General features: G+C 43.7%; 1 protein-coding gene and 1 pseudogene across 1 annotated transcript; both read left to right on the top strand.

Annotated features, from left to right (window-relative positions):
• The first annotated feature begins 26,446 nt into the window (after positions 1 to 26,446).
• Positions 26,447 to 107,652, top strand: LOC147451027 (50S ribosomal protein L34). The gene is made up of 4 exons (XM_086520850.1): positions 26,447 to 26,641; positions 55,900 to 55,976; positions 56,461 to 56,572; positions 107,263 to 107,652. The coding sequence occupies exons 1-4, from the start codon at positions 26,460 to 26,462 to the stop codon at positions 107,390 to 107,392; spliced, it is 501 nt and encodes a 166-aa protein (XP_086376976.1). The 5' UTR covers positions 26,447 to 26,459; the 3' UTR covers positions 107,393 to 107,652.
• On the top strand, positions 30,180 to 41,786 carry LOC147451028 (monodehydroascorbate reductase 3, cytosolic pseudogene; annotated as a pseudogene).
• Positions 107,653 to 144,179: the final 36,527 nt, after the last annotated feature.

The following is a 144,179-nucleotide window of genomic DNA, read 5'->3' as shown; positions in this document are numbered from 1 at the left end:
TGGCACACATGATGGACTCAAGCCAAAACAAATGCGGCAAGCTTGACTTTTAAGCATACATCATTCCATTTTTATTAGTGACCTATTTTTTCCTCTTTGCAACACCATTTTGTTGAGGCATATAAGGCACTTTACATTGGTGTTCAATCCCATGACTATCCAAAAATGCATTAAATTCATGAGACATATACTCCCCCCCTCGATCTAAACAAAGGGTGCCCATAGTACAGTTTGAGACATTTTCAGTCATAGCCAAAAATTGTTTGAAGCACATAAACACTTCAAACTTTGCTTTAAGCGGATCACCCATGCATGCCTGGAGTAATCATCAATGAAAGACACAAAGTAAAGGAAATTTTCCAAGGACGGAGTTTGCATTGGCACACAAACATCACTATGCACAAGCTGCAACCTGCATGTGGCCCTAGCTTAACCATCCTTTGAAAACTTTGAACGATATATGTTACCCAAAATTCAACCTTCACAGACATGTGCTTCTAGAGGCGGCAAAGAAGCAACCATATCAAATTTCTGCAAACCGCAGGAAATTGACAAAATTTAGATGCCCAAAACGTGCATGCCAATGTTTTGCATCTAAAATAGCCTTAGCATCCACAGCTGCATCTGCAAAAATTTTCCCACACTTGTTCTACAAAGTGAGCTTATACAACACACACATAAAATGCCAGATGCAACAATTTCATCACCAAAACTGACATCGTGTACTATACATTTTTCATCCACAAATTTGACTACAAGACCATGTCTAGCTAGTACAGATATAGATAAAAGATTCTTCTTGATCCCATGTACATATAATGCATCAACAAGTGTGAAAGAACTTCTATTTGCAGAAGTAAGCACAATCTTTCCAACTCCCTAAACCGGGTAAGAGGGATTGTTGGCACAAGTGACTGAATTCCCGTGAGGGACAGACTCAAGAGAGGTAAACAAATCACAATGTGAGGCAATGTGCTTTGTAGAACCACTGTCAAAATACCACACATGTGAATCTACAGCAACCAACATGCATGCATCATGGACAGAAGTCTCATAAGTGCACTCTGCACTAAAAGCCCATTCTGCATCAAATCAACATCGTTGTCTCCTTTTGTAGAAGACTCAACAATAGTTATATTTGTAGTGGAACCAGCATTTGTTGTGGAACTAGTCTCTTTCTTCTTAGCCTCTTTGGCCTTCAACTTAGGACACTGTTTGATCAAGTGATCATCAGCTTTACAATAATAGCAACGCATCTTATTTTTTTCCTTTTCACCAAAATTTGCAAAAAATTGTTGCCAACAAAATCATTAGGAACATGTGATTTACCACTCGTAGAAGAACCATGAGAAGTGGCTAGGTTGTTTGTTACCACCTTTTCTTTGAGCAGCAATAGAGGCTTGTTCAACTGCACGCTATCTAATCCTTTTTTTTTTGGAAAGTGACTCTTGGAATAGCAGTGTTCATAATAAATCAAACTTGACAACTTTTGGATTTCCTTAGGTCATAAGTCTCCAAGTAATAGCAAAAGTCTGGTAAGAATCTCGCAAGGCATCAAGAACAATCTGCACAAGGAAACTGTCTGAAATGACTTCACTTGTAGAAATAAATTTCTCATTAATATCCTTAACACCAAAAAGGAAAGTTTCCATATCATCTTCCTCATGCATAATCTTTGACTCCAGCTCTTTACGCATCAATGCAATTTTAGCCTCATTGTGACGCATAAAGACCAGCTAGACTATCTCAAGCTTGTTTTGCAAATTTTGATAACCGAATGTAAGAATAATAGTGCACTTCACAAACAACACAATCGATGCATGAGTCTGTGCATCTTTTACATCCCAAAGAGCTTCTTTTGTCATAGGCAAAACAACTTTAACAGCAGCAATGCCTGCGACAAAGGCCTACGACATCCTCAACATCACATGCATCCTCAGAACCAGGACGTACATCAAATCCCTACACAATGTTCCAAATGCCCTTTTACACGAGAACATGTTGCATCATATAAGCCCACATAGGGTAATTGTCCCCATCCAATCTATCCTCAGTAACAAACATCTTAAACACATTTGTGTTGTTGCCAGCCATGGCAAATGTTGTATCTGATGTGAAAATTGCCTGAAAAGAGGAGAAATGAATCGGGAACAACATGTGCTATATAGCACAAACCGTAATCATAAGGGGCTTGTTATGCAAAAAATGTCACTCACAAAACATTTGCACAAAATGACAAAATTACATGCACAGCACTGCCTGTAGTGGAAACGGAGGCTGAAAAGGAGCCCGAATCAAAAATTTAAAAAGATCAAGCACTACGAGCTCACCCAAAGTATTTGTCGACCTGATGACGCTTGCCAAAGCTCATAGGAATTGGAGAAAGTGAGAACGCATGGGATGGAGTTGTTGGCAACTAAGCCAAGGAGGATGCAACCTGCTCTAATACCTATTGTTGGAATTAGGGCTGAAGGGAAACACACACATCTTGGAGAAGATGAAGGAAGCTCAAGGCATACAGCAGAGAGTCTGTTACTTAGTGTGGAATGGAAAGATAAGATAGCCCTAGAGTGATGGGCATATATACATTGCACACGGAGAAAACCTCCTAGTGAGGGAAAAAGTGTCTCGGCAGTCCTAAGTGTCTTCACACACATCACTACCACATGTATATGGTAACATAGCTTGATTGGAATCATTTGTTGCTTCACATGTCTTCGTTGGGTAACTTGGTAGAATTCTAACTTTGGTACCCATACTTGCCGCATTGCTTGCTTCTTTGAAGATCTTTTCTTTTGCCCTTTGTGGTTGTTTTGTCTCTTGATTGACATGTTTGTCTTCCGTTGATAGGTCTATTTTCTCTTTGTAGAGCCTTGTTGTGGAAGAGAATCACACCACTGTAAAGTGCATGCAACACTACCTAGATCAACATAATGTCAATCGAGGACACAAATGACACGATTGGTGCACGAAAGAAATCCCTTTAGCTTGTCAGGCCAAGACCATCCCACACATACAACACTTTGGAAGGCTAACTAAACCACAATCAAGAATCTCACTACTCTCAACTACACCACCCAAGCCACATACACACACACGGAAGGAAACTCACCAAATCATACCAGAATCATATAAAACTCAAGGAACACCATCCACTCACTAGGATACACCTTTTCCAAAGCCTCTACACTCAAATTCCTCACTCCAAACCCATCTACAAAATACGCGTATGAAGACAGAGCGGAATTTTAGAAGTGCCCAAAACTGAAATCTATGAGTACCTATGCGTAGTTTATGTTGCTAGATTCTAACAACTACTTCCACACAGAAAATAGCCATTGTTTAATACACTTATGACCACTAATAGCTCATAGATGCGTTAGCACGTGAGCTCTGTTTCACGTGGAATGCTTGGCGTTGTTGCATATCTCTCTCCGAGTCTATGGCAATCGTGCGTTGGATCTTCAATGCGATGAGCGAGTGCGGGGTAATGTTAGGATGAAGCTCACGCTCTCTCTCTCTCTCTCTCTCTCTCTCTCTCTCTCTCTCTCTCTCTCTCTTTCTCTCACACACACAGTCAACGACAGCTCAAAACTTTGATTATGATAAGGTTATTCTTACAAAATGACCTAGGTACCTTATATATTAAGGCTATCATAGGTTAAACCAAAAATAGAGTTCAATGAGTCAAATGGCTTTGTATTTTCAATCTGGAAGTGCCATTGCACCCCAGCTCCTGCAACTAGAATAGCTACTCATTATTACAAATGATGCTTTTAACCATAATCCGCATCATTTCATAACTCTAAAAAAAAAACCTTGGTACAAAAATTGAGTTATGTCGTATTGTTGACCCGTGAGTCAACACCCCCCTTCAAAGTCATGTCTTCCTTGACATGACCTACTTGTCAATGTTGATGCAGTCTTTGTTGTCATTTTTGCTTTTGTTTGTTCACTGCTTGTACATTGTCTTTTGGATGCCTCTGTAAATTCCTTACTAGAACCTCCTTTACTGTTAGTGCCTATCCTTCAAGAATGACTTACAGCCTTAAGTCTTCATTTATTTACCTTTTGTGTCTGTTCTTCTTTGTTGGGGACTTCTTTGTTCCTGCATCAAGGTGATCAAAGTTGCATTTTCCACTGTTAGCTTTTGTGTGTTGTGTTAATCATTAGACTGCTTCTACTTGATATATGACTTAGACAAACGCCAATTAATTTGCCAAGTTAGTAACTTGCTTCAAAGAGGGCTTATCCAACATCATTTGTGATAGATGAACACCTATGAGCTATCATTGTCCATATGTCCCCAAAACTCATATACATGATGTATAGAGTATGTAGATGGCTATCATGGCTTCATGTCTAAAAATATTGGATCTCTGGCTATGGAGTAGACCTCTATCCTTTTAATTTTTCTTCACTCTTAGCTTGTATTCTCTATCCATAGCCTACTGACAAAGTTTGGCTTGATTTGGACTTGAATTTGGCTTTCTAAGCTAAATTTTTGGATTTCAGTATCGAAAATGACTGATGGGCATCTCTAGCATCTTCTGGCTACCAAACACATGTAGAACCAATGATGATGACCAGAATTTGGCTTGACCCTTGGTTGTTTTTGTAGACGTTTATCACGACAGATGACTAAACTGTCATTTTTGCTTCCCTTTTTTTGCCATCATTGTTAGTCCCTTTTGTAAGTTGTTAGGCTTCATTGAGTCACACACAAGACAGAAGATTCACAGTATAAAGATCTACTTCTTGTATATGGTCTTGTAGTCGCTTGAAGCGTCTGATAGGTAAGTTTACGCTTGATGGGTGCTTTTGTTTAGTTGCATCATCAACTTTCTTTGTCCTTGTAGGCCATCCCGGAGTTTTATTACCATTTGCAGTCATTTTTGGCCTCATATTTTTGTTGAAGACTGATCATCATTCTTTTCTTACCTCTTACGTTATAGTCTTGTGCACATGGCTTGTGAGACATACCTCATGAAGTTTCATCATTTTTCTCTACCTTCTTCTCTTTATACTTCTCAGGCATCTCGATTATGTTTTTTTTCTCTCAAGAAAATCTCAAAAATAACTAAATAAATCCAAAAATTAACTCAACAAAAATAAAAATCATTCAAATAGAATTCTAAATGCTATGTACATTGTACACATGTCCTAGGGGCTTATATATGGCTTTTGTCCCCGTACTCCTCTTGTAACTGTATTATGAGGGCATATACTCTAGATTTTGTCAAAAAATTATCACAATCAAACGCAAAAATTCAATACAACTCATAAAACATTGCCCTCTAATATTCATAATATTAGGTTTGCATTTAGAATGTCTCTCCTCTTCCTATTTGGAGTCCTCCTTGATGACAGGGTATCGCCAAGGGTATGTGTTGTGTGTTGGAATTATGGTTGCAAGAAAACACACAAAGCTTGGAGAAGATGAAGGACACTCAAGGCACACAACAAAGTGTGTATTACTTATTGTGCAATGGAAAGATAGAATAGCCCTAGAATGATGGGCGTCTATTTAATGCACAAGGAAAAAAACCTCCTAGTGAGGGAAAAAATGCTCCAGTGGTCCTAAGTGTGTTCACACACATCACTACCACATGTATATGGTAAAAAATTCCCCCTAGGAGTGATGCGATGAACAATGGCTAGCACACAAAGTAAGGTAAGTTCCATGCCTTGAAGACATGATCAGTCCATAAAGGGGAGTAAGCCCAAAGCTTTGCGGAAAGCTTCAAACTTCTCACAAGACAATGCCTTTGTGAAAGTGTTGGCACATAAGCCAAAATGATCTCTCCTGCCTAAAGCCTCTCCCTAACATAGTGTTAATGCACCTCAATGTGCTTTGTGCGAGCATGAAAAATTGGGTTCCTCGCAACTATCAATGCACTTTGATTGTCAGTGTAGATAGTGTTGGCATTGTCTTGTCCAACACCCAAATCATCCATAAGGCGTCTGAGCCATACACACTCAATCGTAGCTGTGAAGACTGCTCTGTACTCAGTCTCACAACTAGAAGTGTCCACAATAGGTTGCTTCTTGCTCAACCATGATATGCATGAATTGCCAAGTATGAAACAAAAACCACTTGTGAAAACTCACGTGTCAAAACAACCAACCCAATTCAAGTTCAAAAAAGCATGTAAGTTTGGCGGCAATGATCCCCCTTTGGGATAAAACAAGCCAAGATGTAAAGTGCGACTCAAGTAGCAGAAAATCCTCTTGACAGCTAGTCAATTCTTAGACACTGGGCTATGCATAAATATGTTGACCTGTGAGACTGCAAACTAAATTTTTGGCCTTGTGTTGCGTACATAAATGAGGCATCCAACAGTAGTTTGATAAAGAGTGACGTCTGCAGGATCACCATCATCATGAAGACTCAATTTTAAACCAATTTCCATGGGAGTGGCAATAGGTTTTCAATCCTCAAGTCCAAACTTACATAGCAATGTCTCTATGTAACTTTTTTGCACAAGGAAATACCACCATCACACTGCTTAACCTGTATACCCAAGTAATGATGCAACAATCCCAAATCTTTCATCTTGAAATTAGCATTCAAATTGACCTTAAATTCAGCAATATGTCTCTCATTTGGTCCAACGATCAACAAATCATCCACATAGAGAACCCAATGAGAAGTACATCACCCTCATGCTTTACATACAATGTGCTTTCTGCTGGACTGTTACAAACGCCTCGTTTGACCAAATGAGTGTCAGCCTTCTCATACCAAGCACAAGGAGATTTCTTAAACCCATACAAATTTTTCTTACATCTGCACACTTTATCCTCTTGTCCTTTCTTGACAAAATCTTGAGGCTGCGTGTTGAAAGGACGCCCTTTCCACAACGTTTCCATAAATATTCCATTAAAGATTCTTCAAAGATTCTATAAAGATTCCACATGAAGATGGTGATGAAGGAATGAAGATGAAGATGGATGCTGCAACATGAAGATACAAGTTCATGGACGTCATTGAATATCCCGTTATTATTATTTTGAGCCATTACGGCCACTTTTGTAATGTTTACGGGAACCTCATATTTTAAATCGGCACTTGTATTTTGGCCGCAGATGCTTGTATCATGAGTAAAGCCAACTCAGTTTCTTGTAATTAAGCTCTGTAGAAGCTTAGGGACAATTCAGGTCATTTGGCCGGACATTAGGTTTGAAGGCTTGGTATATAAGCTAAAACCTAAGGCTTTGTAAAAAACACATTACGTTATCTCAAATAATATACAGTCGTGGGTTTTGCAGCACATAGTAGTGAGCTTCATGCACACACACCGTCGCGCACACTAATCACATTGCAGATATGAGAGTAGGAGCGTGTTAGCATCGAGGAGCTCTCCGCGTCGATGCAAGCAATGCAAGCCGAGGACCACATCGCGAGCCCGCCTGCTACGAGCTATATTTGGTCGTAAGTACCTCAAACGACATCCGTTCTGAATGATCGAGTAGTCGTTAGAATCAGGGCGAGAAGCTCTTCGTGTTGATGTCTTTGTAGATCAGTTTCGGACACTTTGGAAATTGATGTTTTGAGTCTATCACGATAGTGATTAGAGGTCTTACAGTTATCGTTTTCAGGTTTTAGGTGTTTGACCATATAAGATATGTCCTTGTGAGTCTTGCCCTCCGATTTCGAGTCATTCCGATATGATTTGAGACTATTTTGAGCTTGTAGTGTTTCGTAGGATGCGCTGTCTGTTTCTTTGCTTCATGGTAGTGTTGTGGAAGGATTAGTGATTGTAGAGTGTTGTTCGTGTCTAGCTCAGGGCTTGCCTTTGGCTTAACCATTATTGAGCTACTAGTAGCAAGCTCAACAAGAACCATAATCAATCGGGCAAGGTTAGACCCTCTCCACTACTTTTTTCAATCAACGGTCTCTAAACCACGAGTGTGGCTTCTTGAGAGCTAATTTTCAAAGGTAAAGAGAGTAGCAACTAACGTTTTTGAGGGTACCAAAGCATAAAGTAGCATACACATAAGTTTAATTTAGCATGGCTGACAATAATCAAGAGAGTAGAATGAAGTATGAAGCTACTCTCCCACAAGTCTATCCACAAATATGTAGACAAGTTTTGGGATTTATATCTCAAAGTTATAGTCTTTCAAAAGATATAATTTTTTGAGCAAAAGTGACAATTTTGTGTGGGATACCTGAAGAAATGGCCAAGTATGTCAACTCCTAATGGCCTCGTTCTATCACCAAAGTCATCCATTACGCTATGGTTGCATCTCATATCAATTTCCAACAAGGGGCTAAAAGGAATGCCAAGCCCATGGAAAACAAAGATCAAAATGATGCAAAGGGGAAGAACGATGCTCAAAGCTCTTCCCAAGGCAATTCCAATAACAATAACAGAGCAAGACCAAGGAGAAAAGAGTTTACAAAGGTAAAAACAAACTCTCTCTTGAAGAGCTAGAGGCTTTTTGCAAAGATCACAAATGCTTTAAGTGTGGGAAGCAAGGACATGGCTATTGTTCTTGCCCCAAAAGAAATGCCTGCAATGAGACTCCTAGAGCTTCCATGGTCAAAGCTCCAAAAGAGGATGCTCATTGCAAAGGATCATCCCGTTTCCTATGCTTGGGAAAAGGTGAGGAGCATGATGCCTTCATCCTTTTTTACCCTGGCTCTACTGACAACTTCATATCAACGGAGTTGGCCACTAAGTTGGGCATTCAAGCTTTTGAGATGGAAGATATTGTAACTACCGATGGGCTTCATTTCCAAAGTTACGTCGACAAAGAAGACTTTTTCATCTCTCCTCTCCAACATGACGATGTTATCCTAGGGTACCATTGTTCAACCGCATGGCTGCCAACATGAAGTTCCCTGAAAGGAGAATCTACTTCAGCTACAGGAAAAAGGGTATGTTTATTGATGCTAATGAGTCCGGTCGTACTATACCACTTGTAAATTCACCTGCTTTTGATAAGTTGATGAAAAGCTCAGTTTTCCCGTACATGATTTTTGTCAAAGAGTCTCTAAATGATGCTAATGTTTTAAGAAAACAAAGTGGTAGGAATCAAGAAGAATTAGACTTGTCTAATTTTCTAAATAGATTCCAATATGTATTTATCAATAACATCCTATGGAGTTACCTCCAAAACAAGGGGATGATGACCATATGATAGAGCTTCTACCCGGGAGCTCATTGCCTAATAAACCTCCTTATAGAGTTTCTCAAGCTCAACAAGAGGAGATTATGAGGCAAGTACATGAGCTGGTAGAGAAGAGGATGGTGAGTCATAGCTCCTCTCCCTTTTGTTCTCTAGTCCTTTTAGTGCAAAAGAAAGATGGTACATACCGCATGTGTGTGGACTATCGAGCACTAAATCGTATTACTATCAAAAAAAGATTTCTTGTACCATGGGTAGAAGATTGGTTTGATAAGCTACAAAATTTGACCTACTTCAGTAAGATTGACCTTATAAGTGGCTATCATCAAATAAGGATAGTGAATGAAGATATCGTAAAGACCGCGTTGATGTTTGGTCTTTATAAATATCTTCTCATGCCTTTTGTTTGACAAATGCTCCAGCCACGTTCAATCGTTTAATGGAGAAAATTTATAGACCCCACCGTAAGTTTACTGGAGTGATCTTTAGGCATGTGCTTATGGATCTATCTCAACACGGGACCAAAGTCAATGGGTCCAAATGAGAGATGGTATGTCAAAGAGCAATGCTAGCTAATGGATCTTGAAATACCTTAGGTTAGCTTCATTCAAGACCTCCAAAGGTTGTGTTAAAAGTCCTTAGACCTAGGACCTTATGAAAGCTACGGTTGTGCTTAAGGTGGGAACCCGGCCCAAGCTTGAGGTGCTTGTCGTGCTTGTTGACTAATGTGCTTAAGGTGCTTGTCATGCTTGATGATTAAGGTGCTTGAAATGCTTAAGGTGCTTGGGGGCCAAGATGCTTGAGGTACTTGGGGGCCAAGATGCTTGAGGTACTTGAAGTCAAAGCATGGCCTACAAAGGAGAGGGTGATCCATGAGAGTAGGGGATGGGTTTGACTGACCACTCCCTCATCCAAAGGGCACCCCTTGCTCAAAGAGGCAAAAAGGACACATGTCAAGCCCCCAGCTAGTTTGCCCTCATGGTGTGCCTAAAACCTATTGATTGATCCTTAGAGAGGTCCAATGAGAATTTAGCTGATTAAATTAATGGTTTAAGCATTTATCAAGCCCTCTCTCTCAAAGGGTAAAGGAGGACACTTTTCCAAAGGCTACCTCTATTGCTATTTGTGACCAAGGCTTGTGATTGGCTAGGCTTCAGAGAGCCAATGAGCCACAAGCATGGGCTCAAAGAGAGGGTCGACCATGCAAGTAGAGGGCTAGCTTGAGGGGTATACTCTCTCCTACACACTCACACACACTCTCATTGTGTGAAGTGCTAAGTGCGAGAACTTCATCTCCTTCCCCAAGCTTGTTGAGAAGTGGAGGGCCTACATCAACACTCTTGGCTATGGAATGCAAATCCAACCAAGAGCCATGCTTCAATGCTTAAGCTTTCCGTCTCATCATCATCATTACTATGCTATTATGCTATGCTAAGCAACAAGAGTGATGATAAGTGAGGAGCTATTTCTTTCTTGTAAGAATTCTTCTTCTTCCTCCTCCCTGCCCTCATTCCCTGCTACTCTCTCCACCTTCAGAGGTGTTTGAGGCCTTGGGATTAAGGCCGGGGAAAAGTTAAAGCTTTCATTTAGCTAATTTACGGGAATAATTGTGGTTCATGAAGTTCTCTATCTTCATTGCACCATCAAGGTTTCAAGGAACACATAGTTTGTATTGTACCAAGTTTCTCTTTATGGGAGAAGCTATAATACAAAAGCCTTTTGGAGGGGGGACTGGCTCCACATAAATCCAACCCTCAACTGTTTTCAAGTTCTCTAATTCTCTCTCTTGCAAAGTATTGTTCATACCAAGTTAATTAAGTATAATGGTTATGTTGCTAACTCTGATCAAGTTCACCCTCTATTTTCTCAAAGTAGTCTCATAAAAATGCTCACCAGTTTTCTTAATTCCGCTATTCTCAATGTCCATATGCCATTTCCATTACAAGACTTCATACGTGTATGATGTCTCTTGACTCCGAATTGGTCCATACTTTACTTGTAGCTTGTCCTTGATGTACTTTAACCACTCCAAGTCTTAGTTTGTGATTTTGACACTTTTAGTCGGTTCTATCACTCCTTTTTATGTCTAGTTGCTTGCAACTTCTTTGAGAGGTTAGCTAAGCCGTAAGTGATCCAAACTAAATGAAACTTGGTCTCTAGGCCTATTTGTGATGGCAAACACTTTTGTGAGCACAAGAATCTTTTCCAAAGATTAAAAAGGTTATATCCATCTCATAGCAAAGGCAAAAAGGGATGCTGCTAATAAGCACAAAAGAGCCTTAGCCTTTAAGGAAAATGATTGGGTCTTACTTAAGTTTCCCAAGGCTCGATTGAGGCAAACGACATGCAAAACTCCTACAGGCCATCAAAAGTATTTTGTTAAACTAGCAAAAAGATACTATGGTCCTTTTCAAATCTTGAATCCAATCAATGCGATGGCTTATCAACTCAAGCTACCCAACCATTGGCTCATACACAATTCTCTTCATGTGAGCCTACTTAAGCCCTACAAAGGAGAGCCACCAAGTGCACCAATTATTGAAGACCCTCCAAAAATCAAAGATCAAGAAGAGGTGTTGTAGGCGAAATTGATTCTTCGACACGAAGACAAGGTACTAAGACATGGTAAGATTATCCGACGGTATCTTATTAAATTTAAAAACTATCCTTTTGAAGATGCTAGATGGATGCAAGGAACGCAGCTTAAGGATAGTATGAACCTTGTCAATGCTTACAATGCTACACTAGAGTAAGCAAATGTAAATGCTTTCTAAATGAACAATGTTTTTGTCTTATAAGACTAATCCTCTTTTGTGCACAAATTTAAATAGTATGTATGCTTAGAATCATGTTTGTGATAACGACGTCACTCAAACACCAGGTAGAATTTGTCACTCTGCTTTGGGAGTATGATATGGATTAAAGAGCAGACATGCTTGTGGGAGCTATGTCCTCCAAGCACCAAATGGACTAGTCATCCATTCTGAAATGATGTGGTAGGGTGAAAAGAGATCCTCTACCCGCTAAGAAACGTAGACTAATGACTAAGAATTTTATCTCTTCTACCTCATAGTCAAGGACGACTATGATTTCAAGAGAGAGTTAATGTCATAAAATCTTAATATATAACCAACCCAAATTATTTTCTCATATTAAAGTGATCATTTAATGTGGAAGAATAAACAAGAACAAGGGCTAGAATATAGACATGTGCTTACGGATCTATCTCAACACGGGGCCAAGGTTAAAGGGGTCCAAATGAGAGATGGTATGTTAAAGAGCAATGCTACCTAATGGAGCTTAAAGACCTTAGGGTTTAGCTTCATTAAATACCTCCAAAATTTAGTGTTAAAAAGTCCTTTGACCTTAGGCAAGCTAGGGCTGACCTTGAGGTGGGAATCCTACCCAAGCATGAGGTGCTTGTCGTGCTTGCTAACTAAGGTGCTTAAGGTGTTTGTGGGAACCTTGCCCAAGCTTGAGGTGCTTCTCATGCTTAAATGACTAAGGTTCTTGAAGTTTTTAATTCAAACATGATCTCTCAAGAGGCATAAACGATTTTCATGCTTAAATGACTAAGGTGCTTCAAGTGTTTAATTCAAACATGATCTCTTAAGAAGCATAAAAGACACATGTCAAGATCCTTCCCATTTGACCTTCATGATGTGCTTGAATCCTATTGGATAGGCTTTAAAGGGGTCCAATGATAATTTATATGCATAAAAATAAATAATTAAGCTCTTTCTCTCAAAGAGGAAAAAGAGTACACATGTCCAAATGATATAAATATATAATACAAAAGAGAGAGAGAGAGAGAGAGAGAGAGAGAGAGAGAGAGAGAGAGAGGTGGACCAAGCATGAGAGGGGGTATACTCTCTCTCACACACACACACGCACACTCTCTCTCTCATTGTGTGAAGTGCAAAGTGCAAGAGCTCCATCTCCTTCTCCAAGCTTGTTGAGAAGTTGAGAGCCTACACCAACACTCTTGGATATGGAATGCAAATCCAACCAAGAGCCATGCTTGAATGCTTAAGCTTGCCATCTTCTTCATCTTCATTACTATGCTATTACGCTATGCTAAGCAAGAAGAGTGATGATAGTGAGGAACTATTTATTTCTCCTATGAATGATTATTCTCTCTCTTCCCTGCCCACGCACGCTCTCTCTCTCTCATTGTGTGAAGTGCAAAGTGCAAGAGCTCCATCTCCTTCTCCAAGCTTGTTGAGAGGTTGAGAGCCTACACCAACACTCTTGGATATGGAATGAAAACCAACCAAGAGCCATGCTTCAATGCTTAAGCTTACCATCTTCTTCATCTTCATTACTATGCTATTACGCTATGCTAAGCAAGAAGAGTGATGATAGTGAGGAACTATTTATTTCTCCTTGGCTGATTATTCTTCCTCTTCCCTGCCCTCATTCCCCGCTAGCTCTCTCCACCTTCGAAGGTGTTTGAGGCCTTGGGAGGACTGAGGTTGGGGACGGTTAATGCTTTTACAAAGTTTATGTTATGCACGTGATACATGAAGCTATCCATCTTCATAGCATCACCAAGGTCACAAGGAACACAAAGATTGTATTATACCAAGTCTCTCTTGATGGGAGAATCTATAATATAAAGACCTTTTGAAGGGGAGACCGGCTCCAAGTAAATCCGGTCCTCAACTATTGTCATGTTCTCTAATACTCTCTATTGCAAAAGTATTGTTCATGCCAAGTTAATTCATTACTATGTTTATGTTGCTACCATCAATTAAGTTCACCCTCTATGTTCTCAAAGTAATCTCACAAAAATGCTCACTCTAATTCTCCTAATTCCGCTATTCTCAAAGTTCATAGGCCATTTCCATTACATGAGGAGAAGGCATTGGTAATAAATAAATTTCTCAACCATTTTTTATATTTTCACAGTGATTTAGATATTTTATCAATAAGCCATTATGGCTGCTTCGTAAATAAGATAGTGAGAACTCACCCTAAGAGGGTCATGCAATAAGCGATATGCTCCATTCATAACGAAAGTGGAATTAAGTGTAATAGAGAGGCCTCCAGTTTTTGGCACCAATAAGAAATATCAAATATTAAATACCAAAATCCACAATAGGGGCGTGCAAAGGGTTGTGGAGTATATGCTTAAGACACAACGTAGCCCTTTGTATCGACTTCCTAGAATCACATATGAAGCAAGTCAAAAGGTCCAAAAGGCATGCAAGAGCAAAGTACTAAGTTCAGAGTGGATGCTTGACATCAAGGAATGGTTTGGAAGTTGAGATGCATGTCACTTCGTCAAGGATGCATTGATCGACTCCCAAGTTAATGAGGCCTTCTTACAACGCCAATGTATCACGGCTTGGGAGAAATCCGGAGGTTCTCACTTCAACCATTACAGCACACACATTGACCCAAACTACAAATCTCTCTTCTTCTCCGACGAGGTAACTGAACCCATCCCTACATCCTTGAGACCATCCCGTTGAGTGCAATCCACACCATTGCCTCCATTCGTCTTAGCTACCATTCTCTATGTTGCGAGACAGGACGTTGGGGCACTAGCAAGGAGTCTGATCGACTTTGCACCTTATGCCCTCGTCAAGTGCAAGAGAGTGAGTACCACACACTACTTGAGTGCTCAGATTTTGACCACATTAGGTCGTCTTTTCCCCATATATTCATCCATGAGCTCTCCTTACATACCTTCCTCTCCCAACCACGATGTGGACTCTCTATTGCGACGCTCATTTCAGCCATTTTTTAGCAGCAAGAGTCACTTGTGACCTCCACTCACACCACGTGACATGTTCATTTGGTCCCATAGGTCATATTTGAACTCCGAGGACGATAATAGAACTATCTATCTATCTATCATTCTCTCTCTCTCTCTCTCTCTCTCTCTCTCTCTCTTCTCTCTCTCTCTCTCTCTCTCTCTCTCTCTCTCTCTCTTCTCTCTCTCTCTCTCTCTCCAGAGCTTCTTTTCAATGCATCATCCCGACATTGAATGTAGAGCTTGGAACGAGCGGCAAGAGGAGAAGATGGCAGTACCAGTGTCAAGGGGAGACTCATGAGGGGTCGCAAATCTGCTCCAAAAAATGACAATAGTAGGCAGACTCAAGAAGCTGCACGCGATCAAGCTCCCAAAAAAAAGAACGTCTTGAAGCAATCCGCACCGACACGGGCTATTTCAAGACATTTTTTGATTATTTTGAAACACATGCAAACACCACACACACTCACACACAGAGAGAGAGAGAGAGAGAGAGAGAGAGAGAGAGAGAGAGAGAGAGAGAGAGAGAGAGAGAGAGAGAGAGAGAGCTTTCTTGGCTCACGAGACAGTTGTAGACAATCAAAGACAGCTAGAGTAATTGTTATTTTTGAAACACCTATAAACGCCACACACATGCACAAACAGAGAGAGTGAGAGAGTGGTAGAGAGGGAGAGTGAAAAAGCGAGTTTTCTTGACCCATGAGACGCTCGCAGAGGATCAGAGACAATGAGTAATCGACCTCCAATTTTTTATTAAAAAACGCCTCAAAGCAGTCTGCACCGACGCAGACTATTTCAGGACGTGTTTTCTTTATTTTACACCTCCTGACGAGAGAGAGAGAGAGAGAGAGAGAGAGAGAGAGAGAGAGAGAGAGAGAGAGAGAGAGAGAGAGAGAGAGAGAGAGAGAGAGAGAGAGAGCTTTCTTGGCTCAACTACAGGCGAAAGACAAATGTAATAGACCTCCATTTATTTTTTTTAAGCGTCTTGACACAGTCCACGCAGAGGTGAACTCTTTCAGGACGATTTTTTAAATATTTTACACTTGCAGACGTGCGTGAGAGAGAGAGAGTTTGTGTGGTATATTGGTAATGTTTTCAAAAATGAAACAAGAAACACCTAAAATAGTCCATGCCTGTACAGACTCTTCCAGGAGGTTTTTTTTTTTCTAAACAAAGGGTTGCCAATGTATGACGGGCAATTTTTCCATTCCTTGGAAGTTGGGATGTTTTGGCGTCCATGAGAGAGAGAGAGAGAGAGAGAGAGAGAGAGAGAGAGAGAGAGAGAGAGAGAGAGAGAGAGAGAGAGAGAGAGAGAGAAGAAGAAGAAGAAGAAGAAGAGAATTTTAATGTTGTGGGAAACTATCACAAGGGTCCATCAAGATCTTTTTGGTGAGGAGGATTGAACCCAAGATTTGTTATTCAAGAGGGAGGCCAAAAATGGCATAACCGATTTCTTATCTCATCTGCAGACACGAGAGAGAGAAAGTGAGGGAGCTTGGATCAACTGTAGGGGGGGAGAGAGAGAGAGAGAGAGAGAGAGAGAGAGAGAGAGAGAGAGAGAGAGAGAGAGAGAGAGAGAGAGAGAGAGAGAGAGAGAGAGAGAGAGAGAGAGAGTCAGCATGGTAGAGACTTCCAAAAACAAACAAAAAACTCCTAAAATAGTACTCACCGGGTGGACTGTTTTAGGAGGTCTTTTAGAAAAAAAAAAAAACAAAGGGCCTATGAATTTTTTTCAAGAGAGATGTTTTGGCGTGCAATTTTTTTGGCCCTTGCATGTTAATTTTGAATCTACATATGCTACATAGGGGACTTAGAACGTAAGACTCTAAGCCTTTCTGCCACCATTATCGTTGCTAGCTGTTGTCTTCTCCTGTGGTTGTTGTGATGCTCCACTTCCTATAAGTGGAGCAAGCTTGCAGCTAGTTTGCAAATGGTGCACAATAGATTCTCAAAAATTCCCTAGGAGAACGTCAGAAGTTCAGAACAAGTGGCCAATATGTTGGCAACCGGCACCCATGTAAGCTATCTCAAAGATGATTGGAATTTCTTTACGTGCTTGACCAACTTGGCATGCGCATGCATTCCATTGTCAACACTCCGCCTTCATTGCACATTGTTAACACTCCACCGTCATCCCATACTATGCCTTCCATGCCCACCTCCAATGTTTTTCTCCTCTAATTGAATCTACTTGTTGGCCCTATGCTATGGGGCCACCCTGGAGAAATCAATCAGCACCCACACCCCTTTCAAACTATCATCAAAGGGTCTCTATCCTAGTGGGTTTCCAATGACATTATGCAACTCAACAGCCTATTGTCACACACCCTACTCAAACTATTTACATGGGTCTTTGCTAGGGCTATTTCCAAAGGGCTCTTTCCAAAGGCATTTCCAAAGGGCTCTTTCCAAAGGCATTGTGCAACTCAACCAACACATGAAAAGATATCTTCGCATTACAGTAAAAGATAGAAAGAGCGATTGATCTGTCTTTACTTAGATTGACAGCTACATAAGGACTCAATTGGTAGCAAGAAAAGCTCTCAGAGGAAACCATACACAACTCTACCAAAACGATCTGAATGGCAACAACCATTCCGCATTGCACAACAATTCAACCGCCTTGAATTTCATTGTTGGCTTGTAGCACCACCCCAACACAATTGGATGCCACTATTAGTGTCAAGCTTTTGAGACACAAGGAAGGGAAGCTCTTCTACAAAGATGTCCAAGGTAGAGTGCATACCAGAAGGCTTCAAATGACGTCCCAAGATTGACTGCAATACCATAAGTCTTTAAAATGGAGCTCCTTGCTTGTCCTGCCAAAGCATCAAACGAGCTGATATAGATATACATCCTACGTAAAGCTTGATTAAGGGTGGGTGCTTCATATTTGAATCTCTAGCTATGACCAACTTGGCACCCATGATGCTTGCTTGGACACCCTTTGCTTTCCTCTTTGTAATAGCTGCTTGACCTACCACCTTTCAAAAAGGACTAGGATGCGGGTTGGGCAGAGAGATAAGAGGGAGGGGGGGGGGGGGGGGGGAGTGTTTAAGAATAGCTAAACTATTATTTTGTTTTTTTCTATGAAAATTCCTTTTCTAATTTGCCTTTATATCAATCATGTTTGGCTTTGCTCGGTTTTATGATTGCTCGGAAATTTTTGCTCGGAGTTTGAAATTCCTTGTATTGGAGAGATAGATGGGCAACTGGATCCGTTATGGGTGCGACTGTGGAAAACATTAGTGTTCCTACGAAGATATCACCACTTTTGTTTTTTAAAATGAAAACGTTTCTCCAAAGGGGGAGTAATGTCAGGCCAAGGGCCAGGATTCACATGTGGTTAAGGGGTCTCTATATAGCAGGCCAAGGGTCTACATATACGATAGTTGGGTGGAGAAGTGCATGCCATGTCCCCCACCTCTCAAGTTTCTCACTGGCCCTCAAGCATGGGGGTGCCCTCTCGTAGGTTCAAGCCCTAGAAGTGCATGTGGTTGTCTCCACCGGACGTAATTTTTTGGCAAGAATGTTTTGGCGAGCATTTTTTTGGAGTCCAGCGAGCGGATTCCAAAAAAATTCTTTTTCTCTCTCTCAACCTTTGATAGTAGAGGATCCACTCTTTTTCTCTCTTTCCTTTCTCTCTCACATAGATTTCTTTCCTCTGCGAGCACACATACACAAGGAACAAAACACATCTGAATCATTAAACATACACACACTCTTTCAAATATTTAACACAACTCAATCAAAGATTGTGCTGCCTTGAGCAATAACGATCTCTCTCTCTCTCTCTTCTCTTGTAAAGCTCTCTCTCTCTCTCTCTCTCTCTCTCTCTCTCTCTCTCTCTCTCTCTCACACACACACACACACACACACACACACACACAAAAGGACTAGTATACACCCAAAACGTTTAACACCAAGAATAATGTTCACAACAAGATTTTCCTCTCTCTCTCTCTCTCTCTCTCTCTCTCTCTCTCTCTCTCTCTCTCTCTCTCTCTCTCGTCGGACCCTAACATTGCCTGCAAACAATAGCCACTAGGTGCGAGGGCAGCACCTGGCTTCATATGGCTGCTCCATAGCCTTGCCCACCCACCTCGCTAAGGCCACCCCGTAGCCCTCTGACCCCGTAGCCCAGCGACCCCGCTCTGTGTACCCGACAGCAGCGTTTCACTCCCTCGTTGAGGCAACCCCCTCGAATCCCCTCTGTGCTATGCAGCCGGCAGATCCCGATCCCGCTCCGTGCTCTGCAGTCGACAGATCTCCTAGCCAGGTTTGCATCACAAGGGATGTTTCCTTGTGAAAGGATAATCGAAGGGCGCACACAGTCCAATACCACAATTTTGCAATGTTGTAGGTTCCATGGCAGAACACAAAGGAGCACCCTCAACACCAAGACGTACTTGATCCTTTGTGGTCCCCCCTCGGGTGGATCCATTGGAACGCATCCAAGCCAAACTCAAGGAGTTGAAGGTAGAGAACGCCGAGCTCAAAATGCACCTCACCGCCCTCGAAGCCTGACTCCAATCTCTCGAATCTAAAAAACAAGCAGACACGGATCACATTTTAGCCAAGGCCAAGGAGGTAGAGCACACATTTATCCAAAATGTGGCCTCATTAGCCACTCAAATCCAAGAGAATGCTGTCGTTGTCTCCTTCAAAGTGGAGGAGTGCTTGCAGGAGCGCCGCCGATGCGAAGGTCTTGTATTGACCGTTCGCATCGGTTGCTTGCCCTCCACTTGGTGGGAAGAGGGCAACAACTTTCCTCACACACTAGTCAAGCTCAACGAGGCCCTCCAACCCATCAAGTTCAATACCTCAACCATCGAGTGCGTACACCGTAACCACCGCACCAACCAAGGGCTTGTCTTCAAAACCAAAGAGGACCGCATGGCACTCCTAAAACAAACTCACCTTCTAAAGGGTACAACCATCTGGATTAGTGAAGCTCTAACACCCATGCAACTCGAGATGAAGAAACAAGAGTTGCAAAAAGTAAGAGAAGCACGGGCTACAGGTAAATGGGCCATCTACTGTGGTGGTAGAGCCATGATTGAGGAGTTTCGGGCACAAAAATCCCCATAGCATCCTCTTGGATACTCTCCCCCCATTTTTTCCATAGCCACCTTTATCGCATAAGCGACATGTGTTGAAATTTTGTTGTAAACACCCCCATCAATTTTTCTTCCCCCTCACTTTTCTTTCTTGCCACACTTGCCTTGGCCGTTGTAAATTTGACACCCTCTTTGATAGAGGAGTGCTTTTGTATGCCCGTTTTTCGGTTTCATGGGTCATATTTGACCTCTGAGGACGATAATGAATCTCTCTCTCTCTCTCTCTCTCTCTCTCTCTCTCTCTCTCTCTCTCTCTCTCCCCCCCCCCCCCCCCCCCCACCCATAGTCCACGTGGCCTGGCCACGTGGACTACGGGTTGCCATGTGGACTACAAGCCACCCGCAGTCCGTGTGGCATGAGAGAGAGAGAGAGAGAGAGAGAGAGAGAGAGAGAGAGAGGGGTTAGAGAGAGAAGGGGGGGTGAGGATGGATACACACACACACACACATATATATATATATATATCTATATTATCTATATATGTATATGTATGTGTGTGTGTGTGTGTGTGTGTGTATATATATATATGTATATATATATAGATATATATATATATATATATATATATGTATAGAGAGAGAGAGAAGGGTGGAGGGAGAAGAGAGAGAAAAAGGGGGAATGGAGGGAGGGAGAGAGATAGAGATAGAGAGAGGGGGGGGGGGGGGGGGGGGGGGGGGGGGGAGAGAGAGAGAGAGAGAGAGAGAGAGAGAGAGAGATGGAAAAAGGAGCTTGTAGAGGGGGGAGAGAGAAAGAATCTTTTTAGAATCTACTCGTCGAATTTCAAAAAAGCGCTCGCTAGAAAATGCTCGCCAAAAAACATTCCCCGTTCCCCACTTCACAAGTTTCTCACTGGCCCTCAAGCATGGGGGTGCCCTCTCGCAGGTTCAAGCCCTAGAAAACGTTGGACTTCCTCCTCGCACTACTCAAACAAGGCTTCAAAAAGTGTCCCCCAATCGCACCCAAAAACTCAACAACCTTGGACTCTCACTTTGCACTCCCAAAGAGACTCCAAAGGTCTCCTAGCTACCTACCTCCTAGTCCCCCAAGGGGCTATAGCGTTTTAAAACATTGAAGGGGGTGAGATACCATAGGCCAAGGAGGGAGTTCCAAATTGCAGCTTCAAGGTCCTCTAAAGTCGTGAGAAAAGAGGGGAGGAGCTATTGTTTGAGGTGTTTCAAAACATTGGGCCATCAAGGGGAGAAAGAAACTGTGCTTGAGCATCTCAAGATAATGCAGGGGGCCGCCACCCAGTAGTGCTAGCGCATATATTTTAAAACAAAAGGCCTAGAGTAGATGACACTGCCTAGAGCAAGGAAAAAAATGTCATTCCTCTAGTATTTCTCAGTGCGCGCTAGTCCTTCCTCGTGAGCTCTGATACCATGTCAAATTCGATGACGTGAAAGCGTAGAGAAAAGAGAAAGTGTGTGTGTGTGTGTGTGTGTGTGTGTGTGTGTGTGAGAGAGAGAGAGAGAGAGAGAGAGAGAGAGAGAGAGAGAGAGAGAGAGAGAGAGAGAGAGTCTGTTGAACCAACCAATTGGGCAATGAAATAGATGATGATACAACGGGGGTGGGGTGCCTCTTATATACTAGCTTTGGGGTCCATAAGTACCCCCTCATGGAATTGTGCTACCTAGAATCATGTCAAATAAGTAAAATAAATACCTAAAGACAAACTAAATATTAGGAACACAGTGAATATTCACTTGAGATGGTATAACTTTAACATACATGTGGGTAACATAGATAAGGCAAGGTGAGAGAATTGCACCTGTGGGTATTGCAGGCAAGGCAGGGAAGAAGAATTACACAAGTAGGTATCGCAAGCAAGACAAAGTAGGTTAGGGCTATTGGGGAACGTTGTTGTGAGGGAGGGAAGGGGCCAATGACTGAATCGATTACTACTCAGCAGATGTTGTGGAAAGTAGTCGTGAGGGTGGGGTACAAAGGATGCACAGAGGGTAGGGTGTAGTTGGATCTTTTCTTGTTTTTTGGGGGGAGGGGGATACCTAGGGGAATATGGGAGGAATCTTGCTAAATAATGCAATTAATTTACACACTAGCCACTATGTTGAATCAAAAGCATAATTGAATAGGATGCAATCCTCTCATGTCAAGCTCTAGGTGCTTGAAGTGCTTTCCTTCTCTTACCTACATACTCAAGATGTCTCACATCCTCGTATCCTTGTGGCTGCTCCATATACACCTCTTCTTGCAAGTCACCATGCAAGCATGCAATTTTCACATCTATTTGATGCAAAAACTCAGCCTTTTGTTGTAGCCACTACAATAATGGTACAAATGGTAGCCAACTTAGCTATGGGGCTGAAAGTCTCCTCATAAATGCCATAAGTCCATGCATAATTTTTTGTTAGCAATCTAGCTTTGTACTTGCTCAATGTGCCATTTCCATTGTGTTTCACCCTGTAAATCCATTTACATCCAATCACATTCTTTCCTTTTGTAAATGGAACTAAATCCCATGCCTCATTAGCAACAAGGGCAGCCACCTTCTCATCCATAGCTTGATCCCACTTTTAATCTCCAGCAACATTCTCAAAACAAGTAGGCTCTACATCCTCCACAATCTTTGCCATAAATGCACAATGGCGAGCCACATAATTGTCATAGGTGAATCTCTACACAGGATTTGTTAATCTTTGGAATCTTTGTCATCTAGGATCATTGCCATGTGCCCTATTTTTAGATTGCATCCTTCTTGAACCTTGAGTATTCATAGAGGCTATACCAAACTCATCATCAAGACCTTGCTTCAAGCCAGTTGAATCACCATCATCATGACATGCAGTCATATTTGGCATCCTTGGGGTATCATCAACTTGTCCATTCCATTTACTTGATAATTTGATGAACTTATATGACTTAGTCTCTCGGGCAGTTTGCCACTCATGGATTCTTTGCACGAGTTGAACTTGGTGGCCCTCAATTGTGGTTCACTCAAAACCTTTGAATGCACACCTGTATTTTTTGCAGCCGCATTCTCCTTTAAATCAGCCTTAGAATTATCATTTACATCAGCATACCAACCCTTTAGCTCACCAAAAACAACAACCTTGCCCACTGTCACTTGACATGGTGATAACATTTGTACCCTTTTTGCTCAAAGGAATAACCAATGGACACAGATTTTTTGGCCCTTGGGTCCAACTATGTACGCAACTTATCTTGCACATGCACATAAGAAATACATCCAAACACTTTAAGGCATGCAAAATCAGGTTTTTTACCAGTAAACTTCTAGTCAGATGTTATATTATGTACAAGAGCAATGTGTGTTGTGGTCATAGTATATACAGTCATAGAAATTGCCTCAATCCAATGACAATGAGGCATAAACTTCCCATTCATCGATGCCCTTGCAACTTTTGCAATGTGCATGTTCTTTCACTTAGTAATACCTTTGTTGCAGAGTATACATGCATAAAATTTCCTCTGAATTCATGCTTTCTCAAAAGACTCTTGTCATAAAATATAATATCTAACCAACCCAAATGATTTTCTCATATTAAAATGATCATTTAATGTGGGAGAATAAACAGGAACAAGGGTTATAATATAGACATGTGCTTACGGGTCTATCTCAACACAGGGCCAATAGTAAAGGTGTCCAAATGAGAGATGATTTGTCAAAGAGCAAGGCTAGCTAATGGAGCTTAAATATCTTAGGGTTAGATTCATTAAAGACATCCAAAGGTTAGTGTTAAAAGTCCTTTGACCTTCGGTAAGCTAGGGTTGTGCTTGAGGTGGGAGCCCATATCAAGCTGGAGGTGCTTGTCGTGCTTGCTGACTAAGGTGTTTGAGGTGCTTAATGACTAAGGTGCTTGAGGGGGTAAGGTACTTAAAAGTCAATGCATATCCCTACACGAGGGGGGGTGAGACCTAGAGAGAGAATACATACACCCGCACACAAGGCATCCATGGTACAAAAAAAGCAGCAGGGACACTTGTCAACCTCCTCTTCATGTTGCCCTCATAGTGTGCCTAAAGCCTATTGGTTAGCCTCCCAAGGGGTCCAATGATAATTTAGTTAATTTAATTAATTTTATATGCATTTATCAAGTCCTCTTTCTCAAAGGGGAAAGGGGGACACTTGTCTCAAGGTTACCCTGGTTGCTTGATATGCATTAAGCATGTGATTGGCCAAGCTTCAGGAGGTCCAATCATGTGCAAGATAGTGCTAGAAGGGGGGGTCGACCAAAGCAAGAAGGGGGCTAGCTTGTGGGGTATACTCTCCTCCCCCCCCCGCCCCCCCCACACACACAAACACACACTATCATTGTGTGAGTTGCAAAGTGCAAGAGCTCCACCTTCTCCGAGCTAGTAGGGAAGTTGAGAGCCTATACCAACACTCTTGGCTATGGAATGCAAATCCAATCAAGAGCCATGCTCCAATGCTTAAGCTTGCCATATTCTCGATCTTCATTACTATGCTATTATGTATGCTAAGCAAGAAGAGTGATGATAAGTGAGGAACTATTTCTTTCTCCTATGAATGTTTCTTCTTCCTCTTCCCTACCCTCATTCCCCTCTAGCTCTCTCCACCTTTGAAGGTGTTTGAGGCCTTGGGACTAAGGCTGAGGATGGTTAATGCTTTTTATGAAGTCTATGTTATGCTCATGATGCATGAAGCTTTCCATTGCATCACCTAGGTCATAAGGAACACAAAGATTGTATTGTATCAAGTCTCTCTTGATGGGAGAATCTATAATACAAAAGCCTATTGGAGGGGGGACCACCGGCTCCACATAAATCCGGTCCTCAATTGTTGTTAAGTTCTCTAAACTCTCTCTCTTGCAAAAGTATTGTTCATGGCAAGTTAATTAAGTACTATGATTATGTTGCTTGCTACCATCAATTAAGTTCACCCTTTATGTTCTCAAAGTAGCCTCACAAGAATGTTCTCTTTAATTCTCCTAATTCCGCTATTCTGAAAGTTCATAGGACATTTTCATTACAACTCTAGTTGGAGAAGTACTCTCCCCCTTCATTCGACCTCGGCACTATACATATTTTCGTGTATATTTTTTAGTCATAGCCTCAAAGTTCTAAAAGTGAGTAAACACCTCACTTTTCTCCTTCACGATGTCTTATATGGTCATCAATGAAGATATCATAAAACCTGCATCCGCCCATAGACACACTCTTCACAAGACTCCACGAATCAAAATGCATTATCTCCAACACATGTTAGCTTACATGCTCTTCATGAGGAAACGATGCTTTTGCTAGCTATTCAAACTAGCAACCCTCACAAACCTTATGCATTTCAACCATCTTAAACACTGGCAAACCTATCACAAGCTCCTAACTTTGCATAGTTTTCATCCTTTGCATATTTGCATATCCAATACGTTTATGCCAAATGTCTATATTTGCAACAAATCTTGGACCTTGTGAAAACATGGTAGCTTTCATCTTTGGTACATTTTGCATTCCTATACATATAAATCATGAGAATTGAACCTGACCTACAAACCTTGATCAACCATTTGCCCAATGGATACCAAGTTCTGTTTAGCGTCGTGTATATGCTATACATCAACCAAACACTTTAATTTGACATCTGCCAATGACAATGCCACATTCCTTGTATGCACGATGGGATGCGTTGTATCATCCCTAGGCTTCACATAGGCAAAATTATCCAAAGTTTGCATGCTCGAAACTACTCAACATGGATGATAACGTGTTTCAACAAAATTATTGTCACATTTTGTTTCTCCTACACAAAAACCAATTTTTCTCAATGATCAACACCCCTGCTAGTACCTGCAAAGTTGTTTCGTTGCCTTCTTTGTGGACAGACATGCTCAAAGTGGTCTTGACTACAACATCCCTTGCCCTTATTCTGCACATTGTTTTTGCAAAATTTTCCTCAACCTCTTTGAGTCTTCCTGCCTTGGAAGAGTCCTCTACCACCTGTATTCTGCCTTGATTGTCAACCACAGATTGATTGCCTTGATTCTGATTCTCATGACTATGGCTACCTCCTTACCCTACACCTTTGTTGTTATTGTAAAAGACCTGTTCAAAATTACCAACACTTTTGCGAAGATGGCTCTTTACCAATGTTCTTTTGTTTCACAATCAAGGACACAAGATTCATAAAACTTGGAATGTTTTTTCTAGTATGAATATATGTGTGTGCGCGCGCGTGTGTGTGTGTGAGAGACAGAGAGAGAGAGAGAGAGGGGGGGGGGGGGGGGGGGGGGGGGGGGGCTCCTCGACAAGCTACACGCCTAGAGAGAGAGAGAGAGAGAGAGAGAGAGAGAGGGGGGGGGGGGGGGGGGGGGGTTGCATTGGTCCATGTGGACTTTTAAAAGAAATTCTTGCTACCTTGATGATCTCCCAAGATTCGACTGAGTGTACATTTTTTCAAAATACTTTAGTGTTTCCCTCATTCTAAAAAGCTCATTTGGAACATGGCCATTGGTTGCATCAAGTGCTGCTGGCATCAACCATCAACCTTGTATCTGGATCCTGCATCTCGCTCCTCCAGACGTTGGGTTTTCCAACGAGTCACCTGCTCTTCTCAGAATATGGAACATGGCAAACCCTTCAAGCTGCTCTTTGTGGAGATGGGGGTTGGCTACGATCAGCACGGGTAGCTTTCTGAAAGCAGCTCTCTCTTACACACACACACGCACACTGAGAGAGAGAGAGAGAGAGAGAGAGAGAGAGAGCAACGTTCTGTAAACAACCTCAAAAGACCAAACTGATTTTACCCGCCATCTGCCTATGTGTGTCATGAAAAAAAAATTAGAGAGAGAGAGAGAGAGAGAGAGAGAGAGAGAGAGAGAGAGAGAGAGAGAGAGAGAGAGAGAGAGATTCATTCTGTAAACAACTCCAATGCTTAAGCACCATTGCCCAAATTGCCCATCGTGTGTTCCTTGTGTGTAGATCCTTGGCGTGCACTACATTTGGCACTGGCTTTCATGGCAAGGTGCTTACCGTGATAGGGATACATGTCTCTGTTGTCTTGAGTAATCCTGAGGTGATAGTGCACTCCCTCTTGGTTAGGGAGTTGCCTTATGCGCAAGAGAGATGCCAAGAAATGGCTAATAAAATTATGGGCACTCCAAATGAATGATGTAACATCCTTCCTTTTAAGTAGTAATAAAATATATACAGTTGCCTCTCTATGTTGTACATTCTTTTCAATTATATTTTGAAGTTTTAAAGAACCCTAAACTTGGTGTTGTCATTTATTAAGGTGTGCCCTTTTTGCTTTGCCAATACAGCTCATTATAATTGGCGCTGGTGTCAGGGGGAGGGGGTGAATGGACACTTGAATTTAAGCTGAATTTGTGTTTTTCTAGTGTCTTGGGACCCCTATTTGGCAGTTCTACATGCCCTTGTGGCCACCCCCTTTTTGCCTTGAGTGGCCTTGTGTGCACCCAGGACACTAGAAAAGCACAAATTCAACTTAAATTTAAGTGTCGGACCAATTTGATCTATTTGCCATTGGTTCTATGTGTGCCTATATGGTACCTAATAGTGTCATCACCGGCTATTTTCAATTACTGATAGGGTTTGGGTGCTTTCACTTGATTATGGACAGATTTCCTTGTTTTGCAAAGAATACATGTGCTATGTGCTCAACATGAAGTTCAAATCGAGAGCATCCGACAAATTTTGGAAGCAGATTCAACATAGTTGCATGCTATTGAGACCAAGCTATGGTGTTATGTTATGTGATGCCTTTAGAGTATGCATACAATATGGGTTTTTGAAGCTGCATATTCTGGAAGGGTTTTATGAAGCTCCAGTGTTTGGACAATTTCTTCTTATTCCATTTGATCCAGGAGGACTAGCCGATGGCGATGGCTTTGGACAGGGGGATGTCTATGTGTCCTAACACAGGGATTTATGTGCCAACCAAAATAATGCTTGAAGATTTGATGCAATTGGCACATACTAGAGGATGTGCAGGTTGAGAGGGGGTGAACGTCTTGCCGCTTTGCGGGCACGGTGAGAAAAAGCATTACTGAGTGGCATTTAGAAGTTTTTACCAAATTATGATTTATGCTAGGGTTTGGTTATGTCATCAAATGCTTGATATGTATGCTAAGTGTGGTTTTCAAAGGCTAGAAAGGCTCTAGGAGGGCCTAAACAAGATGGTAAGACAAACGGAGCTACATAGAAAAAGATATGCCAGTGTGATGTTGGAATGCTTTGCAGATTCCCGACGGATTGGACAGGTACAAGTGAATGATCAGAGCTTATGTTTGTGGATAAAGTTGAAGTGCTCAAGTTGTGGATCCTATCGGTCTTTCTGATTTGGCAATCGGAGTCCCGGGTAGCAAGCTATGAGTTGTCAAAATTAGGACGGGGGCTGGTTTTGGGGCGGAATGATCGGATTCGGAGATGTGCCATTGGAGATTTTTGGGTGCTTATCAAAGTTCTTACGAGAAGTGTGTGAAGAATCGAGTATACAGGAGCTGACAGCATGTCAATCGGGATCCAGAGTGCAGAGATATGGCTTATAGAAGTTGGCTGGGATGTATGCCAAAACTGTTGTGCTTGGCAATGATTTGACCGAGATGTATGTCAAAATTGGTGCACTTGAGAAGCATTGGAGTCGTTATGCTTGGCACAACCTTAGTTGCTATGTATGCCAAATGCGGCGCCGCTACAGAGTTTTTTTTCTCAACAATGCTTTGGTCAGCAAGTTTATGTGCGACACTTTGGAGGCGAGTGGCCGTGTGGGAACGGAGGCCAAATTTTATTTTCGCATGGCTATTAAAAAAAACAAGGAAACCGGTATTGACCTCGATACTGGTGGCTGGAGAAGAAAGGGGAAGTGGGGGTGTGCAACGGAAACAGGGCAGGAACCGGCAGTTGGAAAGGAACGCAAGGGGCAGGACCTGCGTATAGGGGGGGAGGACCGTGAACAAGAAGGGGGGGCAGGAGGGTACTGCTCGGAGCTCGAACCGGCTGAGGAACGAAGCAGGGCCGCCACTTGAAGGGGGAGAGAGGTGCAAAGAGCTGCAGAAGAGGGCACCCGAGAGCAGGTTTTGAGGCGAGGTAGATAACACCAAGGGAGGTCCTGTAGGGTACGCTGCTGAGAGCAAGGGGCGGCCGGCTGCAGATAGCGCAGATTGAAGAAGGGAAGGCCGAGAGCATGAAGGGAGCGGCAGTTTTGCATGGGGGGGGGGGGGGGGGGGGACGCCATCTGGAGAGAGGGTGCTATCTGCATGGAAAGGGGAGATCGAGGGGTGACTGGGTACTGCTGCAGGGAAGTGTGACAAGGGAAGAATAACCGCCATTCTGTAGGGTTTGAAGTGGCCTCCATATCAAAAGGAAGGCGACCTAAGGAGTTCATCAGTTGCGCAGGAGGGGATTTTTTTAAATAGCCAACGAGGGCAATATGAAATTAAAGTAAGGTGGGCATGCAGTAGGAGTAGAACTTTCCGTCAGAGTTACCGGGGAACGCCCCCTAGCCCCCGTTCCGGCGTTCCGGGGGGCAGTTCCCTTCCCGAACGTTCCGAAACGTCCCGGAACGTCTGACGTTCCAGGTGGCCAGTGCAAACCGGAATGGCCGTTCCGGAACGTTCCGGAACGCCCCCGGAATGCCCCTGGAACGGCCAACGGCTACAAACAAATTTGGCAAAAATTGGAAAAATTGAAGTAAATGTTTGGGCTTCTTTTTGAAGTGTGCAAAGCCTCAAGGACTCATAAAATGCACCCCCCTCCCCCTTTCTCTCCACAAGCTAATCCTCAAGGGTCAAGCTCTCTCCCTCTCACACTCTCAAGATCTCTCCCTCTCAAGACTCACTCTCTCAAGGCTCAAGGCTTCAAGCCTTCAAGCTCTCTTCCTCTCCCTCCCACTCTCTCAAATCTCTCCCTCTCCCTCTCCCTCTCACTCTCTCGAGTCACTCCCTCTCACTCTCTCAAGCTCTCTCTCTCTCTCATCTTCATCTAGTAATAGCAAGGTTGAATGGTCTTCAAAACGAGTTTTTTGTGAGTATTACAGTCAAAGCACTCTAATACTCCTTGTATTTAAACACAAGGAGCTAAAAAATGCACTATTTGGGTGTTTTTTAACCTCCCGTTCCGCGTCGTTCCCGTTTCGGACCCCTAGCCGTTCCCCCGTTCCGCGGGGATCCCGTCGCCGTTCCCGTTCCGCGTTTCGGGTAACTATGCTTTCCGTGAGCAAGATAAAAGAGTTGCCAAGGACTGGTCTTGGAGGAGAGCAGGTGGGCGCAACATCAGAGGGTTGTGGCCTTTTGAAGCTTGAGAGCAAGGAGGTTCGGTGGGTGACATCAAGAGCTTGGTCTCTCTCTATCGCTCATCCTTGTGCCCTAGCTCGAAGCTCTATCGCATAAAAATCCATGCATAGCTCTCTTGTTATCTATCTCACAAGAATCCATACATAGCTCTATTGTTTAGCAGCTCTCTTTATTTGCATCTCCATATCTTCCTGTCCCTCATAGCATTGTGTTATATCTACCTTTTACTTAATCTAGAAATCTTTAGACTCTTTGATTTCTCGAACACAAAGAACAACAAGAAGCAGAGATGTTTGTAAAAACTGGAGGGGACAAATCATAAGACGATCTCCTTCAATTTGGACATCAAAGAAAAATCTTTCGTATGATGTTAACTCAGTGAACAGAGTAAGAGTCTGGGCGAGCATTGGTGCAAGAAGTATGGATTCTAAAGCTTGGTACAGGCCAGCTTGTGATCATTGCGGGCTCGGGTGCATGCCGCCAATGATGGCTTGAGCATGCAACGGGCAAGAACCGACCTTATGATCAGCTGGAGGACCAAGCAGTAGGAATTCAACGTGTATGGGTGCCATTGCTCAAGATTCTTCATTACCCATGGTTTTGAGTTAGAGTTTTGTACATGAATTGGGAAATTGAACGAAAGCAGAGTTGGGTCGCATTTGTGTTGCATTGTGGATAGTATGGTGTGGAATGTCGGCGTGTGATGCCTAACTTCTTCATCAGTTCTCCTACCAGATCGCCTCTGAAACCTTGTCCTCTATCTGATATTATCTCAAGAGGAGTGCCAAAACGGCAACAGATATGCTCAAAAATGATCTTTGCTCCCTCTTGGACTATAATGAGGGTGGTGGATGTTGCTTCTGCCCATCGAGTCATGTAGTCTACACCCACTATGATGTACAATTTACCTGATTGGGCCCTTGGTAAAGGACCGATTGCATCTATTCCCCATTTCTCAAATGGACCATATGAGATGATAGGAGTTTGTGGCTCATAGGTTAATGTGCAATCACTGGCCACTTGACAAGCCTTGCATGTTTTACACCAATGGTGCACATCCTTGTTCAAGCTAGGCCAACAATATCGTGCTTTTGGTTGTTTCAAGCTTGTTGCCTCTTTCTCTCGCTACTCCCTCACATCTAGAAGCCCAGCGCTTTCTTGGACAACCCTGGAGAACCGCGCTCTCCGACAGCGTGCCTTCTCAAAACGTAAGAGCACCCAATCGTCTTCCTTTAATTTCAAATCTCGTCGATGTCGATCTGCTGCCTTCTTATGTCGTTCTTGAGATTTAGCTAAAGCTTCCGGACCTTGGCAAAAGTAGTGTTCAAGTTCCTCGTGTACTGGTCGGCTTCAAAATCCTTATTTTTAGTGCTAAGGAAGGTGGAACCTTCAGAGCACCTTCAATGATCTCAAATGGCGCCTTCCCCGTCGAAGAGCGAATCATGTTATTGTAGGCAAATTCCACCAAAGGCAAATATTTTTCCCATTGAGTCTTCTGATTGGAGATGTAAGACTTCAATAAATCGAGAAAAACTGAATTTGCAATCTCAGATTGCCCTGTCTGCGGGTGGAAAGATGACGAGATCTACAACCGTATGCCAATGTTCTCCCAAATAGCCCTCCAAAACAAACTCGTGAATCCGGGATCTCTGTCGGAGACTATTGTCTCAGGCATGCCATGTAATCGAAAAATCTGTGCAATGAAGAGTCTCGCTAAATGATTCGGCTTGACTGTTTTCTTCATAGGAATGAAGTGAGCTTGCTTGCTATATATGTCGATGACAATCCAAATGCCATCATGTCCACTTTGTGTCTTCGGGAGATCAAAAATGAAATCCATTGCAATACTTTCCAAGGGGCGGGTGGGTATGGGTAAAGGCTGTAGTAATCCCTGTGCCTTATGCCTGTCAAACTTGACCTTGTGGCATACTAAACAACTGCGAACAAATCCACATCTTTCTTGAGTCTTGGCCAAAAGAAGTAAAGCTCCGCACTTATCAAGGTGGTGTCGATGCCGCGGTGACCCGTAAAAGGTGGATAATGGCACTCAGTCAAAACCTTTTCCCTCAACGGTTGTGTGACACACAATATCGTTTTCTTCATCAAGTAGCCATCCCTTATGGAATATCCTGCTACTACCTCCCCATTCTGTATTCAAGTGAATACATCGAAAAAATCCGGATCTGTGGCGTACTGATCAACCATGTCCTCCAAGCTTCTATGATGAATTGCGAAAATAGCCAAGACTAAGGGCTTCTGAGACAATGCATCTGCCACCAAGTTTTTCTGTCCCTGAACACGGACAGTCTGGAAGTGAAACTGTGACAAGATGTTAGTCCACCGCATCTGCTTTTTTGAAAGTTGCTTCTGTGACAAGAAGTAGTGTAAACTTTGATGATCAGTGAAGACCGTGAAATCAGCTCCGAGTAGGTGGATCACTGCCAAGAGCTCTTTCTCATAAATCTGTGCTGTCAATTCTAGCCTTGAAAAAATTCGGCTTTCATAGGCAATCACATGGCCTTCTTGCATTAAGACTGCTCCCAGACTACAACCACAAGCATCACAATATACTTCAAATGACTTTTGCAAGTCCAGCAAAGTCAACATTGGTCCAGTAGTCAGATTTTCTTTAAGTGTCTGAAAGGCAGTTACCTTTGTCAATCCCCACGAGAAAGGGACTCCTTTCTGAGTCAAAATGTGCAAAAGAGAAGCTACCTCTGCAAACTTTCGAATGAACCGCCAGTAGTAAGAACACAACCCAAGAAGCTTCTAACTTCATGAACATTCTTCAAATGTGGCCAGTCATGTATAGTCTCAATCTTGGCCGGGTCCATCTGTACTCCTGCTGTTGAGATGATGTGTCCCAAAAAGTGTATCTCCGGCAAGAAAAATTCACTCTTTTTGGCATGGATAACTAATTTGTGATCACGCAATGCCTGAAAGACCTGTAGCAAATGGTGTCTATGTTCTGCTTCATTCTTGGAGAAGACTATAATGTCATCAAAGAAAGTGCCGACAAAAGATCGATACTCTCAGAAAATCCTATCCATTATTCGGTTGAAAGTCGCTGGAGCATTGGTAAGGCCAAAAGGCATCACTAAAAATTGATACAAACCGAAACTTGTCCGAAAGGCTGTCTTGTAGACATCTCCCGGAGCGATTATGATCTAATGATGTCTGCTTTTCAAATCAATCCTGCTGAAACAAGAGGATCCCTAAAGTCGGTCAAGAATATCATTGATCCTTGGAATCGGAAATTTGTTTTTGATAGTGATTTTATTGAGAGCTCTGTAATCAATGCACATTCTCCAAGATCCGTCTTTCTTTAATACCAACAACACCAGAGAGTAGTAGGGTGAAGTACTCAGCTGGATAAGACCCTTTTCAAGAAGGTCTTTCACTTGGTTCATGGTCTCTTCATTCTGGGCTCGGCAAACACGATAAGGTGGCCGGTTCGGTGGTGTGCTTCCAAGAATTAGATCAATAGTGTGATCCTCAAGACGAGGTGGGCGTAACTGTTGCTAAATTGGCTTTATCTGATAGAAAAATAATTCTAAATGAATGGTTGGATTTATAAGTGAGAGGGTTTTCTCGCTTGGAACACCAAGGAAAAATAATTCTAAATAAATTATTGGAATTTTAAGTGAGAGGGTTTTTCTCACTGGAGACATCCGAGTACAGAGTATTCCTAGTGCGTCATTCAAAATAATAACGGGAGCACTGAGAACGGGAATATCTGTAAGGCCACCAAGAACAGGTACTTCTGATGCGTCACATCGAATGGGTGACAAGGAGCATCGGGAAGAAGTATCCAACCATCCGGGAACGGACATTTCTGATGCGTCATAGGATGGGTTACATAGAGCATCACGAAGGAGATTGTACCGTAAGTTCGGTAGGAAGTAACTAGGTGATGGGTATTCCTGATGCGTCACAAGGTGGGTGACGGGTGCATCGGAAAGGGGATATCCATAGTTAGGAGGAAATTCCGAACTGTGTTAGAATTGTGCACAAGGAAAAGCAAGCACTTGAATGAAGATGGGTTCAGAGGAAACTTTGAGGAAAAACAGATGCTTTCTAAGGAAGCGGAATTGCTTTTCGAGAAAGCAGATGCTTTCCCGCGAGGAAGTCTATGTCTGCATTGCAACTGTGCATGTGATTGTATCCAGGGACGCTTGTGAAGTGCTATGAAAGCATTGTTTTTAACTTATAAGATTTTATCGAGTTTTTGGACAAATTTAGGCCATTTTTAAAGGTGACCGGCCACCCACTTAATAAGTGGGCAGCCTATGATTAAATAAAGCAGCAAAAACGAGCCAGCGATTTCTCTCTCTTTTTCTGGCAAAAAAGAAGAAAAAAAAAGAAAAACGGCCGCGATCTCTACGCGAACAGCCAATGCTCTGCTATCTTTGCCGTGGCCAAGGAGCTATAAAAGCATCACACGCCCTCTCCCAGAGGGAAGACCAGTTTTTGCAAGGAGGAGATGCTGCTGCAGATTTCAGCCGCAAAGAAGATGTTGCCGGTGATGCCCATGGCTTCCCCAAGTGTACTAGATGTCGCTAGGACCCAGTTCGCGAGTTCCCTCGCGAAGAAGTGTCTACGAAGCCTGCTTCCATCGCGCCAAGCTGCTGTTTTTCTCTGTTTTTAGCCCATAAACGTCGTAGACGGGGCTGATTTACGAGAAGGAACCCGAGAACACACCTCTTTTGTGTGTAGGATTGGAAGAGGGGATTTTCTATATAGAGATCTCTTCTGGGGAATTGCTTTTCGAGAACCGAGCTACGTTTCGAGCGTCGAGACTTTAAAGGTAACAATTTTCGTGTTATGATCTCTAAGTATTTGTTTGCAGGTGTACTTCCTCTTAGTGAGGGAGTAGGAGCAGAGGAAGGCATGAGCCTCTGCAGGAGAAAGCGCTCTGAGGAACTAGAGCCAGATCAGCCCAAGGGTTTCGTACCCGAGTTTGGGAAGTAGATCCACGGATCGGAGAGAAGTAGTCTCTCAAGTTGTGATCCGGAAGTGGGGATTTCCAAGTAAGGACTTCGCGTCCGGGAAAGCAGAGTTGTTCTGCGAGAAGAGGACTCAGAGTTGGAAAAGAGTTGCAGGGATGCCATGCCCTGAGTCTGGAAGGTGAAATCTAGAGTCGAGAACCTTGATTCTCGAGGATTTGGAATAAGGAACGGAAGTTCCTTGGAATAGGGTTTTGCCCTAGGAATAGGAAGCCGGAGCTTCCAGGAACCATCAAGTCTTATTCTAGAATGAACGTGGTAATACGTTCGGTTCAAGTGCTTGTATAGTCCTCAGTAATAAGATACTATTACGGGGGGGGGGGGACCAGCCCATCTTCTGGTCCCAGTATTGTGTTGATCTTCTCACTCTATCTCTCTCTCTCTCTCTCTCTCTCTCTCTCTCTCTATTTCTCTCTATATCCTTTGGCTTCAATATTAAGTGATAAATTTTACTTATCCAAGTATATTTTATATTGCTATGCGCTCCTGTTTGTGACAGTAACTCGCCTGGCAGGCTCTCAGAGAAACAATCAGCATGTGTGTGGAGAAAATCTTGGCGTTCTTTGTCAAGTTGAGACATGTTCCTTCTGTGTTCATCATTCAACTCTTTCAAATAGATCGAGTAAACAAAAAGATTGGATTTCATTAATTTGGAAATGGTTGAAGCCGATACAATAGGGACTGACTCGCCCTTCAGTTTTACATCAAGTACAATTTTTCGGCCCTTTTCATTAGTCAAAGTTGCTTTCTTAGCCCGATAGTCGACCACGGCGTTGTTCTTATGATACCAAGGGACTCCTAGGAGGACGTCACAACCTTCCAAAGGCATGATGTAGAAGTCCTCGTGCCCTAAATACCCCTGACAATGCAACCAAAGTTTGCCAATGACAGGTGTAATGGCTATGTCCCGCGTCCGGGCGCCGCTAGAACTGCCTCTACTGATGGTCCCATCCTGTCGGGTGTAATCTCGAGCCGCGCTGCCAATTCAGGTGAAATGAAGTTGGCCTTGGCTCCTCTATTGAAGAAAATAAGGGCTTCTTAGTCTTTCACTTTGCCCCAAGCTCGGCAGAGTTCTATACTTTCATCTATTAGGCTTGGGTCAGTACCCATGCAATCCGGTACCAGTCTTGCTTTCATTTTGCCTTTTTTGCCACGTTTCTCTGCTGCTCTCGAACTCTCTGGCCAGTCGGTCCTTGCTTTGCCTTTTTGGGGTACTTTGCGGAGATGTGCTCTTGTTCCCCGCAACCAAAACACTTCCCCTCTTTGATATAGTTTGCCCTTTCTCGAAGAGCGAGTTAGGGTCGTATATCCTTCTTTTCTTGGGAAAACTGCTGGATGAAGGGCAAAGCCCTCGGAGCATCTCAGGATCCAGAAAAGGATTCAAATTTTATCGACTGTCCACCTTCTTTAAATTCTTTTGCCCTCTTGCTCTTGTCTATATTGGTTGGCTCTGTAGAAGTGCTTTTCCATTGCATAAAACATATGGTCATCGGAGTCAGAACTGTCAGAGGATGACTCCTCCGTAGAGCTATCTGAAACTGGGCGGAATCTCAGTTTCTTTGCCTTTTTCTTGCCCTTTCTGAAGCTTTGCTTTTTGCTTCGCTTTTTGCTTCGCTTTCTGTCCTCCTCACTCGAGTGAGAAGAGCAGAAGAATTGTCAGAAGAAGAGGAACTGGGTAGTCCTTCAAAGCGTACATGCTTCTTCTGCTTTCTTGCAGATGCAAAAGAAGATTGACGGCCAAAATAACCAGGGTAGTTAGTCCCCTTCTTGCGCTTTGGGCGCTCGGACAAAGGTGGGCGACCGGCCCGGAGTGGGCGGCTGGACAAGAGAAAATGCATATGCAAAGGGTGGCCATCCCGGAGGCACACTAGCCGTACATCCATGCCCTAGACCTGTGAAGCAGCAGAGTGGTGTAAGTCTAACAGAAAGCAAGAAAAGGTGCTCATAGCAGAATAGAGCTGCTTCTGATCTATGGATTTTGAAGGACGTCGGTTGATCAAAACTATGCTAATTTATTCATAGTCACAGGGGACGTCCATTTTTGGGCTTCCCGTCCCCACTTGCCGTCCTGCCCTCTTTCTTACACTAAAAATCCATTTGAGCCCCGTCCCGTGACTTTAACAAACTGCTGACGTGTCGACCTACTGAAGAACGGAGCTACCGGCCGAGGGGCCTAAACCCTAAGAAGAACAAGCAGTAGAAGAAGTGTCACAAAGTGATGACGTGGTTGCCCGAGAGGAGAAACCCTAGCCCTAATTTCTGCCAAAAACCCTAACTGCTGAAACCCTAATTTTGAAAACCATAACCCTAAAACCTGCAACCCTAATTTTGGAAACCCTAAACCTAAAACCTGCAAACCTTAATTCTGAAAACCCAAACCCTAAAACTGCAAAAACCCTAACCCTAACCCTAACCCTAACCCTAACCCTAAGAGCAGCAGGAAGAATTTTGAAAATTGTGTTGGTTGACGACGTGGCAGGTTGTACGGATTTCCGTGATTTACGTTGACAGCTTTTTGGCTTTGCTTTTGGACCAGATGGTTTTAAGTTTGAATGCTTTTCACTGTAATTGCTTTTTAGGTCAAGGGCCTTTAAATATGAGGTTAGGGCTCATTCTCTGGCATGCTTCCTGGAGAAGGTGCAGAGTCTGGAGTACCGGCTTGTACTTTGATGATGCATTATAAAGAAATATTGAAAGGGGCGCCAAGGTTTGGGGCCAATACTCTCTGGGGTGGAATTCTGCCTCTCCGTGTCGCGTGTCGTCTCTCTCTCTTTCAGTTCAGTTGTTATTGAAGTGCTAAAAGTCTGTTCAGTCTGTTCTTTTCTATTGGCACGTGGTGCTCGCCTTGTGACAGTGGTATCAGAGCATCAGGCGTGTGCTTTTCTAAAAGCATACCGGTCTTACAAAAGAGCAGACAGAGCTATTGGAATTTTATTTGAAGGATCTTCGCCCCCTCCAACCCGGACTTATTAGCCACTCCCACCCTTACTTCATCGCGCATCGGGCGCGCTCCCGTCTTCACCGCTCACGTCTTACAGGGCATAAGCCAATTAAGATCACTTGCAAGAGAAGGATCCAGATTTGTTTCAAGTCATTGTTTTTCTTAGAAGCAGTGCCATGCAGGCGTTGATGTCTACAGCTACCAAGCAGCATACTCCAAGTACTTGGCAAGCTTTCAAGAAAAAATTTTGCCCGAACTTCGAAGTTATATGGTTTCTGACATCTTCCTTCGGAGTGCAACTTCTGGCAGAGTGGGTATCCTGAAATGCTTGCCATGGAAACCCTAGCAGATTATAACTTGAAATTTCTTGACATCTCTCAGTAGATGTCTCTTCACGATCAAATGACCTTGGAGGTCCAGTGCGATTGCTATCTTGGGACTACCATCGCCGTCGGAGAAACACTGTTTGTCCAGGAGCTGATGGACCATGTTGTGCTCGGCTACGACCTTATGGAATGAACCTAACCCTAATTTTTGGTGCAGGTTTCAGGATGGAAAGTTAGTCGACTTTTCGAGCTCGATTGATGTCGAGATTGCTTTTTAAGTTTGAAATCTGTTTGAGAACTTATTTGGTGATCCTGTTTGGAATTTGTTTGAAATGGATGCTATCTGTTTTGAACCTGTTTTGGTGCCGACTTGAATTGTTTGACTCTGGTTTGATACTGGTTTCAATGCTTGGTGATTTTACTCCCGGGTGAAGAAGTGAGAAATACTGTTTTGGTATTGTTTGAACCTCGGAACGACGCAGGCCGATGCCTGGGGAGCGTTTAGGTGTATGCTTGTAAAATAATTGTTGTTGTGACTCCCGGCCCGGACCTGGATGGTTATGTGGGAGGAGTATTAAGAAGTCTGAGTAGTGGTTACTCTCAGCACCTCCAAACGACGCAGGCTGCGGTTTGGAGGGCGTTTGGTTGTAAAAGGTCTCTATATCTCCCAGCCCGGACCTTTTTAGGTTATGCGGCCCGCGGGAGGAGTGATGAGGGAGTCGTTGAATATCTCTCGGCCTGGACCTTGTTAGGTTATGCGGGAGGAGTGTTCATCGGTGACTTTATGTTTCTATGTCTTGTGACATGCATATGTGAGCATTTGTGTTGCATTGTGATGTGCCAACTACTGATCAAGGAGTTAGCTTCTCCTTTTGTCCAGATCGAAACTCTTGATATTCCTAATTGGATGAGATTGCCTACGTATGTAATTTTAGTGCATCAAGACACCGTGGAAGATCAGTACGGTCTGGGTGTGATCGCTAATTTTACTGCGCCGGAATATCAAGAGTTTCGATCTGGACGAAAGGAGAAGCTAACTCCTTGATCAAAAGAGCAAAGCGATCGTCCCTCGGAATGTCCCTCGGAAATTTTTGAGCTAACTTGAGTTGTTTTGCAGATATGCTGTAATCGAGGACGATTACTCTCTTGTAAGAAGGGGAGATGTAACAGACTGTTGACGTGTCGACCACTGAAGAACGGAGCTACCGGCTGAGGGGCCTAAACCCTAAGAAGAACAAGTAGCAGAAGAAGTGTCACAAAGTGATGACGTGGTTGCTCGAGAGCAGAAACCCTAACCCTAATTTCTGCCAAAAACCCTAACTACTAAAACCCTAATTTTGGAAACCATAACCCTTAAACCTGCAAACCCTAATTTTGGAAACCCTAACCCTAAAACCTGCAAACCCTAACCTTGAAAACCCTAACCCTAAAACTGCAGAAACCCTAACCCTAACCCTAACCCTAAAGCCAGCAAGAAGATTTTTGAAAATTGTGCCGGCTGATGACGTGGCAGGCTGTACGGATTTCTGTGATTTAGGCTGGCAGCTTTTTGGCTTTGCTTTTGGACTAGATGCTTTTAAGTTTGAATGCTTTTCACCGTAATTGCTTTTTAGGCCAAGGGCCTTTAAATATGAGGTTAGGGCTCATTCTCTGGCATGCTTCCTGGAGAAGGTGCAGAGTTTGGAGTACCGGCTTGTACTTTGATGATGCAATATAAAGAAATACCGAAAGGGGTGCCAAGGTTTGGGGCCAATACTCTCTGGGGTGGAATTCTGCCACTCCGTGTCGCGTGTCGTCTCTCTCTCTTTCAGTTCAGTTGTTATTGAAGTGCTAAAAGTCTGTTCAGTCTGTTCTTTTCTATTGGCACGTGGTGGCCGCCTTGTGACAGTGACCCCTGTTCCCCGTCCCCAAACGTGTCCCTTGTGACTATGAATTTATTTAATCTAAAAAATTGTGGGCTCGACGTGGCCTCTCATCCCTCCTCTAACGGCCACGTGGCACTTTCCACGAACCCTTCTCTCCATTATAATAGTTAGAGTTAGATTATATAAAAGAGGTGATCACTCCATATGAGAGACCTGCATTGAGTAAAGCTTACCTCTTCCCTGAAGGTGATGTCAGGCTTCCCGGATTCCACACCTTTGTTGGGAGTGGAGGAGAAAGGTTGCTACCTGATTGATACTCAAAGAAAGGAATTGAGCTGATTTTAAACATAGAGTTAGTTAAGGTGGACCTAGCACAAAAGACTCTTGCAAGCTCATCTGGTGGTATTGTCAAATATGGTACTTTGATAATTGCCACGGGGGCAACGTTCATCAAGCTGATTGATTTTGGTGCCCAAGGAGCTGATGCCAAGGGTATATACTATCTTAGATGGAAGATCTTAGATGGAAGATGCAGACTCTTGTTGGGGCAATCCAGGCAAGACCAGGAGGGAAAGCAATGATTGTTGGTGGAGGCTACATTGTTTGGAACTTGCTGCAGATTTGATTATCAACAAGCTAGATGTTACCATGGTGTATCAAGAACGCTTGTGTATGCCTCGTCTCTTCACATAAAAAATAGCAGCATTCTATGAGAGAGATTACCGTAACAAAGGCGTGAAAACTGTTAAGGGAACAGTTGCTACAGGCTTTGAGTCTGATGCTTCTGGAAATCTGAACCTTGTGAAATTGAAAGATGGCCGGGAGCTCCTTGCTGATATCGTTATCATTGGTGTTGGTGCACGGCCTCTCGTAAGCCTATTCAAGGGGTAGGTGGAAGAAGAAAGAGGAGGCATAAAGGTTGACGCCTTCTTCCAAACTGTGTTCCAGTATGCTGTTGGTGATGTGGCAACTTTTCTATGAAAATCTAAGGTGACAAGAGAAGGGTTGAGCATGTTGATCATGCAAGGAAATCTGCTATTCAATCAGTTCAGCACATCAAGGAAACAGAGAAGGGAAAGAGTGTGGCTGAGTATGACTATCTTCCCTTTTTCTATTCTCGATCATTTGATCTTTCTTGGAAGTTCTATGGTGACAATGTGGGGGATTCTGTGGTCTTTGGAGTTTGGACAGACAGACCCCTCAATGGCGAAGGCCAAGTTCGGAGCTGGATCAAAGATGACAAGATTGTAGGTGCCTTCTTGGAGAATGGTTCTCTTGAAGAGAATAAGGCCATTGCCAAAGTGGCCAGAGTGCAGCCCCCTATTACAGGCCAAGAGGCTCTGCTAGCTTTTGGCCTTGAGTTCGCCTCCAAGATATAGTTTCCATTTCCACATAATTTTTTTTGGCAAGACACAAGAGATCTGATTGCAAGTCTTTAGTGTCAATTATAATTTGTAATTATTGCTATTGAAACAAGTAGAAGTTTTGGGTAGTCGTACTTAGAGAGAGAGAGAGAGAGAGAGAGAGAGAGAGAGAGAGAGAGAGAGAGAGAGAGAGAGAGAGAGAGAGGCGCTCCTCGAGCTCCAGCCCTCCCTGTTCCTCCCTCCGCTTCAGCTCACACTGAGGCAGCATGGCAGACAGTGGGTCGTAATCATTCCTTCCGTCCTCGTTAGCAACCAGCAGCACAGCCAGCTCCCACTGTTACCTCTCCAGCTCCCTCTCAGGTTTCCACCACCCCCTTACCCCCTGCATCTCCTCTCTATTCTTCTTCTTCGCGACAGGACCACTTACCTCTGCTACCAGCTCCTCCTTCACCTGTAGTTCCCCCGCCCGCTCCTTCCCCTCTTCCCGAGATCCCTGTTCCTATGCAGATGGATCATTGACCGCTACTACCTCTCCCTTCTCCTCCTCTTCCTCTCGCCCTTATTCTCCCCCGTTCGCCTTCTGGTTCTCCTCCTCCCTCAGCAGCTCATACTTACGTCTCACGCAGTTTTCTCAGCTCTTGCCCTCTTTCCTAGGGCACTCATCGGGCTGAGATGTGCGGTGACTCGGAAGGGCCATTGCGGGTGCAGCCATCACAAGACAGGTTGTGTTCCCTCTTTAATAGGCAGTCGCTCTCAGCCTACCCATTCCTTTTTCCTTCCATTCCACGCTGCTCAGGAATGGTCCGAGGATCAGGTTCTACATTTTGTGCACGCACAGACTATGGCTCAGCTTCATTTATGGTTGTCTCCTTCCACTCCTGATGTTTTGTCTCCTCACTACCCTTCATGTATTGGTGCTATGGAGTGGAGTGATGTTTATGCTTGCTATTCACTGCCTATGGTCATTCATGTATCCTCAGATGTGGTGCTTCCTATGTCTATGCGCATTTGGGGTGTCAAAGCTGCAGCATCGGTAATGCAATGTAAACAAGCTGAGGTCCACAGTTGGTGCAATGAGACACCATATCTTAGAGAGGGCTTGCGAGTAGCTTTCCTACCGCCTGAAGCTCATCCCTTGGATGGCCCAGCTGCCTCCAAGAAGATGCGCAGTTAGTCAGATGCTATTCAAACTCTTTCATGCAGTCTATGGATTTACATGTAGTTTCTTGGAATGCTAATGGTTTACAGACTTCTCGGATAAAAGGTTCCCGTAAGCTTTTACTTCGCAGAGATTTACACTCTCATGTAGTGGGCACTGTGGATATATTGCTAGTACAGGAGCATAAGATTGCCACTCCCTTTGGCAATCTCATGCCCTCGGGCGCCCACACTTTTTGGGAGCTTGCTCTGGGTCTTCATGGACAGAGTTGCGGTGTATGCATCTCAGTGGGACCACGTTACTTGGCCTCAGTTCAACAGCATGACACCCTTGTCGCTGGCAGAGCAGTTTATGTTTCTATTCGGATTCGGGAATCTATCGTTGGTTTTATGTCAGTCTATGCACCCACTACTCCTTGGGAGAGGGCTACATTTTGGTCCTCTTTGGCTGCTGTTCTACCTGCTGTAGACTCTTGGGTCGTTGGAGGTGACTTCAACAATGTTGAGAGCGACTCTGATTGGCGAGCCATCACACCTCCAGTTCTATCATCCATCTCTCCCGATGAGCAGCCAGCTTGGGATCGATTTCTTCTAGCTATTCAGGGTGTTGACGCCTGACACATACCCTCTTTTGGTCACCACCCTGCTACACTTCATTACTCTTGGGGGTTTCAGAGACAGCAGGGGAGATTATTAGAGCGACTTGATCGTTTTTACATTGGCCCTTGGGCAGCAGTTCTAGGCGGATTCACTACTATATGGAGAGGGACCAGCCTCTCAGATCATTTACCCATCTCATTGTTTATCTCCTTCACTAGATCCTCTGCACAGAGGCGAGGCTGCCGCATCCCTGACAGTGTTCTCACCACTCCAATATTGCAGCAGCAGATTCGTGACTTATGGTCCACGGATGCTTCTTATTGTGGACCCCCTGGAGAGTTTCTTGCTCATTGCATTACTCAGTCTAGTATTTACTGCCGTGATCAGACCGCTATTATTCATTTCAGTTGAGGGTATGCGGGTCTGATCTTCACATCCCTCTTGGTTCCACTCAGCGCTTGCTTGAGGAGTGGCCTCAGGATGCTTATCTCTTTGGTAGACAGACAGAGCTCACAACGGAGATTTGTCGCGTACAGGAGGCTAGGTCTGAGTTCACTCATCATGCTTCAGTATCTCATTGGATAGCTAAAGCTGATCGCATGAATAAAGACTTCTTTGCTGCGCATAAAGAGTGCCCTCCTGGCACCACCCTTCGGACTTTGTGCGATGCTCAGGGGACACTACATATGCTTCCTGATGTTATACTTGATATGTCTGCAGATTATTTTGAGACTTTGTTCACTGCTGATGTATGCACTCTTGAGGTTCTACATGCACGTGAGCAGATCTGGCATCACACGCGACACCGTTGTACAGACACTATGGCAGAGATCTTGTTGGCACCCTTCACACTTGCAGAGCTCCATGCTGCTATAGAGTCTTGATCCATCCTCCTGTCCAGGAGAGGATGGCCTCACTAGAGCTTTCTTTTTGACATATTGGGATGTATTGCATATACCACTGCTTCGCGGTTGTCAGGACATCTTTGCATCAGGATATATGCATCCGGATCTTTGTTCAGGTCTCATATCTCTTATTCCGAAGGGGGGTGACACCACTCAGCTCCGATAGTGGAGACCTATTACCCTACTCCCTTCGGTCTATAAGATATTAGCGTTAATGATCAGCCATCGCTTGCGGCCGTTCTTACCAGATATTATTCATACTTCTCAAACAGGCTTTGTCATGGATCGATGCATCCTGGATAATATCTTCACTTTTTATGAGGCAGTGGAGTGGGCTAGATCATCTTCTGAGCCTCTCGCTTTTTTCATCCTTGACTTCGAGAAAGCATACGATCGTGTTGAGTGGGACTTTCTCGAAGGAACATTAGCCAGGATGGGTTTCCCTTCGAGATGGATCTCAGGCATTTCCGCTCTCTTCAGGACTGCCAGCAGTGCTATTACTATTGGTGGTCGTGTCAGTCGCAGTTTTGAGCTTTCTCGATCTGTCCGTCAGGGATGTCCTCTAGCAGCATATCTGTATCTGTTTGTAGGAGAGACTATGTTCGACTTTCTTCGTGCTCAGAGTCATGCATTTTGTGGCTTGACCATGCCAGTACCTACAGCTCCAGACCTTATCGATCAGGAGTTTGTTGATGATACTATGCTCATGTTATGCTATTTGCTAGCTGCTCTTGATGCTATGCGGGAGGCCCTACAGGTTTTTTGCATTGCCAGTGGTGGGTTACTGGTTGGCAGTGATGACATACCTACTTGGGGGGTAGCTTATGGTTTCACATGGTTGCGACTGGGTCAGACATGCAGATATCTGGGCTTTCAGGTTGGATTAGATGTTACCTCACAACAGCAGTTTGCACCCATACTACAGTCTATTCGCAGGAAGCTATGCCATTGGTCTTCACGTCATCTGTCGTTGGCTGGCCGTGCATTGGTCGCCAACCAGGTCATTCTGGCTACAATATGGTATACGGCTTCTTGTTGGATGTTACATTCTGGGTGATAGCTCCGCTCCGCCGCCTAGTGCGGAACTTTTTATGGAGTGGCACAGACGGGACTACTGATACCCGTGCTCGCGTTCGCTGGTCTATGATTATTCGTCCTAAGTCATAGGGAGGCCTTGGCATTATTGATCCAAAGTTACAGAGCCGCGCCCTTCTTACCAAGCTTATTGTTCGGGGTCTTTTTCCCAGACAAGAACCTTGGAAGATGCTTCTTCAGGCCGCTCTTTGCGTAGTGACTCCACGACTCGGCACTAGAGATGGTCATACTTGGCAGACAGGGTATCGTTTTCTCTTTACTGATGCCCCCTTGTCCACCACCTCCCTCTCCCCCTTCATTCGATCACTCCTTCAGATTTGGGTTTCCATGCGACGGGCTATCCTACTCTCACCTCCCTCATGTCGTGAGGAGATTGAGCGCCAGCCTCTCATTTGGAATGCTGCAGTTCTTGATTCTTCGGTTGATCCACCCCGTTAGCTTGGAGAGAGGACTCACATTGATTGGGCTACCTAGGACGCTGGCCCTGTTGCCTCTATGCGGTTGTTTCATGAGACACGGATGCTAGATGTTGATTTTGTGGCAAAACATTATGACATTGGTCGCGGGGTGACAGACAGACTGCTTGAGATTGATTCCGCCGTTCCTTCACAGTGGGATGCAGTCATGAGAGGCACGGTTCAGATGCCTCCCCATTGTGGCTGGGAAGGCCTCTTTGCTCAGAACACTCTCTTATTAGTTCGTTTACACACCATGCTGTTCACAGTTGATACTGACCAGTCTGAGGGGATTCATGCTAGATTGACATATGATGCCACCTTTCCGCACCTGGTCCTTCCCGGAGCTCGATGGGAGGCCATCAGAGTAGTTGGCTCCTGCGGGAAGCGTTGTTGTGTTGACCCTCGTTTCGCTTCAGCTACTGCTGCACTTTGGAGGCTTTGGGTGTGGGAGGGTCGTGCCCTATCTCAGCTTTATGGGGACCCAGGAGAGTGGCATTGGCCTCACTCTGATCCCACCTGTGCACTTGTATCCTTCTTTGAGTACATTGTCAGGATTGGACGGGTAGCATTGATGAGACAGCAGCCAGAGCTACCCACTCGTATGCGTTTTGGTTACATTCAGATCTCTCTCATGCCTATCTGCAGCAGTTTTGGTCCGCCATCTGGGATTTACATGCGGCTCGCCGTATTTCTTTTTTCATGTGGATGATTGCGCATGCGGGACTTCCAGTTGGGACTTGGTTAGCTACTATGGGTCATGATCCGTTATGTACTCGCTGTCCTTTGCAACTCCTTGAGTCACCTGCACACTGTCTTTGGTCATGCTCAGCTTCCCATGTAGTGTGGCTTGCAGTTTGCTTTCTACTTAGCAGAGCAGGTGTTTAGCATGGATTCTTACTTGGGGATCTGTCTCATGGTTGATGCCGATGCCCGGCCCCCATCTTTTTTACGAGCGCTCAGACACAGATCCAGCCTTTATGCTTACCTCGGCTGGTTATCAGCGAGGGACTTTGGCTATGCTACCACAGATTGCTTGGCAGGGGGATTCTCAGACACGTGATGAGGTTTTTTCAGTCATAACTAGTATTACACTATGGAATGTTTGGAGAGCTCGTTGTCTCCACATTCTCAGTGCGGCTCCACAGCTCCTTCAGGATACCCTCATTGCCCTTTGGCTGGACATCATTCACACCCTGATTTGGCAGTGGGATTCTTCCTCAGGTGCATCTCGAGCAGTCGTGGCTCGCCGATTTGCCTTCCTTCGGCGTTGGGCACGATCCCCACTCTTCTTCACACTTACAGGTGGACAGATTACGTGGCATTATGCTCCTCCTCGGTGGTTTCTCCTCCACTCGTCACACCGACCACCATGAGATTGTTTTAGTCGAGTTGTCACTATAGTGGCTCTCCTCCTTACATTCAGCTCGTACACCCCACGTGATAGGCTATTTTGGCATCCGCTGGGGATTATATTGTACTCAGGAATATACAGCCCTGACTTTTTCAGAGAGAGAGAGGGGAGAGGGAGAGGAAAAAAGGCTCGTTCTAAAAGCTCGCTTTGAAAACTTTGTTTGGAGCGAGCTTTCAGAGCAAGCTTTTCTACTAGATTTGGTTAGCAAAGCAATATCCGACAAAAGCTCACTCCAAAGCTCGCTCCAAACCTCAATTCTTGTGAGAGTGCTTCAAGCCTTTCATCAATTGGTTTGTCTTGTTTTCAAGAGCTTGGTCAAACTCTTTCTGCGAGTACAATTTTTGCTTTTCTGCACTTGGCTTTTCTTTCAGCTTTCTTATTGTGTTGAGAGGAGAATCGACGGCCTCTCGCCATCTCAATTGAATCTCATCAATTGGGTAATTCTTCAAGTGATTCACATATTTTGGATCTTTGGAGTACTCGATCAATCTTTTCACACACGTGTCAACTTGCAATTGATGCTTGTACTCTGTTTTGTGAGAAATTTGCCAAACTCTATGTTGGTTTCTTCTGTTACCATGCGGGACTCAACTTTTCTTCATCTCCCCACAGGTCGGAGCGGCGTTATCTTTGTCATATTCTCCGTGAGAACCCATGTGTGCTGTAGAAAGGATCGGATCCTCAGTAGAAGAAAAATCATTGTGAGTTTTGATACCACTATTACAGGCTTGGACACTCCAAGCCAGAATCAATAGCAACACACGAACAAAATCTGCAAATAACTGAACTTGAATAGAGAGAGAGAGAGAGAGAGAGAGAGAGAGAGAGAGAGAGAGAGAGAGAGAGAGAAGAGGAGAGTCTACACGACACGATGGAGTTTCTAGCCAAGACACACTAGCCTCAAAGATTGGCGCCCCTTTCGGTTTTTTTTTATTATTATGTTTCACAAAGTACAATTCCCAAGGGTTCTCTTCTCCAAGACTCTACATCCAGATGCTCCCCCAGAGTGAGGCCCTCTACACTTATAAATGTACAAGGGATGCCCAAAAGCACTTAATCCAAAAGCTTTTGTACCCAAAAGCATTTGATCTATAAGATCTTCATGAAATTCATTACTAATTGTTTTCATCGGACTTTGGTATAAGTTATTCACCCAATGCAATATGGATTTATAGAAGGGTGCAATATTCTTAATGTTCAGCTGGGCATCAATTGTGCTAAAGCTACCAATCAATAGGTCGCCATGCTTCAATTAGATTTAGAGAAAGCCTTTGATGACCTTATTTGGTCTTTCATTGCAAAATTGATGCATGCTATGGGTTTTGACCCCGTATGTCAAATAGTATACCCACCAACAGGTCGCCATGGTTCAACTAGATTTAGAGAAAGCCTTTGATGACCTTCGTTGGTCTTTCATTGCAAAATTGATGCATGCTATGGGTTTTGACCCCGGTATGTCAAATAGTATACACACCATGAGTGTAGGTTCCATCTCTCATGTCATGATGAATGGTGGCGTTATTGACAACATATCATTGACTTGTTCCATGAGGGCGGGTTGTCCTCTCAGCCCTTTACTTTTTGCCATTGCTACATGTCACAAACTGGTGACGTGGCACCCTTCTTATGGCCAGAGGACGAGGGGCCCTTGAAATGCACCGACGGGCTGAATGCTGACGTGGCAGCAAGCCCGGAAATCCCGCTGGAATTTGTGCTAGCAGTCCGTACAGTTTTCCGAAAATTACGCTGATGATGTGGCAGTCCGTACGCTTTGTGAGCTTTGCGGAAATTATGCTGGCTGTTTTTAATGGGCAGATTTTGAGCCAAGCTTTTGGAGATTATTGCTTTTGAGTTTGAGAAGCTTTTGGGGCTCTACTTTTAGCACCCCTTGTAAATTCTTTATAAGTGGCCTTTGGGACTCACTTCTCAGGGCATCTGGGTGCAGAGTCTGAGAGTGAGCATCCGTGGGCTCATTGTACTTTGCGCAAAGATTAGTATAAAAATAAATTCCGAAAGGGGCGCCAATCTTTGGGGCCAATACCTCTTGGCATGGAACTATGCCGGGCCGTGTCGACATTATTGTGAATTGTGAATAAGTTTGAAGTGAATCTTTGCTGTGTCGCTGTAGAATCTTGACTTGGGGTGTCCAAGTTTGTTACAGTGGTATCGGAGCACAAAAAGAATCTTCTTCTACGGAGGATCCGATCCTTTTTGCAGCACACACAGACTTTTGTGAAAGAATCTTCGTGTCCCGACCCCGAACTTATTAGCCACTCCCACCCTTCATACATCGCGCATCGGGCGCCTTCCGTCTTCATCGCTCTGTCTTACAGGGCGTAAAGCCATAAAGAATCCTAGATTACTTATGGGTTCTTGTGAAGAATCTAACAGAGATGACACCTCTCAATGGGAAGGCAAATAAAACTTGAAAATCCGGCACGGGAACTGAAGAAAAGAATGAAGATTTGGGCAAAAAAAAATTTCGAACAAGTTTGCCAAAATGGAGTACAAACGTCAACTGCAGATTGGCATATGTGAACAAATTGATTAAGTACTCTAGGGACCCGAGATTGGCGAGACACCTGAAGATTACCCGATTGATAGGATTTACTCGAGATGGCATGTAGCCATTGCTTCTCCTCTCAGGTAGGGAGGAAAGCCGAAAGGACAAATGAGTGCAGAAAAGCGAACTTGTACATGCAAAAAGATATGGACCAGAACTTAAAGGACCACCAAAAGATAAACTTGAGTGTTACAGAGCAGCAGCCGAGTGCGGAAGAAAAGGAAAGATGAAAGCAGAACTGGTACCACATTGAGTGGGGCCCGAATAGATCAGATGAACGAAAGTACAAAACTTTGCCGCCCTTGGGGCAAGGTGAAAGATCAGGAAGCCCTCATTTTCTTTGATGGAGGAGCCAAGGCAAACTTCTTGAATTGGCGGCTCGACTTGGAATTACGCCGGACAGGCTGAGGCCACAGGCGGAGGCAATTCTAGTGGCACCCGGACGGGATGTTGCCATTACATCGATCATTGGCCAACTTCATTTGCAATGTCAGGGGTATTTAGGGTGCGAAGAATCCTACGTAATGCCCTTAGGAAGGTTGTGACGTCCTCCTCGAAAGTGGAGGCAATTCTAGTGGCACCCGGATGGGATATTGCCATTACACCGATCATTGGCCAACTTCGTTTGCAATGTCAGGGGTGTTTAGGGCACGAAGACTTCCACGTAATGCCCTTAGGAAGGTTGTGATGTCCTCCTCGAAATCCCTTGGTACCACAAGAACAACACTGTGGTTAACTATCGGGCTGAGAAAGCGACTTTGACAAATGAAGGGCGAAGAGATTGTACTTGATGAAATTTAGTTTCTTTACTTACAACTGAATGATGATTGAAGGTCGAATATGTTTGACCTTGAAAAAGAACGACAAGATTTTCTGCAATAGAGGCAGACTGTTTCTCAGAAGGTGTACAAAGCGAGTTACCTCCTTTACGTCGTGAAGATCACATGATTGATTCGTGCCCACCGAACCGGCCACCTTACAGCGTTAGCCGAGGCCAAGATAAAGAAACAATGAACCAGAACAAGATTTCCACATTACGAGGATCGATGATATATTCGACAGACTTCAGAATTCTACTTACCGAATTGATATGAAGAAGTGATTATCATCAGATCTCTATGGCTCCTGGAGACATCTACAAGACAACTTTCAGGACGACTTTTTGGATTTTCAGAGAATACCGATCACTTGTGGGTTTTCAAGTCATCGAGGAAGCATAAATTGCTTATACATGTGAAAAAGAGCGAGTTTTTCTTGTCGGAGATGGAAAACAATGAGGAAGCATAAATTGCTTATACATGTGAAAAAGAGCGAGTTTTTCTTGCCCAAGATACATTTCTCGGGACACATTGTCTCAATAGAAAGAGTATTGATAGATTTGGCCAAAAATGACACTATCCACGATTGGCCTGACTTGAAGAATGTTCATGAAGTTAGAAGCTTCTTGGGCTTGTGTTCTTACTACCGGTGGTTCATTGGAAAGTTTGCAGAGGTGGCTTCCCCTTTGCACATTTTGACTCAGAAAGGAGTCTCTTTCTCGTGGGGATCGACAGAGTTTGGGAATAGTCTTAATGCAAGAAGGCCATTTGATTGCATATGAAAGCCCAAAATTGACAGCGCAAATTTATGAGAAAGAGCTTTTGGTAGTGATCCATGCTCTTACTCAGTGGTGACATTACCTACTCGGAGCCGATTTTACGGTCTTAACTGATCATTAGATTTTATGCTACTTCTTGTCACAGAAGCAGCTTTCGGAAATGAGGGCTAAAATCTTGTCACAGTTTCACTTCCAGATTGTCCATGTTTAGGGACAGAAAAACTTGGTGGCACATGCTGTCTCATAAGCCGTTAGTCTTGGCGATCTCCGCAATTCATCATAGAAGCTTCGAGGTCATGGTCGATCAGTACGCCACAGATCCGGATTTCACCAATGTATTCACTCGAATACAGAATGGGGAGGAAGTAGCGGGATATTCCATACGGGATGGCTACTTGATGAAGAAAACGATGTTGTGCGTCACACAGCCGTTGAGGGAAAAGGTTTTGACTGAGTGCCATTGTCCACCTTTTACGGGTCATAGAGGCATCGACATCACCTTCAAAGGTGTGGAGCATTACTTCTTTTGACCGAGACTCAAGAAAGATGTGGACAAATTTGTTCGTAGTTGTTTAGTATGCCAGAAGGTCAAGTTTGACAGGCATCAGGCACAAGGATTTTCTACAGCCTTTACCCATTCCCACACGCCCCTGGGAAAGTATTGCAATGGATTTCATCTTTGATCTCCCGAAGACACAGAGTGGGCATGATGGCCTTTGGACGGTCATCAACAGATTCAGTAAGCAGGCTCACCGCTCTGCAGTAAAGAAGACAGTTGCGTCCGATCCTTTGGCAAAACTGTTCGAATATATGGCATGTCTGAGTCCATTGTTTCAGACAAAGATCCCCGATCTACTAGTTGTTTTGGACATCAATCTGGGAGAACATTGACACGTGGTTGCAGTTCTCGTCCTCGTTCCACCCGCAGACAGATGGGCGATTTGGAAATAGCCAATTCAATGGTTTTGAATTGAAGACTAAATGGGAAAAATATTTGCCCTTGGTGGAGTTTGCCTTCAACGACACACGGGAAACACGCCATTTGAAGTGTGCGAGGGTGCTAGAAGCTTCTTCAATTTCTAAGCACCTAAGACAAGATTCTCTTGAAGAAGATTTTTGAAACAAAGTCTAGAAGGCATGGAAGGCCATCTAGCCGTTTAAAGGAGGAGAGGTCGTCCTCTTTTGACAATGCCAGATCAACAAGAAAACGAAGGAGTTCAAGGAAGGGAGTTAGGGCAGAACACCCATCGAGCCCTTGAGTTGAACAACAATTTGACGTCGCCTTCTCTGGAGCGTGGTTCTCTGAACATTCCAGGGAGCGAAAGCCGGCATCTTACTTGAAAAGAACGATGAATATGCAAGAGATGTCATCATGCCTTGGCATCACTTGAAAATGATTGAGAAAGATACATTGGATGACTACAGCCATAGATTTTGGGATACTTGTCGAAGATTGTTTTGAAAGACCAGATTGAGCGGTTTTGCTATGATTTGCTAAAGAGATTCAAGACTTTGCTTCAAACCAGAAGTCTGACTCCATGGGACATGACTAAGCAACGATTTGGAATGCATGCCGGCTCATTGACTTATGCGACGGGCGGGATAGTATCAAAAAGGCAAGAGTCTTCCATTGAAGAGAATGAATCAAGGGAACCAGATGATAGCTCATCACAGGATTCTGGCGAATCAGAGGGTTGCGACGAACTAAGGAAACCAGATGCAAGTTCATCAAAGTATTCTAGAGAAAGAGGAATCAGATGATAGTGCATCTTAGGGTTTCGATGATTGACTCTGACGTGCCAATGGACAGGGAAGCGAAAGACACTACCTGCACGTCCCAGGGCACAAGGAAAGAAAGGAAAAGGGAATCAACTGGTAGATCAGAACATTCCCCAGACCCAGGATAAGATTTTTGAAGTCGACCAGTACACGAGGGACTTGGACACTGCTTTTGCCAAGGTCCTGAAGGCTTTAGAGAAATCTCAAGAAAGACATAAGAAGGCAGCAGATCGACATCGTCACGATTTGAAATTAAAGGAGGACGATTGGGTGCTCTTACGTTCTGAGAAGGCACGCCGAAGAAAACGAAAAGGAAAGGAGCGGCTTTTTCCAAAGCTTGGCATGAGGTATTATGGCCCTTTCCAGATAAAAGAAAAGATAATGATGTCTCCTTTAGACCGAAGCTGCCCGATACTTGGAAGATTCACAATGCTTTTCATGTGAGTCTATTGAAGCCTTTTAAAGGCGATGTGCCCGATGATGGGGAGCCAGATGAGCATTCCGAAGTGGAGGAAAGCGAGGAGATACTCGTTCCAAAACAGATTTTGGCACACAAGGATAGAAAGATAAAAGGTAAAGTGATTAGGCGGTTCTTGGTTAAATTCAAGAACTATCCTGCATTGGATGCGAAGTGGATGGAGGAGGAGGACCTAGCAGATACTCCTCAGATTTTGGAACTTTACCTTGAAGCATTCGGTTTAGCATAGTCTACTCCGATAGAACCCCGATGGGTGAATGTAGTGCAGCGAGTTTGCACAAGAGGGGAGTCACTCTGCTCCTTTGTCAACGGATTACCCCAATTTTGAATAGAGTCATTGATGTCCTTTTGGGTTTCAGGGATACTGTTGGTCTGAGTAGTATTTTGCTGAATGACTTTATGACAGGAATTCCCGAAACTGAATATGATTGATTTGTACTTGACTATTTGAGTGCAAGAACTGAAAAACGAAATGACTGCAGTATTTCGGTCTCATAAATCTCTATAGACATGATTGCAATAAGGATTAGTTAATCGGGCATCCGTGAGGTCTCGACTAGATCTAGATGCGATTACTAAATACGTTGCCGATTAATCATGGTCTAAAATTTGGAATGAATTTGTATGTGATTTGTCATGTGATGTCTTGTGATGTCCGGTGATGTGACTGTCAATTTGTACAAGTGCTAGATGTGTTGTGTCTAGTGTGTTGGTACTAACAGTCAGTGTCTACTAAGACAGTTTATGGCCTTTGTCTGTTTGGCAGGCGTAATTGAGGGTAATTACAATTCTTTCAAGAGGGAGGTATGTCAACAATCTGGTGACGTGGCACCCTTCTTATGGCCAGAGGACGAGGGGCCCTTGAAATGCGCCGAAAATCCCGCCAGAATTTGCGTTGGCAGTTTGTATAGTTTTTCGGAAATCATGTTGATGACGTGGTAGTCTGTACGCTTTGTGGAAATTACGTTGGCTATTTTTAATGGGCAGATTTTGAGCTAGGCTTTTGGAGATTATTGCTTTGGAGTTTGAGAAGCTTCTGGGGCTTTGCTTTTAGCACCCCTTGTAAATTGTTTATAAGTGGCCTTTGGGGTTCACTTCTCAAGGCATGTGGATGGAGAGTCTGAGAGTGAGCACCTGCGGGCTCATTGTACTTTGCTCAAAGATTAATATAAAAATAAATACCGAAAGGGGTGCTAGTCGTTGGGTCCAATACCTCTTGGCACGGAACTACGCCGGGCCGTGTCGACTTTATTGTGAATTGTGAATAAGTTTGAAGTGAATCTCTGTTGTGTCGCGGTAGAATCTTGACTTGGGGTGTCCAAGTTTGTTACATCGTACCCCATATTAATGCTTTTTTCTCATTTGGCAATGAATAATGAGATTGTGGAACTTTTCTTACCTTTAGGACAACAACATCTAGGCCAAGCATTGGTTGATGATTCTTTCATGTAACTCGCAGACAAAGAAAATTTGGACAAAGCAATGCAAGCATGGTCATTGCTATGAACTTGCTTTTGGCCTGTGCATGAACGTGTGTAAATCTGCCCTTATTAGCTTCAAAGAGGAGCATTTGCAAGCTTTGGGGTGGCAGGGACATGTGGTGCACAAACATAATGTGTTTAGGCATCTTGAATATCCAATCGGTGTGGATGTTAATGTCAATCAACTGCTGTCTTGGATCTCTAGAAAGATCATGGATAAGTTTGTTTATTGGAAATCGCAGTTATGACCTTTTCATGTGCGGCTAAAAGTAGCTCAAGAAATCATGCTTTCTATGCTATCATATTTCATGCCCCTTTTGCCTTGGAATTCTAAAGCAATTTTGAAATCACTCGACCCATCCGTTTTATCATTTGGAAGAAAAGTAGCCTGAAGTCAAGGGTGGTTTGGGTCTCATGGCAGCTCTTATCCACCCCTAAAAAAATGGGTGGGGTAGAAATTTATAGACACATATGATAGCCTAAGGAGAGTTGAACTCAAGACCTGTTATTCAAGAGAGAGAGATTGCATGCGTAGCTGAGTTTTCTCAACAATATCTGTAATATTATTTTTTTGGTTGTTTTCCTATGTATGCTGGCCTCTAGGCAGGACATAACTGAGGCAACAATCCGTGCATGCAAAAATGCCATCAGCTCCAACTCCATCCCAGCTTTTCGCACAGGTTTGTCATCTAAATGGGTATTTTACATAGATATTACTTGACTGTAACGGTTTAATCAAAGGGCACAAAGCTTTTTAGAGTGAATGCTAGAATCTTGTTAAGGCTGGCTGAAGCTGCAATGCCTGCAAAGTTCATTGCTTTAAACTTGCATGTTTGCCCTTCAGAGTTAGTGCTAATATCTTGCTAAGGTTGGTTGAAGTTGCAATGCCTGCAAAGTAACTTACATTTTTTCATAATAGAGAACCTTTTTCTTGGGAGTCCAAAATCCAGTACACGGGCTTTCCTTATTACTTTCTTCGAGGGAAATTCAATTAGTCCTTTGATTAGTGAAATGTGTGTTTTTCATTTGGGGAAGGTCTCTAATAAGTGAGAAAAGGGGCATGTTGCCAAGTGTAGGTAGCACCACTATCTTGCTCTTAGAGTCCCTTTTCTTTTCTTGAATTTATCTGCGTAAGTTATGGAATATAAATCTTGTTGAATGCAGGAGCTATTCCAGGAGTTAGCTGGCAAGAGATGAAGCTAAAGTTAAAACTTGGTGTACCGAAGGCAACTCAAAATGCTCTTGATATTGAGAAAGTGAAAGCAATCTTCCCCTAGTAAGTAGTATCATGTGCAATTAGTTTTACATGGATTTTCAGAGCTGTCAAGTTTGAATTGAGCTGAAGTTAAGTGCTCACAGAATTAAATGTTTCTTTTCTTTCTAAGGCTTTTGTTGAGGAAATGTTATGGGTGCACCCATTAAACACTCCAAGAAAAAATAAAGCGTTTGACAAGCAACGGCTATCACAAGAGAATGATTCCTGAGAGGTCGGTAATACTGACCTAAAGATGTGGAAAGGGAAGACTCGGGGGGGCGGGCGGGCGGGGGAGGGGGGGTTTCCAAAATTGGATCAGATTTGGGCCTGCTGTCACAAAGTGATGACGTGGCTACCGACAGCAGAAACCCTAATATCTGCCAGACACCCTAAAATTCCTGCAAACCCTAAATTCTGCCAGAAACCCTAATTTGCAGAAACCCTAATTTCTGGAAACCCTAACCCTAATTTTCTGGCTGAAACCCTAAAGTGGCTGATACCCTAAAGGTTGCCACGTGGCCAGTGTACGGATTTCTGGATTTTACGGAATGGAAAAGCAGCCCCATGGGCGACGCAAATTGGCCAAGAGAGAGAAAATGAACTGGTTTATTTTTTTACTCTCTTGAGAGAGAGAGAGAGGGAAACTTTGCTTTTAATTTTTGAAGGCTTTTGGGGCTCTGCTTTTGGGCATCCCTTGTAATCTTTAAATACGCGGTGAGGGGCTCAGTCTGCAGAGCATCTGGATGTCTGAGAGTGAAACCCTAACCACTCTTTGTACTTTGACATTGATTTAATACATAAAGAAATACCGAAAGCGGCGCCAGTCTTTGGGGCCAATATCTCTGGGCACGGAACTCCGTCGGGCCAGTGCAAATCTATTGTGATCTGTGAATTGTTTTGAAGTGGTTATTTGGTGCTGTGGTGATTGATTCTTGACTTGGAGTGTCCAAGTCTGTTACAGTGGTATCAAAGCACGGCCGATTTCTCTTCTATGGGAAATCCGATCCCCAATTTTTTTTCCGCGGCACCTATGGCTTCATGCAAGGATCAGTCGACTCCCTCTCCATCTGGAGATGCGGGCAGGGATCACAACGAAGATTCCGGCAGAGAGTATGGCTCGCCTCGGCCTACTCAGGCGGAGCGGCGAGAGATGGAGTGTCGTCAGTTGGTCGGCGATGCAACAAAAATGATGTTCAATTTTGCGAAGGACCCAAAATTTGCAAAATATATGAGCGAGACTTCTTTTCAGGAAGTGCATGCGTAGTGGCAGAAAACCACAACACCTCCCCCGAAACCTGCTCTCAAGAAACCTTCTGCTCACAAGAAATATTCAGAGAAGGAATTAGAAGAGGTGGTTGATGCACGGATTGCTCAGCTTTTTGACGCGCAAAAGAAAGCTAAAAAGCACGGCAAAAAGCAGAAGAAAGGCATTGACTTCCCGGGTTATTTGGGTCGTCAGTCGACATTTGACAAAGCAAAGAAACAGAAGAAGCGTGTTCACTTTGAAGGAGTACCCAGTTCTTCTTCTTCTTCTTCTTCTGATAGTTCTTCTAGCTCTTCAAATTCGAGCGAAGAAGACAGAAAAGGTAAAAAGCGAAGTAAGAAACAACGCTTCGGAAAGGGCAAGAAAAAGGCTTTGCCATTCACTCTGCCAGGCTGACCTACACCACCGATGAGGTCATGACACAACGAGCCGAACAGACTTCTGGGAATGAAAGTAGAAAGAAAAAGAGCAACCCAGAGAAAAAGGATGCACGACCCAAGCTTACTCCCGAGGAGAGAGCTCGCTTCATCAGAGAGGGAAAGTGCTTTGGATGCGGGGAACATGGACATATCTCCGCGAAGTGCCCTAAAAAGGCATCGAAAGAACAGAATGATAAGGACGAAGACAAGCCTGAGAGTTCGAGAGCAGCTGAGGAACGTGGCAGAAAAGGAAGAAAGAAAAGTAGAACTGGTACTACATGGTGTGGGACTTGCACCGAATCAAATGAATGAAAGTACAAACTTTGCCGCTTTTTGGGGCAAAGTGAAGGATCAGGAAGCTCTTTTGAAGGAGCCAAGGCCAACTTCTTTTCACTTGGAATTGGCGGCTCGATTTGGAATTACGCTCGACAGACTGACGCCAGAGGCGAAGGTAGTTCGACTGGCACCTGGACGGAATGTTGCCATTACACCGAGCATTGGTAAACTTCGTTTGCAATGACAGGGGTGTTCAGGGCACGCGAGTGACGTTCTACTCGGAATCCCTTGGTACCACCAGAACTACGCTGTGGTTGACTACCGGGCCGAGAAAGCGACTTTGACAAATGAAGGGCTCAGAGAATGTACTTGATGAACTTCAGTTTCTTTAGTCATTCTTTTGGGAGAGAACTGAACGATGGATAAAGGTTGAATATGTTTTGACCTGAACAAAAGAACGCCAAGATTTTTTCTCCGCACTCATGCCAATTGCTTTTTAGAGGGCCTGAAGATCAGACCATTGACCTTATACCTGGAAGCACGTCACCGAACCGGCCACCTTACCGTGTGAGCCGAGTACAGAATGAAAAGGTTATGAACCAAGTGAAAGACCTCTTGGAAAAGGGTCTTGTCGTGTGACAAGACGGGGCACCACGTGCCAATAGAAAAGAACAGACTGAACAGAGTTTTAGCACTTCAATAACAACTGAACTGAAAGAGAGAGAGACGACACGGCACACGGAGTGGCAGAATTCCACCCCAGAGAGTATTGGCCCCAAACCTTGGCGCCCCTTTCGATATTCTTTATATTGCATCATCAAAGTATAAGCCGGTACTCCAGACTCTGCACCTTCTCCAGGAAGCATGCCAGAGAATGAGCCCTAACCTCATATTTAAAGGCCCTTGGCCTAAAAAGAAATTATAGTGAAAAGCCTTCAAAACTCAAAAGCTCCTGGTCCAAAAAGCAATGCCTGTAGGTTTTAGGGTTAGGGTTTCCAAAATTAGGGTTTCAGCAGATAGGGTTTTTGCTCTCGGGCAACCACGTTATCACTTCTTCTGTTACTTGTTCTTCTTAGGGTTTAGGCCCCTTGGCCGGTAGCTCCGTTCTTCAGTAGATCGACACGTCAGCAGTTTGTTACATCTCCCCTTCTTGAAAGAGAGTAATCGTCCGCGATTACAGCATATCTGCAAAACAACTCAAGTTAGCTCAAAAATTTCCGAGGGTCATTCTGAGGGACAATCAATTTTCTCTTTTTATTAAGGAGTTAGCTTCTCCTTTCGGCTGTTTTGATCAAGGAGTTAGCTTCTCCTTTCTGCTCTTTTGATCAAGGAGTTAGCTTCTCCGTTCGTCTAGATCGGAACTCTTGATATTCCGGCATAGTAAAATCAGCCATCACACCCAGACCGTACTGATCTTCCACGGGTGTCTTGATGCACTAAAATTACATACCTAAGCAATCTCATCCAATTAGGAATATTTAGTAATTGACACATCACAATGCAACACAAATGCTGACATATGCATGTTACAAGACACAACAAACAACGCCGTTGAGCACTCCCCCGAGACTAACGGTCTGCGGTATGAAGCTACTCAACGACTACCTCGTCACTCCCCCTGCAAATAACCTAAAAAGGTCCGGGCCATTAGCTCAGAGGACTGTACAACCAAACGCTCCCCAAACCGCAGTCTGCGTCGCTCGAAGGTTTTTTAGCATACAATGAAACACTCCCCAGGCATCGGCCTGCGTTGTTCGGAGGTTTTCTAGCATACAACGGAACGCTCCCCAGGCATCGGCCTGCGTCGTTCCGAGGTTTTCAAACATACAACAAAACGCTCCCCAGGCATCGGCTTGCGTCGTTCCGAGGTTCAAACAATACCAAATTAGTATTTCTCACTTCTCCACCCGGGAGTAAAATCACCAATCATTGAAACCAGTATCAAACCAGAGTCGAACAATTCAAATCGGCACCAAAATAGGTTCAAAACAGATACCATCCATTTCAAACAGATTCCAAACAGGATCACCAAACAAGATCAAATAGAACTCAAACTTAAAAAGGAATCTCGACATCAGTCGAGCTCGAAAAGTCAACTGACTTTCCATCTCGAAACCTGCACCAAAAATTAGGGTTAGGTTCCTTTCATGAGGTCGTAGCCGAGCATAGCATGGTCCGTCAACTCTTGGACAAACAGTGTTGCTTTGGCGGCGATGGTAGTCCCAAGATAGCAATCGCACTAAAACCTCCAAGGTCATTTGCTCGTGAAGAGACATCTACTGAGAGATGTCGAGAAATTTCAAGTTATAATCTGCTAGGGTTCCATGGCAAGCATTTCAGGATACCCCCCTTTGCAAGAAGTTGCACTCCGAAGGAAGATGTCAGAAACCATATAACTTCGGACAAATTTTTTTTCTTGAAAGCTTGCCAAGTACATGGAGTGTGCCGCTTGGTAGCTATAGACATCAACATCTGCATGGCACTGCTTTTGAGAAAAACAATGACTCGAAACAAATATCGGATCCTTCTTTGCAAGTGATCTTAATGGCTTATGCTTTGTCAGACATGAGCGGTGAAGACGGGAGCGCGCCCGATACGCAATGAAGTAAGGGTGGGAGTGGCTATTGAGTCCGGGTTGGAGTGCGAAGATACCTCACATAATAATTCCAATAGCTCTGTCTGCTCTTTCGTAGGACCGGTATGCCTTCAGAAAAGCACACGCGTGATGCTCTGATACCACTGTCCCAAGACGGGGCACCACCTGCCAATAGAAAAGAACAGACTGAACAGACTTTTAGCACTTCAATAACAACTGAACTGAAAGAGGGAGAGACGACACGAGACATGGAGTGGCGGAATTCCACCCCAGAGAGTATTGGCCCCAAACCTTGGTGCCCCTTTCGGTATTTCTTTATATTGCATTATCAAAGTACAAGCCGGTACTCCAGACTCTGCACCTTCTCCAGGAAGCATGCCAGAGAATGAGCCCTAACCTCATATTTAAAGGTCCTTGGCCTAAAAAGAAATTACAGTGAAAAGCCTTCAAAACTCAGAAGCTCCTGGTCCAAAAAGCAATGCAAAAAGCTGCCAGCTTTTCGTGAATCATGGAAATCCGTACAGCTTGCTACGTCATCAGTCATCGCAATTTTTGGAAATCTCCCTACTGCCCTTAGGGTTAGGGTTAGGGTTTCTGTAGTTTTAGGGTTAGGGTTTCTAGAATTAGGGTTTGCAAGTTTTAGGGTTAGGTTTTCCAAAATTAGGGTTTCAGCAGATAGGGTTTCTGCTGTCGGGCAACCACGTCATCACTTTGTGACACTTCTTCTGTTACTCGTTCTTCTTAGGGTTTAGGCCCCTTGGCCGGTAGCTCCGCTCTTCAGTAGGTTGACACGTCAGCAGTTTGTTACATGTCCAGCCTAGTACTTCACCGTATTGCTAGCCTAGTACTTCACCGTATTGCTCTCCACTGTTGTTGGATTTGAAATCGTTCCACTTGCAGACTGACGGGCAATTTGAGATTGCCAATTTAGTGGTTTTAGATTTATTGAAGTCTTGTATCTCGCATCAGAAGACTCAATGGGAAAAGAACTTACCTTTGGTGGAATTTGCCTACAATAACAAGATACACTCTTCGACGGGGAAGACGCCATTTGAGATTATTGAAAGTGCTGCGAAGGTTCCATTCTTCCTGAGCACGAAAGATTAGATATTTGAAGTGGATGAATATTCGCGAGATTTGGATACCGCTTTTGCCAAGGTTCGCGAGACTTTGGAGGAGTCTCAAGAACGACAGAAAAAGGCAGCGGATCGCCATCGTCGCGACTTGAAACTGAAGGAGGATGATTGGGTGCTCTTACTTTTGAGAAGGCACGCCTAAGAAAGAAAAAGGGAAAGGAGAGGCTTTTTCCAAAGCTTAGTATGCGATACTACGGACCTTTCCAGATAACTGAAAAGATAAATGACATCTCCTTCCGATTGAAACTGCCAGATACTTGGAGGATTCACGATGCATTGCATGTGAGTCTCTTGAAACCTATTAAGGGTGATATGCCTGATGATGAGGAGCCTGATGAGCAACCCGAAGTGGAAGAAAACGAGGAGATCCTTGTTCCTGAACAGATTTTGGCACATAATGATACGAAGAAAGGTAAAGTCTGAAGGCGGTTCTTGGTTAAGTTCAAGAAATTTCTTGCATTTGATGCGAAGTGGATGGAGGAGGAGGACCTAGCAGATACTCCTCGGATTGTGAAACTTTACCTCGATGTTTTGGTTTAGCATATTAGAACGGAACCCAGAAATTCAGCTTGGCCGAAGATCTGGTCCAGTGGGATGCACAAGAGGGGAGTTACTCCGCTCCTTTGTCAACAGATGCCTTGATTTTGATACTAAAGTCACTGATGTCTCTTTGAGCTTCAGGGATACTGAGAACTGATAGTATTCTGCTGGATGACTTTATGAAATGGAATTCTTGATAATGATATTGATTTGTTTCTTCACTTCTTTTGAGTGCAGGAACTCATAGACGAAATGACTGCAGCATTTTGGTCTACTTGATCTCGAATAGACATGGTTGCAATAGGGGTTAGTCAATCGGACATCAATGAGGTTCCCATTGGACCTAGATGTGATTGCTAGCTACATTGCCGATAAATCATGCTCTAAGATCCAAATGAATGTTGAATGTCATGTGATGTCCTGTGATGTGACTGTGGATTTTGTACATGTGCTAGATGTGTGTTCCTAGTACGTAGGTACTAACAGTCAGTGTTTGCTAAGACGGTTTATGGCTTTTGTCGGTTTTGGCAGGCGTAATCGCGGTCGATTACAATGCTTTCAAGAGGGGGGTATGTCACAAAGTGATGATGTGGCAGACAGCAGAAACCCTAATTTTCGAAAATCGCGGAGGTGAACAATTTTATTTTATTTTATTTATTTATAATGATGAGCGACGCGAATCTTGCTTTTTCTCTACGCAATGAGAAAGAGAGAGAGAGAGAGAGAATGCTTTTGCTTTCAAGTTTTGACTCTGTGTGAGAGAGAGAGAGCAGTTGCTTTTGATTTGAAGCTTTTGGGGCTCTGCTTTTGGGTATCCCTTGTAACCTTTAAATTAGTGGTAAGGGCCTCACTTCTCAGAGCATCTGGACGCAGAGTCTGAGAGTGAATCCCGACCCACTCTCTTGTACTTTGAATTGATTAATACAAAAAGAAATACGGAAAGGGGCGCCAGTCTTTGGGGCCAATATCTCTAGGCACGGAACTCCGCCGGGCCAGTGCAAATCTATTGTGATCTGTGAATTGTTTTGAAGTGGTTATTTGGTGCTGTCGCGATTGATTCTTGACTTGGAGTGTCCAAGTCTGTTACAGCGTAGATGGGGAAGGGTCGGAAAAACCTCTTGGTGAGGAAAACTCTTCTTAGCCATTCCCATGTTCACCACCTCCAAGCGAAGTATCCATTCCGCTTCGAGTGATGACCATCCACTGAAGTCGAGGGTTCTTGTGGTCTTGGGTTCTTGGGGGTCTTGAGGTTCTTCTTTCGCTTGCAATCTGTGTTAGAGAAGGATCTTCTCTTCACCCGAGTTTTGCTCTTTTCCGCGGGTGCACCCCTAGGCAGCCTTGCGCTCACACCAAGGTTGCTTTTTTCCACCTCACGTCGATTGGACGGCCGCTAAGTGCACGGTCTGCTCTCAATGAGTGAAAAGAGGCACAAGGGGAGGCTGGACAAGCCCTTCTTTCTTGGGTTTCCTGTCACTCTTCAAAAACACGATTAGGAATCGACACGCTCAAGAGGACATGGGTTACGCACGACGGCAACAAGCAAAATTTTTTTTGTGGTTCTTTTCTTGAGTGATACAGAACACTGCCAAAGCTCTGATACCAATGTAAGGTGCAGCGGAAGTGAATGTTGAACTTTGCTCAAGATGAGTGCTCCGAACTATGCTCAAGGTTCCTTTTACTTAGGGAAGGGAGAGCCTTCCGTTCCTTTAGTGAGAGAGTGCAATGGACACAAACAAAGTGATGAACACTGTGAATGAAGGTGCTGAGACTGAGAGATAGAGAGAGAAGAGAATACGACACCAGAATGGTGTCAAACCCTCCTCCGAAGGCTCCACTCTCTATGGCGAGAGCGGTCTACTTATGATTGCACAAATCTCTACAATGCTTGGACTTGCCGACGATGTCGATGACAATGAGGACGATGACGAGACTGGCTGAAATCTGAAAATGCTAAGGGCTGAAATTTGCAAATCTTTATCTGCTAAATTCTGACTCTATGTCGGTGACGATGTTGATGGCGACAATGCAACGACGACGCACTGAAAATGTAGATGCTGAAATCTGCGTTTTCCTGGCTGAATCATTAAACCTTGCAGAATCTGACCGTGCGGCGAGGAACTGCTGCGGGAAGGTGAGATCTGTGAGTTTTGGGGTTCTATTGTGGAGTCTGACTGCTGACAACTGAAAATGCTGATGCTTGTGGGGGTTCTGTCGCGAAGATCTGCAAAAACGTTGAAGTGCTTTGCAGATGCAAAAACGCTAGGGCTGATCTTTGTCCTTGCGGTGGAAATCTGCTAACGTTGGGGAGTTTGTTGCTTCTTGCTGTCGCCAGGTTGGTGTCAAAGCAAAAACGTTGGCTGATCTGGTCCAAAAACGCTAGCCTTCTGCTGGGATGCAAAAACGCTAGGGCATCTGGGGGTTCTGCTGAGAAGTTGCCTGTTGAGCGAATGCTCCTGTTGCCTCTATTGCCAAAAAGTGCTAGCTTTGATTTGCTTATATATTATCTTAGCAAAATTGCCCTACCTAGTTCCCAACAAAAGTCACTTAATAAATAAGTGAAAAATGTCAAAAATAGGAAAAATAGGTTCAATGCACTGGAAAATTCCCTTGATGGATTCTGATGGTAATGCTGATGATCATGCTGTGTGCAACCGGAGGATATGCATCTAATCTAAGTGTCTGGACATGCACGGTCTGCGAACAGACTCACAAAAGTGGCAGTTCCTATTCTAGACTGACTTGATTGAACTGAACCTTGTCATGATGTAGCTTTTCAAGGGACACATAGGGTTGGATGTGTCACGTGACATAGAGAGTATGTGAGTGATGCTTGGCGAACACGAAGTCGGGGAGACTAATGGAAGATGCAAATTACTAAAAAACAGCACCAAAACTAGTCTAAATGCAAGTGCAAACACACACTTAAGTGAATGCGATTATACGCTACGTCTGTCAAGACGGGTAGTGGCTCTATGAAATGGCCATGAACGTACCCAAACTTGACGGATTAGATGTCATGTGTGCACTTCACTTGCGCTACGTGGACATGTTCTGCTACAGCCTATCTGCTACAGCCTAGCATGAGTCGTTAGCTTAGGACCTAGGCTGGCACCTTTGTGAGCCTCTAGCGGGACGTGCATGTCCATGCCGGTCATAGTTGCGTACCCTCTCTTGCACAGTACAACATTTTAGTATGCAGGCATTTTAATTTTTACCCCGTGAACCACCTCTTATTTGGTCACTTAAGTAATAAGTGATATTTAGCCATTTATTCCAGAATAGTGGGGTTTTCTTTATGCTTGCTCGACCTAGTCTCAAGCATCTATAAAGGCAACCCTTGGGCGCTACAAGACAGTAGATGAATGCAGAGGCACAAGGAGGCAGGCACCCCCGACCGGCAACACCTCACAATCTCTATTGTTTTCCTCATGAAGCAAACCAACGTTTTTAGATCAGCCCGGAACCTCGCACCCTTCCCGGTTGCAGAACTTCGCCGCATCGACCATCAACAACAGAATCAACCTAGCGTTTTTGGTTTCAGCCCAAAGCAGCCAGCGCTTTGCAGATTCAGCCCAAATCAGCTAGTGTTTTTGCATTGCACCTCCGCATGCATTGGCGGTTGCATATCCTTGCTGCAGTACCACCACAGTAGCAGATTCATCGTAGAAGTACCTAGCATTTTCAGATTTCAGCGTTGACATTGCCGTCGTCATCGACACCATCATCGTCCACGACATCGCCATTGTCATCGTCGTCGTCGACATCGTCATCATCAAGTACCACAACATCAATACCCATTAGCATCAACATCTCAGCATCTAGTCATTGTACCAGCATTGTGCAAGAATAAAGAAAGTACTTGTTGTGGCAATAGAGCAAGGTCCCAGGGGGCCCTTGAGGGTTGGACCTGACATACTTGTGTCATCTCTTTTCTCTCGCTTTCTTTTAGTTCAGTCCAGCTCTTTCTAGTGAAGTGAAGAGTCCCTTGTGTTTGTGCGGAGTACTAGATCCGAGCGAAATCCATAAACTCTTCCGCTGCACCTGACATTGGTATCAGAGCTTTGTGTGTGCTTCGGCTTCGTGAACTCAAGGGAAGAACCATCAAGAACCAAGAACCCCCAAGAACCCGAGAACCCCAAGAACCACTCTCGGCTTTTTTTCCTGAAAGAATCTTCGAGTCCTGATCATGGACTCACTAGCTTCCATCTTCATTTTCATGTCTTCAAAGGAAGATCGACATCGGATGCATGACAACCCAGATCTTGAGTACCAGGATCTACTTGCCTCTTATGCCGATATGGAAGGAGTTGAAGATAAGATCCCTAACCTCTTCTGCATTCGCATGTAGTGTGCATCCACTTCCGTCGACAAGAAACCCTTGGAAATACCTTCGAGCACCCTTACCTTTCAGCTTCACCCACAATGTTTTCACGACAGGACTATTCAAGTGGTAGTACTTGCTCGCAAGGCAAAGTCAGTATGAAGGCAGGTGTTCTACGACAATAGTAAGACTACCTATTTACTCGTGTGGGTCAGTGTTTACATCGCAGCCCGATCTACATTCGCAGTACCCACCCGTTGGAGGAGTTTTCATCGGTTTATGCATCCACATGCATCTGAAGCAGTTAGCATCAAAAGAACAGGAAAGTATCCCAAGATAGAAGTTCGGCATTTGTGTCTCACCTTCAACAGGGGGGGATGTCACGTGCGCACTTCACTTGCACTAGGTGGACATGTTCTAGTTACAATCTAGCATGAGTCATTAGCTTAGGACCTAGCCTGGCACCTTTGTGAGCCTCTAGCAGGACGTGCATGTCCAGGCCGGTCATAGTTGCACACCCTCTCTTGCACAATACAACATTTCAGTACGCAGGCATTTTACCACGTGAACCACCTCTTATTTGGTCACTCAAGTAATAAGTGATATTTAGCCATTTATTCTAGAATAGTGGGGTTTCCTTTATGCTTGCTCGTCCCAGTCTCAGGCATCTATAAAGGCAACCCTTGGGCGCTACAAGACAGCAGATGAAGGCAATCCAGAAAAAAGGACGCTTCCAAAGACGAGAGGCCATTGGGAGATACCGTTTGTGATCCATGGGTTTCCAATCGGGAAACCGTATCCAAGCTTGCCGGGCATGCCGTGTGGTGCGCTTTGCCTCGGACTTGAGAGACTTAGCGAATTGAAACATCATTGTAGCTAAAGGAAAGGAAATTAATTGAGACTCCATTCGTAGCAGCAAGTGAAAGCGGATTAGGCAAAGAAAGGGAAAGGGGCCTCGAGAAAGGGACCTCTGCTTTCCTTGGCCCTATGCAGGGGAGAACTTGTAGTAGGGGGAAGGCGAAGAGAGGCACAAGGAGGAAGACACCTTATCGGTAGCTGTCACCAGCGTGTGACTACTATCTATCCTTTTTGTTGATTTCTTTCTTATTATCTATTTACTTTCACTTTTTGGAAACACCCCTCGGGAAATCTAACTGCCCTGCATTGCATAGCTAGTGTGGAACTGTCCAGAGGGAGTCTAGGTCTGAGGGCAAGAGAGCACTAAGGTTGGACAAGGACTATGGTTAGCTAAGTGGGGTCATTGACTAGCCAAAGTGGAATCCTTTGCTACAGAGGCTACATTTCAGTTTTGGATGTGGCCGCAGTGTACAAAGAGGGTCGGATGACCTAGAAAGATACAATGGCAGCATCTCCTAAAATTTAGGGAACTGCTATTTTGGGACCTGAAAATGTGTTGACGTCATTATGTCCGGAATGACAAGGGGAACATTTTCTTACTCTGCCGTGAAGTCAACTGGGCAACCGGTTGGGATATTTTTAGGCGGCAACCCCGAAACGGGAAACTGCTTGTAAATGTGCCAAGTGGCACCTTCTGGTGCACTTGCCTCATGCAACAAGAAGTGGCGCTGAATTTTAAACTGGGAGAGGCTCATTTTCAGTTTTGTCACAGGTTAAGAGCTATGGAGTGCTTGCTTTCCCTCCTATGTACAGTGCGGTGCCAGGAGTGATGCCCTGCACGCTACGCACTGCCCTCTCTCTCCCCTTTGGCAGTATGTTATGCCCCTCTAGTGGGCTCTTCATTTGACCAATGTACAGTTGTGTGGGTTCATGCGCGATTGCCGAGGCAAGAGCCTCTTGCACAGGTACTGGATTAGCTAGCGGCTAATCCCCCGCAGGTACAGGTGAATTCGGAGAGGTTTCACGCCAGAAATCTCGTCCGATTCAAAGGGCAAGTAGCCCTACAGGTGAGGGAGCTCGAGGACTTGCTACGGATGTGACCGGCACGCGAAACGGAGCCCGAAACAGTGAATTACAGCCTGCTGTGTATTTTTGCAGGTTTAGGGTTTTGGCCCTAAACGGACCCTAATACCCCTAGGAGGTTCGGGGACGCAAGGGGACCGCTGTACAGGTGATCTGGCGCATTTTCAGGGCTGAAAACAGAGAATTCAGCGTGCTGCAGATTCTCGCCAGGTTTTGCAAAGTGCCGGTATGCACCGGGAAAGTCAGTCAATGCGTGGGAATACTGACTGTGAAGGGTTCTAGTACAGTTATGCTGCCGAAATCGGGCTGGAACAGTGGAAATTCAGCCGAGTTTGTGCGGGGCAGCTTGTAGGGAACCACAACGTTTATTCCCTCTTTTGAACAATAAAGAAATACCGAAAGGGGCGCCTAAGTTAGGGGCCAATCTGGTGTCGGTCTACTCATACAGGTGCAATCTAGCAGCTTGTATCCCTCTCCCCTTTGTTGTGTCTTGAAAGTACAGGTAAAATAGACGACTAATAATGGGTGAAAGCTAAATCAAGGTTTAAAGTAAAGTCTACCGCCCTTTTTGGATTGAATAGGCCGGTTACATGGTTCCATCGACGGGATTAAATCACTTTTTCCCATAGAAGTGAGCCTTGGTCAGTTTTGGGCTTGAAGACACAGGGGATCATAGACCAGACACAGGGAATTGCAATTATGGCTGATAGACCAGATGATGTGACTGAAGAGGTTTCCTCTTCACAGGGTCAAAAGACACATGAAGTGGGTGAGTCCTGAAGACCACCACAGACTGATGATGATATATTCAGGACCCAGTTGGCTACTGCTGTGGCTATGTTCACACAAGTAATGCAGAACCCGAGGTTTTTAGCCTTTCTGCAACCTCCTGTTTTGTCTCAGCAAGTTGGGTCACTGGATCATATTCAAAAGCTTGTTAAGGCTCGAGCACAGGTGGTTCATACCGCACAGTCAATGGAAACACCTGTACACTTGACGGAGAACATGCAGTCTCCACAACCTATGCCTAAGGTGCAAGAACAGGTGGCTGAGATGCCAGTATTTCAAGCTGTACCAGTTCAGCCCGCCACCTTTCAGCAGCCTATAGCTGGTTCTAATGGGCAGGGAAGCAACCTACAGGCTATGCAACAGGTCTTCCCACCACCTTCAGTACACCCTGGCTATTTTGGAGGTGGATCGGTATTCCAGAGCATGGCTGGTCATGCACCTGGAAATCAGTTTTACATGCTAGGAACAGTGTTCGGGGGTGCTCAAACGATGATGCCTAACCCCATGTATGGTGTCACAGGCATGCTACCAGGGTTTCAGAGCCCTCAGGGCCAATTTGGGACGCCACAAGCAAATTTTGGTATGGCTGGAATTACAAATCAGCAGCCAAATATGGCATTTTCAGGTCAAGTTAATAGCGGCCAAGAAACACAGATGAACCCTAATAGTGTTCCCATGTTTCAGTCACTTCCATATGACAATTTAACGCCGCTGGAGAGGCCAACTCCGTACAAAGAAGGTGGCAAAGGTGTGACATTCACGACCTTTACAGGGTTTGATGACAGGAAGAAGGCTCTTTCATTCCTCCAGCAATTTGATAAGGCCTATGCAGGGGGGAACTTTACAGAGGCTTCAAAGGTCCTCAAGGTAGCCACTTTCTTGACAGGGAATGCGGGACAATGGTGGACAACTTTATTGCTTCAAGGGCAAGCTCCGTCCACATGGATTTACTTCAAGCAGATTTTTGCAGCAGCATGGTTATCTGATGACTTTGAAGCAGATGTCATGACAGAATGGCACCAGCTAAATGCTGCCACTTGCAGAAATCTGGATGATTACAATCGGAAGTTTTGGAAAGCTCTACTTCCAGTAACTTCCTATAGGTTTGTGCCATTGACAGAACAGATTGAAAAATACTGTTGTGGCCTACCCAAAGGATTGAGAAAATACTGCACGAAGACAAAAGTCACTACTTTGACGCAGCTCATCGAGGTAGCAAACACTGGCAATGGTTTGCTCAAGGGAGAAGATTGTGAATTTAACACTGGCGTCAACGCAGGATCAGGCAAGAAAAATTCAGCCAAGAAGCACGTTCCCAATGAGGCTCCTAAAGGGACTCAGGAGTCAGCCAACGCAGGGAAAGACAAAGCTACTGCTGAATCAGAAAAGGGACCAGCGAAGAAATGGAAAAGACGTTTTCCTCGCAAGTCAGAAGAGCAAAAGAAGGTCCTGAGGACAAAGAACAAATGCTTTATATGTGAGCAGCCTGGCCACATTGCTTACAACTGTCCTACAAAGAAAAGGCCAGCTGATTCTGAAGACAAGGAGGACAGGAAAGGAAAGAAGCCCATGGCTGGTCTAGTGCCAGATATGGTGGGCGACAAGCCAAATTCAGATGCAAGTGAGCTTTGCAGAGCATGGGGAAAGGTCAGGGATCAAACAGTGCTTATCTTCTTTAATCCAGGTGCCAAAGCCAACTTCATTTCCCCAGAATTGGCTTCAAAGTTGGGAATCAGACCTGAAGAGATGGGATATACAGCAGAGGCAGGTTTGGCATGTCCTGGCCATACAGAGGCTGTGACGCCCATCATTGGAAAGTTGCGTCTACATATCCAGTCCTATGTAGATGCTGAAGAATTTTACATCATGCCACTGGACGGATGTGATGTGTTGTTAGGTATTCCTTGGTTGTTTCGTGTACAGGGAATCCTGGATGCCTACAACAAAAAGATCACTGTACAGAGCAGAGGAAAGACTCACATTTTGGATGTAAAGCTTAAAGGGGAGTCTATTCCTACTGTATCAGCCTCTGCTATTACTTCTGTAATGAAAAAGCATCTTTCTGCGTACTTGGTTTTTGCACGTGAAGTGTCAGATTGTGATGAATCAAATTTATCTATGCTAGATAAAGAAAGGTCAATGTTTTTACAACAGTATAGTGACTGTTTTTTCGATTCATTACCGTCTCAATTACCGCCAGAGAGACCCGAGGACCATGCGATAGATTTGGTGCTAGGCAGTAGCCTACCAAATAAGCCTCCGTACAGGGTTAGTGCGGCTCAGCAGAAAGAGATAATGGGCCAAGTACAGGAGCTGTTACAAAAGGGGCTGATTCAGCCCAGTTCATCTCCATTCTGTTCTCCAATGTTGTTGGTTCAGAAAAAGGATGGCTCATGGCGTATGTGCATCGACTACCGTGCACTGAACAAGAATACCATCAAGAATAGGTTTCCTATACCTAGAATTGATGATATTATGGACAAATTAGAAGGAGTAGCTATGTTTAGCAGGATAGATCTAAAGAGTGGGTACCATCAGATCCGCATTAGATGAGAGGATGTGCACAAGACTGCTTTTAGAACGACGTTTGGCCTTTACGAATTTTTAGTGATGCCCTTTGGTCTCACAAATGCTCCTGCTACGTTCAATAGGATGATGGACAGAATTTTCCGTCCACACCAGCAGTTTGTTGGTACATTCTTTGATGACATGATAGTCTACTCAAAGAATGAAGAGGAGCATAGGCATCACTTGGCCATTGTGTTCAAAGAGCTACGCAGTCATAGGTTGCTCATCAATGCAAAGAAAAGTGAGTTTTTTCTGGAAGAGATTCACTTTCTGGGACACATTGTCTCAAAGGATGGTGTCAGAATGGATCCTGCAAAAGTTGAAGCGATCAAGTCATGGCCAAATTTGAAGACGGTGCATGATGTCTGAAGCTTTTTGGGACTATGCTCCTATTACAGAAGGTTTATCCGAAATTTCGTTGAGATTGCTTCACCTTTACATGCTCTTCAAAAGAAGGCAGTCACCTTTAGATGGACACAAAAAGAGATTTCAGCTTTTAATCTCTTAAAGGAAAAGATGACTTCGGATCCAGTCATTGTGTTGCCAGATCTTAGGAAGTCATTTGTGGTCCAGTGTGACGCCTGCGGTAGTAGCATTGGTGCAGTGCTAATGCAAGATGGCAGGGTAGTAGCCTATGAGAGCAGAATTTTGCAAGGGCCAGAGATGACCATGCAGGTCTATGAGAAAGAGTTACTGGCTGTGATTCATGCGCTCTTAAGTTGGAAACACTACTTGCTAGGTGCAGACTTTGTTGTCCAAACGGACCATCAGACCTTGCGGTACTTCTTGACACAGACAAAGTTATCTGAGAAGCATATGCGATGGGCAAATATCTTGTCCATGTTCCATTTTCAGATTGTGCATGTGGAAGGCAAGAAGAACGTTGTGGCTGATGCCTTGTCAAGGAAGCCACAAATTTCAGCTGTGTCGATTCCTTATCATCATGAACTTGATGATATGAGAGAACAGTATGAAAATGAAGAAGATTTTGCAAGGGTCTTCGAGCAGCTAATGCAAGGACAACGTCATGAACACTATCTTCTCAATGATGGGTTCATGATGATGCATGGCAGATTGTGTGTCACAAAGCCATTGCGACGCAAAGTTATGGAAGAGAGTCATGTCCCACCGTATGCAGGGCATCGTGGTATCGATGCTACAGTTAAAGCGGTTGAGACATTCTTCTATTGGCCTACATTGAGAAGGGATGTGGATGCCTTTGTGCGAGAATGCCTAATATGCCAAAAGGTCAAGTTTGACAGGCAAAAGGCACCAGGGTTATTGCAACCACTACCTATTCCAGATAAACCATGGGAAAGTATTGCTATGGATTTTATCTTTGATCTTCCGAGAACGCAGACAGGAAACGATGGTATTTGGACCATTATTTGCAGATTCAGCAAACAGGCTCATTTTATTCCTGTCTGGAAGAAGATAAAGCCAGATTAGATGGCACGCTTGTTTATGAGCAATATATTCAAGTATCATGGCATGCCACAGTCGATTGTTAGCGACCGTGATCCATGCATGACAAGTTTGTTCTGGAGAGGTTTGTTTGAGAATATGGGCACAACGCTCAAATTCTCTTCATCATTTCATCCTCAAACAGATGGGCAGTCAGAAGAGGCAAATTCTACTGTCCTAGATGTGCTGAAGTGCTATGTGTCAGAGCATAAAGGAAAGTGGGAGCAGTATTTGCCATTAGTGGAGTATGCATACAATAATACAGTGCATTCATCAACTGGCAAGGCACCTTTCGAGATAGTTGAAGGTGGCAAGAAAGTTCCTCCCATACTGCATACAAAGGACAAGATATTTGAAGCAGATAAGTATGTTCAGGACATGGATGAAATGTACAAGAAGGTCAAAGTGGCCTTAGAAAGGACTCAGGCAAAACAAAAGAAAGCAGCTGATCGTCACCGTCGTGAAGTGGTATATTCACTTGGTGATTGGGTGCTTTTACGCTTTGAAAAGGCAAGGTTAAAGAAGATGAAGGGCAAGGAAAGACTGTTTCCAAAGCTCAGCATGCGTTACTATGGGCCTTTTCAAGTATGCGACATAATCAGTGATGTTGCATATAGGCTGAAATTGCCTGACAGTTGGAAGATTCACAATGCGTTTCATGTGAGTCTTCTCAGACCCTATGTGGGTGATGTGCCAGAAGATATGCCAGCTGAAGATCAGCAGGAAGTCGAGGAACTTGACGAGATCTTGGTCCCTGAACAGATTTTGGCACACAAAGAAAGGAAAGTGAAAAGCAAGGTTGCTAGGCGTTACTTGGTAAAGTTCAGAAACTATCCACCAATGGATGCTAAGTGGATGGAAGAAGGTGAACTTGCAGAGTCACCAACTGTGTTATCACTTTACCTTGAAGCCTTCGGTTTGCAACCTACCTTGACCCCATGAGTTTCAAAGCTAAATGGATTGTTAGTGTGACAATGGCTTCTGAAACAAATGATGTACATGGTATTTAAAGTGAGCTCAAATCAAATACCTGTTACATGAATGTTAGAGCTGTACAGATTGTCAGTTTGGCAATTGCTCTTATGGAATGTGCAAAAGTTTGGTTAGTGCTATAGAAGTGAGTATTTCTTGTCAGTTTGTCAAGGATACAGTGATTGCTTCTATTGAAGAGTACATGTGTAACTGCATTCTTAAACTGTCGGTTTGGGTATGCTCAAAAGTGTTACGGGATCCAACGTGTACTATAAGACAGTGGCAAAATGTGCAGCTACCATTTTGTCATTGGAAAGTTAATGACTCAAAGCAATGGCAGAGTGCGCAGCTACCACTATGTCATTGGGACAGGGTTCACACGCAGGCAATACATGAGTCGACGAGGTGTTGAATACACCAGGGTTGACAATGAGCATGTATGTGTCGTACATGTGTCGACAGGTGTTGAATACATCAGTGTTGACTAGGAGCATGAACGACATAGATGCAAACGAGGACGTTTGAGATTTCAAGAGGGGGGTATGTCACCAGCGTGTGACTACTATCTATCCTTTTTGTTGATTTCTTTCTTATTATCTATTTAGTTTCACTTTTTGGAAACACCCCTCGGGAAATCTAACTGCCCTGCATTGCATAGCTAGTGTGGAACTGTCCAGAGGGAGTCTAGGCCTGAGGGCAAGAGAGAACTAAGGTTGGACAAGGACTATGGTTAGCTAAGTGGGGTCATTGACTAGCCAAAGTGGAATCCTTTGCTACAGAGGCTACATTTCAGTTCTGGATGTGGCCGCAGTGTACAAAGAGGGTCGGATGACCTAGAAAGATACAATGGCAGCATCTCCTAAAATTTAGGGAACTGCTATTTTGGGACCTGAAAATGTGTTGACGTCATTATCTCCGGAATGACAAGGGGAACATTTTCTTACTCTGCCGTGAAGTCAACTGGGCAACCGGTTGGGATATTTTTAGGCGGCAACCCCGAAACGGGAAAATGCTTGTAAATGTGCCAAGTGGCACCTTCTGGTGCAGTTGCCTCATGCAACAAGAAGTGGCGCTGAATTTTAAGCTGGGAGAGGCTCATTTTCAGTTTTGTCACAGGTTAAGAGCTATGGAGTGCTTGCTTTCCCTCCTATGTACAGTGCGGTGCCAGGAGTGATGCTCTGCACGCTACGCACTGCCCTCTCTCTTCCCTTTGGCAGTATGTTATGCCCCTCTAGTGGGCTCTTCATTTGACCAATGTACAGTTGTGTGGGTTCATGTGCGATTGCCGAGGCAAGAGCCTCTTGCACAGGTACTTGATTAGCTAGCGGCTAATCCCCCGCAGGTACAGGTGAATTCGGAGAGGTTTCACGCCAGAAATCTCGTCCGATTCAAAGGGCAAGTAGCCCTACAGGTGCGGGAGCTCGAGGACTTGCTACGGATGCGACCGGCACGCGAAACGGAGCCCGAAACAGTGAATTACAGCCTGCTGTGTATTTTTGCAGGTTTAGGGTTTTGGCCCTAAACGGACCCTAATACCCCCAGGAGGTTCGGGGACGCAAGGGGACCGTTGTACAGGTGATCTGGCGCATTTTCAGGGCTGAACACAGAGAATTCAGCGTGCTGCAGATTCTCGCGAGGTTTTGCAAAGTGCCCGTATGCGTCGGGAAAGTCAGTCAATGCGTGGGAATACTGACTGTGGAGGGTTCTAGTACAGTTATGCTACCGAAATCGGGCTGGAACAGTGGAAATTCAGCCGAGTTTGTGCGGGGCAGCTTGTAGGGAACCATAGCGTTTATTCCCTCTTTTGAACAATAAAGAAATACCGAAAGGGGCGCCTAAGTTAGGGGCCAATCTGGTGTCGGTCTACTCATATAGGTGCAATCTAGCAGCCTGTATCCCTCTCCCCTTTGTTGTGTCTTGAAAGTACAGGTAAAATAGACGACTAATAATGGGTGAAAGCTAAATCAAGGTTTAAAGTAAAGTCTACCGCCCTTTTTGGATTGAACAGGCCGGTTACAGTAGCACCTCTGGAACTCAGTGTTTTTCTCAGGAAGCAAACCAGCGTTTTCAGCCCATAAAACCAGTGTTTTCAGATCAGCCCGGAACCTCGCCGTACCGCAGCCTTCCCGGTTGCGGAACCTCGCGTACCGGCCATCAATAGTGGAATTAGTCTACCGTTTTTGGTTTCAGCCCAAAGCAGCCAGTGCTTTGTAGATTCAGCCCAGATCAGCTAGCGTTTTGGCATTGCACCTCCGTATGCATTGGCGGTTGCAGATCCTCGCCGCAATACCGCCACAGTGGCAGATCCACTATAGAAGTACTTAGCATTTTCAGATTTCAGCCTTGACATCGTCGTCGTCGTCGACACCATCCTCGTCGTCGTCAACATCGTCGTCATCAAGTACCACAACATCAGTACCCATTAGCATCAGCATCTCAGCATCCAGTCATTGTACCAGTGATAAACCGCTTTTGCTGTGTACAAAGTAGCATGTATATGCATGGGCATATGGACAAAAAGGTGTAAATACATGCATTTGGAAGATTTGGAAAGTGGTTTTGAGTTTTAAACATGATGCAATGTGTGCACATTGTAACTAGTTGGGTTTGCGTGCCGGCAGTTGCGAACACGTACATGTCTAGACAAGATGTCGAAGCCTTGAATGTGGTCCCAAGTGGCTTCTTTTGGCGCTAGGGAATGTGTTTGAGCTTTTGAAAATGTAAATAATGCAAGAAAAAGTGTGGGCACCCCCGTCTTGCCCGAGAGATTTGAGACATGCGGTAACTGTCTATTTGCGGCACTTGATATGTAGGGATGCACGAACCTCCCTAGAAGTGGTCAAAAGTGGAATGTGGGTATGTGGCAATGAAGTCTGGATATCAAAGACCAAGTCTACAAAAATCTGGTGGATTTTGGAGTCCATTTGGTATTTTTCATGCGAAAAATGCTTGTGAGGAGTCAAGACTCAAAACTGACCAAAATGGCTTAAAAAAGGTAAAAAAGGGTCAAAAATGGTGTGAAAAGGCTTCAAATTTGCCACATCACTCACGGTGCTGTGAGTGTTTAGGCTGAGGGAGTACTTTTGAAATGGATCATCAACACTTTCACCTCTCTGTGTGGGAGGAAGCAGGGTTTCCATAGGTGGTCCTATGCAATCTCGTCTTGTTCGCGTCTTGTTTTCGAGTGTGTGGAAGAGTGAATGAGAGGTTCTTCTCTTCAATTTGCACTTGGGAGAGTCTATGGAAGTTATGAGGTTTCCATGGATGTGTGTGCGCGAGGAATTGAGGGAAGAAGGTGCGGCTTTCTGCAAGACTATGTGACCCTATATCGGTGCCATTAGGGTTGGGGCTACTCCAAAGAGTCCAATAGAGTGGAGTTTGGTGAAGCTTTTGCAATGGTTTGAGAGGGGCCTCAGGGAAGAAGGTGCGGCTTTCTGCAAGACTATGTGACCCTGTATCGGTGCCATTAGGGTTGGGACTACTCCAAAGAGTCCAACAGAGTGGAGTTTGGTGAAGCTTTTGCAATGGTTTGAGAGGGGCCTCTTGTGGTTGGAGTTTTTGAGTTTTTGGTGATTTTTCTTGTATATTTTGGTAGCCATCAAGTGTGATTTCAAGCGTTGATCAACTCGACTCACCTTGTAGTGTCTGCGGGCAAGCAAGGGCTTGTAGGTGGAGAGGTTTGGAGATTGAATTTAGCTTGTGGGTACAATTTTCATTGAGCTCTTGAGTAGTGGTGAGTGAGGTGAGGAAATTAAGTGAATACCTTGTTTGGTGTTGAGGTGTCTGGGGGTGTGAGTGCGCGCACGGTGTCTTTTGCTCCATCATCCTTTGGCGATCCTTTTGCTCCATCATCCTTTGGAGCGAGAATTGCCGGTTACACCCAAAATTTGGATTTTGAGCAGTGATGTGTCCACAGTTTGAATGTTGATGGGAATTCCATGATGGTGGTGCCATTCCAACCATTAGTTTTCGCATGTTCAGAGGATGCAGAGGATTGGCTCGCGTCTTATGAGTTTGACTTGACATGTTTATGTTGTGCAGTTCCAAGCGAGGCACAAAAGCTTGCGGGTATCAATCTGGTAGTCAGAGGTAATGCAAGAGAATGGTATGAGGGCTTGTTACAAAATGAGAAGGGCAATTGGGACATGCCTAACAGATGCTTTTTGAAGCGGTTCAAGAAGGTGATCCCTCACCAAGATGCATGGAAATAGGTCACTAGTTTGTTTATGCAAGAGCACGAGTCTGTTGCAGAATTTTTGTCAAGATTGATTTGATGATGCTTGGAGACTTTGGAAAGATGCTGTATTGCATGTAGAAGCCATGTCTAAAGAGGATTTTTTTTTTTCGCTTTTACAAATAGCCAAAGAATACACGTATTCAGAGTCTGGTGTGGTCGGTCCTTAAGTTGAAATTGCAAGAGAAAGAGCCCAATTCCATGTGTGAAGCATTAAAAATAGCGCTACGAAAAGAGAGAAAGTTGTGTGTTGCTACAGGCATGAAGTGCCCTTTGTCAATACTTGGTATGGATACTGTGGATGACCTTTATGTGCATAAAGGCACGATTATGGATGCTCACGTTGGCAAGGGTAACAATTTGGCGACAGGTGCGAATGCCCGTATACTCAAAGTCAATGCAAATGAAATATGTAAAGAAGTTGTGGAAGCCATACATGCGCCTATGGTACAGGATATTAAGGACATTGTGGGCACTCCCGTCCTGCACGGGATGTTTGACACATGCGGTAACTGTCTATTTGCCGCACTTGATATGTAAGGATGCGTGATTTGCCCTAGAAGTGGTCAAAAGTGGATTGTGGGTATGTGGCAATGAAGTTGTGGTATCAAGGATCAAGCCTACAAAAGCTCGTGGATTTTGGAGTCCATTTGGTATTTTTTATGCGAAAAATACTTGTCAGGGGTCAAAACTGGCCAAAATGGCTTAAAAAAGGGCCAAAAATGGTGTGAAAAGGCTTCAAATTGCCACATCACTCACGGTGCTGTTAGGATGAGGGAGTACTTTTGAAGTGAAACATCAACACTTTCCACCTCTGTGTGTGGGAGGAAGCAGGGTTTCCACAGGTGGTCCTATGCAATCTCGTCTTGTTCGCGTCGTATTTTTGAGTGTGTGGAAGAGTGAATGAGAGGTTCTTCTCTTCAATTTTGCACTTGGGAGAGTCTATGGAAGTTATGAGGTTTCCATGGATGTGTGTGAGCGAGGATTTGAGGGAAGAAGGTACGGCTTTCTGCAAGACTATGTGACCCTGTATCGGTGTCATTTGGGTTGGGGCTTCTCCAAAGAGTCCAACAGACTGGAGTTTGGTGAAGCTTTTGCAATGGTTTGAGAGGGGCCTTTTGTGGTTGGATTTTTTAGAGTTTTTGGTGGTTTTTCTTGTATATTTTGGTAGCCATCAAGTGTGATTTCAAGCGTTGATCAACTCGACTCACCTTGTAGCGTCTGCGGGCAAGCAAGGGCTTGTAGGTGGAGAGGTTTGGAGATTGAATTGAGCTTGTGGGTACAATTTTCATTGAGCTCTTGAGTAGTGGTGAGTGAGGTGAGGAAATTAAGTGGATACCTTGTGTTGTGTTGAGGTGTCTGGGTGTGTGAGTGTGCGATCCTGTTGCGGAGCGAGAATTATCGGTTACACCCAAAATTTGGATTTTGAGCAGTGATGTGTCCACAGTTTGAATGTTGATGGGAATTCCATGACGGTGGTGCCATTCCAACCATCAGTTTTCACATGTTCTGAGGATGTAGAGGATTGGCTCGCGTCTTATGAGTTTGACTTGACATGTTTATGTTGTGCAGTTTCAAGCGAGGCACAAAAGCTTGCAGGTATCAATCCGGTGGTCAGAGGTAATGCAAGAGAAGGTATGAGGGCTTGCCACAAAATGATAAGGGCAATTGGGACATGCTTAAGAGATGCTTTTTGAAGTGGTTCAAGAAGGTGATTTCTCACCAAGATGCATGGAAACAGGTCACTAGTTTGTTTATGAAAGAGCACGAGTCTGTTGCAGAATTTTGGTCAAGCTTGGATAGTTTGGAAAGATGCTCTATTGGATGTAGAAGCCATGTGTAAAGAGGATTTTTTTTCCGCTTTTACAAATAGCCAAAGAATACAAGTATTCACAAGTCTGTTGTGGCCGGTCCTTAAGATGAAATAGCAAGAGAGAGCCCAATTTCATGTGTGAAGCATTGAAAATAGCGATACGAAAAGAGAGAAAGCTGTGTGTTGCTACATGTATGAAATGGCCTCTGTCAATACCTGGTATGGATAGTATGGATGACCTATATGTGCATAAAGTCACGATTGTAGATGCTCATGTTGGCAAGGGTAACAATTTGGCGAAAGATGCGAATGCCCATATACTCAAAGTCAATGCAAATGAAGTATGTAAAGAAGTTGTGGAAGCCTTACACGTGCCTATGTTGCAGGATGTTAAGGACACAATAAATAAATGTGAAAGTTTGCTTGCCAGCGTGGAAAGTGGAGATGAGGAGAGTGAATTTGAAGAGAATGAGGCAGCCTATGGTGGGGATAGATTAGATGCTGACGAGTGTTGGTGTGGTGATGTATGCGATGATGACATAGAGTTGCTAGGTCCATTGAAGGATATAGTAGCCTTGCACCAAGAGAAACGTCTATTTTGGGGAGGAGCTTTGCAGCAACAGGACATGGATGCTTGCATTGATGATGAGACGATGGGCTATGGTCGTGGAGTTTCCACATGAAGTGAGGATGACATAGAAGAGTGTCACAAAGTGATGATGTGGCTACCGACAGCAAAAACCCTAATTTCTGCCAGAAACCCTAAAATTCCTGCAAACCCTAATTTCTGCCAAAAACCCTAATTTTGGAAAAACCCTAATTTCTGAAACCCTAACCCTAACTGCTGGCTGAAACCCTAAGTGGCTGGAAACCCTAAAAGCAGGCGCTAATGCCACGTGGCAGCAGTGTACGGATTTTTTGGATTTTACGGAAGTGAAAAGCAGCCCCATGGGCGACGCAAATTGGCCAAGAAAGAGAGAAATTGCTTTATTTTACTCTCTTGTGTGTGTGTGTGTGAGAGAGAGAGAGAGAGAGAGAGAGAGAGAGAGAGAGAGAGAGAGAGAGAGAGAGAGAGAGAGAGAATTTTCATTGCTTTTATTTTGAAAGCTTTTGGGGCTCTGCTTTTGGGCATCCCTTGTAATCTTTATATACGCGGTGAGGGCCTCACTTCTCAGAGCATCTGGATGCAGAGTCTAAGAGTGAAACCCTAACCGCTCTTTGTACTCTGACATTGATTTTAATACATAAAGAAATACCGAAAGGGGCGCCAGTCTTTGGGGCCAATATCTCTAGGCACGGAACTCCGCCGGGCCAGTGCAAATCTATTGTGATCTGTGAATTGTTTTGAAGTGGTTATTTGGTGTTGTCGCGATTGATTCTTGACTTGGAGTGTCCAAGTCTGCTACAGTGGTATCAGAGCACGGCCGATTTCTCTTCTACGAGAAATTCGATCCCTAATTTTTTTTTCTGCGGCACCTATGGCTTCACGCAAGGATCAGTCGACTCCCTCTGCATCTGGAGATGCGAGCAGGGATCACAACAAAGATTCCGGCAGAGAGTATGGCGCGCCTTGGCTTACTCAGGCGGAGCAAAGAGAGATGAAGCGTCGTCAATTGATCGACGATGCAACAAAGGTGATGCTCAGTTTTGTGAAGGATCCAAAATTGGCAAAATATATGAGCGAGACTTATTTTCAGGAGGTGCATGCAGAAAACCACTACACCACCCCTGAAACCCGCTCTCAAGAAACCTTCTGATCACAAACAATATTCAGAGAAGGAATTACAAGAGGTGGTTGATGCACGGATTGCTCAGCTTTTTGACACGCAAAAGAAAGCCAAAAAGCACGGCAAAAAGCAGAAGAAAGGCACTGACTTCCCGGGTTATTTGGGTCGTCAGTCGACATTTGACAAGGCAAAGAAACAGAAGAAGCGTGCTCGATTTGAAGGAGTACCCAGTTCTTCTTCTTCTTCTTCTGACAGTTCTTCTAGCTCTTCAGATTCAAGCGAAGAAGACAGAAAAGGTAAAAAGCGAAGCAAGAAACAAAGCTTCGGAAAGGGCAAGAAAAAGGCAAAGAAGGCTAAATCTCGCCCAGAGACTAATAGTTCTACTGAGGACTCGTCTACAGACAGCTCAGATTCCGATGACGGAAACTTTTATGCAAACAAGAAGAATTTTTACGAAGCCAACGAGTATGAGTTTCTCGAAGATAAAAGCAAGAAAGTCCAAGAGTTTAAGGAAGGTGGCCACTCGATCAAGTTTGATACTTTTTCAGGATACTTAGATGCTTCGAAGGCTTTGTATTTTATACAACAGTTTGACATCGCTTTCGCGGGAGGACACTACTCAGAGCACTCCAAGATTCGGAGAGCTGCCTCTTACTTTAAGGGGAATGCTCGCACTTGGTGGTCCACGCTTCTTTTAAACAAGACTGCGCGAGTAAAATGGTTGAAATTTAAGAAGCTTTTTATTTCTTCTTGGTTGACGCAAGAGTATGAACGAGATATACGAGCTGCTTGGAACCATCTTCGGATGACCAAGAAAGATACAATCAATGCTTACTGTGAAAGATTCTGGAGCTCTTTTCTACCCGCCTCTTCATTCAAGAAGATCTCGTTCACAGAACAGATTGAGCGGTTCACCTTGAGTCTACCTCAGAGATCCGAGATCACTGCTTAGAACAGAAGTCAGCTTCCTTCTATTCAGGAGTTGATGAGTCATGCGAAGTGAGGCTTTGCCATTCACTCTGGCAGTCTGACCTACCCTACAGATGAGGCCATGACACAACGAGCCGAACAGACTTCTGGGAATGAAAGTAGAAAGAAAAAGAGCAACCCAGAGAAAAAAGATGCACGACCCAAGCTTACTCCGGAGGAGAGAGCTCGCTTCATCAGAGAGGGGAAGTGCTTTGGATGCGGGGAACATGGACATATCTCCGTGAAGTGCCCTAAAAAGGCACCGAAAGAACAGAATCATAAAGACGACAGGCCTGAAAGTTTCGACAGCAGCTGAGGAACGTGGCAGAAAAGATCGATAGAAAAGCAGAACTGGTACCACATGGCGTGGGACCTGCACAAAATCAAATGACCGAAAGTACAAACTTTGCCGCTTTTTGGGGCAAAGTGAAGGATCAGGAAGCTCTTTTGAAGGAGCCAAGGCCAATTTCTTTTCACTTGGAATCGAGAACAGAAAGTGGTCACGATGGTATCTGGACTGTTATTGAGAGATTTAGCAAACATGCTCATTTCATTCCAGTAAAGAAAACAGTCAAGCCGGATCACTTAGCGAGACTGTTTGTGGCCCAGATCTTCAGATAACATGGCATGCCTGAGACGATAGTCTTCGACAGAGACCCCAGATTTACGAGTTTGTTTTGGAAGGCAATTTGGGAGAACATTGGCACGCGGTTGCAGTTCTCGTCATTGTTCCACCCGCAGACTAATGGGCAATCTGAGATTGCAAATTCAGTAGTTCTACATTTATTGAAGTCTTACATCTCCGATCAGAAGACTCAATGGGAAAAGCACTTACCTTTGGTGGAATTTGCCTACAATAACAGGATACACTCTTCGACGGGGAAGGCGCCGTTTGAGATTGTTGAAGGTGTTGCAAAGGTTCCACCCTTCCCAAGCACGAAAGATAAGATCTTTGAAGCGGATGAATATACGCGAGATTTGGATACGGCTTTTGCCAAGGTTCGCGAGACTTTGCAAAAGTCTCAAGAACGACAGAAAAAGGCAGCGGATTGCCATCGTCGCGACTTGAAATTGAAGGAGGATGATTGGGTGCTCTTACGTTTTGAGAAGGCACACCTAAGAAAGAAAAAGGGAAAGGAGAGGCTTTTTCCAAAGCTTAGTATGCGATACTACGGACCTTTCCAGATCACTGAAAAGATAAATGATGTCTCCTTCCGATTGAAACTGCCAAATACTTGGAGGATTCACAATGCATTCCATGTGAGCCTCTTGAAACCTTTTAAGGGTGATGTGCCTGATGATCGGGAGCCTGATGAGCAACCCGAAGTGGAAGAAAACGAGGAGATCCTTGTTCCTGAACAAATTTTGGCACATAAGGATACGAAGAATAAAGGTAAAGTACGAAGGCGGTTCTTGGTTAAGTTCAAGAACTATCCTGCATTTGATGCGAAGTGGATGGAGGAGGACCTAGCAGATACTCCTCGGACTATGAAACTTTACCTCGATGCTTTTGGTTTAGCATAGTCTACTCCAAACGGAACCCAGAATTCAGCTTGGCCAGAGATCTAGTGCAGTGGGATGCACAAGAGGGGAGTGTAGTAGGGCTACAATGTCCTTCACGGTACAGTGTCTTTCACAGGACAGGTCTAGGCTGGTTCACACTGGACGGACATTGGACGGACCCTCTGGGCTGGGGAGTGACACGTGGCAGGGTACCGACGGTGGTCTAGTGGACCTTGTGGCCAGGTCACCACATGGCTGACATTTATGAGCCGTTGGTGGCTCTTTATGGTGGTACATATGAGTAGTAGCGGTTGGTTATTGGATTATCTTCTTCAGCTTTGATCTTGTACGTAGTGGTCTAGAGTGAGTGGGTCTTTACACAGAGCACGTCTTCACCATCCTGGCACATCTGAGCCTCGACACCCCCATTGTACCTGTGAGTCCTGGGATGGAGCTGAGTGTGCTGCCACGCTAGAGTCTGTATCAGTCTTTGAGATAGTCGAGTCATATGTTCTGGTCTGCTGTTGTGTCTTTGTGAGCTCTGTTGACGTCTATTGTTTCCTTTCTGTTCAGTCTGTTTGAGGGAGATTCAGCCTGTTTGAGTGAGATTGTCACGCACATTGCACTGAGGACCACCCACTGTAGAGAGCACGACACATTATCCACGTACAGGTGCTCTCATTTTGGCGATCACGGTGGGACCTCAAAGGAAGTCTCACTCTTGTGGAGATAAAATCGTGAAGCTAATCGGTTGTTACTTGGCTCCGCACACTTGCTTACACGGTGTAGATAGTCTGCAAGTCTGGTCCTCTCGCCTTGGTCCAACCAGTCCTAGTCCTTGTCCCTGGTCCTTGGTCCTTGGTCCTGGTCTAGTCCTCGCCCTGGTCCAGCCCTCCTCGTCTTGCCAGCTAGGTGGTCTAGTCACTGCCAGCTAGGTGGTCTAGTCTCACTGGTCCTGGACCAGGTCGTCTAGTCACTATCCTCACTAAGCTTGTTCTATTTTAGACCTGCGTTGTTCACTGCATGACACATACAAGGCGGTCAGTTGAGCGTCAAAGTGCACTACTGAGCCCTCTGAAGCACTATAACAGAAGACGCCCTGTGGTATCTAGTAGAAGTCCATTAACCTCATCAACCATACCTCCACATACGACATCCCCCATTCCTTCATTCCCCATTCCTTCATCCGGTTCCACATCTTCCAGATCACCTTCTCCAGTAAAGCTCTCTCCTATTCTGCTACAACAGGCTATTGAGCAACAGGCTCAACAAGGGGCTATGGAGGCGTTGGCTAGTGTGTTGGCCAAGGTAAACATCAAGTTCCCCACCTTCAAAGGACTCTCCTCGGAAGATGCGGACGACCATGCACGGAGGTTCGTATCTCTTTGTAGAGGACGTGGTCTTAACAGGGAAGATGCTTATCTGGTACTTTTTCCATCCACCTTGGACGGCTTAGCAGATAAATGGTACAACCAGTTTGCAGAGAATCATTTTGCAACTTGGGCAGACTTAAGACAACAGTTCTGTGCAGCTTTCAGGCCGGGCGACTACCGAGAGAAAGTGTTGGATGAGTTGGCCAACATGGTGCTCCAGCCAGAGGAGACTTTTGCAGAGCTTATGACCAAAACCAAGTCTCTGGTTGCCAAGCTTCCCCAGCAACCCGGTGAATTCATGGTTAAGAGGTGGGTGGAGAAGGCGTTTCCAAAAACCTCTCAGCAAAAACTCCGGGAGAGCCTCCGACCTGACGCTACTCTGGAGGAATTCATCGCAACTGCTACTAGAATAGAGGGTGCTAGGAAGCTGTTCAACAACTCTCCTCACATAGATACTCCCTCTGTGTTCTCGGAAGGTAATCCTGCTGATCCTTTGACTTCCTTGCGCAGGGAACTCGAAGCCCTCAAACTACAACGCGCCCTCCAAGAAGAGAAATCAATCTCTCTGAGACAAGAGAAACCATCGCACCTTGAGGCTTTGGATCAAATCAAGAGAGAACTAGAAGAGCTTCGGTCTCAGCAGGAGACTAAAGCTATGGTATGGTGCAGCTCTTGTCGCTCTCCTGGACATCCTCCTTAGGACTGTCCCCTTCGGGCTTATTGCCACTTTGTGAAAAATCTGGGCACGAAGATAAGGATTGTTACTATATCAAAGGATTGCGGCAAATACAACAAAGTCTTGGTCCTTCTCTTCAGCAAGGGCCATCACCTGCATCCAACATGGTTTCTCCCTGTGGCCATCCACACCATATGCCACCTTTGCTGACAGCCCCTCCTATGCAAGGTATGCAGAGCACTTTTCCCTCTCAGAGCTTTTATAATACCCATGCTCCCTCATCTCCTCAAAGCTTCTATGCCTCCACCTCCAACTCAATACCAGGAGCAAGGACCACCTCGCACTTCGACTCGCCCTTTGAATCGGCCCATTTTGTGTTACAGATGCGGGGAATATGGGCATTACCAATGCAAATGCCCCCTGCCAGAAGGGTCCCCTCCCTGCCGTCATTGCCCCGAAACGAAGGATCACTACAGTAAGGATTGCCATAAAATTCGTGCATCCACGGCTTCGAACCCAAGTCAAAGCCAGAATGAGTTTGCCTTTCCCAAGCTCAATTTGATAGCAATTAGCACTGTTTCTCAGCCGCCCCGTTCTACCCACATGGTTACCCCTAAAAATAAGCCACCGCAGTTGGCAGAGGAGCTATCGGGCGTCCTCACCCGGGCCCAGAGAGCCGCTCTCGGTCTTAGCATTCCATCAAGTTCAACTCCCCCACACATTCTCACACCCTGCCTGCAGCTGTTAACAAGCCCTCCCCTAGTGCCATGAAAGAATCCAAATCTTTGCTCTCAGATATTGATGAAGCTTTCTTGGAAGCAGTTTCCGATCTACAGGAGATCAAGGTACTAGAGGAACAACAGGTAGAAAAAGAGAAGCTTACAGCAGAGACAGTCTTGAAGAACACTTTCCGACAAGTGTCTCTCTATGACATGCTGCGGCTAGATGCAAGTTTTAGAAGTGACACCCTTGCTGTTATTCAATCACTTTATCCTGGAGTAGGTCCTAGTGGCGGGCACCTCCCAGTGCGACCATCAGAGTCCTATATGATATCCAATCCCGCTGCTCCACTTACTGATTATAAAAGCCCTCGCCTGACAGTGTCCGTTTTGGGTCGGCAATTCTCAGGAGTGATAGTGGATGGTGGATCTGGCATCAACCTGATGCCCGAGTTCACTATGTTAGCTCTAGGTCTACAGCCTACTCGCCGTGCTCCATTCGCAGTTACATTGGCCGACCAGCGGACAGTCTACCCAGTGGGCATAGTGGACAATGTGCCTCTGCAGGTACAAGACTTTACTTTTAACTTGGATTTTGTTGTGGTTCGTCTTCCCCAGATTGAGGGCGGATTTCCTTTGCTCATTGGAAGACCATGGCTGCGACACACTAAAGCACTTCATGATTGGGGAAACGACGCAATGTGGATACAAACTTCTGGCTCCCCGATGCAAACCATCCTCTTAGAAGGAGGTATGGATCCAGTGGTGCAACAAGTTTCTTTGTCAATGGAAACCAACCCTGAACCTACTACACCTGATGGGTCTGACGAAGATCTGTTGGAGGCTACCAAATCTATGCCTTGTTATGGAATCTATATTCACTCTTTGCATGGAGGTACACCTTCCAATGTTTCCACAGTAACTAAACCCAATGAGCCACCTGAGCCAGCTCAAAGGTTGACTGTCATAGAAGTTACCGCGGATGCGCCCTTGGTGGAAGTCTTTGAATTTGGTGAGCCTGTGGAGGATCATAGAAGCGGTCAGAAATCTCCTCCGACAACAAAGCTCCCTTCACAGAGCTCGTCCTGCCTAATGAATTCCATTCTCATGATAGTTGTCTTGCTCATGGTGGCTGCTCTCTATAGCATCTCCTCTTTCAACCAGTGGTACATGGATTTCATCTACAGCCCTAGTCCCCCTCACACCTCCTCGCCCTTGCCCTCCCCCTACTCGCCTCTCCCTACCTCCTTTGCCCTCGCCCCCTCCCTAGGCCTCGCCCTCTCCCTACCTCCCTTGCCCTCCCCCTCCCCATACCTACCCCCTCGCCCTCGCCCTCGCCCTCTCCCTACGTTCCTCGCCCTCCCCCTCCCACCCACCTACCTACCCCCTCGCCCTAGCCCCCCTACCTACCCCCTCGCCCTCGCCCTCCCACCTACCTACCCCCTCGCCCTAGCCCTCCTACCTATCCCCTCGCCCTCGCCCTCCCCCTCCCACCTACCTACCTCCTCGCCCTAGCCCCCCTACCTACCCCCTCGCCCTCGCCCTCACCTACCCCTAGCCCTCTCCCTACCTCCCTCGCCCTCGCCCTCGCCCTCCCACCCACCTACCTACTCCCTCGCCCTCCCCCTCCCACTTACCTACCCCCTCGCCCTAGCCCCCCTACCTACCCCCTCGCCCTCGCCCTCGCCCTCGCCCTCCCACCTACCTACCCCCTCGCCCTAGCCCTCCTACCTATCCCCTCGCCCTCGCCCTCCCCCTAGCCCCCCTACCTACCCCCTTGCCCTAGCGCCCCTACCTACCCCCTAGCCCTAGCCCTCCTACCTACCCCCTCGCCCTCGCCCTCCCCCTCCCACCTACTTCCCCCCTCGCCCTAGCCCTCCTACCTACCCTCGCCCTCGCCCTCCTAGCTACCCCTCGCCCTCCCCCCTACCTACCTACCTACCTACCTCGGATTTCATACATTCACCTGGGTACTACCTACCCACCCCTCGGCTTTCAAGCATTCACCTGCGTTCCTTGTGGTTCCTTGTGGCTTTCAAGCATCCCGTTGTTAATGCTTTTTGTTCTGCCATTAAGATAGAGCTTAACCTCACCTGCGTTATTACTCGAGCTTCTGATCATCAGTCTTTTCAACAATTTCATCTGCAAGTGAGGACCATGTCATTTTCTTCTCACTATGGTTATGGAGAATAAAGATGCGCTGGATCCAAACCGAGCATATCTCTTTGCTGAGGAGCCAAGCTGTTTGTTTTGCCGATTGGGATTCTTGGACTATGCAATCATATTGGGTTCTTGCCTATTAAAAGGTTTAAGGCGTTGCAAGCAGGGCAGTGTTTTACTCCACTTTTGAGGCATGTAAGGTCATGGTTGGGCCTAACACCTGCTTCAAGATATGTACGGATGCAGTACCTAGTGGTTTTCTTTCACAGTTTTTTCAGTATTCCTCTCACCGAGACGGTGAACGGTCTTGTGGTGGGCAACCTGTAGCAAGGCTACAGTGTCCTTCACGGTACAGTGTCTTTCACAGGACAGGTCTAGGATGGTTCACACTGGACGGACCCTCTGGGCTGGGGAGTGACACGTGGCAGGGTACCGACGGTGGTCTAGTGGACCTTGTGGCCAGGTCACCACATGGTTGACATTTATGAGCCGTTGCTGGCTCTTTATGGTGGTACATATGAGTAGTAGCGGCTGGTTATTGGATTATCTTCTTCACCTTTGATCTTGTACGTAGTGGTCTAGAGTGAGTGGGTCTTTACACAGAGCACATCTTCACCATCCCGGCACATCTGAGCCTCGACACCCCCATTGTACCTGTGAGTCTTGGGCTGGAGCTGAGTATGCTGCCACGCCAGAGTCTGTATCAGTCTTTGAGATAGTCGAGTCCTATGTTCTGGTCTACTGTTGTGTCTTTGTGAGCTCTGTTGACGTCTATTGTTTCCTTTCTGTTCAGTCTGTTTGAGGGAGATTCAGCCTGTTTGAGTGAGATTGTCACGCACATTGCACTGAGGACCACCCACTGTAGAGAGCACGACACATTATCTGCGCTACAAGGAGTCACTCCGCTCCTTTGTCAACAGATGCCTTGATTTAGATACTAGAGTCATTGATGTCTCTTTGAGCTTCAGGGATATTGAAAGCTAACAGTATTCTGCTGTATGACTTTATGAAATGGAATTCCTGATTATGATAGTGATTTGTTCTTGACTTCTTTTAAGTGCAGGAACTGATAGACGAAATGACTGCAGCATTTTGGTCTGATTGATCTCGAATAGACATGGTTGCAATAGGGGTTAGTCAATCGGACATCGATGAGGTCCCGATTGGACCTAGATGCGATTGCTAGCTACATTGCCGATAAATCATGGTCTAAGATCCGAATGAATGTTGAATGTCATGTGATGTCGTGTGATGTGACTGTCGATTTGGTACATGTGCTAGATGTGTGTTCCTAATACGTAGGTACTAACAGTCAATGTCTGCTAAGACGGTTTATTGTTTTTGTTGGTTTTGCAGGCGTAATCGCGATCGATTACAATGCTTTCAAGAGGGGGTATGTCACAAAGTGATGACGTGGCTACCGACAGCAAAAACCCTAATTTCTGCCAAAAACCCTAATTTCTGCCAGAAACCCTAAAATCCCTGCAAACCCTAATTTCTGCTAGAAACCCAAAAATCCTAATTGCTGAAATCCTAACCCTAACTGTTGGCTAAAACCCTAAGTGGCTGGAAACCCTAAAAGCAAGTGCTTATGCCACGTGGCAGCAGTGTACGGATTTTCCGGAAGTGAAATGCAGCCCCATGGGCGATGCAAATTGTCCATGAAAGAGAGAAATTGCTTTATTTTACTCTCTTGAGAGAGAGAGAGAGAGAGAGAGAGAGAGAGAGAGAGAGAGAGAGAGAGAGAGAATTTTCATTGCTTTTATTTTGAAAGCTTTTGGGGCTTTGATTTTGGGCATCCCTTGTAATCTTTATATACGCGGTGAGGGCCTCACTTCTCAGAGCTTCTGGATGCAGAGTCTGAGAGTGAAACCCTAACCGCTCTTTGTACTCTGACATTGATTTTAATACATAAAGAAATACGAAAGGGGCGCCAGTCTTTGGGGCCAATATCTCTAGGCACGGAACTCTGTCGGGCCAGTGCAAATCTGTTGTGATCTGTGAATTGTTTTGAAGTGGTTATTTGGTGCTGTCGCAATTGATTTTGACTTAGAGTGTCCAAGTCTGTTACAAGAGAGTGACGCTATGCTGGATGATTTGACCTTGGGTACATGTGCTTTACCAGAGCCGGGGGTTGGGCATCCCTCTAGTGGTTGTGATGCAAGGATATTTGGTCATGCAGGTGATAGGAATGAGATTTATGTATGCAAGGACTTGATGCTAGTGCGGGGTGTCGGTGATGATGCGTGCCCTGTGAGTGCTCAATATAAACATCTTGAGGATGCGATAGACAAGGAGGTTAAAGTGATCTTTTGCTTGCACAATGATTTGATGGATGCATTTCACATGCTTCAATGTATGTTTGGGCCATATCCCCTTATCTGTGATGATCCTGATTGGCAGTTGGTGAGTCCTAGGGTAGTTTGGCATGATGAAGACTTGGTTATGATGTTTTGTGTGGCTTTGTATGCATGTTTCCAGCTGAAAATGTCTTATGTGGAAGAAGAAGATGTTGATGATGGTGTTTTTAAAGAGCGTTTTCAATTTTGGAATGGAGCTTTTGATGCTTGGAGTGATGGTCTCCTCTTGGGCATAGGAAATGAAGAGCAACTGATACATGAGGGAGATGATGTGAGATTTATGATTATGAATGGGATGAATCATGAGCTCGAGCCATGAGATGCATTTTGAACTAGCTATGGTTCTAAATTATTATAATAGCTTATGGTGTGAGATGACATGTACCAACCTTGGAGGTGATTCATATCATACATGGGATCCAAGTGGGTAGTGGCATTTTGGCAAGAAAAAAATGCTTTTCTCTTTCATGTGAGTGGCATGCTTGAGCGTATGGGTGGTGTTATGCAAGAGGAAAAGTTTCCATATGATCCAAGAGGAGATTGGGGTCAGTTTTTGCAAGTTTCATGTCACCATTTGATGCAAGTGTTGAGCATAAATGCTTAACTTGGGTGTTGGGCAATGATGATAAACTGCTTTTGGTGTGTAAAAGTAGCATGTATATGCATCGGCATATGTACAAAAAGGTGTTAATACATGCATTTGGAAGATTTGGAAAGTGGTTTTGAGTTTCAAACATGATGCGTGTAACATACTTCTACACCCCAAGTCTAGATTCTGTCCTCACGACACAACAGATTCACTTCAAAACACTTCACAATTCAAGAGTCGACATGGCCTGGCGTAGTTCCGTGCCAAGAGAGATTGGTCCCAAAGATTGGCGACCCTTTCGGTATTTCTTTTATATTAATCTTTGAGCAAAGTACAACTTCCTGCGGGTGCTCGCACTCGGACTGTGCGTCCAGATGCTCTGAGAAGTGAGCCCCCTTGGGTCACTTATAAACACTACAAGGGGTGCTAAAAGCAAAGCCCTGAAAGCATGTAAACTCAAAAGCAACTTCTCCCAAAAGCTGCCAGTAAAAACAACAGCGCCAAAAACAAAGATTTCGTTACGGATCTGCCACGTTAGCAGTTAGCGTGTTTTGTTGCCGTTCGTACAACAGCCACGTCAGCAGATTCTTCGCTTTATTTTATTGCCTAGGTGTCCTTAGGCCCCTTGGCAAAAGTCCATAAGTTGGAAACAACTTATTAAAGGTCATGCCACGTCATTAGTTTCTGACATACTCTGAAACCGGCCTGTGGGGCGGTCGGCATTGGCTTTCACCCGTAATTCTTTACTTTAGACACACACACAGAGCACTTTGCAAAGGAAACCTGCGACGGGAATTAACACTTAATCACACACACGGCTCGGAAGCTAGAATGCTCCGAGCAGACGCCGACAACCTGTAGGCCCCAAAATTGGCGCCCCTTTTGGTATTTCTTTATACTTTAAGAGGGTAAATTTACAAAGTAGAGTCCTGGGAATCCTTTGTCTATATCCAACTAGATACCACTTGATGTAGCCAAATTTCGGCAGCATAACAGTCCCAATACTTGCGCGAAACCAATTCCCCTGCTGGAAGTCACTTCCTTTGGCATAAACCCTCTTATTCCTGTCCAGAATCAGTAAATTCAGCACGCTGTATTTACTGGTTTTTGCCCTGTTTTCAGTCCCAAACAGTCCCCTAACTGTCCTCTGCCAGTGGGGCACTATTCCCAATGGTTTTGGCGTCCGTATGGCTGAAAAACAGTCAATTTACAGCGCATACACAGCGCTGAAAACGCACCTGTATGGTGAGGTTATGACCCTTATCGGTGCCTGCTTTGGAGTAGCAGTTAGCTACCCGTGTTGCTGCTCAAGGAGGCTCTTGCCTCATCACAAAAGCATGAAACCACACAGTTGTACATCAGTCAAATGAAGAGTCCTCTTGTGGGGCATCACATAACTACACGTAGGGGGGAGAGAGAGCAGTGTGTAGCGTGGAGGGCATTTCTCCTAGCACCACACTGTACATGGGAGGGAAAGAAAGCACTCTATAGCTCTTAACCTGTGAGGTTCTCAATGAAGCATCCCCCCAGCATAAATCGAGCGCCTCTGCTGCCCTTGGCCTGTAATGCATTTGTGAACAAATAGATGCAAAAAGGGGAAGATTTCCATGGCTGCCAAAACCTGCGTATCGCTGAAAACGAAGTAAAATAGCCCTGCAAACACGCATCTGATGCCTTCTAATGCTGAAAATGAGCTCCTTGGACCTAGGCAAAGTCATGGGAAGCTCAAAAATGGAGAGAAATGGTTGAAAATCACAGTTAACAGCCTCCAAAACTGCTCCAAAAAGTCAATTACGAGTTCTCTTCTCCCAAACTCGGTAAATTGGCCAAAAAGTGCCACTTGGCACTCATACATGCAATTTCCTCGCATTAGGCTTCCTGCTTAAAAATCTCTCAATTGGTGCATCAGTTGACTTTGCAGCAGAGTAATAAAATGTTTCCCTGGTCATACCGAAGGTAATGACGCGAACACATTTCATGGCCCAAAGTAGCAGTTCCCTAATTTTTAGGAGATGTTTCCGTTGGGCTCCCATTGGTCTTTTGACCATCTATCCTCATTGGGACCGCATCCAAAAGTGCAATGTGGCCCAACTATCGCATACTTTCCTTTGGTGACCCCACCTTGACTTTATGCCTTTATTGAGTTCACTTCCTAGTATCCACCAACTTGCTAAGTGCGATGGGGGGACCTACATGGTCTTGAACCGAGCCTAGACATCCTTTTACTTTACGAGTTCCAGTGCCGACCAACTTCCAGTCTGCGGGTGAAACTACTGTTCACATTGGCCATACAATGTCCGACCATTTACAACTTCAAAAAGAGGGTCTCAAAAATAAAACAAAAATCATTGGAAAGAAACCAACAACTAAGGTTAGCAGTTGCCACGTCCTCGTGACATACCCCCCTCTTGAAATCGCAAACGTCCTCGATTGCATACCTTAAATACATGCCACTGATGATCTTGTGTGGTAAGCACCCTTTTATCATCGCATGTATCCACAAGAAAGACTGCCAAAACATATGTACAAATGACTTAATGAGACCTTCTTACTTTTGTCATTTCCATCCATTACATTGAATTCATATGTACATTTGATGTACTAGCTTTGTCATTACCCCTCCTTTGCACACGTTGGGTTGGGGCATACGTAGGCTGTAACCCACAGGCCTCAAGGTAAAGCTGCAATACATTTGGTGACTCTGACAGCTCATGCTCTTCCATCTACTTTGGATCCATAGGCGGATAGTTCTTGAACTTCACCACATAGCATCTTGCAACATGTCCCTTAACTTTTTACATGTGCAAGAGGCTCTTGCCTCTGCAAACAAGCATAATTCCACAACACTGTAGCGTACTACCCACGACCAAGTAAGCTCAAATTTCAAGATGATTTACCAATGCGTCAAAGAATCCATGCAATCGCCTCAGAGAATCGGCAAGCAGCGTGTCACCTGGCAGACCCACATCACCCCCGTTGGAGATCGAGTGGCCAATCTACCACCGTGAGACCTCTCCCTATCTCATCTTGGTTCATACTTGCAAACCCTAAAAACGCAATAGAAAATTAGCCCTAATTTGACCACTTTTTAGCAGGGCGTACATGCGGAATTTCCTGTTCCTGTGAAGAGGAACCCCCTTCCATAATGCCCTTCCCTAAGTCGGCCATAGTATAATCCCGCGTTCCTATACTCTGTGTCTTTACCCAAAACAAACGAGGCTCACTTCTTGAGGAAAAAGTGACTGATATCCCGGCAATGGAACCCTGAGGCAGGCCCGTGGTGGGGCGGTAGGCGCTGGCTTTCACCCGTAATTCTTTACTTTAGACACACACACAGAGCACTTTGCAAAGGAAACCTGACGGGAATTACCACTTAATCACACACACGGCTCGGAAGCTTGAATGCTCCGAGCAGACGCCGACAACCTATAGGCCCCAAAATTGGCGCCCCTTTCGGTATTTCTATATACTTTAAGAGGGTAAATTTACAAAGTAGAGTCCTGGGAATCCTTTGTCTATATCCAACTAGATAACACTTGATTTGGCCAAATTTCGGCAGCATAACAGCCCCAATACTTGCGCGAAACCAATTCCCCTGCTGGAACTCACTTCCTCTGGCATAAACCCTCTGATTCCTGCCCAAAAACAGTAAATTCAGCACGCTGTATTTACTGGTTTTTGCCCTGTTTTCAGCCCCAAACAGTCCCCTAACTGTCCTCTGCTAGTGGGGCACTATTCCCAATGGTTCTGGCATCCGTATGGCTGAAAAACAGTCAATTTACAGCGCATACACAACGCTGAAAACGCACCTGTACGGTGAGGTTATGACCCTTACCGGTGCCTGCTTTGGAGTAGCAGCTAGCTACCCCTGTTCCTACTCAAGGAGGCTCTTGCCTCATCACAAAAGCATGAAACCACACAAGTCAAATGAAGAGCCCTCTTGTGGGGCATCACATAACTGCACGTAGGGGGGAGAGAGAGCAGTGTGTAGCGTGCAGGGCATCACTCCTAGCACCACACTGTACATGGGAGGGAAAGAAGGCACTCTATAGCTCTTAACCTGTGAGGTTCTCAATGAAGCATCCCCCTAGCATAAATCGAGTGCCCCCTCTGTTGCCCTTGACCTGTAATGCATCTGTGAACAGATAGATGCAAAAAGGGGAAGATTTCCATGGCTGCCAAAACCTGCATATCGCTGAAAACGCAGCAAAACAGCCCTGCAAACACGCATCTGATGCCTTCCAATGCTGAAAATGAGCTCCTTGGACCTAGGCAAAGTCATGGGGGAAGCTCAAAAATGGAGAGAAATGGCTGAAAATCATAGTTAACAGCCTCCAAAACTGCTCCAAAAAGTCCATCACGAGTTCTCTTCTCCCAAACTTGGTAAATTGGCCAAAAAGTGTCACTTGGCACTCATACATGCAACTTCTCCGCATTAGGCTTCTTGCTTAAAAATCTCTCAACTGGTGCATTAGTTGACTTTGCAGTAGAGTAATAAAATGTTCCCCTGGTCATTTCGAAGGTAATGACGCGAACACATTTCACGGCCCAAAATAGCAGTTCTCTAATTTTTAGGAGATGTTTCCGTTGGGCTCCCATTGGTCTTCTGACCATCTATCCTCATTGGGACCGCATCCAAAAGTGCAATGTGGCCCAACTATCGCATACTTTCCTTTGGTGACCCCACCTTGACTTTATGCCTTTATTGAGTTCACTTCCTAGTATCCACCAACTTGCTAAGTGCGACGGGGGGACCTACATGATCTTGAACTGAGCCTAGACATCCTTTTACTTTACGAGTTCCAATGCCGACCAACTTCCCGTCTGCGGGTGAAACTATCGTTCACATTGGCCATACAATGTCCGACCATTTACAACTTCAAAAAGAGGGTCTCAAAAATAAAACAAAAATCATTGGAAAGAAACCAACAACTAAGGTTAGCAGTTGCCACGTCCTCGTGACATACACCCGTCTTGAAAGAATTGTAATCACCCTCGATTACGCTTGCAAAACAGACAGAGGCCATAAACCATTTCAGTAGACATTGATTCGAAGTACTGATGCACTAGACACGACAGATCTAGCACTTGTACAAAGATGACAGTCACATCACAGGACATCACATGACAAATCAAGCAAAGAAAAATTCATTCCAAATCTCAGACCATGATTGCCAGCAACGTATTTAGTAACCGCATCTAGATCTATCCCGGACCTCACTGATGCCGGATTAACTAATCCTTATTGCGATCATGTCTATAGAGATTTATGAGATCGAAATGCTGTAGTCATTTCGTCTTTCAGTTCCTACACTCAACAAGTCAAATGAGAGAGTAGAATTCAATCTTATTCAATTTCGGAAATTTTGTTCATAAAGCCATATAACAGAATTCTGTCAGCCCAGCAATATCCCTCAAACCCAAAGGGGACATCAGTAACCTTATTCAATCGGGGTTAATTTGTTGACAAAGGAGCGGAGTGACTCCCCTCTTGTGCAATCCCTCTACACTAGATTCAACCTTGCTGATCTCTGGGATCTATTGGAGTAGACGATGCTAAACAGAATGCTTCAAGGTTAAGTTCCAAAATCTGAGGAGTATTTGCTAGGTCCTCCTCCTCCATCCACTTCGCATCTAATGCCAGATATTTCATGAATTTAACCAAGAACCGCCAAATCACTTTACCTTTCATCTTTCTTTCCTTGTGTGCCAAAATCTGTTCAAGAACGAGTATCTCCTCGCTCTCTTCCACTCTTGGTTGCTCATTAGGCTCCCCATCAACTCGCACCTCATCTTTAAAAGGTTTCAAGAGACACACATGGAATGCATTGTGAATTTTCCAAGTATCGAGCAGCTTGAGTCGAAAGGAGACATCATTTATCTTTTCTTTAATCTGGAAAGGGCCATAATACCTCATGCTAAACTTTGGAAAAAGCCCCTTCTTTCCCTTTCGTTTCCTTAGGCATGCCTTCTCAAAACGTAAGAGCACCCAATCATCTTCCTTTAATTTCAAGTCTCGTAGATGTCGATCTGCTGCCTTCTTATGTCGTTCTTGAGATTTCTCTAAAGCCTTGCGGACGTTGGCAAAAGCAGTGTCCAAGTCCCTCATGTACTGGTCGGCTTCAAAAATCTTGTCTTTAGTGCTGAGAAAGGGTGGAACCTTCTGAGCACCTTCAATTATCTTAAATGGTGCCTTCCCCGTTGAAGAGTGAATCGTGTTGTTGTAGCCAAATTCCACCGAAGGCAATTTTTTTTCCCATTGAGTCTTCTAATCAGAGATGTAAGACTTCAGTAAATCCAGAACAACTGAATTTGCAATCTTAGACTGCCCATGTGTCTGATGGTGGAATGATGACAAGAACTGTAACCGCGTGCCAATGTTCTCCCAAATAGCCCTCCAAAACAAACTCGTGAATCAGGGATCTCTGTCGGAGACCATTGTCTCAGGCATGCCATGTAATCGAAATATTTGTGCAATGAACAGTCTCGCTAAATGGTTCGGCTTGACTGTTTTCTTCACTGGAATGAAGTGAGCTTGCTTGCTAAATCTGTCCATGACAGTCCAAATGCCATCGTGCCCACCCTGTGTCTTCGGAAGATCAAAGATGAAATCTATTGCAATACTTTCCCAGGGGCGGGTTGGAATGGGTAAAGGTTGTAGTAATCCTTGTGCCTTATGCCTGCCAAACTTGACCTTCTGGAATACTAAACAACTACGAACAAAGTCGTCCACATCCTTCTTGAGTCTCGGCCAAAAGAAATAACACTCCACACCTTTCAAGGTGGTATCAATGCCGTGGTGACCCGTAAAAGGTGGACAATGACACTCAGTCAAAACCTTTTTCCTCAACGGTTGTGTAACACACAACATTGTTTTCTTCATCAAGTAGCCACCCCGTATGGAATATCTTGGCACTATCTCCCCATTTTGTATCTCAGTAAACACATTGAAAAAATCCGGATCGGTGGCGTACTGATTAACCTTGTCCTCGAAGCTTCTATGATGGATCGCAGAAATAGCCAAGACGAGGGGCTTCCGAGATAATGTATTTGCCACTAAGTTTTTCTGTCCTTGGACATGGACAATCTGGAAATGAAACTGTGACAAGATGTTAGCCCACCGCATCTCCTTTTCCGAAAGCTGCTTCTGTGACAAGAAGTAGCGTAAACTCTGATGATCAGTGAAGACCGTGAAATCGGCTCCGAGTAGATAATGTCGCCACTGAGTAAGAGCATGGATCACTGCCAAAAGCTCTTTCTCATAAATCTGTGCTACCTATCCTGGCCTTGAAAAAATTATGCTTTCATAAGCAATCACATGGCCTTCTTGCATCAAGACCGCTCCCAGACTACAATCGCAAGCATCACAATAAACTTCGAATGGCTTTTGCAACTCTGGCAAAGCCAACATTGGTCCAATAGTCAGTTTCTCCTTAAGTGTTTGAAAGGCAGTCACCTTTGTCGGTCCCCACGAGAAAGGGACTCCTTTTTGAGTCAATAAGTGGAAAGGGGAAGCTACCTCTGCAAACTTCCGAATGAACCGTTGTAGTAAGAACACAAGCCCAAAAAGCTTCTAACTTCATGAACATTCCTCAAGTCTGGCCAATCACGGATAGTCTCAATTTTGGCTGGGTCCATCTGTACTCCTGCTGCTGAGACGATGTGTCCCAGGAAATGTATCTCCGGCAAGAAGAACTTGCTCTTTTTGACATTAATAACCAATCTGTGATCACGCAATGCCTGAAAGACCTGTAGCAGATGGTGTCGATGCTTTGCTTCATCCTGGGAGAAAACGATAATATCATCAAAGAAAGTGCCCACAAAAGATCGATGCTCTCGAAAAATCCTATCAATCATTCGGTTGAAAGTCACTGGAGCATTGGTAAGTCCAAAAGGCATCACCAAAAATTCGTATAAACCAAAGCTTGTTCGAAAGGCTGTCTTGTAGACATCTCCCAAAGCGATTCTGATATGATGATATCCACTTTTCAAATCAATGCTGCTGAAACAAGAGGATCCCTGAAGTCAGTTAAGAGTATCATCGATCCTTGGAATCGGAACTTTGTTCCTGATAGTGATTTTATTGAGAGCTCTATAGTCAATGCACATCCTCCAAGATCCGTCTTTCTTTAATACCAGTAAAACCGGAGAACTGTAGGGTGAAGTACTAGGCTGGATGAGACCCTTTTCAAGGTGGTCTTTCACTTGGTTCATGATTTCTTCATTCTGGGCTCGGCTAACACGGTAAGGTGGCCAGTTCGGTGGTGTGGTTCCAAGAATCATATCAATAGTATGGTCCTCAGGACGAGTGGGGTAACTTGCTTGGCAGGCCTTGTGAAAAAACGATCAGCATGTGTCTGGAGAAATCCTTGTCGTTCTTTGTCTAGTTTAGACATGTTCGTTCGTTCATCATTCAGTTCTTTCAAATAGATCAAATAAACAAAAAGACTGGATTTCATTAATTTTGAAATGGCCGAAGCCGATACAATAGGGACGGACTCGCCCTTCAATTTTACATCTAGTACAATTTTTTTGCCCTTCTCATTTGTCAAAGTCCCTTTCTTGGCCCGATAGTTGACCACACCTTGTTCCTGTGGTACCAAGGGATTCCTAGGAGGACATCACACCCTTCCAAAGGCATGATGTAAAAGTCCTCGTGCCCTAAATACACCTGACAATGGAAACGAAGTTTGCCAATGACAGGCGTAACAGCTACATCCCGTCCGGGCGCCGCTAGAACTGCCTCCGCCGGTGGCCCCATCCTGTCGGGCGTAATCTCGAGCCATGCTGCCAATTCAGGTGATCTTTCACTTTGTCCGATGCACGGCAAAGTTATGTACGCTTGGGTTGGTTCCCATGCAATCCGGTACCAGTCCTGCTTTCATCTTGCCTTTTCTGCCACGTTCCTCCACTGATCTAGAACTCTCTGGCCTGTCTTCAGTCTGTCCTCATTGTGCCTTTTTGGGGCACTTTGCGAAGATGTGCCCTTGTTCCCCGCAACCAAAACACTTCCCCTCTTTGAGATAGTTATCTCTCTCTCGAATAGTCAATCGAGGTCGTGTATCTTTCTTTTCCTGGGTATTCTTTTTCTTTCTGTTTTCATTGGTCGAGGTTTGTTTGGTCCTCTGAGTCAAAATTTCATGAGTGTGGTAGGGCAAATTCCCTGAATGTATCAAGAATCCCCATTTCGCATGTCCCATTAGTTGTTGTATAGACTCAGACTTTTGTTCAAGGCAGTAATCTCGGATCTCTGTAGGGAGTCTGCAACAAAACCGCCCAATTTGTTCTTTAAAAGTGACCTCTTAAACGAAGAGGTTGGTAGAAAAGAATCCCAAAACCTCTCGCAATATGCGTCCAAAGTATCACCCTTGGTCATCTGAAGATGGTTCCAAGCGGTTCTCACATCTTGTTTGTACTCTTGAGTCAACCAAGAGGAAATAAAGAGCCGTTTGAACTTCAACCACTTGACCGGGGCTTCTTTCCTCAGAAGAAGAGTGGACCACCATGTTCGAGCATTTCCCTTTAAAAACGATGCAACCCTCTTGATCTTGGAGTGCTCTAAGTATTGCCCTCCGGAGAAGGCTATGTCAAACTACTAAATGAAAGCCAAAGCCCTTGGAGCATCTCTGAATCCAGAAAAGGGTTCGAATTTTATTGACTCCACCCTCTTTAAATTCCTTTGTCTTCTTGCTCTTATCTTCGAGGAAATCATACTGGTTGGTTCTGTAAAAGTGCTTCTTCGTCGCATAAAACATGTCATAGTCGGAGTCCGAACTATGAGAGGATGACTCCTCCGTAGAACTATCAAAAACTGGTCGGAATCTGACCTTGCTTTTTCTTGTTCTTTCCAAAGCTTTGCTTTTTGCTTCGCTTCTTGCCCTTTCTGTCCTCCTCACTTGAGTCAGAAGAGGTAGAGCTAGAAGAACCGCCAGAAGAAGAGGAAGAAGAACTGGGTAGTCCTTCAAAACGCACACGCTTCTGCTTTCTTGCAGATGCAAAAGAAGATTGACGGCCCAAATAACCGGGGTAGTCAGTCCCCTTCTTGTGCTTTTTCAATCGCTTCTTTGATGGCTTCTTCGTGTCTAGAAGGTGACAGATTTGGGTTTGGACCACATCTTGAAGTTCTTCTTCAGTAAACATCCTTGGAGTAGGAGGTTTCTCGATTGCTGGTTTGGTGGCTTTCTGCCACTGAGTATGCACTTTAGCTAGCGACTACTTGGTCAAAAATTTTGCAAATTGGAGATCTTTAGCGAACTGAAGTATTTGCTTTGTGCACTCGTTAACCTGTTGTCGATGTTGCATTTCCAAAAGTTCATACTGTGTAGGCTGAGGTGGCCTGTACGGCATACTCATCTTCTGCTAAGTCGCTTGAATTTGCCGTATTGCCTCCTTCCGCCTCAGCAGTTGCAGAAGAGGTCGATTGATTCTTTTCGGAATCCATAGATGTCGCGAGAAAAGGGATCAGATTTCCTGATAAAAGAGAAATCGGCCGTGCTCTGATACCACTATAACAAACTTGGACACCCCAAGTCTAGATTCTGTCGCGACACAATAGAGATTCACTTCAAAGCACTTCACAATTCAAGAGTTGACACTGGCCGCCGTAGTTTCGTGTCAAGTGAGATTGGCCCCAAAGACTGGCGCCCCTTCCGGTATTTGTTTATATTAACCTTTAAGCAAAGTACAACTTTCCACGGGTGCTCCCTCTCCGACTGTGCGTCCAGATGCTCTGAGAAGTGAGCCCCCTTGGGTCACTTATAAACATTACAATGGATGCTAAAAGCAGAGCCCCAAAAGCATGTAAACTCAAAAGCAACTTCTCCCAAAAGCTGTCAGCAGTAAAAACAGCAACGCCAAAAACAAAGATTTTCGTACGGATCTACCACGTCAGCAATCAGCGCGTTTTGTGGCCGTCCGTACAGCAGCCACGTCAGCAAGTTCTTCCCTTAATTTTATTGCCTAGGTGTCCTTAGGCCCCTCGGCGAAAGTCCATAAGTTGGAAACAACTTATTAAAGGGCATGCCACGTCATCAATTTGTGACATACCCCCATCTTGAAAGTATTGTAATCGCCCTCGATTACGCTTGCAAAACAGATAGAGGCCATAAACCATTTCAGTAGACACTGACTCTAAGTACCGACGCACTAGACACGACACATTTAGCACTTGTACAAAGGCGACAATCACATCACAGGACATCACACGCCATCACATGACAAATCAATCACATAAAAATTCATTCCAAGTCTCAGATCATGACTGCCAGCAACGTATTTATTAAAGGTCATGCCACGTCATCAGTTTGTGACAATGCAACGTGTGCACATTGTAACTAGTCGGGTTTGTGTGCCGGCAGTTGCGCACACGTACATGCCATGACAGGATGTTGAAGCCTTGAATGTGGTCCCAAGTGGCTTCTTTTGGCTTTAGGTAATGTGTTTAAGCTTTTAGAATGTAAATAGTACAAGCAAAAAGTGTTGGCACTCCCTTCTTGCCTAGGATGTTTGACACATGCGGTAATTGTCTATTTTCCGCACTTGATATGTAGGGATGCGCGAACTGCCCTAGAAGTGGTCAAAAGTGGAATGTGGGTATGTGGCAATGAAGTTTGGGTATCAAGGACCAAGCTTACAAAAGCTCGTGGATTTTGGAGTCCATTAGGTATTTTTCATGCGAAAAATGCTTGTCGGGGGTCAAAACTGGCCAAAATGGCTTAAAAAAGTAAAAAAAGGGCCAAAAATGTTGTGCAAAGGCTTCAAATTGCCACATCACTCACGGTGCCGTTAGGCTGAGGAATACTTTTGAAGTGGATCATTGACACTTTCACTTCTTTGTGTGGGAGGAAGCAGGGTTTCCAGGTGGTCCTATGCAATCTTGTTTTGTTCGCATCCTGTTTTCGAGTGTGTGGAAGAGTGAATGAGAGGTTCTTCTCTTCAATTTTGCACTTGGGAGAGTCTGTGCGCGAGGAATTGAGGGAAGAAGGTGCGGCTTTGTGCCAGACTATGTGACCCTGTATCAGTGCCATTAGGGTTGGGGCTACTCCAAAGAGTCCAACAGAGTGGAGTTTGGTGAAGCTTTTGCAATGGTTTGAGAGGGGCCTTTTGTGGTTGGAGTTTTTTTGTTTTTGGTGGTTTTTCTTGTATATTTGCGTTTATTGCTCCATCATGTACCATCTCTATCAATATCTGGGTTATCTTGTGTAATGAGCATCCCCGCTCCTTTGTGGCCAAGCGTTTGTAAATACTATCCTTGTAGAGAGAGTCAGTCTCCGATGTAAAAGTGTATGGAGTATGCGTAGGTGTCTGGGCCAACGGAGCCTTACGAAACTGGAATGAAACTGTAAATGTGAGAGGGCATGATCTACTGCCATCCCAACACACTTGGGCCAAATTATAATATCCTAAATAGATAGTATAAAACTGGGTTGAGCCATAACATAGTCCACTTTGCTAGCCCCATGTTTGTGAGGAAAACAAGTGAACCCATTTGCTACTGGAAATCTCTGTATGCCATTCAGGATGGCCAGTCCCCATGTCTGTCAAATATCTTGCATACTCATTATGCACCACATCCTGTAAGCACCTGGCCAATCCCACATCACTGACATCAAGCTCTCTTAACATCTTCTCTGAGGTATCATAGAAGGTTGTTTGAGAGTGGCCCGTCCTGGCATTGAAGTCGCCTAGGAGGATGACATCCCCATCCCTAGAGAACTCCCATTTGTCCTCATCAAAAATCATGTATGGTGACTGCTCTTTGGGTGATGCATAGAGAGTTGTGCTCGGGGGAAGTAGCATATTGCAATATAAAGTGGCCTCCCCGTCTTTGCTCTCACCTTGACCCATATATATATCTAGCATGCTCATCTCTTCGACCAATACGAATGAGAGGGTGCAACTCTTTCTTGAATAGAATTGCTACACCTCCTGCCCCACTTCTTCTATGCTTTGATCTCACTTCCTGTCTACAAGTGGTCTCCCAATCGTATCCCGTCACTCCAGAAAGTGTGACACATGGAGTATGATATGTCTCAAAGTAGACAATAATGTCTCTTCCCTTGAAACTATCCTCAAATGCACCGACATCTAGCTTCACTGATCCATTACAATTCCATACTGCCATGTTAAGGCTGGTCCCATAGGTCTTGCGCGGTCATGTAGTGCGTCTTTCCAAGATCACCACTCTCCCCCCTCTATAGAAAGCAATTTTTTCCTTCTCCCTCACAGCCTTGATTGCTGGCATCAGCTCTTGCATGTGTGATAAAGTGAGGTCATTGCTTACAAATATCCCATTGCTTTTAAGGATTGCTTTCTTCTGCAAGAACTCTCTCTTGGTTTCCACATTAGAGAAACGTAAATTGAGTGCTCTTTCCTGCCGCCTGGCTTGCCCTAAATGCAGGGCCTGAGCTTAAGCACCCCCCTTGCTTGTTGTAAGTAAGAAAGCCCCTTGCTTGGTAGAAGTAGGGACCTTTCTTGGTTAAAATATTAGACGTGCCCAACCTTAGTGGCTATCAAACGCTTGATAGGAGGCCTGATTGTGGAGCTGACCCTTCCTCTGAAAGGATTGTTTGTGCGTACATGTGGATAGCGGATTCAGTGGGTGATTACACATGGCACCAAGCTGACTCAGCGCTAGAATGCTTTTAGCGTCAGTTATCAAAAAAGCAATTGATTTTGAGTGCTTGTAGATCCTATCTTCTTCAGTGCATGAGGAGCAGAGACAGCAGGAAGGTCCCAAGGGCAGACAGGAGACTTATCAGGAGTCTTCCTTATCTGCTGTACCTTGAGATGGCAAAGATCGGATGCAGAGAAAGCTGGGAGAGGAGAGGCAAAAAAAAAGGACATAGACGATTAAGGCGGACAGAGGTGCCTTGGACTACACAGATTTTTAGACTTGGGGATTCCACATGTGGAACTCCATCTTTAGATGCTCCTTCAACGCCAACCACCTCCTAAGAACCTTTACCCTGATGGAGTAACTTCCTCTTGATGGTACTGATAGAGATGATAATGCTCTTGCTGTGTCGATGGTGTACTACGAGGAGAAGTTTTCACCTCTTGCATCTGGTAATGATGTGTAGGTTTGGAGCTTTGAGAGGTTGAAAGCCAAAAAAAATAGTTTTGGTTTGACTTGATGAATACTTGATAATGGAGTATGTATCCTGAAGATGTATAATTAACAGAAGGGACTTTTTCACACACACACACACACACACACACACACAAAGAGAGAGAGAGAGAGAGAGAGAGAGAGAGAGAGAGAGAGAGAGAGAGATCTCATACTTTTCGGTGCTTTCTTCAGTGGGGAGATGATCAACGTGGATGTTGTCGATGGAGGGTTGATTTGTCCAAGCGGGGTTGCTTTAGAGGCTATGGGTGACAAAAATGATGATTGTTATATAGTCAATGCAGCAGTTTATGTTGGTTACTAGTGATTTCCATTATGATGATTGAGATAAATAGGCATTTTTGAAGTTTTGATTTGGTTGTCTGATTGATATGTAAACTTAACAAGCAGAAGGGTATATTAGTAATGGGAACTTCTTGAAACTTGGAAGTTCCAAAGAGGATGTGCAATTTTGGGCACTTCATGAAGCATTTTAAGCAGAGTCTCCCTTGAAAGAATTTATATTTATATTAAGACTAAGGAGTCTTCCTTTTTGAAAGAGCAGAGAGAGACCGGTTCACACCATTTTTTGGCCAAAACAATTATTACCCTACCCTTTCACTTCGGCACACATGCTTTACATGTTTGAGAAAATTTGTTATCCTAACCATACACAGTTCTCTTTTATGTTTTTCAAAGAGAAAATATCAGAAGACTTGCTATTTTTGTCACATTTTTACTTTATTTTGTTCTCCTATTGGCATAATCAAATTTTTAAGTGGCATGATGCTTTGCACAGACCTTTTTCTGAAACATTGCTGGCCTTGCTCTAGATCCACCTGGAGAAATTTTAGAATGTGTTTCTCTTCTGAAGTCGAAGTGGAGGTGGTGCTGATGCAATAATCTCTATTTGTGATTGTTGTGTTTGGTGCGGCTGCATTCAATTAAAAGTAACATATCTGGCAGACAGCCTTGCAGTCATTTTTTTAACTGTAAGAAAACAAATCAATAGTATCATTGTAGAAGAGGTGTATATTCTTCCATTAAATTTAGTGTCACTAGGTGATCCTCCAAATACATGATTGCCAAAAGACATTATTTCACACACGCACACACATCTTGAAAATGACACGTGGCACTTTAAAAAGAGTAGAGTGCAAAGATAGGACTATCTATGATTTTGAATATCTATATATGTATATACTATCTATATATATATATATATATTAGTGTTGGTATCATTGATAATGCTAGGTTTGTTGTTTTGGGGCGATCTTATTGAGGTGTCTGTTGAACAACGTGTTCTTGCTTCCTCTTCTGCCCAAAAGTGCTAGCGTTAGGTTTTTTATGTACCTGCTTATCAACATTGCTAGTACCTAGTTCTCAACAAAAGTCATTTAAAAATAATAAGTGAAAATTGGTTAAAACAGAAAAAATAGGTCTATGCATTGTAAAAATGCTCCTGATGGTAATCTGATGATCATGCTGTGTGCAACTAGATAATATGCATCTACTCTAAGTGTCTGGACATGCACGGTGTGCGAACATTCACAAAAGTGCTAGAACACTTCCTAAAGCTAGACTAACTGAATTGAATTGAACCTTTGTCATGAAGTAGCTTGTCCATGTACACATAGGGTTAGATGTGCACGTGACATCCCTTCCTTTTCAAAGTGAGGTCTTGGTCCCAAACTATATGGCGTCGAGGGTGATCGGCAACAACGTCGGGAATCTTGGAAAGGACTCTTCGTTGGTCCACTTTGATGCGTAGGTCATCGGATGCTTGAACTTCATAAAGGTCTGCAACGCTTGCTTCTTTAGGTCCCTCCGAAAGCGACACAGTCATCTGTGGATCCTTCAATGCTTAACTTTGTCTATAGTCACGTACGTGTCTACCTTCTTCAAGAATCTCCAAGGATGAAAATGCTTGAAACCACTTTCTACACAAAAATATGAACATATCCATTCCATGTAAAGTGACTGGAACAATTCTAGTCTTTTCTAAAGACTATGCATGCGATGTAGATGAACATATAGATGGAGTGCCAAACCGTTCACCAAAAACACGCAAATAGTGAGATCGAAACTTGTCTATCTGATCTAAATCTATAAACTATGGTAAATTACAATGGAAATGCCTATGCTTGGTGCTTAATCCTTCTTGTGCTCTTTTTAATACCGTGTCATGCCAAGAAAGAGACATGGAATGTGAATTCGTTGGGTGCAAACATGTTATCATTTCATGAGTAATCTGCATACATTCGTGCTCATTCATGAGTGAATCGTGTTCATCGTATAATATGACATGTTTATGAAAAGGGATCACATAAGGATGGTGACTAAAATACAGGAAAGCATCACGAATGAAACACTCGAATAATGCGTGCTGACTAATCATTCGAACACATAATACTTCTTGTGGGGGTTTTTGAGACGTCGACTCGAGAGCCAAGATCGATTCTTCGTGATGGATTGTATCTGCAACGAGGTTAGCTTCGCTAGAAAAAGCATCAACTAAACCATCATCCTTAGGAACAATCACATCTTTATTATGCAAATCATCATGCTCGTGAATAATCACATCTTTATCTTGCAAATCATCATGCTCATGAATAATCACATCTTGATCATGCAAATCATCATGCTTATCATTAGCATGCAAATCATGTGTGTCGTGCTTTGGAGAAGAAAAGACAGAGTCTCCTTTTTCTGATTCTTGTCAATCCGCGTCTGTACATTAGAAAAAAGTGGGACCAACTCTTGCATGTGTTTGCCTCTCTACGCTTCATGATCAACTGTCTTTCTTCGCGCTCGCGATCCAATTCGGCTGTTCTTTCTTCGGCCGCCAAGCACGCTTGCTCGCGCTCACGCTCTAGGGCTATCATTCTTTCTTCGGCCGCCAAGCGCGCTTGCTTGCGCACATGCTCTATGGTTGTCATTCTTTCTTTGTGCTTTTCTTTCTTTTCGTTCCTCGACCGACAAGCGCGCTTGCTCACGCTCGCGATCCAAGGATGCCTGTCTTTCTTGGCGGGTTCGTTCCATGGAGTCCTATTTTTCTTGGCGCTCATGCTCCAAGGTCTCGCGTCGCGCTTCTTGGTGTAGCATCATGTCTATCATCAACTTGACCAAAGACTCCATAGGATTTGGTGCAATCCTTAGCGTAGATGGCGAAGGGGGAGGGTTACAAAAACCTCTTGATGGGGAAAATTCTTCTTCGCCACTGCCATGCTCATCATCTCCATGCGAAGTATCCATTCTGCTTCGGGTAATGACCATACACTGAAGTCTTGAGTTCTGAAGTTCACGAGGAATTTGGGTTCTTGTGGTGCTTGGGGTCTTGGGTTCTTGAGTTCTTGGGTTCTTGAGGTTCTTGAGGTGCTTGGGGGTCTTGAGGTTCTTTTGTATCTTGCAATCTGTGTTAGAGAAGGATCTTCTCTTTATCCGAGCTCTTCTCTTTCCCACGGGCGCACCTCTTGACGGCCTTTCGCTCACACCAAGGTTGCTTTTTCCCACTTCACGTCGAGTGGCCGGCCGTTGAGTGCACGGTCGTTAAGTGCACGGTCCGCTCTCAATGAGTGAAAAGAGAAACAAGGGGAGTCTGGACAAGCCCTTCTTTTTTGGGATTCCTATCACTCTTCAAAACACACTTAAGAATCGACACGCCCAAGTGGACTTGGGTTACGTGCAACCGCAACAAGCAAATTTTTTTTTGTGGTTCTTTCCTTGAGTGATATAGAACACTGCCAAGCTTTGATACCAATGTAAGGTGAAGCGGAAGTGAATGTTAAACTTTGCACAAAATGAGTGCTCCGAACTGTGCTCAAGGGTTCCTTTTACTTACAAAAGGGAGAGCCTTCCGTTTCTTTAGTGAGAGAGTGTAAGTGATCACAAACAAACAAAAGGGAGAGCCTTCCGTTCCTTTAGTGAGAGAGTGTAAGTGATCACAAACAAAGTGGATAAACACTGTGAATGAAGGTACTGAGCTGAGAGATAGAGAGACAAGAATACGACACCAGAATGTTGTCAAACCCTCCTCCGAAGGCCCCACTCTCTATGGCGAGAGCGATCTATTGCTATTGATTGCACAAATCTCTGTAATGCTTTGGAGTTGTCGACGATGAGGACGACGACGAGACGGACTGAAATCTGAAAACGCTAATGGTTGAAATCTGCAAATCTTGTATCTGTTGAATTCTGACTCTACGTCGGTGAGGACGGTGACGACGATGATGCGATGACGACGCGTTGAAAACGCAAATGCTGAAATCTCCGTTTTTCGGGCTGAATTTGTAAACTTTGGCTGATGTAACCGAACGACGAGGATCTGTTGCGGGAAGGTGAGATCTGCAAGGTTTGGGACTTCTACTGCGGTGTCCAGGTACTGAAAGCTGAAAACACTGAGGCTATTTGTGGTCTTGTCACGGAGAATCTTCAATATGCCAAGATGTCATATTGATGCAAAAACGCTAGGGCTAAAAGTTGTGCAGATGTATAAATGCTAGGTGTCCTGCTTTGGTCTTGCTGTCACCTGGGTTGATCTGTAATGCAAAACACCAGGGCTTGGTGATGACTGAAAAATGCTAGGCTTGCTATTTGCAAAATGCTAGGTTTGCTGTTTGGGGGGATCTTGCTGAGAAGGTGTGTGTTGAACAAGGTGTTCTTGCTGGCTCTTCTACCCAAAAGTGCTAGCGCTAGGTTTCTTATGTACTTGCTTATCAAAATTGCCCTACCTAGTTCCCAACAAAAGTTATTTAAAAATAATAAGTGAAAACTGACTAAAATAGGAAAAACAGGTCTATGCATTGTAAAAATTCTCCTGATGGGTTCTGATGGTAATCTGATGATCATGCTGTGTGTAACGAGAGGATATGCATCTACTCTAAGTGTTTGAACATGCACGGTCTGCGAACAGACTCACAAAAGTTTCATAACACTTCCTAAGCTAGACTAATTGAGTTGAACTGAACCCTTGTCATGAACTAGCTTGTCCACATACACAAAGGGTTAGATTTGCACGTGATGACAATGTCAATATGCAAGGAAGCGACTCGGGATGGGGTACGTAGACTTAATGAGCATGTCAATATCACCAAAGTGAACTCAAAGAGCTATTCATACTACGACAAAAGCAAATCAACCACTTATTAGTCAGAAAATTAGTCTATGTCCGATCTCAACGCTCTAGGTTATCATGCCTTTTCGGCATCCAAACGAATTCGGAATGTAACGAAACTTAAGGAGAGGTATTACAACACCTAAGGGTACAATCTACCAAGTTTTGCAGTCATCTGGGAAGGTACATAAATCACGATCCATCACAAAAAATGTGCAGAAAACTGAAAGAGAATTATACGGAAAGGTCCCCCTTAAGCATAGAAACACTTATCCAAGGTCAAAAGATAAAAAAACAACCATTTAAAACCTCAAATCAATGCATTTAGCTCACAAGCAAGACTTTGCGAACTACAGTAGAATCGAGAATGATTACACTTAATTTGTAGAGAAAGAGACAAGGAACACAATGTGCTATTCGGAAATGAATTCTGATTACCAGACAAGGAGAAAAGTGGATTACAAATTATAGCAGCAAGAGGCTCTCACAGTGAACGTCCGAATCCTCCCCTTAGCTAATGATAATGCATTTTTTAAGAACTAAGGGTTTTGACTTAAGAGCTAAGGGGACTTTTCCACGGTCATTCGATGACTTACAAGGGGTGTAGACTCAGAGAGGCTAAGAGGGCATGCCAAACTATATTACAATTACGAATCCTCATTAGCTGAATTACATCGCTTGTTTCAAAAAAATGAGCGAGTACTACAAGGTTTGGTGTACATCCGTCTTGTACGTGTCAGTCCGCTGTGTCCACCAAACATTCTCCCCTTCCTATTCATTGCACGTCCTTCTGCAATCTGTCTTTGAGTGTCTTTCAGTAGTTGATCGGTCTTTTTTCTAGCGTTGCAGTACTGAGGTGCTTGAACTTTTGTGCCCTTGCCTTGATCTCCACTTTTCTCGCTAGCTCTCTGAATGGATTATTGCTGAGAGTGCTTTGATAGGCTATATGTCAGGCTAGCAGATCTTTGGTCACGTGATTAAATATGGAGGAGTCTACTGCGAAGAATCCTGTCATGAACGCCTCCTCGAAAGTCTGCATGTAGTGGAAGGGTAGGAACATGATTCTCGCATAGAATCCCATGATGATATTTTTGCTTGGGATTTCTATCTCCATATTCCAACAGAGCCGTCTTGCGCCTTCAACAAAAATCTGCCAGGGATGCTCCGCTGTCTTTATATCATTGAATGACGTTATGCAGGTGATTAGCATCTTGGCAATGTTTACGAGCATTTGGCATGCGAGATCTGGGATCTCCTTCATCATGTTGATTACCCCTCTGAGCATCTAAACCATATACTTCTCTGACGGGGAGTTGTTATTGATTGGCTTCGTTATCACCGGGTAGTTCAATACTGCCGGTCTTTTGCTTTGCCAAGAGTAAAAGTTGTCCTAGGATCGTCGTCTGTTGATGGGATAGTAAGTTGGGTCGATCCTGAGATGTTGTGGAGCATTCCTATAGTAGGTTTCATCTGTGGGTCGTTGCTCAAACCATTTCTTTCGCTAGAGGGGTTGATTGTCAATGATGGTCTGAATTTGTATTGCTGTGACAGGAACATCTCTGTAATCCCCTCTGTTGTTTGACTTTAGGGCAAGTAGCATTATTTGTTTCCATAATTTGGTCTCCTATTGCATCAGTGGCAGGGCGATCATCTCATGCCCAAGGTTTTTTACCACTTCATCTGGAGTGATCATGAGCAGGGCAGCAAATTCCGACACTTTCAGCTCATATTCCAGATATTCTTTGTGTGAGGGGTCTTTGACTTTTGAGATCTAGCGCTGAATTTCTTCCTTGGCCAAATCCTGATGGATGTCGTGGCTGGATCTTCAGATTCCTGCGTTACTTTCTCTATGCTTGTACGTGGCACATCTGTTTGGTGAGCTTCAAAAGTGGAATGCTCAAATCCTCCTGTTTGCTCAAATTCCACTGATGTTGTTTGTTCAAGCTTTGCTTGTGCAGTCCTCAGAGCCTCTAAATCTCCCTTGGCCTCTGCCAAATGCTTTCTCAATTCTTCAATCTCCTCGTCTTTGGCTTTTTGTAGTGCTCTATGCTCTACAGTCATGATTTGTCAGTCATATTTTTCCAGAGCAAGGGCCTCCTTTAGGTCTTGGACCTCTTTGTTCAACGAGGTTGATCTAGCTGGTAAGCTTGAGGAGCTCGGCGTCTCTTGCACGGCTAAAAGCTGGGTTAGAGTCTTGCTGACCACCGCGTAGGACTCTTGCAACTTTTCACTTTGCTCTCTTTCTCTAGTTAGTTGCTCCTCTAGTCGTTGCTGCTCGATTTGCAGAGTAGAGTTGACCTCATTAAATTGCTGGACTTATTTCTAGTAATAGGCCACATTGTCTTGTTCTCTTTGCAACTCTGCTTGGAGTTGCTAACTTTTTGCAACTCCTTTATTTGTCTTGTAATTGCAGAGTGTTTTCAGCTGCCTTAGATGCCTCCTCCTTGGTGTCTTCCAGCTCTAGCTCACGCAAGTTGTAGAGAGATCTTTGGCATTGGAATTGGAGCTCGATCTGCTCTAAATAGGCATCAAATTCGAACGAATTGATCATTTCTGCTCCTTCCTCTACTATAACTTGCGAACGAAGCGATCGTGGTTTTTGCTGGCTTCTTTGGCCCTGTTCCGATGTTCCAGCCTCTTCTGTCTTTCTTTCCTTGGTTTTCAGTACTTCAGTAGCCATTGGAACCGTACTGGATTGCATCAAGTGTTGATCGAAGAGGTTCCCATACATAGTCCGTTTGTACAAAGGATGTGGGCAAAGATTGGTCATCTTACCTGAGCTACAAAGTATTATCATGCCAGTTAGGTGTGGCTTGATAAGTGCGCATCCGTGGCACTCCCAGAATAACTACTTCGTTAATATCCTTATCCTTGACTACATGAAACTGATGAGGATAAACTGTGCCATCAAATCTTATTGGTAAATTTACGTGTCCCAGATTGTTCATTGTGCCTTTGTTGGCCACTTTGAACCCCATAGTATTTGGCGTTAGAGTTCCTCTGTTAATTTCCTGAAAGTGGAGTAGTTGACAACATTTGCTCTTGCCCCAGTGTCTACTAATATTAGCACACTCTACGGTGCCATTGGCAAGTTGTAGCATAATGCGTAAATTCATGCCACCTAACCATGTAGCCTCCGTTTGTATGGATGCTATTGGAGGGGAGTTGATACAATATCTTTGTTGGGCCTTTCTTTGAAGGTTTGCATGTTTCTTCCGCTTTAGTATTTTGATTTTGGCTTCTTGCTGTGCCTGTTCCTGAATGTCGTGGGCTCGACTTTTGCGCTAAGCTGCCGCATGTATTGTTTGGAGTCCCCGCTACCGCTCTTACTCTAGTTTCATCTAATTGCTCCGGTGTGTCTAGTCTCTCTGACAATTCGTATCCCGTCCATCCTAATTGTGTTGCGACTCATAGTGTTTTAATTAAGAATTCATGGGTAGAATTGCATTAATCCCGAACGCGAGGTTAAAAGGAGTAGTTCCGATGGACGTTTTAAAAGCTACTCTATAAGCCCATAATGCAGTGTGTAGCTTTTGGTCCCAATGATTTCTTGAATCACTGACTATTTTGGTGAGCATCGTGCACAAGATTTTGTTGGTGCTTTCTACTTGTCCGTTTGCTTCTCGGTGATAGGGTGCTGATTTCGATGGATCACCATGAATTCGTCAAGTAAGCTTTCAATGACGTTGTTCAAGAAGTGTGTTCCCCTATCACTCACTATTTCAATGGGTAGACCATATCTTGTAAAGATATGTTCGAAAAGGAACAGAGCTGTAGTCCGTGTATCGTTTTCCTGTGTTGCCTTTGCTTCTGCCCATTTGGTCATATAATCTGTTGCTACTATGAAGTATTGTGCGTGCGACCTATATGCAGGCGGTATTATGGGGCCAATAAAGTCGATGCCCCATTTGGCAAAAGCGCGTACGTCCATCATTGGCCTTAAGGGCATTTCATCTCTTTATAGGGGTGGTTTTGTGCGTTGACATTCATCACATCGTTTGACATAGGCCTCTGCATCTCCAAACAGGGTTGGCCACCATATGCCTGAGTGAAGTACTAGCTTTGCCGTTATATCAACATAGAAATGTTCCCCTGGCTGACTTGAGTGTGCTTGTTCTAGGATAACGTAATATTCGCTTTCCATAGCACACAATCGTAGTTGTTCGTCCTTTCCCAATCTATATAGTTGATTTGCGATTAGCTGATAATGTTTTACTTCTTCTGCTATATTTCTCATTCTTGCTTTATCCCATCCCTCTGGGAAGGTCTTATTTCTTAAGTACTCAGTTATGTGAGTACTCCTTTTGGGTGCTTGTGCTACTCGAAACAGGGTGGCATGTTCCACTGGAGGTTGTTTTGTACAGATATCACATGATTTTACATAAGTATGGACGTTGTGTTCCATGTTTTACCAGCAAACTCCTAGTCTCTTTAGCCTTTGGTATGATTGCATTTCCCCATTGTGAAACCCCCTATGTTGTATGTGAGCCTGTCTAAGGTAGTATTCATATTCTTCTCGTTGTACACATAGTCTCAAAATCCCATCCTTACCGTGATTGTACAGTCATCCTGCTAAAAGTTGAAGACTTCTTGTTCGATGGATTATTGCTGGTTGTCTTTCCACCTGTAATGATCCGATCGTGAGTAGAGGAATGACCTCTTCACTCCACTTTGGAACCATTTCAATGTTAAACAGGTACGAATTTGAAAGATCATCATCAATCCTTCAGGTGCTTCCCCATGGAACAATCTCGAAAGATGAGCTTTTCGTGTGTGTGTGTAGTCCTCTTTTCTACGACTACTGTGAAATCAAACTCAAGCAATAGTATAAACAAGCGTACAATCCTTCGAGTGTTGCAAGGTTTGTTGACCACATATAAGAGTGCTTGGTGATCTATGAAGAAAATGAACTTATTTGCAAGAAGGTAGTGTCTAAATTTTTTGACAACATATATCATTCCTAGACCTTCTCTTTTCGTAGTGGTATAATTTTTCTCCGTGTTCAGCTGCCGACTAGAGTAGCAAATGGGAAAATCTATTTTCTTCTCTCCGGGCTGGGCTAATATGCATCCTATGGCATAGGCTGATGCGTCAACATGAACGTGAAAGATCTTGCTCCAGTCAGGGGCTTGCAAAATTGGAGCAAAAATTAGTTGCTGCTTCAATCTGTGAAAAGTCTGCTCGCATTCTTCTGTCCACTCAAACTTAGCAATGAGGGCATACAATGAGTTAGCTATTACAACGTACATGTATATGAAGTGCCTGTAGTACCCACAATGTCCCATAAATTCTTGAACTTCTTTCATTCTCATTGGTCTCGATAGTGCGGCAATTATTTGTATCTTTTCTTGATCAGTGAAAATCCCGTTTTTGAACACAATGTGGCCCAAAATTTTACCTTGTCTTACCATGAAGACACAATTTTCAGGGTTTAAGCAAATACGATAAGTCTTGCACTTTTCGAAGACTTTCCCTAGATGCGTTATGTGATCACTTCTCAGGTGAGAATGAACACAAAGATTATCCATGTATATCTCTAGAAATTGTCTGAGATATTCCTTGAATGCATAACTCATTAGTCTCTGAAAAGTGGCAGGTGCATTGGTCAGGCCGAAAGGCATTACCCTGTATGCAAATATACCCCACTCTGTTGCAAAAGCTGTCTTATGTTGATCTTCTGTTTTGATGGTTAACTGGTTGTAGCCGGAGAACCCATCTAAAAAACTATAGGCCTCTTTCACCGCTACTCTCTCAATAACATGATCCGTTATTGGTAGTGGATAGTTGTTCCGGATAATGACATCATTATCTGTTTGAGGTTTACACAGACACACAATTTATCATTCTTTTTGGATACAACCACAATCGTGGATACCAATCGGTATGTTCAATCTCGTAGATAAACTCCACATCCTTCGATTTGTCTATCTAATCTTAATTTTCTTGGTAAAAGTTTCATTGTATGTATAAGGACGTTGTCTGTGTGGTCTGGCATCACGTTTTAGGGGTATCGTGTGTTGGCCGATCTCTGGGTCTATTCTCTTTAGGTCTTGGTATGAACAAGAAAATACATCTTTATACCGTCTGAGTGTATCTATCAGAAGCCCCTCTTCTTCTTCGGTGAGGTCCGTGTGGCAATGTATGTCGGTTTAGGTTTCTCACTAGGTTCTGCTAAGTTTACACATTTGGCTTTTTCAGGCCCATCATATGAAGTTCTAGGTTCGTTTGGACCACAATTTTTTTATTTTAAATAGTGTACTTCTTGTAGTGGGAAGGTGCATCAAACTTATCATCATTTGATTCCTCATCGATTTTCAATTCTGTTGTCCAAACTTCTTTCAAAGCTCGTTTCGATTCATTATACTTGTTTTTGTGCTCAGTTTTGGACAATTTCGTTGCTTTTTCAATAATACTCTCCGTTTGTGGTTTTTGTGTGTTCTTCTTTTTCATTTTTGTGTTGGTTGAGTTAGGTTTCATGTACCTCTTTAATATCTCATCTTTAAGGTAATCGGTTGCTTCAACCAACCTTAAGTATTTCGTTTTGTCGGTTAACACTAGGTTGGTAACCTAACATGACATAAAAGTTTCCTTTCAGGGTTTTGAAAAAAACCTCCAAAACCATAGTAGATCCACTCATTTTGTAAAATCCTTTCATGAGGATATAGTTCAAGGCCTACACTATAGTAGATCCACTCATTTTGTAAAATCCTTTCATGAGGTTATAGTTCAAGGCCTACTGCACATGGAAAAAATAAGAAACTTGTAAAATTTCTCATCTTTTGGTCACACCAAGCCTCCAAAGTTGATGGACCAGTACAGTTTCATCAAAACAGTCATTTCTTACGTTTTGTTGCATACAAATAAGATTAGGGATTTTTGTAGGACTTGAGATAAATTCCCTAGTTAACTTCAATGGGTTGGTGATCTAAACATATGATTGCTTCCCACTCACTATTTTTTGTTTTGCCAAAAGAAATAGGTACAAAAAAGTTGATATTTTACGATTCTGCAGACCTATCATCAAAGTTTCTATAGCATGCTCAATACAAATAATATATGCATGTTTTCTTAGTTCCCTATTGTCCTTTACGTTCATAAGGAGACATGGAGCATGTCAAAAGAATAATACATCACTTACCAAGGGGAATCCTGGGGACAAAGATGAAGTGCTAAATACAACAAACATGAAAAAAATGGGTTTAACATTATGAGTTGTAGAATCCCATAGAAACTATTCAATATCTAGCCAAATTTGATCCTTATGACTAGATATGGTTACTACCTACAAAATGCATGTAGTTGTCACAAGAAACTAACAATATTGAAAAAGCTATACTTGATATACTAGAATGTTTTGTTTTCTTCTATAATTGAAAAAATCAACCATCATTGTCTACTATGCAAAATAGGGTATTAGGTGCCCCAAAACTCAAAGAATATTAGCTTTATGTTACAATATGCGACATAGAAAATCAAAACTGCATTTGGATATCATGAAAGCCACCAAAAGAATCATAGAAGAGCTAAAATTGGCTAAAAAACAGGATTTGACAATTTTTGTAATTTGGTCATAACTAAAGATAGTTCTCTAGCATTATAGACCTCACAAACATGAATTCTAGAGTGGTATAGTTGCAAAAAGTTGAAAAAAGCCAAAAATAGGACCCGTTTTTTCACACAGTTTAGGTTGTGAAATTTTGTGCAAAGACAAGGTTAAAGATGGAATTGATATTCCAAAAAAATGTCGAGTTTTTTTCAGCTCATGAGACAACTTTCTAGACAGATAGCACCTCAAAATCTATTTTGAAACTCTTGACATAATTCAAGGAATATGGTCACTTCACCGGACATAAAAGTGTCCCAGGACATAAAAGTGTCCCATTACCAACCTAGTGTTAACAAAGGTACTGAGTATTCCTCCGTCTTGTTTCGTTCGTTCATGCATTTATTCCGATACCTACGTTGTCCTCGAGAATTTTGGTTCGGAAAATCATAGTAGATCACTTGTCAATCCTTCTGTTTGATGTTCTGATTTAAGCTACTAGAAAGCTCGTCGTCTGCGTTGTCTTCTAACAGCTTATCCGTGGAATCCTAGGATGCTTCTTCATCCGGTTGGTCAAGGTCCCTTACTGAGATCTCATCCACTATGCGTCGACAATCTGCAACTTCTTCCCTGTCTCACAGAGCTTCCAATTCTGATTTTGGGTTTAGGCTGACACTCATCATCTGGAATGGAATGATATCATATCCTTCCTCATCACAGAATTTGGTCAAGGTCACCTCATTTACGCATACATCAAGAGTGGCTAGTATTTGCTGCCATTCAAAAGGTCATCTCTTCTGGAAAAGTCTCTTGTACGCATGCCTTGTCTTGTGTTGGCCTATTATGAATGAACTCCTCCTTTTTAAAACTACCACCCTCAGAAGATTCACCTGTCCAATTGTGAGCTTTGTTTTGTAGCCAAGCCGGTATTTCTCCTTCTTGGTCAATTGTGGATTTGGTTGCTTTCCTAGAGTTTGTTCCACATCTCTATAGCTATGGTCCGTGACATTGATCTTCGTAGTGACATCCTTGTTTCTTAGGTAGATGTAGTCATAACCCCAATCTTGTACCATTTTGAGTTGACGCATAGATGGTCTACCCAATATGATACCGAAATTGCTGCTCTCATCAAAATTCATAATGGCAAACGTGTGTTCATATGCAATTCCACAAGAGGTCAGTACGATTTGCTCCAAGATGCCAATAGGCCTCTCCAGATATCCATCTGCTAATTGGAGTTTCATTCTAGTCTTCCGGAGAGCGGGTTTTTTCCATTTTTTTCACATTGCTTTGGTGGCTGTGGCTATTTTGGCTCCACTATTCAATATTGCTATCAAATTTACGTCTTTGTACTCCATGGACAGGGCAGTATTTCCTTCTTCCCCTTCACAATAATCTCCTACCTTGTTCACTGGCACTGGCTCATGTTTAGCTTGTTTCAAGATTTGGGTATTCAGTGTTTTTGGAGAAGCATTTGGTGGCGGAATCACCATGCCTATTTTCTCCAAATTCTTGCCCACCTCTATCCAAAGATGAGGTCTTATCTGCAGTAACTCTGATAGAGTTAGCGTACAATGGATAGGGGATGACATCAACTCATGAAGAGTTTTGATATCCATCATCTTAGGATTAGCCTTCCATTGAGATGGTACTTTCTTTACCTCTGATCTGGTTTCATGGTTGCCAATAAATGAAGGTAAAGTCTTCAATGACTGAGGTTTGCTATCTTCCGATGTCTTTGTACTTGCATCACCATACAATGATCATATATCATTTGGGTAGAGCTCATGCTCGAGGTGGATCTCCGTGATCGGTGCTGACTGAAGCGTTGCGCTTCCATCTTTTCTGTTTTTGATATGTTCCCACAAATCCTGTGGCCATTGTTCTTCCACCTCAGGAATTGGCAGAGGTGCTCGAATGCATTCCATCTGTCGTATTGGATGCTATCCTCGTATCCAAGGGCGTTTCCTTTACAGAATCTGTTTGATCTTCGATTCCACGTTCCTTTAACTCTTGAATTTTTTGTGTATTAACATCGCAATTTTTGGAGCAGTTGGAATTGGTGGTTCCATAAGCACTTGAGCAGCTTGGATGAGCTTCTTGCACATCTTTAACCTCTCTTTTTCATACCCTGGGTGAGGGTACGTTAGCCTCATAGCATCGTAAGCTTTTAAGATCGTGTCCAAGGGTTCAAAGACCTTGTCCACCAAGACAAATCCTCCCGACGGTATTGCTGATGGCTTTGCTACATCGCCTTTTTTGTTAAGGTCTCTTTCCATCCTCATATTGTTCTTTTGTTTGCAATAATTTGGTTTCCAAAGTTGTTTTTTCTTTCTCTCTTTTGGCTTTTATCTTGTCTAGTTTTGCCTTCCAGGATTTCCTAGGGGTTTTGACAGATAAATTTTCTATCTCAGTTTGACTGGCTGGGGTGTTCCTTGTAGCCTCATGTGCTTGGGCTCTCGTTACTGAGTTTATCAAAATGGTTAGTTCTGTCTCTAATCCACTTGAGCTTGGCACAATTCCAATTTTATTCATAATTGCTTTCCCTTTGTTATCAGGGTTTTTGGACAATGTCGAATGAGATGGTCATTTGTACACCCTTCATAGAACTCAAATAGTTTGATTTGCTCTGCTTTGTGTGAACAAATTCTTGCCCAATGATCATTGCCGCATTCATAGCATGGTCCTATAGCCTTGGTGGAGAAGCTTGTGGAGCCCCCATCAGTTGTCCTGTTTGTAGGAGGATATCCCCTGGGTTTGTAGTTCTGGTTTGCCATGAACATGAACATATTTTCATCGACCAATTAATGGTTTTTTGTTGGTTGTGCTATGTATGAGGGATCTAGCATCTCTTCAAGAACCATTCATGGAATTTGTCCCTCTGAAGCATATGCATTCCCGTCAAACCCCCTCTCATAGGTGTTGTCTAAATCTTCTCAGTATGAAACAACCTGGACCATACTCTGATCAGAAGTGCTTCTATAGGTTGAGAAAGCCTTACCATGGCCCTGTCTTCGTGGGGTAAAGGAGGTTGATATCCCAACACATGTTGAGGTTTTTCTTGCCCTTGGATTGCGTTATTTGGCCCAACTTGGTATCTTGGAGGGGGTGGAAACTGCTGCCCTCCATGTGGCCCGTATTGTCGCTCTCTAACATAGTTTCTATTATAGAAACATTCGTGGGTTTCATGGTTTATCCATTTTTGTTCAGTAGCACACCACTTCAGTAAACGTGGTACATTTACTCCTGGTCTCTGTTGAAGGTTGCACCACTGAGTTGGGTGATCTCCTCCACAAATGTCACATTTTCGGGTGGGTGGTTGTCGTGCGTTTGGGTTCGTACTATTTCCTTTGTTTATCCTTCTGATCACTTCCTCGATCATTTGATCAACGTCCGGCACAATTGGATTTTTCCCACCCAGTTTCATTATGGACTCACTAGTGGTTGAAGAGGCGCTACTCATCCCTTGGTTTGTGTCTTCTGTCACCTCTTCATATTCCTTGCAATTGTCTACCACATACAACGCCTCTTTATGACTTGCTCAAAAGTAACACATGCCTTTAAGTGCAAGTCTTTTTTGAGAGTGTCATTTCACAATCCTTCTACGAAAAGGACTAACAGTCTCTCATCTTGAGGTAGTTCTCTAGCAGGGCATCTTTCTATGTATTGCTTGAAACGAAGCGAGGCTTCTTTCACCTTTTCCTTCTTCTTTTGTTTAAATGCATAGATCTAGGAGACAATATTATGCTTAATTCATCTTTTCGAGAATTCCTCAGCGAATTGTTGGAGAAGCTGCTCAATACTTGGAAATTCCAGGCTATTTAAAGGTTGAAACCAGGTCAAAGCAGTCTCTTTTAAAGTGAACCCAAAACCTTCATATTGAGTATGGTTGTTTTGCCCTCAACACTTGTTTGAAGATCGAAACATGGGCGTATGGAATCCACTATACTTTTTGGGTACACATTTTGCCACTTGAGATGGTCGCATGCGTCTGGACTCCGCAACCATCCTAACCACCTTGGTCCTCCTGGTGTGGTCTCTCTAGGTTCATAATCTCCCCTCGGTACTAGGATTGGTATTCTATTAGCTATACATTCATCAAGTCAATGAACTTGCTTGGCTTATTTTCCAACTTAACACACTAGAGTGGTCCATTGCATCCTTATAGATTTTGGCCTTAAGCACATTTTCAAATTGAAACTTCAAATACAACAATTTTATGTCAGATGAAAATTGAGAAGGACCAACCCCCATGGAAGCTGTTTCTTGAGGGTTCAACTTGTTGGAGTCCTCAATCATTAGGCTGTATGATCTTTCTGATGAGGTGTTATAAATGCTCTCCTCTACAATAGACTATAAAGGATGCAGTGGTCTTTGATTCACACTAACTTCAGTTGAGTGATTGCTCGTTTGGTCTAGATGCTGGGATTCGTATTCTGGTACAATCTTCCTGATTCTAAATTCATGAAGAATTGGTATTGCAAAATCCAAACCAGGTTACCTCATTAGCTAGCCTGAATTCTTTGTTTTGATCTTACTTGTTGGGTAGTATTCTTTAGTACGTGCAATCTGTCAAAAAAAGATTGATAGCTATGAGTTTAGAGCCGTTCCTATTAGTCCTGGCTTTTAATCAACAAAATTTAACGAGGTTTTGCAATAGCACACAATTTTACTCACAACATCAACAATTCAAGTCCAATTTCAATTAGTAAAAATCCACTAGGTTCCTTTGGGCTACCGCTCTATGTGGTACAATTCTGCTTTTATTCTGACTCAGAGGAACATGTGTTAGCAGCAAGCTAACACGGACACCATTTTTCGGAGTTCTCCTTGTAAAAACAATTATTATTTTGATAAATCAAGAATATTGTAACTCCTGTTTTCTTGATAAACCTTGTAATTAATGAGCCAGGGCTACAAGCTTTCAGATTGTATCAACCATTCAATTCCCAGCTTTGGTAGAACTCCAGATTATTACTTTTGAGCACCCAAAAACCTTGGCTAATACATAAAAGCCAATTTTTGTAAGTTTTTTATAAGTTTTTGGATAAGAAATATACAGCGTGAGCTAATGGCGCTCACTCCTCTCCTTCTCGCGCTTCCTACTCCCTCTCCGGTTGTCACATTGCGAATGCGTTTGTTGCATTGCAACTGCAGGTAAGAGCTCTACGCATTGACGTAAGCCATTCACAGTATTTTGTAGCTTTTGGCATCGCCGGCCTGTGGCCTAATTTCATCATAACTAGGAATTTATACTTTTAAATCAAAAACTAAGCATAGGCGGGGTATTGGGGCATCATTGCTAAGCATTTAGATGCATTCTGGGCCGAAAACGACTAGGTCAAAAACCATTGCTGTCAAGAAGGAGGGAAAGATAACCTACTTGGGCGCACCTGAGGTCTAGAACAGAATAGCCTATCATGCCATCGGCATGGCCGACAACCTACCACCTACCCCGGATCAGAACACATGGATCTTGGCAGCTCCACCCTCTACAAGATCTACAAGATCTGGTAAGCGATCATTTAAATCAGGTGATGAATCCAATGACAGTTCATCCGAGCAGCATAGCAGTGAAAGATCTGACAACGAAGGAAAAAGAGCTAGGTGGGAAGAAATGAAGCGAAAAGCTGTGGCTGGTCACTAAGAGGAGCCAGCTCAAAAGCAAGCGAGATTTGAAAGAGAAAAACAGGCGTATCAGTGCACTAGGCAAGCGTAGGGAAAAGACCCAGAAAAGTGGGTACCCACCGGCTTGAAGGGACTTCGAACGAAACATCATTCAAGGAAAGAGGCCGAGGATCCCAAGGATCATTTAGAAAGAATCTACCAAGAGACAGAGGCCTTGAAGCTGAAAGAGGCGGAAGAAGCGGCCAAGAAAAGTTAGGAAGCAGCAACTCAAGAGCAAGGCTAGGCATCTTCCCGACCCACCTCACCGCCGCCGAAACAAAAGGACCAACCTATGCCCACTACACCATCATCACCGCTAGGCCAAGAGACCACTGAAAAGGCCGAGACTGACAAGGAAAAAGAGTCTGAGTTCACCCACCAAATGGAAGCTACACAGCAAGCTGACCACGTCGAACAACATGAAGAAAAGGAAGCTGAACAAGAACCAGAACAGATAGCCGAGAAAACGCACAAGCTGGCATATGAAACTGATAAAGAAGAAGATAAAGAAAGGAGCAAACCACTACACATGAGGAAGAAACCGACATTGAGAAAGCAGGAAGGCCTACAACTGAAGAAACTGTAAGGGTTGAGACCACACAGCTTGTCTCCACTTAGCCAGAAACTGCCGAGGTTTCAAAACCTTAGGATGGCCAGGAAGCAACCATCTCTATAGAAACACCAACAATAACAACCCAACAAGAAGCAACACAAGAGGCTGCCGGCCCATCTCAACTTGCAAGATACGAAGAATGGCAGTCCAATGGTGAAGTCATTCTACAAGTGAACGAGTATGCAAGACAGATGCAAATCATGACGGAGAAACTCCGCTCAATAGCCTTTAACCGCAATACTAAATCCAAAGAATTAGAAATGGTCATCGATGCTCTTCAAGGAGAGCTCGAAGACAGAATGGCTACAATTACTGATCTCCAAAATCAGGTACAAGAGCTAAAGACTAAAGCAGAACAACATCAGATAGCCAGGGACAGCCAACAGAAGGAAATAGAGGAGTTGGGTGACCTCCTGACTAAGCTATCTGATGCCTGCAAAGTGAAAGATGAGCAGTTGACAGAAGTGACAAATGAACTTCTTACCACCTTCTGTCAACTCAAAAGATTCAAGTATAATAAGATGTAGCAAACGCATCTTTGCAGTATTCTGAACAAAGAATTAATGATCAGGCCACTTTCTTGCGGCAATTTAGAGAAAATCTAGCCGTGGCCTCGATCAAGGGAACAGATGAGGTGTATAAAGCACTTGAAAAGAAAAAGAGAGATTTAGAGCTGGAGTTGAAGCTGGAGCAGTCACAACGCAGAGACTTGGCGCTCATGCGGGTCCAAAGAGAGGAGGAGCTCCTTAAAGAGATTGCAGAATTGAAAAGAGTAAACCAACTTCTTAGAGATGGAAAGCTAGACATACAGGAAGAGGCAGGCACTTCAGAGCCGCCCCAAGTGGAAATCCCCTTGGTCTCATTTGCTGACTTTGAGACGCAGTCTACAGCAGAGCCGAGTGGGGGAGAAGATTTTCAAGTCCAAATCACAGAGGAAGACATAGTGCCGATGGTCCAAATGTCAAAGGTTGAAGAAGATGCACTAAAGGAGAAGATCGCCTTGGAGGTAGATGAGCAGTGGAAGGCACCTATGGATTGGGATTTGAGAGTTTTACACTCTGTCAACGTCACACAGCTCACTCCCAATGAAATGAATGCTCAATGGCACCAACAATCCCTGCCATACCCTCTCATCAAGGTTGAACTCTTACAGGTAAAGGAAAGATTATACAGAGATATGCAAGAAGATGGTAGAGATCAAGACCACCCGAAGTGGAGGCTAAGCTGGTTGAACAAGAATCCAAGATACTTGATTCTGTTCACGAGAGCACCTGCGGCCATACAGAAAGATCCAACATTTTGTCCTGTACCTCGAGTAAGGACATGGCAAGTACACGAAGCATTGTAGAAGAAGAGGCCAACATGGCTAAATTTTCCCAGGCTACCAGCTCCAAAGAGAGGCCAAGCAATAGAAGAATACATGGTGAAAACCCTAATGGGCGCCATGACATTCTTCAAAAGTCTACCAGATCTCTCCTGTGCCATGCTATATAAAATCTTCTGGATGCTACTCACATAGCATATAGGTCTTCAATGATCCGGAGCAGACAGGAGCACCATGGCTCTCATTTTTGGAAGGAAACAAAGGCCTCTGCTATGATTTAAGTGGGCTGCCCTCAGAGGAAGTACTTTATGGCTTTTATGCCCGATGCATGTTTGTACCCTCGCACAATATGCTAGCTTTTGAGGAGGCATTTTACACTAGCTTCTTCACTTGGCGAACGAAGATATTTGCCCCGGTGATAAGAAACCTCATTGCAAGATTTGTCGGATACTTTGCAGTGGAAATGAAAAACAAAGTCACCATACATTTTTTGCAAGTGCCAGACAAAGAACGCAAAATCAGATACGAAAAAGCACTGGAAGCACTGAAGGACCGCCTTGCCCGCCGTCAACCCGAAGATTACTTCAGTCCATAAAGCTGTGTCAAGGGACGACACAGGCAAGGAGGGGGGGAATGTTAGCAGCAAGCTAACGCAGACACCATTTTTTGGAGTTCTCCTTGTAACAACAATTATTATTTTGATAAATCGAGAATATTGTAACTCTTGTTTTCTTGATAAACCTTGTAATTAATGAGCCGGGGCTACAAGCTTTCAGATTGGATCAGCCATTCAATTTCCAGCTTTGATAGAACTCCAGATTATTACTTTTGACCACCCAAAAACCTTGGCTAAGGATAAAAGCCAATTTTTGTAAGTTTTTTATAAGTTTTTGGATAAGAAATACACAGCGTGAGCTAACGGCGCTCACTCCTCTCCTTCTCACACTTCCTACTCCCTCTCCGGTTGTCACATTGCGAATGCGTTTGTTGCATTGCAACCGCAGGTAAGAGCTCTACACATTGACGTAAGCCATTCACAGTATTTTGTAGCTTTTGGCGTCGCTGACCTGCGGCCTAATTTCATCATAACTAGGAATTTACACTTTTAAATCGAAAACTAAGCATAGGCGGGGTATTGGGGCATCATTGCTAAGCATTCAGATGCATTCTGGGTCGAAAACGACTAGGTCAAAAATCCACTGCTGTTAATAATCGCGATTTTGGAACTTGACCTAAAGTGAGATTTGAGACCATAGACATGTGTGCTTAGGTCTTATAACTTGTCCTAGAAGTTTTGTTACGTTTGGATGTCATTTGATGCTGTAACGGATGTGATTTGCTTGCCAATGAGCGATTGGCTTTTGGTGATATCAGTCACTTGAGTGTAGCTTGAGTTAGATGTGAGTCGTTAGTTGTTTTCCAAGAGATTGACAACCTCTTGTAGCCTCTATGCAGTAGTCGAGTCAGCTTCGTCCCATGGTTTGACAAATTAATTGTGGTTCTTGCTTATACTGTAATAAGATAGGATGGTGAGGTTAGACATGCGTCCCACAACATGGATCACAATCCATGTTGAGAAACGAGATTGACTTTTCTTGGTACCATTAGATTCAGCATGATAAGTAAGTACTATGGCATCAAATTTTTTGGAAATGGACCTCTGGATTGGAAATTAGGTCATTTCTGACACTTTGCCAGAGTTCTTGACAAGTTTGGGCTTTTGGTCTAGTTTTTTATATCCAAATTCAGTTTTGAAAGGGCCAATAGACTCCCTGTGATGTCCTCTAGCTATGGTGCAAACTTTGTATCAAATTGCGTTAGAGGAACATGGATCGCGATCCATGTACCTCAATGCCAAAATGTACTGAAACTTGACACACAGCTAGTCCTTGGTCTACTGATGCTGGCTATGTTTTGAGTGTTTTGGAGTTTTTTGGGTAAACCTTTTGACCTTTTTTGATAGGAGTTCTTTGGGAAAAAGTACTTCAATTGTTATCACTTTTCTACCTGTCAAATATCAGCTCAAAATTCCAAAAAGGTACATGGATCGCGATCCATGTTTGGTAAGATTTTGGAGTGATCTTTTGTGAGTTTGTGATAGAGGGTATGGTGATGCTCTTTCCCAAATCTTTTTGGATTTGACCAACTTTTTCCAAGTCAAAAGCAAGATTTTGTGTCTGCTCTGCGGTTTTTTGCAAATAACTCCTTTTTTGATATTTTGATCAATTTTTTTTCAGTTTTTTGATGTGGCTCCTTTTGGAAAAATTGTTCACTTAGTAATCAAGAGCACATGTCTACCAGGTACATGGATCGCAATCCATGTTGGGCAGCATCTGGTCATGATTTTTTGTCTTGCTGGTTCCCTGCTTCTAGTTGATCCCAATTCTCACCCCTTTTAGAATTTGGACAATTAAAAGTTCAGTTTCTCCAAATTTTCTCAATTTTCAAGGTTTTGCTCTATTTAGCCCAATTTTTGATTTAAATGAGGCTACAAGGTTTCGTGTACATCCGCCTTTTACTTGTCAGTCCGCTGTGTCCACCAAACAGATACCTGTAAAGAATACATATTGATTCTAACATGATATATACTCACACACTGCTAGAGTCTATACAGTGGGGTTGCATACATCGATTTTGAAAGAGCCAATGGACATAGGATGATACGAGATTCCTCCTTATATCTCTTCTACCTACTTTTAGGTCGTATAGTAGTACTAGCTATTGACACCTATAATTTTACGTACGAGATCGTTAGGATAAAGGCGGTGTTTCTTACACGAGTCACATGCTTCAGAGGCGTTCGATCGTCCATAATTTGTACACACCTTATTTTTTACTAGATGGAAGAATAAAGAGTTCTCTCACATTGTGGTGAGTAGCTCCACCTACATGTGTCTTTTGCTCTTCTTCTCCCTCTTACTCCACACGCATTGCTTTCACTCAAAATCATAAATAGTCCCCTCTATTTACACATCTCTTTTTCGAGTGCCACGTTTTCGATACAAGACCATCTTTTTCGATATATATATATGTGTGTGTGTGTGTGTGTGTGTATACACACACACACACACACACACACACACATATATATATATATATATATATATATATATATATATATATATATATATATATTCAAAATCATAGATAGTCCCTTCTTTGCACTGTACTCCTTTTCCAGTGCCATGTTTTATTTCCAATATATATTGATGGAAGAATATGCACCTCTTTCATCAACGATACTAATACTAATAGATATATAGATAGTATAAACATATATAGATATTCAAAATCACAGATAGTCCCCTCTTTGCTCTCTACTCTTTTTACAATGCCATGCCATTTTTGATATATGATACCAAGAAACACACACAAAAAATTTGCAAGCGGAAGTAGTGTATTTTTATTAACATAGGCGGAAGGTAAATACACAGAGTGTGCAGTGGATCGTTATACAAAAGGAAAAACTTATATTGGTGAAGTTTTGTACAAGGGATATGTTAAGTTTACTATGAGTTAGGATCATTATACAAAAGGGAAAGCTTACATTAGTTAAGCTTTGTACACGGGATATGTTAAGCTTACTATGAGTTATGGAGGACTCTACTTGAGTGAGTAGACTCAAGGATGTACTCTAAGACTCAACTAAAGATGGACTCAACCAAAAATGGATTTACAATGTGACGTGGCCTCTTTATATAAGAATGGCTTGGCTTGAGGCTCAGGGGAACGCCTTGGTGGATAAGGTAGTGGATGTCACTTACATGAGTGGACATTACTTTATGCTAGTTGATGTCACTGTCCATGGTGGTTTATTGCTTTACAAGGTAGACATGTCAAAAGGTAGTGGTAGGTGGAGAATCTTATCCCACACACTTTTTTTAGACACTAAATGTTAGCACAGTCGTGCGGGTTATGACATAAATGATTATGTCATCAGTAAGATTCCTCTTGCTTAAGTAAGCGATTATGTCATCCACTCCGCCTCTAAAATGAGATGGCTTGATCCGTTGTGACATCGGAAGTTGAGATCTCCGTTGGCTTTGATCCGACGGTTTCTTCTTTGGATTTTTATATTTTTTAATTTTAAAGAAGGTGCTCTTGTTAGCTGAATAATGATTTGCTTGGATTAGATTTGCAGCTTCCTTTTGAATGACCATATTGGTTAGGTTGAATTCTTCTACATATACCTTTGGCCATTCATGTGATGGAATGGTATATTGATTTTGATGTAAGATTGCAGCAAAGCAATCTATTTCACTCCATCTGAATTTGAAATATCCATTGTCAAATGTGATTGGCTGCAATTTGTCCAGAATATCATTGCCGATGATCATATTATAACTTGGTTAAAAATAGAGATTGACAAAGATAGAAATTTTGACTTTTCCAAGTATTAGCCATAGTTTAGCTCGATATTTTATCGACTCTTCTGATTTGTTAACACATTTGATAAGAAAGGGTTCTTTTAGCTTTTTCCAATAATTTTCAGAAACAAACCTTTCATTAAGGAGTGTTAGGCTGGCTCTTGTATCAGAATAGCATTGAGGAAATTTTGAAATTTTGTATTCATGATAATAGAAATAGAAACTCCTTTTAATGGTGAAAGATGGTTGTCTCCATTATTTGGTTCTTGAATTTCTTCTTTATGTAAGAGGATGAATTTCTTTACCTTCTTTGCAATCCTTGCAAGGCTTTGTTGATTTTCTTTAGTTAACTATGTGTTATGACATACTGTGGTATGAATGTCATCAACATCTTCTAAAAGCCTGTCAAGCTTGGTGAGAACCAAACTTATATTGATGGAGGTTCCTGATTGAGTGATCGTTGGGTAGAACCTTTCTTTTTGTGGTTGCTTAACTTTTCTATTGCTTTGTTTAGATGATTCTTCTGGGATTTGATCCTGGGATTGCTTATCATCTATTATTTGAGTAAAGACTTGAAGCATCATCAATTCATTTTTGAATCTGTCTGTCGATTGCATTGATCCATGTTTTTTTTAATGGCTTCAAGATTAATTGGCTTGATTTGTTTAGCATCCAATTGCTCAAGAGGATTAACTTCTTCAAAGATTTTTTATTCTGAATCAAAGTCTGTATAGTTAACATAGAACCTTCTCCAGTCTCTATATCTTGATGTTCTATGTACTACCAGATTGGTATTAATCCATTTGGCTTTATCTTTATCAGTTTGAAGTCTGAGAGGGTATTCTGCATCCAAAATAGTTTCTTATTTTTTTATAGGAATAATGGATAGAAGAGTTTACCTTTTCTTCAGAAGTAAGAAATAGTAGATCTTCTGCAGGAATACCATCAATGTTGATTTACTAGAGATTCCAAGATATCTTGTCTTTGTGCTTCACTAATTCTTTTATTGTAATGGAGACATTACAATATCTTCTGCAGGAATACCATCAATGCTGATTTACTAGAGATTCCAAGATATCTTGTCTTTGTGCTTCACTAATTCTTTTATTGTAATGGAGACATTATCTTTAGTTTGAAACTCTTTACCTTTACTGGCTGAAGAGCTTGGACATGATTCTCCTGTCGAAAAAGTTGGATATAATTCTCCTATAAGACAGGTTTTGCCAATTATCATGATATCTACCTTTAGTGGTTGGATATCTTTATTGCCAATTTGGCATTCGTTGGCCATTGGTAGTTATGTAGGGTTGACCCTTTGTAACTCTGTAACTCTTCATTTGGTGGTTGATCCTTTTGTTGCTTAGATAGAGTTAATAATTCTTTTGGGCTTTGCACTTCTTTTGTTGACTGCTCTTTTGGTTTCTTAAGCAAAGCTAGTAACTCTTTAAGCCTTTGAATTTCTTCAGAGGTAAAGGGGTTACCTTTTGGTGACGGCTTTTCTATTGGTGCAGTCATGCTTGTTGTAGATGCTGCAGATATGCGATTGTAGATGCAGTTGTTATAATTGCAATTGAGAGCTGGTTTCTTGTTGTAGGAAATATTCCCGTTACTTCATCCCGCCATAAAGAGTGAAGAGTACTCTCTTTAACTTGAAGACCAGCTTCCCATTTGAGTAGTGCTTCTTGTTTTGCAAGAAGTTCCTTCCTTTGCTTAAGTTCTTTTTCCTTTTAAAGGAGTACATCATAAGAGAAAGGAATGGGTTGCTTGGATGTTGATGCCATGGCAGAGAGATCTTTGTAATCTAAACCCAATGAAGAAGAAAATTCTCTTCCTAGTGGTAGATCTTAGACAGATTTAGCTTTGACTTTTCAACTTACCAGATTACTAATAAAACTACCATCAAAGAAAGGTTTACTTTCTTTTACTTTCTTTATCTTCATTTTATTAGCCAAGGCTGGTATTACCATTCTTTATGATGCTGGTGCATTGCCTCGAATCATTTGCTTCAGATTCTTAAATCCTGTATCTCCGTGAAAAATATTTATCTTTAGAAGACTTTTCCCATCTGTGAGGATTGAAGGGTATTGTCATGAAATCTTCTATAGTTATCATATTGAGCACTATAAGACAATCTTCAAATCCTGAATCTAAGCTTGAAGAATCTTCTATTGTAGAGGAGGCTTCTCTTTTGAATTGCGTAATACTAAATTCGAAGTTTGAGATTTAATCAGAGGAAAGTTCTGAATAGCTGTAACCATCTTCAAGGATTATATTCTTGAATGCCACTAATTTCTTATTTTCGGAGCATTCAGAAGTCCAATGACCTGTTTTGCCAAAGAGGAAGCATTTGTTATCAGTTTTAGAAAGAAGTAGACTTACATTTCCTGAAAAGGCGATATTTAGATCTTCTTCTAAACTTCTTCTCCTTGGGTTCTTTCTTTCTATCCTTGCATGCATATTTCTTCTTTGAATCAGCACAGCCAAAGTCTTTGCTTTAGTAGTTCTGCTTGTAGAACTTCTTTGAGGGTCTATAACTTTTCAACTCTTTTTGTGCTTGATTCTGGATGTAGACTTCCTGTATTACTATTTGGAGAACTTGATTAATGTCACCTAATAGTGTTGTTGATTGAAGATCAAGATTTTGACTTTCTAATTTCTCCAAAAGTAAACTTGTTGTAGACAAATTTTGCTTTAATTTCTCTAGAATGTAGTTACCTGCTTTATAAATTAAATTTCTGCAATAAATTCAAAAATTCTAAATTTAAGAGAAATTACATATCTGTGCTTCATGAAAAGCTTGAAGGTCTAGGTTTGATTATATCTTCCTGATGTCCAATGAACTCCTTGTAGATTCCTTCAACTAATATAAACATTGGAGATCTGTTGTCAGGAGGTTGTAAGATGACATTTTTAACTTCTTGAGGAAGCATTTCTCACCATGACTATAGAATACAAGTGAATTCGTTTATTGCCACTTCCACAACAATTTGTTGCCTCATTCTTCCAAACAGTATTTGTTGATAGACCCAATTGTGCATATATTATAAAACAAGGATGATATTGACATGTTCTAAATTGTCAATGTTGTAGAATGTGATGTCACCTACTTTTCTAATGCCTTGCACAAATTGGGGAGTTGGTGGAATGGGTGGAGCACTAGTAGAAGCATCTCCCATGGGCTCATTGTGAGGTCCCCACCCCGCCATATCAAACATCGGATCTAATGGTGAACTTGGTGGCTACTAGATCTATAGCGGAAGCAAACAAAGTGGTTCAGGGTTCAACTAGCGGACGATCTCTCATCACAAAGTGGGTCCAGCTCAAGCCTACTAGCAATGAGATCTAGCTCCACCTCCCAGGGGAAGCGTACTTAAACTATCTAGCGATCCTAAGACCCACCTTCCAAGAGGAGAGAAACCCCGAGTGCCTTTTTTCCCATGTTTCAGAGGCACGTACTCTCGAGATTTCACCGCTCTAGGTGCAATGAGTATTACTAATATCGAATTGAACATTATGGGGGCAGAGAGTTCCCGACCAATCCGGACCACCCATCTCATAGGCATTGGCAACCTGAGCCAAGCCCCCACTTTCCACCCCCACACTCACACTTCCTTGTGTGACCTAATTACTACCACAATGATTGTTCAACATAAATATTCCTTTATTAATTCCGAATCACAATGTTCATTAAGACAGGCCTTGAATCAGTATTGCAAAGCGGCACCAAGACAGTATTCTAGTAAAAATTCTACTCAAACTTATTCATTAAAATTCCAATGTTCTGGAGGTACAACATCCCTTCTCCAGCGAGAGTTTACTCCTCCCGTTGTCGCTCACCTGCCCATACAACTAGGTATGTCCACCGCATAGAAAGCACGACATGGACATTCCCACCGCATAGAAATCAAGACGTGGGTTCCCACCGCATAGAAAGCAAGTCGTGGGTATCCAGCACATAGAAAGCAAGTCGTGGATTCAAGAGCCCTTAACCAGGAACTCTGCCCCCTGTGATCAGTAGGGGGGTCAGGACTGATTCAACATTGGAAATAAAATGAACATGTCGAGCTAAATTTTCTCTAACATACATTCTTTCCTATTGCAAACAGCATACCCATCAATCATTTCCTTCCTACTTTAGACTTTAATGTACAAATGAGTTCAGTGCCGAGGTTTCCGTCGGATTTCTCCAACATGTTTTTGGGGATATGTTCATTTCTAACTAAACGTGTGTAATGTTAATTCAAACGAGTTGAATAAAATTATGACCTACCTCTTCCATTTCTTCGTCAATGGCCCATGAGATGGCCAGTATTTGTTCGTCCATGGGAGCTTTTCCCTTTCCATTAACATTGCTTGTTCCCGCCTCGCGGTCGTGGGCACCACCGAAGCGAGTTCTCTTAACCGGGGCCATTTTACTCACTACTTTAAATGATAAACTTGAAAAAGAGTTAAAGTCCGAGAGCATCATAACAAACCAATTGGCATATTAGAATCATTAATGAATCCACCTTATGCAAGAGATTTGATTTTTCCTTCGAGACCTAGCAATTTTATGGGTATTTCTTTACTTGCCCTATGGGAACTAGCTCTAAGTTATTGGCTTAAATGATTAAGAAATTCAGAATTTTACTAATTGATTTACAAGAGAGATGAAATAAGCGAGTTCAATCACTTTCCTAGAGCAATTTGAAGATGCACAATTACCGTAGGCATGTGTGATAGAAAGTTCTCTTCTTAATTGCCTAATGACGGTTTAATTTTCAGCCTTAATCACATTTTAATGTGAGAGAAGATTGAGTCTAATTTAATTGCAATACTATTGAATGATAAAAGAATGAATTCCATCAAATCTACTTTATTACCGGCTGCCTAGAGAGAGAATCTTTCCTAATCATGTATTAATCCTTGATTAAGGATGATAAATGGCTGCATAATTTAGCTACTTGAATGATGATTATGTAATAGAGTATAGCTATATAAACTTAGAGAGCAGCTATTGGGAATTATAGCTAAAAGTAGGCATAGTAGACGAGAATTATGAGAGAGTAATGATGAGAATTAAGAAGAACCGTAATTAAACCATAATTGCCGTGATTAGGGCTGAGAATCCTCATATTTTTTTGATCCAATGAAGCCTCAAGATGAGAATTTCGGTAGCACCTCCCTCCTTGCTCCTTCAAAAACTGTGTGTGTACTGGCAGCACCTCCCCAAGGTGTGTGGGTGTATACTGGGTGTGTGTGTGAGCATGTGTGTGTGTGTGTGTGTGTGTGTGTGCGTACACCTTTAAATAGGTCTCCTCAAGCTGAAAATCGATCTGGGTTGCTATTTGCATTTGGGAGCCTCTCTAGTTAAGCATGGCAAGTCCAGTTGCCTACCCACCAAGTGTCCAGTTGGCTTGGTTAACTGGCTCTCACACTTAGTAGCAAGCTTAGAAACTCTCCCAAGACTCCCACAAGGCAAGAGGGCGCTCCCTAGCTGCAAAAGCTGAGCTGAAGTGGGCTGGAACCTGTTTCCACACAGCCTCGGGCCCCAGGAGCCTCCCCGGACAATTTTGGAAAAAATTGATTTTAGGCTAAAACGGGTCATACGAGTCGGAATTTGATGCCGAAAATTGCTATAGCAAGCTCTAACTAAGGCGTACTGGCCCGAGTACCTGCCATATTTAGCAGCCCTTGGGATCCGAAAATGCATTTTTTCAAATTCGGGGTACGGGTGCAGCTTTTCGAGACGGTCAAAACTGGATGGGTCGGGTGGCCAAAAACTTTCTATTTTAGGAAATTTTTTATAAAAATTTATTTTAATTCACATTTCAAAGCTTTAAAACATTCTAAATATCATGGCACTGACAGAATTCGAAAAAATGCTAAAAATAGTAACTTTTTCCATTATGTTCATTTCATGGTACAATGGTGCTCTTTTTGGGTCGATCAGAGACTTTACAACCTCCCCAGCGTGAAGAATTTGAGATGTCCCCATCTCAAGAATGTGTTTGGGTAATCTTTTTTGAGCGTTGGTTCGTCCTCCCAAGTTGCATCTTCTTCAGGGTAATCCTTCCACTTTACTAGATGCTCCGTGATAGTTCTGTTGCGTAACTTCCTTTCCCTTGTTTCAAGTACATAGTCAGGTTGGAGCTCAAGAACTCCTTGTGCTGGCATGACTATCTGATCTGAGTCCAAGAATTGATCAGGATTAGGAATATAGGGTTTGAGTAAGCTGCCGTGGAATACATCATGAACCTTCAAGTTTGGAGGTAACTTTAGCTTGTAGGCCTGGTCACTCACAACCTTAACGATCTCGAATGGTCCACAATACCTTGGGTTTAGCTTCTTATATCTGCCTAGTGATAAGTTGCTTTTCTTTGGTCGGACTCGCAGAAAAACCTTATTCCCTTCTTTGAAAGTTCTGTCCGAACGGTTCTTATCAGCATAGTGCTTTTGCCTATCCTGAGCTGCCTGAATGTCCTAGCGAATAGCTTTAGTCTGAACTTCCATATCTTCTAACATCTTCCTAGAGGCTTCTACCCTGACGGTTGGATATGAGAAGTTCAGTGGTGTTAAACACTCCTGTCCATAAAGAGCTTTGAAAGGTGACATTCCAATGCTTCTGTGTTCGGAAGAATTATATGCATACTCCACCAAAGGCAGATATTGTAACCCCTTCTTTGGTTCTTGCGAACAATAGGCTCTGAGAATGTCCTCGATGACTTGATTAACTCTTTCAGTTTGCCCATATGTCTGCGGATGGTATGTTGTACTGAAGGCTAATTGTGACCCAATAGATTGGAAAAGAGAAGTCAAATATTTTGATGTAAACTTGGCATCTCTATCACTGACGATACGCTTGGGTAGACCATGTAGCCTAAAAATCTCCTTGATGAAGACCCGGCTAACATCTGAAGCAGTAAAGGTTGTCTTTACGGGTATTAGATGAGCCACCTTTGTGAGCATATCAACAACCACCAAAACAGAATCATAACCTCCTGTAGAAGGTAATCTTGTAACAAAATCCATACTGATGCATTCCCATTTCATCTGGGGTATGTCAAGAGGTTGAAGTTGTCCTGGTAATTTGATCCTTTCAGCTTTTATCCGCTGACAAGAAAGACATTGCCTCACATAGCGAAGTATGTCTTCTTTCATTTTAGACCAAAAGTAACTCCTCCTGACGCATGAAGAGTCTTAGCATAGCCTGGATATCCAGATGTAGGGCTATCGTGTGCTTCATATAGAATAGCCTTCTTTAAGGCTGGATCTCTGGGTACACAGAGTCTATGTCTGTAGTAAAGACATCCTCCCATAAGAGAGTAATCTTTAGCTTCAGGCATCTTATTCTACTGAACTAAGGATACTATACGTTGGTACTCTGGATCTACCAAGGATGCTTCTTTGATTCTATCCCAAATAGGGTTATTTGAAATAGAGATAGCACCGAGAAAAGATTTTCGGCTAAGACCATCTGCAACTGCATTTTTCTTTCCTGGTCTATACTTTATGTCAAGGTCATATTCCTGTAATAGCTCTATCCATCGCCGTTGTCGCATGTTGAGAATAGGTTGAGTAAAAATCCATTTTAAGCTCTTGTGGTCTGTAACCAGCTGAAACTTGCATCCGAGAAGATAATGTCTCCATAACTTCAGTGCATGTATAACTGCTAAAAGTTCCAAATCATGAGTAGGGTAATTCTTCTTGTGATCCCTCAGCTTTCGTGAAGTATACGCCACTGGTCTTCCTTCTTGAGTAAGAACTCCGCCTAGAGCAAATTCGCTAGCATCGGTCGCTACTTCAAATTCCTTACTGAAATCTGGAAGCTTTAAAATAGGAGCTGAGACCAAAAATTCTTTTAGCTTAGCAAAGCTAGACTCGTGCTCGGTCTTCCATTCAATCCTCATCCCTTTTTTCAGGAGTTTTATCAAAGGTGCAGCAATATGTGCATAATCCTTGACAAAAATCCTGTACCATCCCGTTATTCCAAGAAATCCTCTTACTTCGCTGACGGTGGATGGTCGAGGCCAATCAATGATATCCTTGACTTTGTCTGGGTCCACTGAAATCCCTTCAGCCGATATGAAAAATCCAAGATAGTTGACCTTCGGTGAGCAAAAGGTGCACTTGCTCTCTTTAGCATAAAGTTGGTGTTCCCGAAGAAGATCAAGTACTTTGCGAACATGTTCTTCGGGATCTGCCTCGTTCTTAGAATAGATCAAAATTTCATCAAAGAAAACCAAGACAAAATCATCCAGGTAAGGTCTGAAAATATCCTACATAAGTCGATTGAAGCTCGCAAGAGCATTTGTGAGGCCAAAAGACATTACTGTGAATTCGTAGTGTCCATACCTAGTGTTGAAAGCCGTTTTTGGAATATCTGATTCCTTGATCCTGATTTGGTAATATCCTGACCTTAGATCAATCTTTGCAAACATTTTGGCACCGTGGAGCCTGTCCAAGAGTTCGTCAATCCTTGGAATTGGATACTTGTTCTTGACAGTTACCTGGTTTAGTCCATGGTAGTCTATGCATAGCCTTAAGGTTCCATCCTTCTTCTTCTGAAAAAGAACTGGTGCACCCCAAGGAGAAGTACTGGGTTGAATGAATCCTTGCTCAATGAGTTGCCTAAGTTGTTCAGTCCATGGTTTAGTCCATGGTAGTCTATGCATAGCCTTAAGGTTCCATCCTTCTTCTTCTGAAAAAGAACTGGTGCACCCCAAGGAGAAGTACTGGGTTGAATGAATCCTTGCTCAATGAGTTGCCTAAGTTGTTCCTTGAGTTCGATGGCCTCTGGAAGCGACATTTTATAAGGTCTTTTTGAGATAGGTTCACATCCAGGGATAGTTTCAATCTCATGATCTACCTCTCTATGTGGCGGAAGATTCGTAAGGTCTTTTGGGAATACATCATCATACTCCCTCAACCAGTTTGGTCGACTTTTTTGAGCTTTACCGCATAAATTTGCTGTCCCTTTCTTAATCCCTTCAAAAGTATGCTGGCCTGAACTAGAGTAGCCCTAGGTCTCCCATTTTCCCCTTGGATTAAAGCTTCATTACCCAAGTTATCTGTAAAGGTAAAGTTTCCTTGTGCACAATGTATATGGGCCCTATTTTGCTTTAGCCAGTCCATCCCTAGTATCCCATCAAAGAATCCTAAGGGTAGGGTTCGAAATTGGCCGGGAGTTGGGTGTCCCCCTAAATCAAAGTCAATTCTTCCTGCAGAATGTTGAGATACTACTTCCTTGCCATTTGCTAACTCTACAACTAGCTTGCTTGTTGGATACTTATCTAACCTTAACTTCCTCATGCATCTGGGTGAAAGAAATGAAAGAGTACTATCACAATCTATAAGGAAGTTAACTTGTTAACCTCTGAGAGATCCTGGCGTATGAATGATTGCGTATTGCTCGCAACCATTGGGGTTGTCAATTGCAGAATGCAGGGTTGCTCTCTCCACTGCTTCGTCACCCACAATTGGTTGTACCACTGTGGCAATCATTCTAGTGGTAGCTCCACGCCCTCGCCCTCTGTTCATCCTTCCATGTCCTCCTCTTCCATTAGCTTGGCCATGCCCATGGGTATTCAAGGGTATGGCATTGGCGTTGGTTGCCTGAATGTTCCTGGGGCACTTGGATCTATAATGTCCATACTCGCCGCAACCATAGCATCAAACATCTGGGAACTCCATGGTTGTGGTGGTAGCCACAATAGAATGACGGTCATATGCCTGATTGGCTGGTCTGTTATTCCAAGTAGACGTCCTTGCCCTTTTTGCCCAATGATTCCTCATGTTCTGATTAATCTTTTGTACTTCAAGAGCTAGAGGTTTGGCCCTCAACAAGGCATCCTGTAGTGTCGTTGGCCTGAGAGCTTCCAATCGAGTATTCAAAGGGTCGGTTAGCCCTTGGCAGAACCTCGCCACCTGTTTTTTCAAGGTCATCTTAGGAGCGTATCTCCGAAGAGTGACAAACTTTGCATAATATTCTTCGACAGATGAAGTCAGCCGCCGAATGCCGAAGTGAAAAGAATTCATTCATCTTCAAGGTCCTGTAGGCAGGTGGTAAATAGCATCCCATTATTGCAGCTTTGATGTCTTCCCAGGATTGGGAGGATCCCTTAATATCCAAGTCCTTGCAATGTTGCTTCCACCATATCTTGGCATTGCCAGACAAGCGGAACATCACAAGCATAGTCTGATTCACGGGTTGGGTTCTCGCAGCTTCAAAGTAATCGTCCATGGATTCCATCCACACTTCCGATCTCTCTCCACATTTGCCCCCTCGCCCTTAAAGAGTGGAGGCTAGGCTTGCTTAAGGAGGAGCTTCTTCTCTTGCGTTGCCGAATACAGAGCAACAGGCGGTGCCTACATGGGTTATACAAGATTCTTGATACCATTACTTGGATTTCAAAATAGACACGAGACTTTAAATAAAATAGATTCCACTTATCAAGAGACAGGGATTCAGAGACAAAAAGCACTTTATTGATGAAAATTTATTACAATTGAAACCCCTCAAGGTTTAGGATAACTAATGATCAAATTATTACATGGCTTTTTGGATTGCATATAAAATACGCCTAGGAGATGGTATTCACATGATGCACTACTTTGTTCGTGAAATAGTTCCTGTACTCATCCTTGAGTGGATAATAAACTAAGATATCAAGCCGGAATTCCTCTTTTGGTACTCCAAAAGTTCTGACTCTGTTCGCTGGGATCACATCGGTGACCTTTTCCAAGAGCCAGTCGTTGATGGTTTGATTGGTGTCCCCTGAGACAGTCAGGTCCAATCGGGTGGACAGCAAGTAGAATAACTCCACCACCCTCAACTCTTCTCCCCAACGTATCTTCTTCAAATCGGTAGCCAGGCATCCTAGCTTTCGAGCGTTGATGTAGTAAACCCCTCCTGCAAGTGTCCAATCAAGTCCCCATCCTCTATCGATGCGAGTGGAGTGTGGCGTTTGAGCCTTCATCAGTATCTCCATGACATCTCGCCTAAAATGGTAAACTACGGATCGTCGAGCTTGCTCATAAATAAGCTCAAACACTTGGAACTTCCGATATTCTAGCACGGGGTCTTCCTGCAACACCAATGCAAGGAATTCCGATCAGCTACCTATATACTTTCAGTTCCTTTTAAATATTCAAATAATACGAATTTATTTCTCAGCCTAATAACCTAGGCTCTGATACCAGGTGTGAGGTCCCCACCCCACCATATCAAACAGTGGATCTGAACGAACCTGGTGGCCACTAGATCTATAGCGGAAGCAAACAAAGTGGTTCATGGTTCAGCTAGCTGACGATCTCTCATCACAAAGTGAGTCGAGCTCGAGCCTACTAGCAATGAGATCTAGCTTCACCTGGCAGGGGAAGCGTACTTAAACTATCTAGCGATCCTAAGACCCACCTTCCAAGAGGAGAGAAACTCAAGTGCCTTTTTTCCCATGTTTCAGAGGCAGGTACTCTCGAGATTTCACCGCTCTAGGGGCAATGAGTATTACTAATATCGAATTGAACACTATGGGGACAGAGAGTTCCCGACCAATCGGGACCACCCATCTCATAGGCATTGGCAACCTGAGCCAAGCCCCCACTTTTCACCCCCACACTCACACTTCCTTGTGTGACCTAATTACTACCACAATGATTTTTCAACATAAACATTCCTTGATTAATTCCAAATCACAATGTTCATTAAGACAGGCCTTGAATCAGTATTGCAAAGCGGCACCAAGACAGTATTCTAGTAAAAATTCTACTCAAACTTATTCATTAAAATTCCAATGTTCTGGAGGTACAACATCCCCCCTCCAGCGTGAGTTTACTCCTCCCGTTGTCGCCTAGCTACCCATACAACTAGGTATGTCCATCGCATAGAAAGCACAACATGGAAATTCCCACCGCATAGAAAGCAAGTCGTGGGTATCCACCCCATAGAAAGCAAGTTGTGGATTCAAGAGCCCTCAACCAGGAACTCTGCCCCCAGTGATCAGTAGGGGGGTCAGGACTGATTCAACATCGGAAATAAAATGAACATGTCGAGCTAAATTTTCCCTAGCAAAAATTCTTTCCTATTGCAAACATCATACCCATCAATTAATTCCTTCCTACTTTAGACTTTAATGTACAAATGAGTTCAGTGCCGATGTGAGGTCCCTACCCCTTGTCGAGAGGAGCGGAGTACCTTTGATAGGTCTCCAATCCTGATAAGGAAAAAAACCAACGGACATTGCCTTAGCTACTACGTAGCCACGGGCATGAACCGTTAGTGAAGGATTGGTCCTATCTCGCTATGGCGGAGCGTGACCACCATAACCCTATCTAAAAAATATCTATAATCAATTATACCTAAAAGTATAAATCTTAGAGAGACCAACCTGTGCGCTTTTTTCTCCATGTTTCAGAAGCACAGCCGCCAAGGTTTGTCTCTTTTAAGATTTATGACGAAAAAAAAAATTCTAGCGTTGGAAAGTTACCCGACTTATCGGGTCCACCCG

This window comes from Adiantum capillus-veneris, chromosome 9 (assembly GCF_014529385.1).
Source record: "Adiantum capillus-veneris isolate H3 chromosome 9, ASM1452938v2, whole genome shotgun sequence".
NCBI lineage: Eukaryota > Viridiplantae > Streptophyta > Polypodiopsida > Polypodiales > Pteridaceae > Adiantum > Adiantum capillus-veneris.
Note: the sequence above shows the minus strand (reverse complement) of the source record. Positions and strands in the feature narration are given on the sequence as shown.

Bases quoted from the DNA above. Each gene is read 5' to 3' on its own strand.
- LOC147451027 (XM_086520850.1), top strand. From the start codon at position 26,460: ATGGCCATTGGTTGCATCAAGTGCTGCTGGCATCAACCATCAACCTTG. The intron at 55,977-56,460 runs GTTTGTCATCTA...TGTTGAATGCAG, and splicing joins CATCCCAGCTTTTCGCACAG to GAGCTATTCCAGGAGTTAGC. The intron at 56,573-107,262 runs GTAAGTAGTATC...TGCTTTCTTCAG, and splicing joins GTGAAAGCAATCTTCCCCTA to TGGGGAGATGATCAACGTGG.